Below are 144,179 nucleotides of genomic sequence, written 5' to 3'. Positions count from 1 at the left end.
TTCCACATGAAGGGCCAGGTAGACAGGTAGAACTGCAGGGTCTCAATGCGTGTATAAGATGATGATATAGGGAGGAGTGGTTTAGATTTATTAGGAACTGGGGAAACTTTTGGGAAAGAGGGAGCCTATACAGGAAGGATGGGCTCCACCTAAATCAAAATGGAACCAGATTTCTGGCACTTAAAATTAAAAAGTTCATAGAGCAGTTATTAAACTAAGGGCTGGGGGGAAGCAAACAGGTGTGGAGGAGCACATGGTTCCGACACAGACATCCCTTAGGGGAGGATCTATTAATGGAGATTTGCTATGTCCTCGTAAGGAGGAAAGGATGGAAGATGATAAAATACAGGTAGGATCTGATGAGAAACAGTCAAATGAAAAAAAATCCCAATCAATTACATCATATAGTGGCAGACAGCTAAAAAGTGACAATTTTTTAAAGTGCTTATATACCAATGCTAGAAGTCTAAATAATAAGATGGGTGAACCAGAGTGCCTCATATTAAATGAAGATATTGATATAATAGGCATCACAGAAACTTGGTGGAATGAGGATAATCAATGGGACACAGTAATACCAGGGTACAAAATATATTGAAAGGACAGAACAGGTTGTGGTGGTGGGGGAGTGGCACTATATGTGAAAGAAAGCATAGCATCAAATGAAGTAAAAATCTTAAATGAACTAAAATGTAGCACAGAATCTCTATGGATAGTAATTCCATGCTCTAATAATAAGAATATTGCAGTGAGGATATATCATCTAACCACGATGGTGATAGTTTACTGTGAAATGCTCAGGGAGAGTTGAGAGGCTATTAAAATAAAAAACTCAATAATAATGGGGAATTTCAACTATCCCCCTATAGACTGGGTACATGTCACCTCAGGACGGGATGCAGGAATAAAGTTTCTTGACACCTTAAATGACTGCTTCTTGGAGCAGCTAGTCCTGGAACCCACAAGAGGAGAGGCAATTCATGATTTAGTCCTCAGTGGAGCACAGGATCTGATCCAAGAGGTGAATATAGGTGAACCACTTCGTAATAATGACCATAATATAATTAAATTGAACATCCCTGTGGCAGGAAAAACACCACAGCAGGCCAACATGACAGCATTTAATTTCAGAAACGGGAAGGGGCAAGGGAGAGGGGCTTTTTTATTTGATCTGAGGGGCTTTTTTTGTGATCATGCTCAGTAACATCTGCTGAAGCCACTGCCCTTCACCCTGCCCTTACTTGGCATAAGAGTCTGCTGACTGCTTTTGACAGGGGTTAATAAGGGGCAAAGGGGGTGAATCGGAGGAGGAGGGCAGCCAGGGTTGGAGCAGAGGGCGGAAATTGATTGGTCAGGGAGGGGTCATAGAATCATAGAATCATAGAATATCAGGGTTGGAAGGGACCCCAGAAGGTCATCTAGTCCAACCCCCTGCTCAAAGCAGGACCAAGTCCCAGTTAAATCATCCTAGCCAGGGCTTTGTCAAGCCTGACCTTAAAAACCTCTAAGGAAGGAGATTCTACCACCTCCCTAGGTAACGCATTCCAGTGTTTCACCACCCTCTTAGTGAAAAAGTTTTTCCTAATATCCAATCTAAACCTCCCCCATTGCAACTTGAGGCCATTACTCCTCGTTCTGTCATCTGCTACCATTGAGAACAGTCTAGAGCCATCCTCTTTGAAACCCCCTTTCAGGTAGTTGAAAGCAGCTATCAAATCCCCCCTCATTCTTCTCTTCTGCAGACTAAACAATCCCAGCTCCCTCAGCCTCTCCTCATAAGTCATGTGCTCTAGACCCCTAATCATTTTTGTTGCCCTTCGCTGTACTCTTTCCAATTTATCCACATCCTTCTTGTAGTGTGGGGCCCAAAACTGGACACAGTACTCCAGATGAGGCCTCACCAGTGTCGAATAGAGGGGAACGATCACGTCCCTCGATCTGCTCGCTATGCCCCTACTTATACATCCCAAAATGCCATTGGCCTTCTTGGCAACAAGGGCACACTGCTGACTCATATCCAGCTTCTCGTCCACTGTCACCCCTAGGTCCTTTTCCGCAGAACTGCTGCCGAGCCATTCGGTCCCTAGTCTGTAGCGGTGCATTGGATTCTTCCATCCTAAGTGCAGGACCCTGCACTTATCCTTATTGAACCTCATTAGATTTCTTTTGGCCCAATCTTCCAATTTGTCTAGGTCCTTCTGTATCCTATCCCTCCCCTCCAGCGTATCTACCACTCCTCCCAGTTTAGTATCAAGTTTAGGTCAAGCAGCTGGAGGCAGGATTAGGATACGGGCTGAAGAACAAAATCAGGGATGCGGGAGGGAAGGAGCCAGGGTTAAGCCCGGGGTGAGGCACTGGCAGAGGGTGACAGAAGGCAAAACCCTGGCACAGGGAGGGGCAGAGGGGGTAACAGTTACCTCAGTGAACTGAGACACCAGTGTTTGCAAAAAAAAATAGGTTTGGGGGAGCAGAAGGGCTTTTTTATTTCCCCTCCCACAGAACAGTACCTCTCAGCATGGGCTTCCCAGGGCTGGGTTCTTAAAGGGCAGGCATCCCAATGCCTAGTCTCTGCCGTTCCTCTTTGTCTGATGTAACCTATTGAGGTGCTGTAGGAGACTTAATTCAGTGAAACACACATATATGCCCTCAAAAACAAAGAATCCCTTACTAGTGTATCTGACTGCATAGAGTCTCATAGCAGTTGGCCAAGTTGTCTTATCTGCTGCTGGGATTCCCTGAATTACTCTTAGCACTTCATCATTTAGCTATCATTAGTTACTGTGCAGATGCATGTCATTGTGCTATTTAATTTATATTTTAACAGCAAATACTCTTTGAAAATATGTATAAATAAGTACTTGCTAGTAGTTTTAGCAATGACATCTGTGTTGCTAGTATTGCACTTGCTATGTTTTTTACTGTGATTTCTAATTTGGAATGGAATCTGTGCTCCCTTTGATCAGAAACCTTCTCAGTCAAGGCAACAGGACAGGGCATTGCTGCTGAGTTGGTGAACTGTAATGGTCAGAGATCGCACCAGCATAGAAGTATATTGAAGGCAAACCCTAAGGAAATAAAGAGTTTAAATTATCCTCCACGTCCCACTAAAATTAATCCAACCCACAGGTCACCTGGGCACAAGAATCAATGTCAGGATGCTACATTGTTAGCACAGTAAATGAAGCTGCAAAATAAATGATGTTTAAATGACCTCACTCTATATTTTATAATCCTCTGTTAAGAGGTAATTGATACACATGTACACCAGGCAGGGTCGTTTGGAAGCCGAAGACTTTATATTTCCATCCCACACTACTGTCAAGTTTTAGCAAATTAGGACAAATCAGAAAATAAGAACAACCTCAGATATCAGTAACTGCTACTGTTAACAATTCGCTGCTACTGGTAGCAAATTATATCAGATAGCTGTTTTTTACAATAGTGATTTTTTACAATCTTTTACTTATCAGTAACTGCTACATGTAGGTTTCAGAGTAGCAGCCGTGTTAGTCTGTATTCACAAAAAGAAAAGGAGTACTTGTGGCACCTTAGAGACTAACAAATTTATTTGAGCATAAGCTTTCGTGAGCTACAGCTCACTTGCATCCAATGAAGTAAGCTGTAGCTCACGAAAGCTTATGCTCAAATAAATTTGTTAGTCTCGAAGGTGCCACAACTACTCCTTTTCTTTTTGCTACATGTAGCAGATTCCTACAGGTGGTAGCAGTTTCTCACACTACACTTGCAGCTTTCCTGGTCACAGGGCAGGAAATCACAGCCAGCTCCACTGGGAGCAGTTTGGGACTAAACTCTCCTCCTGCAACCAGGGTGGAACCTGGAAACGGGAGGGATGTGGAATGGGAAGGTCTCCCACTTTGAACTCTAGGATACAGACATGGGGACCCGCATGAAAGACCCCCTAAGATTATTTCTACCAGCTTAGGTTAAAAACTTCCCAGGCACAAATTCTCCCTTGTACCTTGAGTTTAAGTAATACTGCCACCACCAAATGATTTAACAAAGAACCAGGGGAAAGTACCACTTGGAGTTCCTCTTCCCCCAGCAATCCCCCCAAGCTCTTACACCCCCTTTCCTGAGGAGGCTTGAGAATAATATCCTAACCAATTGGTTACAAAATGATCAAAGACCCAAAATCCTGGGTCTTGGAACAATGGGAAAAAAGTCAGGTTCTTAAAAGAAGGATTTCATTTAAAAAAAAGAAAGGTAAAAATCATCTCTGTAAAATCAGGATGGAAAATACTTTACAGGTTATTCAGATTCAAAACACTGAGGATCCCTCTCTGGACAAAACCTTAAAGTTACAGAAAACAGGAATAAACCTCCCTCTTAACACAGGGAAAATTCACAAGAAAAACAAAAGATAAACTAATCCACCTTGCCTGGCTTACCTATATTGGTTGCAATACTGGAGACTTGGATTAGGATGGGTTGGAGAAGATGAATTTCTGTCTGGTCCCTCTCAGTCCCAAGAGAGACCAACCACACAAAACAAAGAACACAAACAAAACCTTCCCCCCTCCCAAGATTTGAAAGTATCTTCTTTCCCCATTGGTCCTGTTGGTCAGGGTGCCAACCAGGCTATTTAAGCTTCTTAACCCCTTACAGGTAAGGAGGAATTCTAGGCTACCCTTAGCTGTATGTTTATGACAGGGGTCCTGGCCAGGCTGGGGTCTCTGCACTGGGAGAGGCTCCTGGGAGCAGCAGGAATGTTACTACTGGAGATTCCCCTCTCCTGGCTGCAGCCAGGGCTCTGGGGTCCCCAGCAGCCGCCGCAGGGGCTCGGGAATCTTATAAGGAACATGAGCTTCCCACAGTGCCCCAGAGTCACTGCAGTGAGTGCAATTCATTTCCTGCTGCTGGGACTGAGCGACCCCAGGCATCGTTCCCACCCAGCTCCTTCTGCGCCCTAGTGATACCCGGGATGGGGGTGGGGAAGGGGCTCTGTGCTCTGCCCATGCCCGCAAGCAACTCCCCCGGCAGCTTGCATTGGTCACAGTTCCCAGCCAATGGGAGCTGCAGAGTCAGCGCTGCAGGAGGGGGCAGTGCACGGAGCCACAGGGACATGCCATCTGCTTTTGGGAGTGGCACGGGGCCAGGGTAGGCAGGCTGGGAGTGTGACTTAGCCCCACTGCACCACCGGATTTTCAGCAACTAAAATCTCCACATTTGGCTTCAGTAGCCTCCGGAAGATGGTGCCTGATTCTGGGAGATTCCTGGCAAAACCGGGAGGGTTGGCAACCCTACAAGCCACAGAAACTCACCTAGCCATCCCTAACCTCTGCCTGAGTTTCTGAAGTTCTCACATCATGATTTATGTTTAATTCTATTGTTGTCTCTCCCCCCTCCCCAACAAACACACACAAATACACCCTACCATGTCAGGCCTGTGTAATATTGTCTGATTCTGCATTGCCTGGTCTTGCAGCATTGACAAGTTGTCAAGTTATAAGTGAATAAATTCCCTGGCTCTCCTGGGCAAAACATGGGGTTGGGAAGGCAGTCAAGTTGTCTGTCATTTCCCATTTTCTGTCATTCGTGCTTCTTTCTTTATGAAAATTATTTTTTAAATAAAATCAAACGAAAAATTGCACTGCAGCTACCCTTCTCCAGACCCTCTCAGCATTAATTAGCATTGTGCACAGAAGTCACTGTGTCAATGGTGGGAGGACAGAAAGGAAATGTCCAGGTCCCCAAGAGTGGGGGAAAGGGGGGTTTCTGTGGAGACTTGGGGGGTTGTTCCAGAGAGTCCCTAGTATGAACAGGGAACCGGGGGTAATGTGGTCCTGATCCTAGATAATCTGTCTAGAGCCCAGAGTAACAGGGGACAAATGTCTTGATGACACTGACTCTGTATGTGATTTTGCTCTGGTAAAAGACTGGCACCGGGAGCAGATTGTCAGAGATGGTCTTTTGTTTCCACACAAGGCTCACTGGCTACTAGCCCTGGGCTGGAGTTACAAGCTCTGCTCCCTTAACTCAGCTCATGGAGCTGTCACTGCTTTGTCATGAGGTTCCTCTGGTTATTTATAAGGCTGAATTAACCCATCATAGGGTCCTAGGCAAACCCCTCTCAAGTCCACCATCACCCCTGCCATGAGGGCTACCTGCTGCCCGTCTCCTGGCTAGTGTAACATTACAAACTACTGCTTGCACAATATGGTACTGGTAGTAGTTACTGACACCTATGTATTCTGTCTTTTGGTACCATAGCACAATTTGCTGCCTCTGCATCTCCCCATCCTGTAGTCTAGAGGTAGCATTCCTATCCAATCATAATTTGCTACCCCTCCCCATTGCCCATCTCCTAGTCCGGGGGTAGCCAATTGTGATGGATAGGAGATTGTCTAAACCAATTTCCCCACTTCTAATTTTCTCCAGGTCCAGGTGTAGCAAATTCTGATGAATGGGACCATTCCCATCACAATTTTCTACCTCTCACCTTTCCCCATCCTCTACCTTTCCCCATCTCCTGGTCCATGGGTAACAAATTGTGATGATATGGGTTCACCTATAATGGTTGTACCACCACAATCTTTCCTCATCCTCTGGTCCCATGGCAGCAAATTATGACAGATGGGGCATACCTGTCACAATTTGCTATCAATGTGACAGCAATTTTTATTTTATATTTCAGCACTAATAAAGAAAGTCCTTTTGTGATCTGGAAAAACATGCTGCAGAGTTAAACCTCAGGGCTATTGTATGTAAATACCAGAATGAAGGTTGTGTCACTTCTTTATTAAAGTCTTTCCATTGTAGATTGGGCCAGCAAGTTTCTACAATAATTTAATGCATTCAATGCACACAAAACACTGAGCAGCTGCTACTCCCCCAACAAGGTCTGTGCTGGGTAGGAACCTTCATTAATGCCCACTGCTGTGCCCAGCCCAAGTGAGGACTTTCCCTGGGGCAGAGAGAGAGATTGACTCTGCAGTTTGAGAGTTGGGGCACCCATCTGGGACAGTCCAGTCCCCTCTCCCAAGGACTATGTAATGACTTATCTAAAGCATAACAGGTTCAACAGGAGAGACTGAGGGAGCCCCACATTAGAAGATTTCATGGCCTGGTGGCTAGAGCACTGTCCTAAGAGTTGTGGGAGACTTGTTCAAATCCTTTCTCCCAGTCAGGTAAAGGAGGGAATTGAACCTCGGTCTCCCACCTCAGGGTCACTGCTCTAACTCCTAGGCTAAAAGTTTAAGGAAGAAATCACCCTCCTCTCCTCTGGCTGTTCTGTATGGAGCTAGGTGTCTGCCACACCTGATTCCAGCTTCCACACCTGATTCCAGCAGAGAGGTTCCCAGCTCTGAGTTTGCAATAAGAGATAGGAGCTAGGATGCTATTTAGGGCACCAAGGGCTCTGAGTCACCTTGCTGGCACTTGCCTCCAGCATGAGATAGTCTTGGCTGCCAGCTGGGTGTTAGCTCCCTAGCACAACCAGCCTGTCAGTTAGTCTCGCATTCTCCCCTGAGCGATACCAGCCCTGCCCAACCTTGTCACCTCAGCAATGAGGAGATGCTACCCTCCACCTATCACTCCTCTTGGGTATCATTTAGATTTAGATTTTAGATTTAGGACTTTAGATTTCAGGGACAGCTTCACATGACAATAAAAATAAAGACAATGGATTTCAAGAAGGCAGACTGTAGCAAACTCAGGGAGTTGGTAGATAAGATCCCATGGGAAGCAAGCCTAAGGGGAAAAACAATTGAAGACAGCTGGCAGTTTTTCAAAGAGACATTATTAAGGACACAAGAGCAAACCATCCCATTGTGTAGGAAAGATAGGAAGTATGGCAAGAGACCACCCTGGCTTAAACAGGAGATATTCAATTATCTAAAAATCAAAAAAAGAGTCCTTCAAACAGTGCCAAGTCTCAGAGGGGTAGCATATGAAAAAGTGGGGCTTTTTACCCACAAAAGCTTATGCCCAAACAAATCTGTTAGTCCTTAAAATGCCACCAGATTCCACATTGTTTTTCTTCAAAAAGTGGAAACTAGGTCAAATTGCTAAGGATGAATATAAACAAATAACACAAGTATGTAGGGACAAATTGAGAAAGGCCAAGACACAAACAAGATCAAATTAGCTAGAGACATAAAGGGTAACAAGAAAACATACATTAGAAGTAAGAAGAAGACCAAGGACAGGATAGGCCCATTACTCAATGAGGGGGAAAAAAACCAATAACAGAAAATGTGGAAATGGCGAAGATGCTTAATGACTTCTTTGTTTCGGTTTTCACCAAGAAGGTTGGTGGTGATTGAATGTCTAACATAGTGAATGTCAGTGAAAATGAGGTAGGATCAGAGGCTAAAATAGGGAAAGAACAAGTTAAAAATTACTTAGACAAGTTAGATGTCTTCAAGTTACCAGGGCTTGATGAAATGGATCCTAGAATACTCAAGGAGCTGACTGAGGAGGTATCTGACCTATTAGCAATTATCTTTGAAAAGTCATGGATGATGGGAGAGATTCCAGAAGACTGGAAAAGGGCAAATATAGTTCCAATCTATAAAAATGGAACTAAGGACAAACCGTGGAATTACAGACTAGTCAGCTTAATTTCTGTACCCGGAAAGATAATGGAGCAAATAATTAAGCAATCAATTTGCAAACATCTAGAAGATAATAAGGTGATAAGTAACAGTCAGCATGGATTTGTCAAGAACAAATTATGTGAAACCAAACTGATAGCTTTCTTTGGCAGGGTAACAAGCCTTGTGGATGGGGGGAAGTGGTAGATATGGTATATCTTCACTTTAGTATGGCTTTTGATACTGTCTTGCATGGCCTTCTCATAAACAAACTCGGGAAATACAACCTAGATGAAGCTACTATAAGGTGGGTGCCTAACTGGTTGGAAAACCATTCCCAGAGGGTAGTTATCAGTCGTTCACAGTAATCCCGGATGAGCATAATGAGTGGGGTCCAGCAGGGATGAGTTCTGGGTCCGGTTCTGTTCAATATCTTCATCAATGATTTAGATAATGGTATAGAGAGTACATTTATAAAGTTTGCAGATGATACCAAGCTGGGAGGGGTTACATGTACTTTGGAAGATAGGATTATAATTCAAAACGATCTGGACAAACTGGAGAAATGGTCTGAAGGAAATAGGATGAAATTCAATAAAGACTAATGCAAAGTACTCCACTTAAGAAGGAACAATCAGTTGCACACATACAAAATGGGAAATGACTGCCTAGGAAGGAGTAATGCGGAAAGGAATCTGGGGGTCTTAGTGGATCACAAGCTAAATATGAGTCAAGAGGGTAACACTGTTGCAAAAAAAGCAAACATCATTCCGAGATGTATTAGCAGGAGAGTTGTAAGTGGGACACAAGAAGTAATTCTTCCGCTCTACTCCATGCTGATTAGGCCTCAGCTGGAGTATTGTGTCCAGTTCTGGCACCACATTTCAGGAAAGATTTGGACAAACTGAAGATAGTCCAGAGATGAGCAACTAAAAGGGTTAAAGATCTAGAAAATATGACCTATGAGGGAAGATTGAAAAAAAATTGGGTTTGTTTAGTCTGGAGAAGAGAAGACTGAGACAGGACATCATAATAGTTTTGAAGTATATAAAAGGTTGTTACAAGGAGGAGAGAGAAAAATTGTTCTTTTTAACCTGTGAGGATAGGACAAGAAGCAATGGGGTTAAATTGCAGCAAGGGCGGTTTAGGTTGGACATTAGGAAAAACTTCTTAACTGTTAGGGTGGTTAAGCACTGGAATAAATTGCCTAAGGAGATTGTGGAATCGCCATCACTGGAGATTTTTAAGAGCAGGTTAGACCTGTCAGGAATGCTCTAGATAATACTTAATCCTGCCATGAGTGCACGGGACTTGACTAGATGACCTCTCGAGGTCCCTTCCAATCCTGTGATTCTATTACTATATGATTCTAAAGATAGTAAGGTATCTGTTTACCTATTTAAATGAAGGGGCCAAAAAATGTTGGTTGGGTGAGAGGACTAGGGCCAAAAATAAGTCACATGAAACTAGTTGCCTTCATTAATGTAATGGGATGTTCTTGCCTCTGGTGTATGTTCTTGCCTCTGGTGTATTTCAGGTCTGCATAGATTTCAGAGTAGCTGTGAGTTTAGGACTTCTAACCACTTCAGTAATTTCTCTCTTCCTTCTATGGGAGCACATACCCAAACAAACACACAGACACAAATAAATCAAAAAACAAAACCCCCACCCTATATTAAAAATGTTGCTTAAGTTTTAAAATGAATCATTTGAAAGTAAGGAATAGAGAAGGTGTCAGGGTTCCCTCTACACTCTGAACTCTGGAGTACAGATGTGGGGACCCACATGAAAGACCCCCCTAAGCTTATTTCTATCAGTTTAGGTTAAAAACTTCCCTAAGGCACAAATTCCTTTCCTAGTCCTAAAGCCATGTCTATGCTACATGTGCTGCAGTGCCCCTTGACGGGGGCTGAGGCACTTGACTTATGAGGAGAGGCTGAGGGAACTGGGCTTATTTAATCTGCAGAAGAGAAGAGTGAGGGGGAATTTGATAGCAGCCTTCAACTACCTGAAGTGGGGTTCCAAAGAGGATGGATCTAGGCTGTTCTCAGTGGTAGCAGGTGACAGAACAAGGAGCAATGGTCTCAAGTTGCAGTGGGGGAGGTCTAGGTTTGATATTAGGAAACACTATTTCACTAGGAGGGTGATGAAGCACTGGAATGGGTTACCTAGGGAGGTGGTAGAATCTCCATCCTTAGAAGTTTTTAAGGACCGGCTTGACAAAGCCCTGGCTGGGATGATTTAGATGGTGTTGGTCCTGCTTTGAGCAGGGGGTTGGACTAGATAACCTTCTGAGGACTTTTCCAACCCTGATATTCCATGATTCTATGACCAAAGCCCTGATATAGATACTGCTAAGTCAACAGAAGATATTCCATTAACCTAACTACCACAATTCAAGGGAGTGGATTAACTACAGAAATGGAAAACCCCCTTCTGTCAAGATAGCATCACAGGGGCACTGCAGCAGGTGAAGCATAGACATGTGGCCTTAGGCCACTTTACTCCTACCTTTGACTGATATTTGTTTCCCATTTTACTCTTCATATCTCCATCCTTTCTCCCCTCTTTTTTCCTTCCCTTTATATAATCTCCCTTGGTCCCCTTTGGCCTTTCTGCTTCCTGTTTGTCTACCTTCTCTTCCTCTGTTTCTTTCACCTATTCTCATTGCATGGGATGATTTTTTTTATTTAAATTGAATAGCACAGACATTAAGTCATATCATAAGAGGAGCAAGAGACTGGCGACTATCACATTTTCAATTTAATCCTTATTCAGTTTCTCAAATGAATTCCATTTGGAGTGAAATTGCCTTTGTTATGGTCCCAAACCAGCAAAGTACTTTAGAATCTGTGTGACTGTAAGCAGGAGTAGTTTCACTGAAATCATTAGGAGTGCTTGTATGCTTAGTTTTAGAGGTGTTTAAGGGATTTAGGGATTTAGATCCCCTGTTCCCATTTAATTTCAATTGGATGTGGATGTATACATCCTACCCTAAACCTCCTTTTGAAAATCACAGTCTAAATAGTTTACTGCACCTCTGTGCATTACTCTCACCCCCAATCCAGTACTTTCTGGAAAGTGTGGGGGGGAGTATTTAGATAGTTTGAGCTTTGTGTGTGTGTGTGTGTGAGAGAGAGAGAGAGAGAGAAACAGTTAGAATTGAAAGAATAATTGACATTTTGGTTCCCAGGATGAATTACAAAATAAAAAATATTGGGTCAAATGAAATATTTCATTTAAGTAAAAAATGTGGGAGGTTTCTTTTCTTTTTATTTAGTTTTTTTGTGGGTTTTTTTATGCCTTTTTTGTTTTGGTTGCTTGTTTTAAATAATTTTTTCTAAATTTCAAACCAAAACATTGTTTCAAAATGGAAAGTCATAACATTTCATAAAGGTTGCAATGAACTGATTCAACTTGTTTTATTTTTTTTCCCATTCTTTCTGGCTGGAATTATTCACCAAATTCACAAATAGTTTTGGTTGACCTGAGATTTCTTTTTTTGATAAATACACAAGTCATCCAAAAAGTTTCACCCAGTTCTATTAATATTAGTTGTACATATACACTTCTGATATTCTGTGTTATAATATCATGATCAGGACTCAGGAGGCATTCACATTAATCTTTCCTCTTCTTCTCCCCAAGTATGAATTCAGAGTTGCAGATAGTGACCTGGGCATAACAACATTTGACTTAGTCTCACACTGGCAGCTGTAGTTTTTCCATTGTTAACTGGGTCATGAATCCCAGAGGGGAAGCATCTCCACTGACCTCACTCAAAAATAAAATAGAAACTGAAATAACAAAAAAGAAAAGAAGGGGAATTTTTATATATTTTTTTTATTTACAATAAGTAAATGTGAGGCCTAAGAGTGTGGCAGTGATATTGTATATTTGTGTGAACAACAGAAAGAAGATACCATCATCTTTTTCATAACTAGGGAATATGAGATTTATTTAACAGCACAAGCACAGTTATGCCTGTTAGGCTTTTATGGGTAAAAATGCTACTCCTCATTTCCCTTACAAGCCTCACCTTCTCCCAAATTCCAACCTGGATTCCCTCTCTAGTCACCACTCTGTTATGATGAGCCTACAATCACTCATAACCTCCACACCTGTAATCCCATGATTTTGGGTTGCCAGGCTTTAAAACCAGTGGTGTCACATAAATGCTGGACAGACAATCCTTGAATCCCACCTTTATCTAATGTTGAATTCAGGCTATCATGTTCATATCGAGTGGGTGGTCTATATAGAGATTAAGAGTGTATTACAGCTACCTCCTCATGGAGTTGGGGAGATAGCAAGTCATATGGCAGGATGTTCCTAAGGAGGTACCTTTTTCCCTAAAATAGAATCCATTCCTTGGTAGGTGAAGGGCCTGGATTTTATCCCAGCAAGGAGAAGCAGTGACTCTGGCTAGCCATCTGTACAATCCTGTCTGAGATCCAAGATATGTGCTAGGGCAGCTAATCCAAGATGCTGCCCATACCACCGCAGCTACACTGACATTTTCAGTGTCCTAGCTCAGCTGACGCTAGTTTGTATATGTCTACCTGAGCTGGAAATGACACCTGCCAGCTGCACTGTAGATATACCCCAAGTAGCTTCTGGAGGGAGTTCTTACAACAGATTCAAATGCAGTGGAGGCGATACTTTTTTTCTGATTATTTATTTATCTGAGTTTAGTCCAACTCTTTAAATGGAATAGAGGAAACCAATGGATAGTGTCAGCTGGATGATATTCTTAGGCTCTGCAGTTTCTCTTTTTCTTAGGCAGAAAACCCAGGCTCTCACTGCATTTGTGCTGCCCCTCTCTACCTTATTGCTCATCTGCCACTGCTAGTTTGAATTAATATCTCTATACATCTGCCCTAGATTGTATAACATAAATGATAGCATTCAGACATATATAAATTCAAATTTCAGTTGGTTGGTGAACCAGGAATCCACTGTGTGCAGTCCTCAGCCCTGAGGCTTCCTGCCTCAAGTTCCTGACCTTTATTCCTCCTGACCCCAAAGTTATCTGGATACAGTTCTCATGATGACACAGAACCACAAGGTTTATTAGGATCTTCTCCCAGCCTGAAGCTAGTTCTGACGATACAGGGATCCACCCTTAGTCTCCCATTGGATCTCTTGACCTTCTGAGTTCTGAGGCTACCTTCCCCAAGCACACAGCCTGCCTGCAATCTCTCTGAACCTTGGAGGATGCCATAACCCACCAGAGTTAGAGATACAGGCAGGAGACAAATGTGCTGCAGTACTGATTTTTTTTCCTGGCCTATCTGCCTTGCACATTCAGTGTCTGAAAGAATCTGAGAATCCTCCAGGGTTACAGAGACCAGGCTGCCAGAGTCTTAACAAATCCACATTATGGGTTCAGATGGGACATATTGTCCCCTGGCTCAAGGAAAGAGTGTAAGCTGGGATCCTGAAATCCAAACCCAGAAGAAAGGAAAGATTTTCTCCCTATTGAAAGAGGTTCCCATGAATGTGTAGAGCAGGGCTCCACTATTAGCATTAAAAAATGTCACCTTCTCACCATCATAGTCCAGAGAAATCTGAATCTTCCTAGGACTCAGACTTAGGAGAAAGAGATTCTCAGAGGAGGTGAGAGCTCGTAATTGACCTCTGCACCACTCCACAGCCCATATCCCTCTTCAGGGTTGAAACTGATCTCTGCTTTCCTCTTCACAGAGTTGCTGGTGACCCCCACAGCCCAGCCTCCTTCACTCCCCACCTCCACTTCCCAGTAATGTCTCCCTGAGGTGAATCCTTCACATCCCAGCACACAGCAATGAGTATCAAGTCTCGGGGGACTGTCAGGAACATTCCGCCATCTGAGTCCCCATCTCACACTTTTCCAATCCTCAGACAGGATAAGTTAGGGATGAGCCGTGTCTGGATCCAGAGTCACATTCGCTGGAGAGAGAGAGAGAGAATTAGGGCATGTCAAGGTTCCTTCCCCATTCTGAACTCTAGGGTACAGATGTGGGGACCTGCATGAAAACCTCCTAAACTTATTTTTACCAGCTTAGGTTAAAACTTCCCCAAAGTACAAACTATTTTCCTTTTTCCCTTGGACTTTATTGCTGCCACCACCAAGCGTCTAACAGATATATAACCGGGAAAGAGCCTGCTTGGAAATGTCTTTTCCCCCAAAATCCTCCCCAAACCCTACACCCCCTTTCCTGGGGAAGTCTTGATAAAAATCCTCACCAATTTGCATAGGTGAACACAGACCCAAAACCTTGGATCTTAAGAACAATGAAAAAGCAATCAGGTTCTTAAAAGAAGAATTTTAATAGAAGAAAAAGTAAAAGAATCACCTCTGTAAAATCAGGATGGTAAATACCTTACAGGGTAATCAGATTCAAAAAGTTGACCTCATTGGTCATTTTGGTCAGGTGCCAGCGAGGTTATCCTAGCTTCTTAACCCTTTACAGTGAAAGGGTTTTTCCTCTGGCCAGGAGGGATTTTAAAGGTGTTTACCCTTCCCTTTATATTTATGATGCCCCCCAAATCACAGATAGGGTGAAACGCTGGCTGGGATTTCTTCCTGGAGCTCTAGGAGAAAACAGAGTTAATAAGACACATGCACCTCTAAATATACTATCAAGTATATAAAGACCAACAATATTTTCCACATCTCAAGGACAATTTTAACCAGTTGATTCTGGGAAACTTTCACGGGAGAGTGCATCAGCCACTTTGTTAGAAGCTCCTAAGATGTGTTGGATGTCAAAATCAAAATCTTGGAGAGCTAAACTCCACCGAATAAGTTTTTTGTTATTTCCCGTGGTGGTATGAAGGCACTGTAGCACAGCATAGGTTTTCATGCAGGTCCCCACATCTGTACCCTATAATTCAGAGTGGGGAAGGAATCTTGACATGATGGCAGAGTGGTGGGATTAACTTCAAATCATTTTGAGATCAATTTGAGATTTTTTTGAACCAGAAGCACCGATTTTAAAAGGAAATATTTTTTTTCCTTTGGGCTGCTGGAAAGCAGGTTTTAAGCTGAAAGCAGTTAGAGTTTTTAGCTCTGGGAGAGACCAAGACCATATCTCACATGCCACAGAAGTCTCACTGATTTTCTGTCCATGTCTCAGAGTATATAAGACTGAGGGAGACCTTCAGATATGTTAAGGGCTGTAATAAAGAGGATGGTGATCAATTGATCTCTATGTCCAGTGAAGGTAGGACAAGAAATAATCAGCTTAATCATCAGCAAGGGATATTTAATTTAGAAAAACCTTTCTAACCTTTCTAACCATAAGGATAGTTAAGCAGTGGAAGAGGTTACCAAGGGAGGTTATAGAATCCCCATCACTGGAGGTTTTTAAGAACAGGTTGGACAAATACTTGTCAGAGATGGTATAGGTTTATTTGGTCCTGCCACAGTGCAGGGGGCTGGACTAAATGACCTCTCAAGGTCCCTTCCAGCCCTACACTTCTATGGTTCTATTATTCTAGTTGTGTGGCATTTTTAATTTATACCAAGATGGGATGGGGTGTACAAACTCCACATCATTCATAAAAAGGTAAATAGGATGCTTGGGGCCCAATCAGCTCTGCATTGTGATACCTGAACCTTGTGTCAGCTTTGAGGGAGGAGATAAAAAGGGAGAGTCCAGCTCAGTTGCTGCTGGGGTGAGAGGAAGAGCAGATCTTGAGCTCCTGCTTTTGGAATGAAGGCTGTCTGCAGCCAGGAACTGGGGAATACTGCTGCCTATCAGGACCTGCTTGACCACACGGAAAAGTTTCTGTTTTTTAATGCTGACTTTGGGTACCCTGGAAGGATGGTACCTGGTTGCAGGGCTAAGTCACCTCAATGTGGAAGGTGTGGGAAGCTGGGCAGATCAGCTCATAGATTCATAGACTTTAAGGTCAGAAGGGACCATCGTGAGCCTGACTTCCTGTGCATTCTAGGCCACAGAATCTCACCCACCTGCTCCTGTAATCGACCCATAACCTCTGGCTGAGTTACTGAAGGCATCAAATCATGGTTTAAAGACTTCAAGTTACAGAGAATTCACCATTTACATTAGTTTAAACCTTCAAGTGACTCGTACCCCATGATGCAGAGGAAGGCGAGAAAACCCCAGACTCTCTGGCAATCTGACCTGTGGGAAATTTCTTCCCAATCCCAAATATGACAATCAGTTAGACCCTGAGTATGTGGGCAAGACACACCAGCCAGACACCTGGAAAAAATTCTCTATAGTTACTCAGAGCCTCCCCATCTTGTGTCCCATCTCCAGCCATTGGGGATTTTTGCTATTGGCAGTCGCCAATGGGCCACATGCCATTGTAGGCAGTCCCATCATACCATCCTCTCCATAAACTTATGAAGCTGAGTTTTGAAGCCTGTTAAGATTTCCCCCCTGCCTCCCTCCCCCCCTCCCACACACATCGCTCCCCTTGGAAGGCTGTTCCAGAACTTCACTTCTCTGATGGTTAGAAACCTTCACCTAATTTCAAGCCTAAACTTGTTGATGTACAATTTATATCAATTTATTCTTGTATCCACAATGGCGCTTAACTTAATAACTCCTCTCCCTTCCTGGTATTTATCCCTCTTATATATTTATAGAGAGCAATCATACCTCCCCTCTCCTTTGTTTGGTTAAACTAAACAAGCCAAGCTTTTTGAGTCTCCTCTCATAAGGTAGGTTTTCCATTCCTTGGATCATCCTAGTAGCCCAAAAGGAAACAGAGGCAGAACCACTGCTACACTGAGCCATGCCATTAGGGTGTTTGCAGCCACACAAGGTCACCTATAGAACATAAATAGTTGCCCTTTAATAGTGTGTATATATCTAAAGAAATAAAATACAAAGGAGTTACCCCAACATTTCAAAAACAGCATTTAATCCATGGCTAAAAAATGTCATTGGGGAGGGGAAATGGGGAAACGTAGAGACTGTCTAGTTTGACCAATGTACATGGCAGAGGGTCATTGCTGGCACATGATGGCATATATCACATTGGTAGATGTGCAGGTGAACGAGTCTCTGATATTGTGGCTGATGTATCTACCAATGTGATATATTCCATCATGTGCCAGCAATGCCCCTCTGCCATGTACATTGGCCAAACTGGACAGTCTCTACGTAAAAGAATAAATGGACACAAATCAGACGTCAAGAATTATAACATTCAAAAACCAGTTGGAGAACACTTCAATCTCTCTGGTCACTCGATTACAGACCTAAAAGTGGCAATACTTCAACAAAAAAACTTCAAAAACAGACTCCAACGAGAGACTGCTGAATTGGAATTAATTTGCAAACTGGATACAATTAACTTAGACTTGAATAGAGACTGGGAATGGATAGGTCATTACACAAAGTAAAACTATTTCCCCATGTTTATCCCCCCCCCCCCCACGTTCCTCAGACATTCTTGTCAACTGATGGAAATGGCCCACCTTGATTATCACCACAAAAGGTTCCCCTCCCTGCCCCCAGCTCTCCTGCTGGTAATAGCTCACCTTAAGTGGTCACTCTGGTTACAGTGTGTATGGTAACACCCATTGTTTCATGTTCTCTATGTATATAAATCTCCCCACTGTATTTCCCACTGAATGCATCTGATGAAGCGAGCTGTAGCTCACGAAAGCTTATGCTCTAATAAATTTGTTAGTCTCTAAGGTGCCACAAGTACTCCTTTTCTTTTTGCGAATACAGACTAACACGGCTGATACTCTGAAACCTGAAAAAACATAGTTACTTCTAAAGGTTAGTGCACCCATTCTTTTGAAGTACTTTGTTCCCAGAAGTGCCTTTTCCAATCTTGGCTGCAGTTTCTGATCAGATTTTTAAAAATATTTCATATTATTTACATATGCCTACCTAATTATAGATGGTACAGCTAAAATAGTGTATTATGCAGATTAAACTATATATATCAGGGGTGGCCAACCTAAACCTGAGAAGGAGCCAGAATTTACCAATGAACATTGCCAAAGAGCCACAGTAATATGTCAGCAGCCCCCCATCTGCTACCCTCCTCCATCCCCGAGCACCTCCCGCCCACCGGCAGCCCCGCCAATCAGCGCCTCCCCCTCCCTCCCCATGCCTTCTGTCAGCCACAATCAGCTGTTTTGCAGTGTGCAGGAGGTTCTGGGGGGGAGGGGGAGGAGTGAGGGCATAGCAGGTTTGGGGGAAGGAGCAGGGACCTTGGGGGAAGGGGTGGAGTGGTGGCAGGACCTGGGGTAGAGCAGGAGGTTGAGCAGTGAGCACCCCACAGCACATTGGAAAGTTAGCATCTGTAGCTCCAGCTTCGGAGTCATTGCCTATGCAAGGAGCTGCATATTAACCTCTAAACTATATATATATATATATATAGTTTGATTACAAAACTCATCTTGCAAAGCCCAGAGAGCATTATCAAAGCAATGTAAAGTGGCTTAAATATAAACAGGAATAAAACCATTCAAATTTTCAACATGGTTTGTATTTCAGTCATCCCACTTTTGAGAAGGCTAACATACTGAGGTAAAGCTTTACAAAACTAGTAATCAAATAATCCATGGTATATTTGCAATCATTATAATGTTCCACCATACTGAACAGAAACAAATCAATATATGCTTTGACCAGGACCAGGCTATTTTCCTCTATTGGGCTATGCCCTTGTGTGATGGGGCAGAATGGCCCCGCACTGGTACCGCAGAGGTTAACCCTTCCTTCCTAGCAGAGGAAGCCACACCTCTGAGGCTCTGCTGGGCATGCTCCAACTGGAGAACCGGTATAAAAGCCTGAATAATGCCTTAGTCTAGGCTGACTGCTGGAGGGGAAGGAGGTATGTCACTAGCTCCTGAAGAGGGACAGCCTGTACTCCAGAGGCCCAGATGGAGTATGCCACCAGAGGGGAATAGACTGGTAGATCCCCTGAAGTGGAGAACCTTGTGATTCTGGTAGGAAGTGACCCAGGTGATCTTTAGAGGCAAATGGTGTTAGAGTGTACAGGTGTGTGGCATGTTTTGGGTGGATCCCTGCAGAGCTGGTGGTAAGGGGAACTTGCCACTACCAGGGCCCTGGGTTGGGACCCAGGTGGAGAGGGTAGGCCTGGGTCCCCCTTATCTCTCCCACATGGGAATCATGTGGACTCTGGCCACTAGGCTGCACTACCCTGCCTGTGAGGGGGGATTTATATGGACTCTGGCCATTGGGCAGCCCTGCCCCCACACTTGGGGAGAGTTGTGTGGACTTTGGCTGCTAGGCTGCACTACCCCACCTGTGAGGGAAAAGTTGTATGGACTCTGGCCATTGAGCCCCACTGCTCCAATGCTGGTAGTGATTTATATGGACTCTGGCTGTTAGGGCACACTACCCTGCCAAGGGGTGATTGTGTGGAGAGAGGCCATTAGGCCACATTAGGCTGCCCACAGAGAGTTGAACATGTGAATGTTCTGATGCCCCATTCCACTCCTGCCACAAAAGGGTGGTGTGGTGCCAGGCCTGCCACACCTTGATAGACAGTTACCTCATCCAGAATCCACTGAGAGTCTTCTTTTTTTGATGAGGATCAACTTTTTAACATGTACAACTTAGCAGAAAAAAAGCATCTGAAATATTACTAAAAATGAGGAAATTAAACTACATTCAAAAGTTTTTCTTTCACTATTTGAGCCTAAAGAGTGAAAAGTGAACACATAAATGAAGAAAACATTTCAATTGTTCTTTTTAAAATTATGAATAGCCATACTAGGTCAGACCAAAGGTCCATCTAGCCCAGTATCCTGTCTTCTGACAGTGGCCAATGCTAGGTGCCCCAGAGGGAACGAACAGAACGGGTGATCATCAAGTGATCCATTCTCTGTCACTCATTCCCAGCTTCTGGCAAACAGGCTAGGGATACCATCCCTGCCCATCCTGTCTAACAGCCATTGATGGACTTATCCTCTATGAAGTTATCTAGTTCTTTTTTTGAACCCTGTTATAGTCTGGCCTTCACAACATCCTCTGGCAAAAAGTTCTACAAGTTGACTGTGCATTGTGTGAAGAAATACTTCCTTTTGTTTGTTTTAAACCTGCTCCCTATTAATGTCATTTGGTGACCCCTAGTTCTATTATGAGAAGGAGTAAATAGCACTTCCTTATTTACTTTCTCCACACCAGTCATGGTTTTGTAGACCTCAAGAATATTTCCCCCTTAGTAATCTCTGCTCATGCTGAAAAATCCCAGTCTCATAATCTCTGCTCATACAGAAGCTGTTCCATACCCCTAATTTTTGTTGCCCTTTTCTGAACCTTTTCCAATTCAAATATATCTTTTGAGATGGGATGCCCACATCTGCTCGGAGTATTCAAGATGTAGGCATACCATGGATTTGTATAGAGGCAATATGATATAGTCTGTTTTATTATCTATCTCTTAATGAGTCCCAATATTCTGGTCACTTTTTTGACTGCTGCTGCACATTGAGTGGATGCTTTCAGAGAACTATCCACAATGACTCCAAGATCTTTCTTGAGTGGTAACAGCTAATTTAGACCCCACTATTGTATATGCATAGTTGGCATTATGTTTTCCAATGTGCATTACTTTGCATTTATCAACATTAAATTTTATCTGCCATTTTGTTGCCCAGTTCCCCAGTTTTGAGATCCCTTTTTAACTCTTTGCAGTCTGCCTGGGACTTAACTATTAAAAATATATAACCCTATTTTTTTGTCAGATTATTGATGTTTATGTATGGGCTTGTTCTGCTATCACCTTAAAAGGAACAGAACACCAAAATTTCTTTTGAATTTTAATTGTATATGGGTCTGTGTGTATCTGGAGATGACGCATAGGGTCAGTTGCAGATATTGGGCCAGATTTTGTTAACAGATTTAGAATCCTAGAAATGCAGGGCTGAAAGGGATCTCGAAGTGTTCAAGTCCAGCCCCCTGATCTGTTGCAGGACCAAATAAACCTATACCATCTCTGACAAGTGTTTGTCCAACCTGTTAACCTCCAGTGATGGATTCCACAGCCTGCCTTGGAAGTCTATTTGAGAGCTTAACTAGCTTTAGAGATAGGACAAGTAGTAATGGGCTGAATCTTAAAGGGAGAATTTGATTAGATATTAGGAAAAAACTTCCTATCTTCAGTAGACATGTAGAATGATTATTATCCTCTTTAAAACAGCCTTTAATATATTTGAAAACTGTTATCAAGTCCCCCCAAAGTCATCTTTTCTCAACACTATAATGTCCAGTTTTTTGTAACTTTTCCTCACAGCTCAGGTTTTCTATGTGATGCTTTCTTGACTCTCCAGTTTGCCCACATCTTTACCAAAGTGTGGTGCCCAGAACTGGAAATGGTACTCTAGCTGAGGCAACACCAGTGTTGAGTGGAGCAGGACAATTACCTTCTGTGTCCTACATATGACACTCCTGCTAATACACCACAGAATATTAGACTTTTTCTCAACTGCATCACATTGTTGACTTGTATTCACTTTGTGATCCACTATAACCCCCAGATCCTCTTCAGCAGTACTACCATCTGGCCAGTGAGTCCACATTTTATAGCTGCACATTTGATTTTTTCCTTCCCAAGTGAAGTACTTTGCACTTGTATTTACTGAATTTCATCTTGTTGATTTCAGACCAATTCTCCAATTTTTCAAGGATATTTTGATTTTTTTATCCTGTCCTCCAAAGTGCTTGCAATCCCTCTTAGCTTGGTTTCATTTTCAGTTTTTATTTGCATATTCTCCAACTCCATTATCCAAGTAATTAATGAAACTATTGATTAGTACCAGACCCAGGGCTGACCCTGGCAGGACCCCACTGGCTATACCCTCCCAGTCTGACAGTGAATCATTAAGAACCACTCTTTGATTTACTGTCTTTCAACCAGTTGTTCACCCACCTTATAGTAATTTCATATAGACTACATTTCCCTAAATTGCATATTAGAACATCATTTGGGACTTTATAAAAACATTACTAAAATAAAGATGTATCGCATCTACTGCTTCCCCTTTATCCACCAGGCCAGTAACTTGACAAAGAAGGAAATTAGGTTGGTGTGGCAAGATTTGTTTTTGACAGATCCATGCTGGCTATTCCATATAACCCTATTATCCTCTAGGTGCCTAAACATTGATAATTGTTGTGGTATCTCTCTAGGCATTGACATTAGGCTGATCAGTTTAATTCCCTGGGTTGTCTTTGTTCCCTTTTCTAAAGAGAGGTACTATGTTTGCCCTTCTCCAGTTCTCTGAGATCTCACCCATCCTCCATGAGATATCAAAGATAATTGCTAACAGATCCAAGATTGCTGTAGCTCATTAACTACCATAGGATGAAATTCATCCTATATCAGAATAACTCCATTGATATCAATGGAGTTTGGATTTACACCCATGTAATTTTAATTAGGTCACCTAATCTAAATTCAACTGGTATAAATCCAGTGTGACTCCCTTCATCCATAAATACAGCTGACCCATAAATCCTCATGCTTCATGACATGCCTTGTTTACATGCAAAAATTGTACCAGATTAATTAAAATTGGTGGAAAAAGCTTTCTAAAATTCACACCTGTTTCAGTGCAAATATAAGGTGTGAATTTAAATCAAATTAGTTATCTACATGTTTGTGTAGACAAGCCATACATCAGGAAAACATAAGGCACAACTGATTGTGGGAAGGAGGTGTCACAATGTGTAAATCACACTATTAGTTTCCTAATCAGAATTTGTTTTGTTTTTCACTTGCAGATATTTCTCCAGCACAGTCTTGTAACTCAGATCATTGTCTGAATGTTTAACATTTATTCAGTTGGCTGCATAATGTATAGCCATTTTTTGTGGAATGTAAAAGGAATATACAGTTTTGTTCTTGAATATATTGTGAATATGCACAGTTCCAGTTTGTGTAGAATACTCACCAGGCAGAGCCCACAGAGCAAGGGTGATGCTTTCCCATGTTCACAGACTTTAAACATGTGAAATGGCCTGGAGAACAGTGCTCTCAAGCTTTATTCCTTTCTTATGTCCCATCCTTTCTAAGTCCCCTCCCCCTTTCACCCAATTCCTTGTCACTTTCTGTTTTAAAAACTTAAATATTTGAACATGCCTTGTATGTCATCCCATCAACAAAAGGGTTAATATATTGGAATGTTTCATACAGGACATGATCCACTCTCGCTATAATGTACCTTCTGTACTGATGCATGCACCCCCAGCACTCTGGAAAGTCAGCAGCTGTGCATGTCCTGTCAGGAGGAGGGAGTAGTGCACTCCAGCTGGATAGTGTGGGCTCATGTTCAGTTTTTGCTGGGAAGTGTTTGCAGCTACTGCCCTGCATCTATTGTTTGCAAGGTAGCATGGACTGAGGCAGGAGAGTGTACAGCTACATTAACAGCCTATTAACCCTTGAGGGCTCAACCAAATGCTACTTCATCATTTAGCAGCAAGGCATTCCCTGGAAAATATTCCACCACCTCAACCAATCTTCACAATCATTTATAGCGGTGTATAATATTAAACTGTTAATTTAAAATTGTTTAAAACTTGTACTGTATATGTATATCTTTTGTCTGGCAAAAAAAATTCCCTGAAACCTAGCTCCCCCTATTTAATTCTTATAGGGAAATTGGATTTGCTTAATATCATTTTGCATAAAGTCACATTTTTCAGGAACATAACTACAATGTTAGGTGAGGAGTTACTGTAATGCTGATAATTTGAGGTCCAGCAATTCCACTCTCTGCACCACCAAAACTCCCAACAAAGCCAACGAGAATGTGAGATACAAGGAAGCAGAATTGGTCTCTAATGGCTAGATTTTTTTAAAGATGCCCCTCTTTCCTTTGATAGCATATATGGAGTGTGGGGGGTGCAGACTCCGATTTTCATATCACAATCAGAGCTTTGACACTTCTCAAACTAACCCCCCACTCTCCTCATATCAGAATCTGAGATCTCCCAAGGTGCTCCACCTAATTCCTCCACCACTCAACACAGCTGTACCTAACACAGTGAATGCAGTTGGAGTGTATGCAGAAAATTCATAGTAAGTATTGCCAGCTCCAATGGAGCAGAGTCAAGTCTGCATTAACTCTGTATTTCCTGGCTTTCAGAAGTCTGAGTTTTGATGAACTTGGACACCTGGTGGGTACGGTAATCTTTTATTGGACCAACTTCTGTTGGTGAGACAAATTTTCAAGCTCTTCTTCAGGTCTTTATAGCTCAAACTTGTCTTTATTACCAATAGAACTTAGTCCACTCATCCACTTTGTCCATCTAATATCCTGTGACCAACATGGCTACAATAACATTGCAAACAACTTTTGAGGCACTTGATGTTCTGGAAGGGTATGAGCTTCTTTGGGAAACCTTAACTCTGACAACAAAAGTGGGTTTTTTCCCATTCAATTTATTGTAGCTCACAAAAAAGGAGGAAGTCTCTTTGAAATCATTAATGGATTCAGATAACTTGGGACACCTGAATGCTTGACTCTGCTTGTGCATGTGCTTCTAGCTCAGCAGGACTGTGGTTTTTTCTTTAATCTATCTAATCACCCCTTGTGACAAGATTTGAAATTACTGCAACTTTCTAGTTGCTGTTTTACTTTCTTTCAAACTCTGCAAATGCTGCAAGAAAGCACATTTATTGGTCTGGAACACAAATAGATTTATTTAAACAAGTGTAAGGAAAAGCAATGAGAATTCTGTAGTTTATTACCAAATTAGCTGTAAAATTTGATAAACTGGAATAGTGACTCAAAACAGAACTCTCAACAAAACCAGAGACGTCTGACCACATCTTGAAGACTGCTCTGAGCAGTTTTACAATCAGGTAGGTTAATTTTGCTTCAGAATGACTTTGTAACCAACTCCTAATATACACTGCTTGTTGCTTGGACAATTTGAAGATTAAATAATCCTCTGATTTGTTTCACTCATTATTAACACTACAATACATGTACATTCAAAATGATTAACATTCAAATGCATTGCTCATTATTTTCATAGCAATGTACCACAAGATTTGTACAGCAGGCTGAATTAATAATGTTTCTTTTGCTATTTTGTTGTAGAACACTGGGCCTTACTCTGATGTCAGTGAAAAGATTTGCAACAAAATAACTTCCTGTATTTAGAATACAGGAAGAAAGTTACTGTGCCAAATCCAATGGTTATCGGTCTATTTTTCTGCCTGTTTCAATTTTCTAGAGCTGACTGAAGCTGAATCCTTTTGCTTCTAATACTTTCAAGGGAAAAAAGGATAATTGATTCTGGAAATCAAAATAGAAAATTGCATCCTTTTCTCCTCATTAAATCATGGGAATTAAGCATGTGTCTAAGTTTGATCCTGTGTTTGAGAGTGTTGCTGAAAAGGGGATTTCATAACATAAGAGGCAAACTTATATATTGTGTGACAGATTATCTCGTATGAAAATCCATTGGAGGTGAGATTTCATAAAGAGACCCATAGAAGTAAAGCTAGTTGGGAAAAATGGAATTGTGAAAATGTATTAAAATTTAAATCTTAGGGATTTTTCAATTTTTAATCACATTATTAAAACAATTGTTTTTTCTTCAATTATCATTTCCCCCTCCATTATCCTTTTAGAAAGGATAGGAGAACTGGTGAATAAAATCTTGATTCCATTTAATGTCATTTTGAATCGATGTGAAATTTTTTCATTTAGCATAATTTCATTGAAATGATCAAAAATCATTTTGAATTTTTCCTAAAAATCAGTGAAATCATTTTTGAACTTTTTTGTCCAACTACAGTATTATCAGCTCACATAATTTTCTTGAGTTTGGAGATTTTTATTTTGTCTCTCAAATATTTGGTAACTTTTCTGAAGCCTGGCACCTCTAGTTTTGAGATTGTGCAGAATTCATTTAAAGTAGAATTACATTTCTAGCCCTCATGGTTCCAGAGAAAAGTTTAAGATTATGGCCTAAGTGCTCCCTGAGAGCTCAAAATGTACCAAATGAAAATTAAATGGAAAATTATGACAAATGTTATGGCCTAAATTCAATCTCTAATCTATTAAAAGCATTTAAATTAAATATACATAAAATATTCAAGCAGTACACATGTCCTGAAGTTTTAAAGAAAGGCAAACCACTGAACTGGTGGAAGTCACAGGCTAGGAACCTGGAACCAGAGTTTGTTGAAATGCCAAACCAGCTTATGAGAGCAGTGTTCTCTTATGCAGGTGTAGAGAATATTTTCTTTAGAATTTATTCAACTAGTTTAGGTCAATGACTAGTTCATTCAAAGTTGAGAAACTTTGAGAATTGAAAAAGCGGGAAAGCTAGTAACATTACAGCCCTGGAGGCTTTTGTGAAAACAATACCATTAGGACTCTGATCCTGCAGTCAGTCCCCTGTGCTGGTGTGGAGTCACTGGGGCTTCATATGGGCATTAGCATCTGCCTGTGATGAGCTTGCAGGAGCTGGGGATGTGTGTCTAAGGAGGGAAGTGAAATTCACATGCTAAAAACAGGTTTCAGAGTAGCACCTGTTAGTCTGTATCTCTAAAAAGAAAAGGAGTACTTGTGGCACCTTAGAGACTAACAAATTTATTGGCGCATAAGCTTTCGTGAGCCACATCCAATGAAGTGAGCTGTAGCTCACAAAAGCTTATGCTCTAATAAATTTGTTAGTCTAAGGTGCCACAAGTACTCCTTTGCTTTTAAAACACTGATTCCAGTTTAAGTTTTTAGCATGTAAAAAGAAAATGAGTACTTGTGGCACCTTAGACTAACAAATTTATTAGAGCATAAGCTTTTGTGAGCTACAGCTCACTTCATCGGATGCATTTGGTGGAAAAAACAGAGGAGAGATTTATATACACACACACACAGAGAACATGAAACAATGGGTTTATCATACACACTGTAAGGAGAGTGATCACTTAAGATAAGCCATCAGCAGCAGCAGGGGGGGAAAGGAGGAAAACCTTTCATGGTGACAAGCAAGGTAGGCTAATTCCAGCAGTTAACAAGAATATCAGAGGAACAGTGGGGGGTGGGGGGGAGAAATACCATGGGGAAATAGTTTTACTTTGTGTAATGACTCATCCATTCCCAGTCTCTATTCAAGCCTAAGTTAATTGTATCCAGTTTGCAAATTAATTCCAATTCAGCAGTCTCTCATTGGAGTCTGTTTTTTGAAGCTTTTTTGTTGAAGTATAGCCACTCTTAGGTCTGTGATCGAGTGACCAGAGAGATTGAAGTGTTCTCCAACTGGTTTTTGAATGTTATAATTCTTGATGTCTGATTTGTGTCCATTCATTCTTTTACGTAGAGACTGTCCAGTTTGGCCAATGTACATGGCAGAGGGGCAATGCTGGCACATGATGGCATAGATCACATTGGTAGATGCGCAGGTGAACAAGCCTCTGATTGTGTGGCTGATGTGATTAGGCCCTATGATATCCCCTGAATAGATATGTGGACAGAGTTGGCAACAAGCTTTGTTGCAAGGATAGGTTCCTGGGTTAGTGGTTCTGTTTGGTGTGTGGTTGCTGGTGAGTATTTGCTTCAGATTGGGGGGCTGTCTGTAAGCAAGGACTGGTCTGTCTCCCAAGATCTGTGAGTGATGGGTCGTCCTTCAGGATAGGTTGTGGATCCTTGATGATGCATTGGAGAGGTTTTAGTTGGGGGCTGAAGGTGATGGCTAGTGGTGTTCCGTTATTTTCTTTGTTGGGCCTGTCCTGTAGTAGGTGACTTCTGGGTACTCTTCTGGCTCTGTCAATCTGTTTCTTCACTTCAGCAGGTGGGTATTGTAGTTGTAGGAATGCATGATAGAGATCTTGTAGGTGTTTGTCTCTGTCTGAGGGGTTGGAGCAAATGCAGTTATATTGTAGCGCTTGGCTGTAGACAATGGATCGAGTGGTATGATCTGGATGAAAGCTAGAGGCATGTAGGTAGGAATAGCAGTCAGTAGGTTTCTGATATAGGGTGGTGTTTATGTGACCATCGCTTATTAGCACCTTAGTGTCCAGGAAGTGGATCTCTTGTGTGGACTGGTCCAGGCTGAGGTTGATGGTGGGATGGAAATTGTTGAAATCATGGTGGAATTCCTCAAGAGCTTTTCCATGGGTCCAGATGATGTCATCAATGTAGCACAAGTAGAGTAGGGGCATTAGGGGACGAGAGCTGAGGAAGCATTGTTCTAAGTCAGCCATAAAAATGTTGGCATACTGTGGGGACATGCAGGTACCCATCGCAGTGCTGCTGATTTGAAGGTATACATTGTCCCAAATGTGAAATAGTTATGGGTGAGGACAAAGTCAAAGTTCAGCCACCAGGTTAGCCGTGACAGTATCAGGGATATTGTTCCTGACGGCTTGTAGTCCATCTTTGTGTGGAATGTTGGTGTAGAGGGCTTCTACATCCATAGTGGCTAGGATGGTGTTTTTAGGAAGATCACCAATGGACTGTAGTTTCCTCAGGAAGTCAGTGGTGTCTCGAAGATAGCTGGGAGTGCTGGTAACGAAGGGCCTGAGGAGGGAGTCTACATAGCCAGACAATCGTGCTGTCAGTGTGCCAATGCCTGAGATGGGGAGTCCAGTATTTCCAGGTTTATGGATCTTCGGTAGCGGATAGAATACCCCAGGTCGGGGTTCTAGGGGTGTGTCTGTGCGGATTTGTTCTTGTGCTTTTTCAGGGAGTTTCTTGAGCAAATTCTGTAGTTTCTTTTGGTAACTCTCAGTGGGATCAGAGGGTAATGGCTCGTAGAAAGTAGTGTTGGAGAGCTGCCTAGTAGCCTCTTGTCCATACTCCGACCTATTCATGATGACGACAGCACCTCCTTTGTCAGCCTTTTTGATTATGATGTCAGAGTTGTTTCTGAGGCTGTGGATGGCACTGTGTTCTGCATGGCTGAGGTTATGGGGTAAGCGATGCTGCTTTTCCACAATTTCAGCTCGTGCACGTCGGTGGAAGCAGTCTATGTAGAAATCCAGGCTGCTGTTTCAACCTTCAGGAGGAGTCCACCCAGAATCCTTCTTATTGTAGTGTTGGCAGGAAGGTCTCTGTGGGTTAATATGTTGGTCAGAGGTGTGTTGGAAATATTCCTTGAGTCGAAGATGTCGAAAATAGGATTCTAGGTCACCACAGAACTGTATCATGTTCATGGGGGTGGAGGGGCAAAAGGAGAGGCCCCGAGATAGCCCAGCAGAAGAATCTGTCCTAAGAGTATAGTTGGATAGATTAACAATATTGTTGGGTGGGTTACGGGAACCATTGTTGTGGCCCTTGTGGCATATAGTAGTTAGCTTATTTCTACAACTACAATATCCACCTGCTGAAGTGAAGAAACAGATTGCCAGAGCCAGAAGAGTACCCAGAAGTCGCCTACTACAGGACAGGCCCAACAAAGAAAACAACAGAACGCCACTAGCCATCACCTTCAGCCCCCAACTAAAACCTCTCCAACGCATCATCAAGGATCTACAACCTATCCTGAAGGACGACCCATCACTCTCACAGATCTTGGGAGACAGACCAGTCCTTGCTTACAGACAGCCCCCCAACCTGAAGCAAATACTCACCAGCAACCACACACCACACAACAGAACCACTAACCCAGGAACCTATCCTTGCAACAAAGCTTGTTGCCAACTCTGTCGACATATCTATTCAGGGGATACCATCATAGGGCCTAATCAGATCAGCCACACAATCAGAGGCTCGTTCACCTGCACATCTACCAATGTGATATATGCCATCATGTGCCAGCAATGCCCCTCTGCCATGTACATTGGCCAAACTGGACAGTCTCTACGTAAAAGAATGAATGGACACAAATCAGACCTCAAGAATTATAACTTTCAAAAACCAGTTGGAGAACACTTCAATCTCTCTGGTCACTCAATCACAGACCTAAGAGTGGCTATACTTCAACAAAAAAGCTTCAAAAACAGACTCCAACGAGAGACTGCTGAATTGGAATTAATTTGCAAACTGGATACAATTAACTTAGGCTTGAATAGAGACTGGGAATGGATGAGTCATTACACAAAGTAAAACTATTTCCCCATGGTATTTCTCCCCCCCACCCCACCCCCCACTGTTCCTCTGATATTCTTGTTAACTGCTGGAATTAGCCTACCTTGCTTGTCACCATGAAAGGTTTTCCTCCTTTCCCCCCCTGCTGCTGGTGATGGCTTATTTTAAGTGATCACTCTCCTTACAGTGTGTATGATAAACCCATTGTTTCATGTTCTCTGTGTGTGTATATAAATCTCTCCTCTGTTTTTTCCACCAAATGCATCCGATGAAGTGAGCTGTAGCTCACGAAAGCTTATGCTCTAATAAATTTGTTAGTCTCTAAGGTGCCACAAGTACTCCTTTTCTTTTTAGAGGTACAGACTAACACGGCTGTTACTCTGAAACCTGTTTTAAAAGCCTGATTCTCAGTGACATTAAGGCTGCTTTGGCAACTACCATTGTTGCCAGAATGTCATAGGGAGACAGCTGAGGACCTATTTCCTTTCTTTTATTTTAAAGAAAATTCAATACTTTTAGAATATTTCTTTCAGGAGCAGGCTAGCCTGGCTCTGAACAAATTACAGCTTCCCCCTGTCTCCTGGGCGGGATTTCATTTCCCCTAATTGACTAATTATCCTTTGCTATGTTTGTAATGGAGGTCACAAAGTCAAGGAATCCTGACTTTTTCTGCTTCAGCCCCTGGGGCCAAGGGACTGGAGCTGGCAGCCAGCAGGGCCCTGGCAGGGTTCCAGCGATGTACATGCATGTTAGCCTTGCACATAGGGAGGGGCAGGGGGAACCCCCACAGCTCCCAGCCACCATCATGGCAGGAGAAACCATGAAGCTGCAGCAGCAAGTGTCACACAGGTCATGGCTTTTGTGAATTTTAGTTTATTACACAACTTAGTCTTAATTATTCTATCTCCTTTTTGTTAAGTCCTCTTTGTGGCTGTTGCATAGAACTACACCAACCCCACCGTGAATTCACATTGAACGAGAATTAGTTCTCTCTCCCCGTTTCATGCATTGTAGGCATAGGTGCCGACTCCAGGGGTGCTCTGGGGCTGGAGCACCCACAGAGAAATTAATGGGTGCTCTGCACCCACTGGCAGCCAAGCTCCCCTCACCCCCAATCCCATCTCAACTTCACCACCACCCCCCAACAAGCCATATCTCCGCTCCTCTGCCTACCTCTCAGTGCTGTTTGGTGGCACTTAGGACTTTCCAGGGAGGAGCAGGGATGTGGCAGGCTCAGGGGAGGAGGCAGACAAGATGGGGGGGCAGGGGTTGGGACTTCAGGGAAGGGGGTGGAATAGGGGCAGGAAGGGGTGGGGATTTTGGGGGTGGGGTCAGGGTAGTGCAGGGGCAGGGTCGAGCACCCACCAGGAACAGTGAAAGTCAGCACCTATGATTCTAGGTTCAAATTATCATAGATTTATTGGCTCATGAGCTCCTATAATAGTTGCTGCAGAACAAGCCTGGTCAAATGTGGTTAGAAAGTTCTGCTTCCATCCTTCCTTCCATGTAGAAGCAGTTCTATGGTGTAATCCTGTATTTAAAATCAATAGCAAAACTTTGATGTGGAGGGATTGGATGGAGAGAGGAATTATGACTGCATCTTGGCTAATGGACAATAATCAGTTTAAACCATTTGTAGACCTACAGTAACAATTTATCTTGCCCTGCTCTGGAACATTTAAATAATTCCAGTTAAAACATTGATTTACTAATGTATTTGGACTGTATGTATTGGGAGCTCCAGAACTTTTATTATTTTGTAGGAAACTTTCTGGATTTATTCAGCCAGCAATATCCTTTTACGGTTTTCTGGCCTAAAGCTCAGTCAAAGACTGATAATTCAAGAGCTGCTTGGAATAGAGATTTGGATACAAATATCTCCAATCCAATGGAATACAATTGTATCTAATGTTTAAAAAAAAAAAAAAAAGCAACTGCAGACCACCTTTCAAATACACTGGGTCCCCACATAGGCTAATGGTAGTGGACTTCCTAAATGTTGATCGCTATTAGAAATATAACTGTCTTGGTGTTACATTAGCTCATATGCTTTGGGGAAATTCTGGTATGAGGTGGGTCAAAGAGCCAAATTGATATTGGATGCTAAGTTGGAGCCCTCCCTCTTATGTTTTATTCTTGGACATAACCTCCATGTATCAACAATATTTTGTAAGAAGGGGGTGTAGTTCCAGTATGCAGCTTTGGTTACTGGAAAATTAGTCCTGCAAAAATGGACAACTCAGTCCACACCAAACATTTATGCCCGGCTCAGTGATATGGCTGAGCTCAAACCTAATGAATGACCAGCATTCTGTACAAGGGGAAGGCCTGAAAAATTCAAAGCCATTTGGCCTCGCTTTTTAGAAGTCTATATTAATGTAGACCCTTAACATAGGTAAGTTGCTTCTCCTCCCCTCCCTTTATTTTAACACTCTTTACTTACTTTGTATGTTATGATAAATCTGGTATTTTGATATATTTGCACTATTTGGAAAGAGACTGGAAAACAAACTGATCAATGCCAATGCAATTTTGCGAGCATCAAGTGTTCAAAAATCATGATTAACTAAAGGAAACATGAGATTTATTTTCTAAAAAAATACATTTTGGACTTTGTTGTTTTTCTGAGCACTGAGATTTTGTTCTAGTTGTCAGGTATCAGAGTAGCAGCCGTGTTCGTCTGTATTCGCAAAAAGAAAAGGAGTATTTGTGGCACCTTAGAGACTAACAAATTTATTAGAGCATAAGCTTTCGTGAGCTACAGCTCACTTCATCGGATGCAGTGAGCTGTAGCTCACGAAAGCTTATGCTCTAATAAATGTTAGTCTAAGGTGCCACAAGTACTCCTTTTTTCTAGTTGTGTTCTCAAGTTTTTCCTACTCTGCCACAAGAGCAAGAAACTGACTGTTAGAATGAGAGCCAAGATTCTCCTATAACCATAGGATTGCAAGAGCTGGGGCATTAAGAGAAATACCAGTTATTGAAAGAGTCAGGGTGAAATCAGGAAAGTTGGAGGCAACCTAATGTGATTTGTTAGTGATTTGATGTGGGAAGGAAACAGCTCCACTTCTAGCTACTGCAAGTACTTCTCTGGCTCTCATCCCTGCATTATCTGAGCACCTCCCAAGCTTTAAGATGTTCAGTCTCAACACCTCTGGAAGGTGGGGAAGGGATGATATTCCTACTTTAGAAGAGGGAAAGTCAGGCACAGGCAGAAGTGATTTGTCTGAGTTTGCACAGAGCAGGGTATTAAGCCTGGGTCTCTCAGGTTAACTAACACCTGAACTACTTGGCTATCACTTTCTCTGCAGCAGGAGCCTCATAAAAGAGGATGCATGCACAGATGCACATGCGTGCACACACACCCAAAGTCAGTAAAGTCCTTCTAATATCACCTCACTGACCTTAGCCCCAGTCACTAGGCCAGCCCTGTGCAGGGTCAGGTGATGATGATGGACAGGAATTGAGTATGTCATAGGGGTGAAAGTGTCATTTTTCAGGCCTGCTCTAAAAGGCTCAGGCTGCCTCTGAATGCACACTTTCTGTGCTCAGCATTTTAACCCAGCTGCTCACAGCCCCTCCTTTCTCCAGGTCTGTTTTGCATTTCTTAGATAAGCATCTCTACCTGGGACCTGCTGTTTCTGACAGATCCCTTTAGAGGAAGAGATGAGGAAAAAAAGATTCAAACATCTCTCACCCTGTCAAGATTCCTTCCCCACTCTGAACTCTAGGGTACAGATGTGGGGACCTGCATGGAAAAAACCCCTAAGCTTATTTTTACCAGCTTCGGTTAAAAACTTCCCCAAGGTACATACTATTTTACCTTTTGTCCCTGGACCTTATTGCTGCCACCACCAAGTATCTAACAAAAACAGGGAAAGACCCACTTGGAAATGTCTCCTGCCCCCCCATCTCCTCAAGCCCTACACCCCCTTTCCTGAGGAAGGCTTGATTAAAAATCCTCACCAGTTTGCATAGGTGAACACAGACCTTGGATCTTAAGAACAAGGAAAAAGCAATCAGGTTCTTAAAAGAAGAATTTTAATTAAAGAAAAAGTAAAAATCACCTCTGTAAAATCAGGATGGTAAATACCTTACAGGGTAATCCAATTCAAAACATAGAGAATCCCTCTAGGCAAAACTTTAAGTTACAAAAAGACACAAACAGGAATTTCCATTCAGCACATCTTATTTTATCAGCCATTTAATCAAAACCGAATCTAACGCATATCTAACTAGATTGCTTACTGACTCTTTACAGGAGTTCTCACCTGCATTCCTGCTCTGGTCCCAGCAAAAACAACACCCAGACAGAGAACCCTTTGTTTTCTTCCCCCCTCCCCTCTTGTCTCCTCATTGGTCATTTTGGTCAGGTGCCAGCAAGGTTATCTTAGCTTCCTAATCCTTTACAGCTGAAAGGGTTTTTCCTCGGGCCAGGAGGGATTTAAATTTAAAGGATGTGTACCCTTCCCTTTACATTTATGACACACCTACTGTCTCTGCAAGTCCCTGCTCTTATCTTGTGGGAAAATAAAGTAAGATACCAGATCACTGGGGCTTTGAGCAGGTGAAGTTGCTCCTTTCTCCCTAGCTGGTCGGTTTCAATTTTAACAACCCAGTGCCTCTCCCACCACCACCATATGTAGGATGGCTGCTCAGGAGCCTGGTGGAAGGTCCTAGGATTTCAGCCTTGTGTCTAGTGGGGGCAAGTGATCCCATCGCACAAAACCATACTCAGCAAGGCCTGCATTGATATTTTTTTTCCTTTTTTTTTTTTTTTGTTAAACTCAGCAGTAAGACTGGGGACTCAGTGGACCATGGAGACCAAGCTCCTCTCCTCCCTCAAGTTAGGACTGAGGCACCCTTGCTGAGGGAAGTGTGTGTGAAGGGAGCCAGGGCACAGATAAACACAGAACTCCAATCTCCAGGGCTCTCAGGCCACTTGTCCGGTCTGGCTGCAGGAGGGGATCTGGGGCCAAACTGAGGGGGCCTGGGAGAGTTTGGGAAGCAGCTACCAGCCAGAAGGTTATTTACAAGTTTCTGGAAGGTGGCAGGTGCATTTCACAGTCTAAAAGAGAGCACATTAAATTTATACAGCCCTACATGGGTGATGAAGGCAGACCTTTCCCTGGCGGGGTCATCTAGCGAAACCTGCCAGTATCCCTTGGTTAAGTCTAGGTGGAGATGAACTGGGCATGTCCCAGTTTCTCCAACAGTTCATCTGTGCGTGGCATTGGGTAGTTTTCTGGTTGAGTTACAGCATTTAGCTTACGGTAGTCCACACAAAAGCAGATTTTCCCATCTGGTTTGGGAACCAGAACCACTGGAGAGGCCCATGCACTGCCAGAGGGGCAGATTACATCCATCTATAACATGTCCTTTATCCCCCTTTCTATTGCGTTTTTGACTTGAGGAGCCATCGGGTAGGGTTGGGCTCTAATTCAGCAAGCATCACCTGTGTCAATGGAATGGTACACCCGTTCTGTCCATCCTGAGGTGGCTGAAAACATTGGCACAAAGCTGGTGCACAGCTCTTGTAAGCAGTGACACCAAATCCACTCGAGTGATGGAAAGGCTCACCTCTTCCACACCACCATTGCTTTTTCCTTCATAGTAGACTCCTTCAGGCCACTCAGCATCATTTCTCTCCTGGGCTGTAAACTGGAAAACCTTGATTTCTTGGGAATAAAAGGGCTTTAGAGAATTAACATAATATACTTTAGGTTTTAGGATAGGGTCTGGGAATGCTAGGAGGTAATTAACAGATCTCAGACGCTCTCAGACCATAAATGACTCCTTCCACAACGCTTCCATTTTATTGGTCTGGAGCACTTTCAGGACCATGACTTGGTCCCCCTCTTTGAAGGAACACTCTCTGCCATGTTTATTATATCAGGCCTTTTATTCTTATTGAGCATCCTGTAGGTTTTCTCGAGCAAGGGCTAGCGAGTCTTTGAAGAGTTTTGCGGATTGGTTACAAAGTCCAAAATGTTAGTTCCTGGAGAAGATGTAAGCCCCTCCCACTGCTGCTTTACCAACTGTAATGGCCCCTTAATTTTGTGGTCATAAACGAGTTTAAAGGGTGAAAATCCCAAACTGGGATGTGATACAGCCCTGTAGGCTAAGAGCAACTGCTGCAACACTAGGTCCCAATCATTGGAGTGCTCGTTCACAAATGTATGTATTATGGCCCCCAAAGTCCCATTAAACTTTTCTAGTAGGCCATTCGTTTGATGGTGGTAACCAAGTGTTTCACCCCATGAGCTTCCTAAAGATGTTTCATGGTCCCTGCCAGGAAGTTAGTTCCCGAATCTGTAAGGATGTCGGAGGGCCAACCGACCCTGGCAAAAATGTGTCAATGCCTGGCTCATGCTTTTAGCCCTGGTGTTTAGAGCTACTGCTTCCAGCCATCGGGTGGCAAAATCCATGAAAGTCAGTATGTACAGCTTTCCTCTGGGTGTCTTCTTAGGGAAAGGACCCAAAATATCCACAGCTACACACTGAGATGGAATTGCAATTATGGGGAGTGGCTGGAGAGGGATCTTGACCTGGTCTTGGGGCTTTCCCACCCTCTGGCTTTCTTCACAAGACCTGACAAAGGTAGAAGTATTCTTGCCCATTCCCTCCCAGTGGAATGACTTCCTCAAATGGTCTTTGGTCCTGTTCACCCCAGCATGGCCACTAGGGTGATCATGGGCTAAGCTTAAGAGCTTTTCCCTGTACTTAGTAGGAACTACCAACCGTCTCTGAAGATGCCAGTCCTCCTTGTGCCCACCAGAAAGGGTTTCCTTGTATAAGAGTCTTCCTTCTATGACAAACTTGGACCTATTGGAAGAACTGAGAGGCAGTGGGTCACTCTGTGCCACCATCCAAGCTCCTTTGAAACTTTCATCTATTTCTTGCTGTGCCTGGAACTGCTCCCTCGATGCTGGAGACATCAGTTCCTCACTAGGTTGTGGACTTGGGCTTGGTCCCACTGGAAGTGATGCAGGTGTCTCCATTGATTGTGAACCACTCTCTGCTGGTGCACTAGGTGGTATTTTAGGCTCCGGTTGAGCTTCTTGCACCAGTTTAGCTGCTGCTGCAGGTGCAGGCTGTTTGGTGCCCTTTGGTGTTGGCTCCCCTGAGTCTGGTGAGGTTGCAAGCATGGGCTCTGGTACTGACTGCTCCGCCAGTTCTGATCCTTGGGCTGGTTCTGGCTGGGTTCCAGGAACTGGATCTACAACTGCTGCCATAGACTCTGGTCTGTGGTCTGGTTCCACCACCTCTGGCTGGTTCCCTGTAGGAGGCTCAGGAATGGAGTTAGGTTTGGAGGCCTGTTTAGCCTGGCTGCGGGTGACCATCCCCACCCATTTTGTTAGCCTCACATGGTTGCCTAAGTCTTCCCCCAGCAGCATGGGAATGGGATAATCATCATAGATTGCAAAAGTCCATATTCCTGACCAGCCCTTGTGCTGGACAGGCAACCTGGCTGTACGCAAGTTAAAAGAGTTGGTCTTAAAGGGTTGCACTGTCACTTGGGCCTCTGGGTCAATGAATTTGTGGTCCACCAGGGATTAGTGGATAGCTGACATCTGTACGCCAGTGTCTCTCCACACAGTAATCTTCCTCCTGCCCACGCTCACAATTTCCATTTGCTATGGCCCACCAGAAGCCACAAAGACTCGGAGCACTGAGGGGGAAGAGGATCGTGATGTTAGACTACCCAAACCAAGAGACCGAGGAATGCCTAGGGCTCCATACAGATGTTATGCCTGCGGGGAGTGGGGACACATAGCTGCACAGTATCCCAGTGCCAAGGATCCTATGCAGTGTAACCTAGGGAACTGGGCAGACCCATGCTCCCTAATCCACCTTGTGCGGGGTCTCACTAACCCTACATATGTACACTAGACCAGTGAAGCTAAATGGGGTAGAGACCACAGCACTAGTTGATTTGGGGAGTGCTATCGCGCTTGTCTTGGGGAAGCTCGTGAAGCGTAGTCAGCTGCTGTGGGCTAAGCGTACGGGGATAACATGCATCCATGGGACAGTTGGTTATTACCCCACCATCCCAGTAAAAATCAAGATTCAGGGGAACACTACTGAGGTAGCAGCAGGTGTAGTCCCTAAACTCCCATACCCAGTGCTCATAGGGAGGGACTTCCCAGGGTTTGGAGACTTACTCCCGGTAGGGGAATTGGAGAAAGGGGGAAGCCCTGAAAGTAGTGAGGCATCCACAGTAGACTGTCAACCCCCAACCTTCTCTGAAATATCCCCAGATTTGTTCTCTACTCCCAGACAGCGTAGAAAGACAAAAAGGGAAAGAAGGGCAGCTAAGGCCTTGGGAACTGGAATACTGTCCCAAAGCCAGAGGGTCGCTCTTGTAGGTAGGCGGACCCGAGCAGCTGAAAAGGAGACCACCCAGGAGGGAAAAACACCTGAGTCTGACCCACACCCTAACACCTCTGAACCAGTAGAGGCAACAGAGACTGGACCCCTAGATCTTAGGCAGATTAGCCTCGGGAGAGGAAATTTTGGACAGGACCAGTCTGAAGACCCAAGATACGACAAGATTAGGAAGGAGGTGACCAAAATAGATGGGGTCCCCGTGGAAGGGAAAACCCAGGGACCAGGTCCCTACTTCATAATGAAGAAGAATCTCTTATACCGGGTTGCACCAGTACAGGGGCAGAAGGTACAGCAGATCCTAGTACCTCAAAAACACCAGAATGCTGTATTAAGTCTGGCCCATAGTCATCTTTTTGGGGGGCATTTGCGGATAGAGAAGACCCTGGCATGGGTCCTATGACGATTCTTCTGGCCCGGAGTACATGAAGAAGTGTGGGGGTACTGTGTGTCCTGCCTAGAGTGTCAGCTGCACAGTCCCCATCCCCACTTGAGGGCAGCTTTAATACTCCTTCCCATCATAGAGGTCCCCTTCGAGCGAATAGCCATGGATCTAGTGGGACCCCTGGAGAAGACAGCCCGGGGCAATCAATATATACTTGTCATTCTGGATTATGCTACTCACTACCCACAAGCTGTCCCCCTGCGGAACACGGCCTCTAAAATGATAGCTAAAGAGTTGGTGGGGATCTTTGCCTGAGTGGGGCTACCAAAGGAGATATTTACAGACCAAGGTACCCCATTTATGTTGAAGCTAATGAAGGACTTCTGTACGCTGCTCCATATACATACCGTGAGAACTTCAGTCTATCATCCGCAGACCGATGGGCAGGTAGAAAGGTTTAACTGAACCCTCAAGGCAATGATAAGGAAAGTGGTAAGTTGAGACAGGAAGGATTGGGACACTCTAATACCCTACCTTATGTTTGCAATCCGGGAGGTACCTCAGGCCTCAACTGGGTTTTCCCCCTTTGAATTATTATATGGACACCACCCCCATGGCATAGTAGATATTACAAAAGAAATCTGGGAAGAGGAACCCCATGAGGGGAGAAATATAACTGACCACGTGTTGCAGATGTGAGAACGGAGAGCCCGGGTCACCCCTATTGTACAGGAACATTTGGAAAAGGCGCAGGAGGCTCAGCGAACCCATTACCATCGCCAGGCAAAAGTCTGACAGTTCCAACCAGGGGATTCGGATGATGGTGTTGGTACCCACGGCAGAAAGCAAGCTTTTGGCCCAATGGCAGGGGCCCTATGAGGTGATTGAACCCATATGGGAAGTGACATACAAGGTGCGGCAGCCAGGACGCCGGAAGCAAGAACAAATTTATCACATTAACCTCTTAAAGCCTTGGCACCAACAAGAGGCGTGTGTAGTGGCCCAAGGGACCCCAATCCAGGGAAATAATATGCAGGAGCAGATCAGGATATCCACTGATCTGACACCAAACCAGAAGAAGGAAGTAACTGAGATCAACCGATACCAGGACATGTTTTCAACCAAATCAGGCCGGACCACCGAAGCATATCACCACATTATCACAGACCCTGGGGCAAAGGTAATTTAAGGCCCTATTGGGTCCCAGCAGCAAAAAGGGAGGAGATCAAGGCAGAGGTAAAAAGGATATTGGAGCTGGGAGTCATCGAAGAGTCCCACAGTCAATGGTCAAGCCCGATTGTGTTGGTGCCCAAACCTGATGGCACCACTAGGTTGTGTAATGACTTTTGCCGACTGAATGAGATATCCAAATTCGATGCATACCCCATATCGATGAGTTAGTTGACCGCCTGGGCAATGCCCGATTTTTGACCACCCTTGATTTAACAAAGGGATACTGGCAGATTCCCCTTGCCAAAGATGCAAAAGAAAAGACGGCATTCTCTACACCAGAGGGTCTGTTTCAATATACTGTTCTTCCTTTTGGACTGCATGCAGCACCAGCCACCTTCCAGCATCTTATGGACAAGCTCCTATGGCCCATACCAGTTATGCAGCAGCACACCTGGATGCATCCGATGAAGTGAGCTGTAGCTCACGAAAGCTTATGCTCAAATAAATTTGTTAGTCTCAAAGGTGCCACAAGTACTCCTTTTCTTTTTGTGAATACAGACGAACACGGCTGCTACTCTGAAACCTGTCATATCTGGATGATGTGATTATTCACACCCCCGACTGGGAAACCCGCTTAGGAAAGGTGGAAGTGGTTCTGGGCACGCTAAGACAGGCTGGCCTCACAGCCAACCCAGCCAAGAGTGCTACAGGGCTAGCCGAGGCTAAATACCTTGGCTACATTGTAGGAATGGGCATGGTCAAGCCCCAACTAAACAAACTAGAGGCTATCCAAAACTGGCCCCGGCCGAATCGGAAAAAGCAAGTCTGGGCATTCCTGGGTGTGGTGGCATACTACCAACGATTTATTCCCCATTTTGCTACCAGAGCGTGTCCCCTGACAGACCTGATAAAAGCCCGGGGTCCAGACATGGTGAAGTGGACAGATGCCGCAGAGAAAGCATTCATGGATCTACAGACAGCCCTCTGCAGTAACCCTGTGCTTATAGCCCCAGACTTCAACAAAGAATTCATTTTATAAACAGATACATCTGAAGTAGGATTGGGAGCTGTCCTATCGCAGATGGTCGGAGATGAAGAACACCCAATCCTCTACCTCAGCAGGAAACTCCTCCTGAGAGAGCAGAAGTATGCCGTGGTTGAAAGAGAGTGCCTAGCTGTGAAATGGGCCATGGAAACACTACATTATTACCTTCTGGGATGGTTTACCCTTGTGACCGACCATGCACCCCTCCAGTGGATGCAGTGAAATAAAGAGAAGAACGCAAGGGCGACCAAATGGTTCCTGTCCTACAACCTTTCCAATTCACCATACAACACTGGGCTGGAAGCCACTATGGCAATGCAGATGGCTTGTCATGCGTACACTGCCTGACGTCCCCATAGTGTTGAGCAGAGGGGGGGAATATGTGACAGGGTCGGGCCAGATAGCTATAGGAGAGTAATAGAAGAAAGATATATTAGCCCCAGGCTAAGTAGGTCCCTTTTCCCTGGGTAAGGTAACAGGGAAGGTTCCCGGACAATCAGGAACGTTCTGGAGACTATTAAGACAGGCTGATTAGAACACCTGCAGCCAATCAAGAAGCTGCTAGAATCAATTAAGGCAGGCTAATCAGGGCATCTGGGTTTTAAAAAGGAGTTCACTTCAGTTTGTGGTGCGCATGTGAGGAGTTGGGAGCAAGAGGCACTAGGAGCTGAGAGTGAGAACGCGGACTATTGGAGGACTGAGGTGTACAAGCATTATCAGACCCCAGGAGGATGGTCCTATGATGAGGATAAAGATGGTGTTGGGAGGAGGCCATGGGGAAATAGCCCAGGGAGTTGTAGCTGTTGCACAGCTGTTCCAGGAGGCACTCTGGACAGCTGCATTCCACAGGGCCCTGGGCTAGAACCCGGAGTAGAGGGTGGGCCCCGGTTCCCCCCAAATCCTTCCAACTCCTGGTCAGACACAGGAGGAGTTGACCTGGTCTGTGAATTCAGAAAAAGGGCCAAGCTGAGGGTTGCCGTGAAGCTCCAAGGCGAGCAAATCCGCCAATGAGCTCAAGACCCACCAAGGTAGAGCAGGAACTTTGTCACATTAAGTACTCCCAATTACTTGAATAATCCTTTCACACTATGTTGGCCAAATTTGCCTTATGTGTTCTCTACGACAATCATTTTAAATACAAGCATAGAGCCAACGCTCATAACTTCAGATATAAAAATGATACAGGCATACAAATAGGATGAATATATTCAGTAGATCATAACCTTTGCAAAGATATGTTACATGGCATATCCCTCAGAAAACATATTCCAGTTATGTCATATTTACATTCATAAGCATATTTCTATAAAGCATTATGGAGTGCAACGTCACACCCCAATTCATTTATCACAGCATCCCTGCAGTTCTGAACCCTGGCTCCTACCCCTGACTTTGCCTCTTTGACTCTCTCCTTCCCATGCCTCCACCTGTCTGATGCTTTTCTGGAAACAGTTTGGCACCTACACACATTCTGCCATCTCTCCCCTCCCGTTTGGCCTCCCTCTGTCTACCCTTCCCTCCCACTTTGTAACAGAGTCTGAGGGTGACTGAAGGCAGCGGCTGCAGCAGATGTCACTGAGCAGATCCAGATGCTGAAGCAGGCTCAGGAACTGCAAAGCAGCCAGCAGAAAGGGGCAGGGAGCGGTTAGTAACCCTGCTTCTTGTCACAGTTAACAGCCCTGAGGTAAGTCGCTCTCCCCGGTGGACAAACCTCAGAAATCCTGAGTTAAGTCTGCCAAAACTCCCCAGGGTGGAAGTGAGGTTTAACGTTGCAGCACAAGGAGACTCTGGAATGCAAAATGCTGCAGAATTAAAGTCAACCCAAAATTTAGCCTCAAAACTTGTTGTTCCACCCAGCCTTTCCCTACCCTTGATTGGTCCTCTGAGCTAGGGGAGTTAGCCAGAAAATCAATGAAACCGCTCTTTTGACTAAGCTCAAACCAGATTTGAGTGAAGGCTGATGATTTCAAATAGTACTCCTGAGGGAATTCCGCATAAAAAAAATTAAAAATTCTGGGCCAAAAATTAAAAATTGTGCCCACCATAGTTTAATATTCTGCAAATTTTATTTGTCAAAAAAACACAGTATAATCACATCATTTTCAATTACTTGCTGACAAGTATTTTGAAATAAATTACCGAAATAATTAAAAATGGTGTGATTATATTTTTATTGTTACTGTGTCATTTTGAAAAATAAAATATGCAGAACTTGTCAGAATTTTAAAATATTTAATTTTTTGGTACAGAATTCCTCAAGAGTACCAGGGTTCTGTGCAGTGCAATCTAGGTGGGGGCAGCTCGGGGTGGGGGCAGGTGTGTGTGAGAATCTGGATATACAGGGGCTTGGTGCAGGGGGACTGGGACTCTATAGGGGAGTCAAAGTGAGGGTGGTTAGGGCTCATTAGCGGGGTTGGGGGAGTGGGGATTGGTGGAGTTGGGGTGCAGCTGGTTGGGGCTCAGTGGATTGTGGGTCTGGGAGGGCCTCCCTATGCATGTTATGAGGCTCAGTGGTGAGGGTTTGGGGGGCTTAGTGTGGGGGGGTTCTGGGTGCAAGGGGCTCCTGATGCAGGGGGTGAGGTTTGGGGGTGGGGGTTTGTGTTCAGGTTGCTTGGTGGGGGGAGGGGTTCTGGGTGTGGAGGGCTCCTGATGCATGGGGGCTCAGTAGGGGGTTCCAGGTGTGTGGGTGGGAAAAGGGGTCACTATGGGGAGCTGCTCCCCCTGTCAGCCTAACCCCCACGCATCTGCCGCCTCACCCCCCACGCCTCACCCCCCACACACCCAGACCCCCTCACCAAGTTGTCCCCCCCTCCAGGGGACACATCTTCCTGCAGCCAGGGGAATTTTCTGTGGGTTGATCTGACCCAGCCCTGGCTGCTCACTGCAGAGAAGGGAATGGGGAGGGGAAGGTAGAACTCCGTCTCCGCCCTCCTCCTCTCCCCCACACTGGGCAACTGGGGCATTCCCAGACTCCTATCCCCCCAGTGATTTATCTCTCCCTTGGCTGCTGAAGAGAAACATCTGAGCTGCCGGGAGAGGTGAGTGAGCACTAGTGCAGCTTCTCTTTGCTTCTCCACAGAAACTATTTTCTGCAGAAATTAAAGAGAATCTGAGGGGAAGGAGGAGGCATTTTTCTGCTGCTCCACAGTGGTGCAGAATTCTCCCAGGAGTAAAATAGATTGTGTGCATTGTTACAGTAAGGGGTGTTTCCTCCCACAAAAGGAGTTCTCTTTTTCCTTTTCCTGATACTAAGATCATGTGATTTCTGAGTAATTTCTTCCCCATGTTATTTGGCCTCACCCACTGCAATAGAGTGAGGGGAAGATTCAACTGCCCACTAGAAAGCACGGGACTTAAACCAGACACTCAACTGAAACAATTCATAGTTTAGACTGTTCTTTGTTAATTATATCTTTAAGGCAGGGGGAGCTGGGAACCTACAAGGATCCTGGAAGTGCTGAGACATTTCTTACAGACACTTAAGATAGGGGCAGGTGTTTGTTTTCTCCTTTGATTTGTGTTTCAGTTGTGAATCTTCCCTAGGTATGCTGTTATGGTGGGCAGCCTGTTGTAGTGGCCTGAGGCACATGGCCAAGGAGCTGGGATCTCCTGAGTACTTGCTCCTGCTCTGGGCGAAGTTCAGCATGACATGGGAACCAGCACTAAGTCTTCCACTAAACTCAGGCCCTGAGGTGGGGCTGCAGGGAGGGAAAGCAGTTCTGCAGCAGGGAATTTGCTTCCCAGTCCCAAGCATTGCAGAACACGTCTCTAGTAGTGCCAAGCCGTGCAGAAGAGCTGCAGCCATTACTGTAGCCCAAATTCTGGAGAAGTGGTGGGTGGTGTCTCCGGAGCAGGAGTGTCCTGTCCCTCCTTCCCCCGCTGCTCTTCGGCCATCTGCAGCTACCATTGCTTCTGCCCCCTCCCGCCTCCCCGCTTGGAACCACCCCTGGCCAAGCTGTTTCTGGGAGCCTCCTGTCTGCTGGGTGGGGGACAGGGGGCTGATGTCAGGGTATCCCCATCCCCCTGCCTCCCCTGCCTGTGTACCCGATCTCCACTGAGTTGGGGGTGGGACAAGAGTCTATGCTGCTGCCTCTGGGTCAGGAGTGGGAGCTATTGGACTGAATAACACTTGAACTATTGAGTACTATGCTTAAAGTGACAGCATGTTGTGTCTCACACTCCCCCAACACACTCTCTGTGTCTCTCACATGCTCATACTCACACACACTGTCTCTCACATTTCCCCAATACACACTTTTTGTCTCTCTCTAACAAACACCCACACACTGTCTCACGTTGCCCCAGCACACACTGTCTCTCACATGCTCCTTCAGCACACACATTCTGTCTCTCTTTCACTTCCCCAAAACACAGTTGTATTACTGTTGTTGTTGGTTGTTGTTACTTGGTACTTCCTATTGATATGTGCAATGCACATATATATTCACTATAATTGTATTCTTTCAAAAAATTTTAATGATTACAGTGCTGTTATTTTAGTGTTTTGACTGGTCTGTAGATTTCATAATTTTATTTAATATTTGCAAGAAAATGAGCTGGAGATAGTGCTTGTCCTATTTGTATTTTTTTAATGCTTGTAATTTAATTCTGTCATTGCATATTTCTCTTTTTAAGATCTCACTCAGTTCCTTCCAAATTTTAACAGCTTCAGCAATAAAACAGCTATTTCCCTGCATTTTGTTCAAGGCTACAGAAATAGGCTTCAGGGTACACAGCATGTGTTCAACATTTCTCTTAAGCCCCAGGTTGAGAACTTTGGCTGTGACAGTGCCATCTATTTTTTCACAATTTTGCTCACAAACTGTCTTCAGATTAGGCCAGTTCTTGATATAGTGCTCAAAACCGTCCACTACTGAATTTCATCGCACATCTTGTGGGAGTGTTAGCTTGGTTCCTCTCACTTTTTTCAGAGCAGCTGCTGCAAAGTGGTTGTTACTGAAGTATTTTGCAATTTCAACAATATTAGCCTTTATTTCTGGAACACAGAAGTCTTTCGCTAAGAGGGGCATCAAATGAGCACTGCAACTGTATGTTATTAGCTTGGGGCTCTTCTAAATAATTTCTTCTCAGTTTGGATACATTTACAGCATTGTCTGTGACCAAGATGCATGCTACACATTTGAATTTTTTTTTTTAGTTTGTTATAGCTTTTACTGCTACTTCTTGTAAGTATTCTGCTGTGTGTGCATTTTCTGATGTATCAATTGTTTCTGTAAGGAAGACATTCCCTTCTTCTGTTGTCACACAAACACATACAACAGGATCATTGTGGACATTGCTCCACCCATCAAGACTCATCAGGTTAACAATTTTACCCTCTAAACTTTTTACACACTGCTCAGTTTCTCTTTCATATACTTTATCCAGCAATTTGCCAGTGACATCTGCTCTGTTGGGTGGACTGTATCCTGGTCTTAATGACTGAACCATGTTAATGAAGTATGGGTTCTCAATCATACGTAAAGGAGAGTTTTTTGCATAAACAAACAAAGCAATTTTTCCATCAATTACCTCTTTTTGTAATCTGCTGGTTCTTATCACAAACTTATCTATGGTTGTTTCTGGAAGATGGAAATTTTTTTCTCTTTTTGATACAGGTGATATACTGTGGCTATGTGACATACATGATGTGATTGAAACACTATTATTGGCAGATAACTCTGAAACTATAGAAAATGATGGTGATCTTGAAGGTGGATAGTCTTCAGAATCCTGTATGTTGAGGCTGGATTCTCCTAAACACATAAGTCAATGCAGTTATTTAATTATTATTACCATACTGCTCATTTGGTATTACTCATTGCATTCACTGACACTCTCAGTACTACTTTAAGGTGAAATTGTAAAAGAAGGATCTGCCTATTTCAGCTATTTATTTTTTATCACAACTGCATCTAAAATGATAGTACTATAGAATAACAACTATATTTTTTGCTCAAACATGAGAATTCAAGAATAGTCCAGAAGGAAGACAGGCAGTCCTTAAGAAAGAAGTATGAAATAAAAAAGTTTACCAACCTGAAGATCCTGCAGTTTCAGACATGTTCCTTTCATCATCTTCAACACAGATTCCTCCTGAGAAGGAACACTTCTCGTGATGTTGTTTCATTGCGGCAACGAGGCCTTGCATTTCTTTGTTGTACTGTTTGCATTTTGCACGCATGCCTGTCTTACCAACAGGTAGAGGAAATTCATTAAAATGTTCCCAAACTGGGTCTCTTTTACGGCCTGCTGCCATTATAGGTTTTCCCTTCTAGTGAGAGAATGGTATGGTAGATCTCAAATCAATGAAGGCTACACTCAGAAAGACCTCACGACTTCTGGAATATGCTGCTCAAACAGTTTCATTTTTGTTTTTACTGCCTGTCCCTCCCTTCTCACATTTATCTCTAGACTTCTTCTCCTTGTCCACATCTATTCCCCACCCAACAATCTTCTATTCATTGAACTTTTTGAAACTTTGCACTTTTACAGAAAGGTAAGGGATTGACTCTGTGTACACAAATTTTCAGAGGGACAAAGGGTTGTGATCTGTTATTTCTCACGTCTATAAATTATTTATTTAAAACATTTTTTGCTGTTAACAAGCATGTTATTTCTGGAGACACAGATTCACAGTCTGAGAACTGCAAAACTAAGCATCTCTGATGGTATCTTCTAGACTGAGCCCTGAGTCCCATTGGGTAGATAGAAAGATTAACCTAAATAATCTATACAGAAGCCTGTGGAACCCCATAAGATTGGCTGTGACCCTTGCCTGTAGAGAGAGAAGGGCTACAGGGAGAATCACAGTGAGCCTCTGAGGCTAGTGAAATCCTCCAGGAAATGTGGGACCCATGGAGACAAGGACAGAGCTTTGTCACAATATACACAGAGAAAAACAAACATAATAAACTAAACATTAAATTCTCATAATATATTAACCATTTGCTACCTAATGTTAGCCATACTTAAAACATTTAGTTATATATATAATATGAATGGTCAAAATATACCTCAATTATTTGTATTAAATAATTTATAAACAAAATATGCTTATGGAAAACCAACTAGTTAAACAAAAAATATGAATTTAAGTAAAGAATAGAAGCAAAGTTCAGAGGAGAGGGATAGGGAGGGAAGGGAGTGGGTAGAGAGGAAGGAGAAGGGGGAACCACAGGCCAGTCAGCCTCACCTCAGTCCCTGGAAAAATCATGGAGCAGGTCTTCAAGGAATCAATTCTGAAGCACTTCGAGAAGAGGAAAATGATCAGGAACAGTCAGCAAGGATTCACCAAGGGCAAATCATGCCTGATGAATCTAATTGCTTTCTATGATGAGATAGCTGGCTCTGTGGATGAGGGGAAAGCAGTGGATGTGTTATTCGTGGACTTTAGCAAAGCTTTTGATATGGTCTCCCACAGTATTCTTGCCAGCAAGTTAAAGAAGTATGGGCTGGATGAATGGACTATAAGGTGAATAGAAAGCTGGCTAGATCATCAGGCTCAATGGGTAGTGATCAATAGCTCCATGTCTAGTTGGCAACCGGTATCAAACGGAGTGCCCCAAGGATCAGTCCTGGGGCTAGTTTTGTTCAATATCTTCATTAACGGTCTGGAGGATGGTGTGGATTTCACCCTCAACAAGTTTGCAGATGACACTAAACTGGGAGGAGTGGTAGATACACTGGAGGGTAGGGATAGGATACAGAGGGACCTAGAGAAATTAGAGGATTGGGCCAAAAGAAATCTGATGAGGTTCAACAAGGACAAGTGCAGAGTCCTGCATTTAGGACGGAAGAATCCCATGCACGGCTACAGACTAGGGACCAACTGGCTAGGCAGCAGTTCTGCAGAAAAGGACCTAGGGGTGAGAGTGGACGAGAAGCTGGATATGAGTCAACAGTGTGCTCTTGTTGCCAAGAAGACTAATGGCATTTTGGGCTGTATACGTAGTAGCATTGCCAGCAGGTCGCGGGATGTGATCATTCCCCTCTATTTGGCATTTGTGAGGCCTCATCTGGAGTACTGTGTCCAGTTTTGGGCTCCACACTACAAGAAGGATGTGGAAAAACTGGAAAGAGTACAGCGAAGGGCAACAAAAATGATTAGGGGGATGGAGCACATGATTTATGAGGAGAGGCTGAAGAAACTGGGATTATTTAATCTGCAGAAGACAAGAATAAGGGGGGATTTGATAGTGGAAACTACCTGAAAGGGGGTTCCAAAGAGGATGGATCTAAACTTTTCTCAGTGGTAGCAGATGACAGAACATGGAGTAATGGTCTCAAGTTGCAGTGGGGGAGGTTTAGGTTGGATATTAGGAAAAACTTTTTCACTAGGAGGGTGGTGAAGCACTGGAATGGGTTACCTAGGGAGGCGGTGGAATCTCCTTCCTTAGAGTTTTTTAAGGTCAGGTTTGACATAGCCCTGGCTGGGATGATTTAGTTGGGGATTGGTCCTGCTTTGAGCAGGGGGTTGGACTAGATGACCTCCTGAGGTCCCTTCAAACCCTGATATTCTATGATTCTATGAATGGGAATGCATGTAATATGATCATTCAGATACTTCCATGAAAGCATCCCACCTCTCTGAGCATTTTTCTTGGATATTTCTGTTACGGTATACTAGTGAGGCAGAACTAGTAACTAGCAACTGGAGTTAACCGTGGCAAATCTCCTGCTGACGTAAAGAGAAGTTCTGAATTTATCAAAGGAATAAAAGAAGCTCCAGGACTCTCACTGCAGTTGAATGTATTGTGACTTTTCTGGCTCATTTCCTGTACATTTCTGTCTCTGTTTCTCAGGGTCTCTTGTTGGTGCTGTTCCACTCTGTATTAAATTATACAGAGCAGGGCTACAGTAGAGGAGAGAAGGTGGCTTGGTGGTTAGAGCATTCCTGTTAGCTGTAGAAGACTCAGATTCAAGTTCCTGCTCCAATAAATATTTCTTTATTTATTCAACGTGGAACAGATCCCACAGGAAATATTGAGAAAACTCCACCTCAGACTAGTCAATAGCCAATTATTAGGGCCCTCCCTTGGAGAGGGGAAAATGGAGGGAGAGAAGAATCAGGGGCCCAGAATTGGGGAAAACAGGCACCTGGAGAAGGGAAAGTGGAATTGAGGTAAAGCAGGAATCTTTGGGCAGGGAGGACCCAGAGAGGAGAAGCAGGATATAGAGGGGTGGGGGAAGCAGGGACCTGGAGGTGGGGAGCAGTGTGGATTGGGGAGGAATGGTACAAAATCAGACTCGTAAGGGAAATACATTTTCAACTTTAATGGAATGGCTGCTCTAACTGCATAATACAAAAATGAATTTACTTGGCAATGCATATATCCCATTTTATTTATGAGTCCTCTGTGATCTTCTGCCCCTCAAAATCCAACAACCAGCATCTCATAGTCACTGTTTTGTTCACTATGATGTTTGTTTGTTTTTCTCCATGTCCATCCTGTCATCTAGACCAAGTTCCCATGAGGATGCAGGTTCTCTCATTCTGCCACAGCACCACAGCCAGATGCTCTCTGCCTGGTTTGATTATTTTCTTCATTACTTGTTCTGTTAACTGGTTGGAATCAGGTAGGAATCCCATCTCTTTCTGCAGTTTCTTAAATGATTTATCTAGGTTGACAGTGACTTACAAATGTGCTTCATTTGAAGTCCATGGAACAATTTGCAGTGTACAAACTGAACCACACAGCAAGATCAGCAACTTCATTATTCAGTTTTGTTCTGCTTATCCTGTTGCTGGGTTGTTTCATTTGCTCTTGGGAGAGTTTATAGGTTTACTTATTCATGCATGTATTTTTAAAAGTTGTCAGCAGTCGATAACACTCTGTTATTGAAGGAGGATAAAAATCTAAGTAAATAAATAGCATGGGTTTAAAAAGATGGCCAATAAGATGTTTAGTTGTAGACAGAAGGCTGAACAAAAAATGCCCCAAATTCAAAACAAAAACAACAGTGTTTTTTTTAAAAAGTGTCTTCACTGCCTGTCCAAACCTTCAGGACTAATAACTGCCTAACTCACCTTAATGCACTGACATCCTCTTCCACACACTCCCTTCTCAATCACCTAGAGAGCAGGGACTGCAAGTCAGTAGGTTGGTCAAGAGGGTAAATGAAATACAGAGCTGATGATTCTTCATTGAAAGTGTCCCATTAGAACCAGTGGGGTTGTTAGCTCAGACACTCCATCTGCTCTCAGTCCCTGGGACATCACATTCAAAAAGAGGCAGTAACCTAGTCCCAAACCACTTAATGCATCATATGTCAAAAACCAGTGCCTTGAAGTGCACCGGAAATATACTGGAAGTCAGAGCATATCACAGAGCTCAGGTACACAGCGTTCCATGTGCAGAGTACAGCTAACCAAGTAGGATGCTACACTTTGCACTAGCTTAAATTGAAACTAGTCTTCTGGAGATTAAAGGATTCCACAGCCTGTGAACCTGAACAACAAAAGAAGGAGACAGTAGGGCTGATCCATATCCCATTGAAGTAAATAAGAGCCATTCCATTGGTTCAGTGGGATTGGGATCAGGTTTCCATCTTTTAAAATTTCCTCCAAATTTTGTTGCCTAGTTTATCAGATCTAATCCTATTTTATATCCATAGCACACTTCTGCATGAGGCTGACAGGACTGAGGAGGCAAAAGAAAAATAATTTTTTTTCTCTGAGTTAATTTTCTTTATGTTGTGGCACATTTCACAGCACAATGTAGAGTGACTGAACCTGATCACCCTGTCACTGGGGTTGGGGACATTTTGTGTTCCTCTAACTTGCTCCCCATGACAAGTGCTGGGAATTTTTTTAATATTTTCAGTATTTTTTTAAAATGTAATCCTGCCTGATGGAGCCAGCAGCAACCAGGGCCAGGTTCAATATCTAGGGTTTCCTTTCCATCAATACAACACAGAACTGGCTCTATCCTCCACCCAGTAACCTGGGAAATGTACACCCCACCCCTGGGCGCCTCTGAGAAGCAATACTTTCCCACTCACAAGCACAGAGTCTGAGTATAGAAAAGAAACTTTAATAAGAGGATGGAAGTAACTTGGTGTTAATTTGGGAAAACACCGCAACAAGGGTCCATAAACATAAACCATGAGTAAAAGACCCACCCCCAAGTAGGTTGGGCAGTGTCCTTTTCCCCTCAGGTTCTTAAGTCCAGCAACCCAAAATCCCCCTTCATGTGCCCAACCCCTCTCTGCACCCCACTCACAGTTGCTGTCCTTGGTCAGTGCATACCCAGAGTTCAGAGGTGCATCTGCAGAGTTCGCTTCCCACCCTGTGTGGAGGTGGGGTAGAGAGGCACTTTACTTGCTCCACTGCTCGAGAAATCTCTGCCAGCCACCCTGCTGGCCGCCGCTGATCACTCCTGCTGGCTGCCTGTTCATCATGCTCGCTGCACCTCTCCGCCGTCACCCTGCTGGCCGCCTGCTCTCCGCTCTTGGCACACCTCTTGATCAGCCGCCCTGCTGGCCACTCATCACACTTCTCTGCCACCGCCCTGCTGGCTGCTTGTTGCACCTCTCCGCCTCACCAGCTACTCGTTCACCAGCTGACTGTCAGTCATCTGCTGTCACCTGCCTCTCTGCTGTGACCTCTGCACATCAGTCTCTTAGTAATTTTAACTCTTAGCAGGCAGGGCAGAAACACACTCCCACCACAAATGATTTCATCTCTCAGTGATTTCCAGATCTAGGCAGGCAGGGCAGAAACACAGTCCTACTACAAGTGGTTTCAGCTCTGATTGAACAATTAAAATAACAAAGAGGCTTCTAATAAAGCCTCTTTAGCTCTATTCTTTGAACTGTGGGGAGGAACAGATTGAACCAGTCTAGGTAGGACCCTTGGTCAGGGTGTATAGCCCTCTCATTAGGATACTTATCCCCACCTCTCTTACTTTCACAGGGCTCTGACATTCGAGCTCCTGGCTTAATAAGACTCTTTAAACTGAGGATGCCCCCCCAACACACACACACACTCATTTGGGACAGGTTAAGCACAATCCTGCTTCTCTGTATTCCTACAATAATTACAACCTCAGTAACCATATTTCATCACCTCTGTATTCAGTACTAAGGTGATTTGTACCCAACACCAGCCAAAGCTGATCACTTTGACACCTCTGCATCTACTGAATATGTAAGCAGAGCAGGAGCAAACTGAATTTTACATAAACACACCCTAGTTTCTCACCCTCCCGGCTAGCTGTCAGGGAGGCATTCATTCAGACCCTGCTTACATAAACATAATATTAACCCTTTAGACATGAGTAGCTAGCCAATATTCAGGGTCTTGTGGGTTCTTTCCATTAGGAGGAAAAATTGCTGATGGAGTCAAGTATTTATTTGATGCGATCCTTTTTAATTGTATAGAATGTACACAAAGTCCTGCATCATTGAACACAGTGGGAATCAAACAGTAGGAGACAATTTCTTTGCTCACAATTCCAAGCCTCTTTCAGCCAGAATGGTGCTCAACAAGTTCTCTCTTAGCTTTAACATGCTCCAAGTGCTTTTCTGGCTGTCTCTGGTCCTTCTTTGCAGCCTTTTCTGTCTGCTTCTGTGGTGTTTTTTTTTCTGCTTCTGCTCTCACACACAAACACACAGCTCTACCAAAGCAACACCCATTCCTCTGCATTTGCACTCTGCCCACATAACTCAGCTCTTGACCAGACTTCCACATGGCATGTGATTTGAGTGATTGCTCCTATAGTTTCAGCTACCTTACTCCAGAAAGGAGCTTCATTGCTTCTAACATTTATCATGAATGAAAGGTGGCTATTACACCCACCAGATTCAATGAGGTTTCACTTTACATCTGGTATAACAATAAGTTACAGTTGTGCAAATGCATTATTTCTTGTAAACTTCATATATAATTTCATGCCCCATGGAATATAAAATACATGAAATAGACCTTGTTGTTTGTGTGTATTGTTAAATAAATATATATGAATTTTCCATGCTTTCTCTGAGTTTATCTTTCTTGTACCCTGGTACATTTCTTAGCTCAATTTAAAGTGGTTGGACCTGACCAGCCTGTCACTGCCATTGTGGGAGAAGAGATTGTGTTACCCTGTCACCTGTCCCCCAAGATGAGTGCTGAAAACATGGAGGTGACATGGTTCCGGTCCCAGCTGTCTCCATTTGTTCATCGCTATAGTGATGGAAAGGATCAGTATGGGCAGCAGATGCCAGAATATCAGCAGAGGACAGAGCTCTTGAAAGATGGTCTCACCAATGGCAATGTTGCCTTAAGAATTTTCAATATCAGACCTTCTGATGAAGGACAAAAAGAAAAGGAGTACTTGTGGCACCTTAAGGACAGTACAGCTGTTTTGTTCAAGATGATATTAATTATGAAGAAGCCGTATTGGAACTAAAGGTGTCAGGTCAGTAGCATGTGGTGGAAGCAGTAGGGTTATCTTAATTTTTAGTAAGGCTGTTGGCATAGTCCCACATGACAGTCTCATAAGCGAACTAGGGAAATATGGTTTGGCTGAAATTGCTAGAAGGTGGTGCACAACCTGGTTGAAAAATTGAACCCAAAGAGTAGTTATCAGTTGTTTGCTGTTAAATTAGGAGGATGTATCAAATGGGATCCCACATGGTCATTCCTTGGTCCAGTACTATTCAATATTTTCATTAATGATTTAGATGATGCAGTAGAGAGTACACTTATAAAATGTGCAGATGTCACCAAGCTGAGAAAGGTGAAGGCCCTTTGGAGGGCAGGATTAGAATTCAAAATGATCTTGATAAACTGGAGTATTGGTCTGAAATCAACAACATGAAATTGAGTAAAAACATGTGCAAAGAGAAATACACGTAGGAAGGAAAAAATAAATGCACAAATACAGTATGGGAATAACTGTCTGGGCAAAAATGCTGCAGAAAAGAATGTGGAGATTATAGTGGATCACAAAGTGAATATGGAGCCAACAGTATGATGCTGTAGTGGGAAAAAAAGGAGATTTAGGCTACATATTAGGAAAATCTTTCTAACTATGAAGATAGTTAAGCACTGGAACAGGTAACGTAGTCAGGTCATGGAATTCATGTCATTGTAGGTTTTTTTAAGAACAGGTTAGACAGACAGCAGTTTGGGATGGCCTAGGAGTACTTAATCTTGTTTCAGTGTGGGTGATGTGGACTAGATCAAGGGTTCTCAACATTTTTCTTTCTGAGTGCTCTGCCCCCCCACCCACCCCATGCTATAAAAACTCCACAGTATAGTTGTGCCACAATCACTGATTTTCTGCATTTAAAAGCCAGGGCCAGCATTAGAGGATAGCAAGCAGGTCATTTGCCCAGGGCCCAACACCACAGGGGGCCCCTTGAAACTAAGTTGCTCAGGCTTCGGCTTCAACCTTGTGTGATGGGTCTCAGGCTTCAGCCGTGTGCAGCAAGGTTGGGCTTTGGCTTTCTGTCCTGGGCTCCAGCAAGTCTAATGCTGCCCCTGCTAAGTGGACCCCCTGAAAGGCCCCTTGCTGAGAACCGCTGGACTAGATGACCTTTTGAGTTCCCTTCCAACCCTATATTTCTATGTGTCCATGTTTCCTTTGAAGAAGGTTCTCAGTGATTCTTATTTGCATTTTACTATCCAAAATTTCCTGTTACTTCCATTTATTTCCTAGCAGTAACTCCAGTGTGCCACTTTTGTAAATCAGATTTAAGTTCCTATGTCATTTGTGTGCTTCTGAAAAAATTTCCCCAAGTCTGTTGCGAGGAATAATTTTTCATCCAAACATGAAGTACATTGGATAAGGGGTACACTAGCTACTCCACAGCTAAAAATGAGTGGCTAGTGTTCTGCTGGCTTCTTGTCACTCTGGTGGTATCTCGTTTCATTCTGGTGAAGGCTGCTAGAACTTTAAGGAGGGAGAACAATTCCTTCTGTGAAAGCCCATTCCTCCTCCACTGCTTTTCACCAGTGAAAAGGGGTGTAGGAGAAGCCACACATACTGAGCTGTGGGTTAAACTTGATCAGACATGGACAGACTTTTCTCCTCTTTCTTTGACATGTATCCATAGGGCTAGCTAAAGCAGACTGTATATGATCAAGGAAGAGCTATTTCACCTGAAGGTACATTTGAAATATAACTTTTATTTTTCTCAATCTTTTTCTTTATCAGTTAGTGTTAAGATTATTTACCAGCTAAGGGATTCATGAAATCATGAAATACAATGTTTTGCCATGTGTAGATCCTGGAATGGAAAACTAGAAAAGGAAAAAGTTTTCCTTTCCTGCTCCATGAAATAATTATAATTTCTTGCTCATATAGTTTCCTGAGTCCATGAGTATAGGGAATAAAAGAAAGTTTAAATGTTTATCCTCCAGGCTGAGCATGTGCATAAATTAATACTGATTTATTAATTTGCTCTAGCTTCAGGCACTGCTCCTCACATCTCTGTTGAGGATTATCAGGATGGAGGGATCTGGGTGGTGTGTCGATCGGTTGGCTGGTACCCACAGCCTGAGGTGCTGTGGAGAGATGCCAGTGGACAGCATTTACCATCACTCTCTGAAACAAATTCCAAAGAAGCCAATGAGCTGTTTGACATTGAAAATTCCATTGTTATTACAGAGAATTCACACCAGAACTTGTCCTGTGTAGTCAGGAGCACCCACACCAAGCAAAAAAAGGAAACAACATTATTTTATATATCAGGTCAGTTACCACCAAAACAACACACTGTGATCAGCAACAGAAAAAAGACAACAGCAGATTGGTTAACTACATTAAAATGTATCAATAGCAATGAAGGCTAGAGTATGATATTTAGGGGAAAAAAACGACAAAAGAAACAAACCAATGGTGGAATTTTCAAAAGTATCCTGAAAGTCAACAAGACTCATGCTCCTAAATAATTCAGACACTTTTCAAGATCCCATCTATACTATATAGCAGAGGTGGCCAAACTTACTGACTCTCCAAGCCACATATGACAATCTTCAGACGTTTGAGAGCTGGGGCATGACTGCAGGAGTTTGGGGCTTCAAACCTGTGGGGAGGGGGGGTTTCAGGGCTTCAGCCCCTTGGGAAGCACCTGTCGGGGCTTGGGGCTTCAGGAGTGGGGCTGAAGCCCCGAGACCTTCCTCCCTGCAGTGGTGACATGGGAGGACACATGGGGTCACACGCTCCCCAGACTTTTGCCAGGATTTGCTGGCCCTGCTTGGTCACATGGTGTCGCCAAGCCCCTGCCCTGTGCGACAGCTGCTGGAGCCAGCAAGCTGGGAGCTGTGTCTATGGGGAGAGGCAGCAGAAAACAGCTGGGAATTGCAGGGAGAGCTTCTGCTTTTGCTTCTGCCTGAGAGCTCTTTTGGGACCGTGGGGAGGAGGGGCTCAGAGCATAGCCCCAGCTGGGGCTGAGCTCTCACCCATGGCCGGGACTGCAGCAGAGCAATTGGCCCTGGCCAGAGCGTCAAGCCCAGAGCCCCTCCCCCATTCCACCATTCTGCCCAAGGCCCTACCCATGGCCCCACCCCATTCCGCCCCTTCCCCTGTGGCCCTGCCCCTGTTCCCACCACAAACCTGCCCCCATTCCACCCCCACTCCACCTCTTCTCCTGAGGCCCACACCTCATTTGTTCCTTTCCACCCTGTCTGCTGCGACCCCTAGTCCAGAAAGGCTCTGTGTCCCCACTGTGGCCCTGGAGTGAGAGCTCCTCCAGCCCCGAGGCTGTAGCAATGGGGATTTTTCAGGGGGCCCCAAATTGGCCAGGACCCCTGGGCATAGGCCCTGTGGGTCCATGCAGTAATCTGCCACTGCACCCCTGCTTCCGGCCTGTCAAGGTTCCTTCCCCACTCTGAACTCTAGGGTACAGATGTGGGGACCTGCATGAAAACCTCCTAAGCTTACTTTTACCAGCTTAGGTTAAAACTTCCCCAAGGTACAAACTATTTTACCCTTTGCCCTTGGACTTCCACTGCCACCACCAAACATCTAACTGGGTTTATTTTTGAGAAAGCGTTGTTTGGAAACATCTTTCCCCCCAAAATCCTCACCAAAACCTTGCACCCCCCTTCCTGGGAAAGGGTTGATAAAAATCCTCACCAATTTGTATAGGTGAACACAGACCCAAACCCTTGGATCTTAAGAACAATGAAAAAAGCATTCAGTTTCTTACCAGAAGAATTTTAATAGAAGAAAAGGTAAAAAGAATCACCTCTGTAAAATCAGGATGGTAAATACCTTACAGGGTAATCAGATTCAAAACACAGAGAAACTCTAGGCAAAACCCTAAGTTATAAAAAGACACAAAGACAGGAATCTACATTCCATTCAACACAGCTTATTTTCTCAGCCATTTAAAGGAATCAGAATCTAACGCATATCTAGCTAGATTACTTACTAAATTCTAAGACTCCATTCCTGTTCTGTCCTCAGCAAAAGCATCACACAGACCAACAGACCCTTTGTTTCTCCCCCCTCCAGCTTTGAAAGTATCTTGTCTCCTCATTGGTCATTGTGGTCAGGTGCCAGCAAAGTTATCCTAGCTTCTTAACCCTTTACAGGTGAAAGGGTTTTTCCTCTGGCCAGGAGGGATTTTAAAGGTGTTTACTCTTCTCTTTATATTTATGACACGGCCTCTCCCCAAGCCTCCATTATGCACCACCCATGATTGCAGCCCCAGTGTGCTGAGCACTGTACAAATAAACAGCGATAGTTCTAAACTAAATGAACAAGACAGGCAAAAGACTGGAGAAGAAATAGAGCAACAGAGGGGAAATAACATAGTAAAGCTCATACAGCAGGGCACCAGCAGTGAGGAGAACATAATTCAGTCTCCTGACTCTCAAGCTAGTGCTTTAGACATTGGACAAGGTTGTCTCTCTGTGCAACAATAGCAGTGCATTAAACCAGGCTGATTCATATACTGATCTGTGAATTGATGCCTGTGTTGGTTGGAGTCCTTGTAATATAGGTTTCTGGTGCTCTGTGCATTGCAGACAGGGCTGTATTTCCACCTTTATTTTAGCTACTCCTGCTGGAGGTAGCTTTATATGATGTGGAATCCTTTGATTTTTGCCCTTACTTACAGAGTGATGTGAATCTCTCTGGGGTTTTCTTTTACAGCTGTCTTTTTCCCAAAGGCGAATCCATGGATGGTGGCTCTGATGGTGATCCTGACGATTTTTGCTGGTTTCATTGGCATCACTATTTATTTAAAATAAAAGGTAAACATTATAAAGGAAAATATAATGCAAGATTTTCTTCTAATAAAAGCAGTAAGGCTACATCTGAAAAATTAAAAAGTAACATGAAAAATGTAGAAGCAACAAAAAATAATGGTTTTGTATGGAAATGTCCTTGCAAAGGAACTTCACTGAGTTACACCAGCTGAGCCTTCACATTTATATATAATGGGACACACAAAATTAGAGAAAAGTGAAAAATTTTCATCTTTGTTCTGGGGATGTGAAACCCATCAAAGTCTCATCAGTTGTACAGTATCTGTGAAGAGCTTTCACTGAACTCAAACAGAACCCTTGGTCCACTGGTGAATTTATGTATACCCCAAAGTTTACAGTCCTGTAACTGTCCACACAAGGGAAAAGAAACTCCTTGAAATGTAAAAATATAATTAGGAAGGGCAAAAAAGAATTTGAAGAAGAGCTAGCCAAAGAATAAAAAAATAATAGCAATTTTTTAAAATACACCAGAAGCAGGAAGCCTGCAAAACAACCAGCAGGGCCACTGGATTATCAAGATGCTAAAGGAGCACTCAAGTACGATAAAGCCATTACAGAGAAACTAAATTAAATTCTTTGCATCAGTCTTCACAGCTGAGGATATGAGGGAGATTCCCAAACCTGAGCCATTCTTTTTGTGTGACAAATCTGAGGAAGTGACCCAGATTGAGGTGTCATTAGAAGAGGTTTTGGAACAAATTGATGAACTAAACTGTAATAAGTCACCAGGACCAGATGGTATTCACTGAAGAATTCTGAAGGAACTCAAATGTGAAACTGAAGAACTACTAACTGTAGTTTGGTTTCAGAGTAGCAGCCGTGTTAGTCTGTATTCGCAAAAAGAAAAGGAGTACTTGTGGCACCTTAGAGACTAACAAATTTATTAGAGCATAAGCTTTCATGAGCTACAGCTCACTTCATCGGGAAATGCATCCGATGAAGTGAGCTGTAGCTCACGAAAGCTTATGCTCTAATAAATTTGTTAGTCTCTAAGGTGCCACAAGTACTCCTTTTCTTTTAACTGTAGTCTGTAACCTAACATTTAAATCAGCTTCTGTACCAAATGACAGGAGGATAGCTAATGTGATGCCAATTTTTTAAAAGGTCTCCAGAAGTGATCCCGGCAATGACATGCTAGTAAGCCTGACTTCAGTACTGGGAAAACTGGTATAGAAAAGAACAAAATGGTCAGACACATAGATGAACATAATTTGTTGTGGAAGAGTCAACATGGTTTTTGTAAAAGGAAATCATGCCTCATAAATCTAATAGAATTCTTTGAGGGGGTCAACAAGGATGTGGAAAAGGGGGATCCAGGGGATATAGTGTGCTTAGATTTTCAGAAAGCCTTTGATAAGGTCCCTCACCAAAGGCTCTTAAGCAAAATAAGTTGTCATGCAATAAGAGGGAATGTCCTCTCATGGATTGGTAACTGGTTAAAAGATAAGAAACAAAGGGTAAGAATAAATGGTCAGTTTTCAGAATGGAAAGAGGTAAATAGTGGTGTCTCCCAGGGGTCTGTACGGGGACCAATCCTATTCAACATATTCATAAATGAACTGGAAAAAGGGGTAAACTGTGAGGTGGCAAAATTTGCAGATGATACAAAACTACTCAAAATAGTTAAGTCGCAGGCAAAGATTTACAGAAGGATCTCTCAAAACTGGGTGACGGGGCAACAAAATGGCAGTTAAAATTCAATGGTGATAAATGCAAAGTAATGCACATTGGAAAACATAATCCAAACTATACACGTAAAATGTTGGGGTTTAAATTAGCTGTTACCACTCAAAAAAGAGATCTTGGAGTCATTATGGATAGTTCTCTGAAAACATCCACTTAATGTGAAGCATCAGTCAAAAAAGCAAACAGAATGTTGGGAATCATTAAGAAAGAGATAGATACCTCTGAGTAAATCCACGGTACGCCCACATCTTGAATACTACATGCAGATGTAGTCATCCCATCTCAAAAAATATATGTTGGGATTGGAAAAGGTTCCGAAAAGGGCAACAAAAATTATTAGGGGTATGGAACAGCTTCCGTATGAGGAGAGATTAATAAAACTGGGACTTTTCAGCTTGGAAAAGAGACAACTAAGGGGAGGTATGATTGAGGTCTATAAAATCATCACTGGTGTGGAGAAAATAAATAAGGAAGTGTTATTTACTCCTTCTCATAACACAAGAACTAGGGGGTCATAAAATGAAATTAATAGGCAGTAGGTTTAAAAGAAACAAAAGGAAGTATTTCTTCACACAATGCACAGTCAACCTGTGGAACTCTTTGCCAGAGGATGTTGTGAAGGCCAAGCCTATAACAAGGTTCAAAAAAGAACTAGATAAATTCATGGAGGATAGGTCCATCAATGGCTATTAGCAAGGATTGGCAGGGATGGGGTCCCTAGCCTCTGTTTGCCAGAAGATGGGAATGGGCGATGGGATGATCACTTGATGATTACCTGTTTTGTTCATTCCCTCTGGGGCACCTGGATTGGCCACTGTTGGAAGACAGGATACTGGGCTTGATGGACCTTTGGTCTGACCCAGTATGGCCATTCTTATTTTCTAGTAATAATTTTTATTTATCTCTGATTATTTTATTTATTTATTTATTTATTTATTTATTTGGGAAATGTAATACCGATATTGGTGTCATTATCTTTCCTCCAACAAGTAAAATTTTCCACAAATTTGTCTCATTATTATTATTTATTATTTATTATGGGAGAGATTTTAGAATCAGAAACACCACTACCATCAATAAGAGCTTTGTCATTGACTTCAGGGAGTGGAGGATCAAGCACTAAATGCACAAGTCCTAGAACAATACAGTTGATAATATTAGGGAATTACACTCCTTGCACCCCTAAAGCTCCCAACAAAGTTGCTGGATATGTAGGATATGCCAGGAAGCAGGACTGGGCTCTAATTCTGCAGGGAATTCAGAACTTTCACAACTTGGAAATACTCACTTTTTGATATTGAACTCCAATGTAGTCACATGGTTAATAAAACATAAATGTAATGTTTATCGAGGTGCTAAGAATGCATATAATGAAAACATTTCTTTCAATCTACATTAACTGTAAATATTCTTAAACAACTTGCTTTTCAAATATTTTCTCCTAATAGAAACTGTTCTATGAAGTTGTTTGCTGTTAATTTTTGTTGTTGTGATTATTGGTAATAAAAGGAACACCAACTGGAAACTCACAGAAAATGAAATTTCACAATAATGTTTTGATGATAATTCAGTAGGTAGGAGATGGGAACATAGAGAACATGATTTTAGATGTATCTTCACTGGGGGTGAAATTCCCCTCCTGCAAGAGGTGACATGAAGTGGGAGACAAGGGGGACTCTGTGCCCTCCTGCATAGCAAGGAATGGCTTCATGCCAGCTTGGTATCAGTTTTTCCCCTTTGTGCAGAGTTGTTTCTGATCGATACAAGTTAGGTCTATTCTTGGTGTCATCTTTTATTTACAAAATATGTAGAGGAAAGTCTTTTATCCTAGAACACAGTAGAAACCAACAGCAGCAGACAGTTTCCTTGCTCAGAAAATCCCCAATCTTCCACTGTAATGAGCTCTGTGCCCAAGGAGCCCTGTCTGCTTCCGTTCACACCCATAACTCTTTTGCCAGGTTTCTTCTGGTTTTCTACCTCCAACACACACACACGATCTTTTAGCTCCTGAGTTCACTATCAGTGATAGCCCTGTTAATCTACCTGGGTTGGCTTTGTGCCCAGTGCACTGGACAGTAGTTTTCATTATTTCTATCTGGATCACAACATAAAAGCACATAATTATTTTTTCTACTGAACCTGAAGGCAGATGCTTGGCTTTAACAAAGTCTGTGATTCTCTTTGGATCAAAATCCCATTAACACCTGCCAAAATAAAGTCAACAACTGCTGAGAAAGAGGTGTGTGTGTGTGGCTATATGTACTATAAATCTGTGCAGGAAGCCAGAAGCTGAGGCTAGGGAGGGTTTGTTGCAGAAGCTGGATAGTGAAGTACAGGGAGAAAGGGAGATAGAGACTGAGGAGTTTTAGGGATAGCTCTGTTTCCTTATTATAACAACATGATCTGGTCAGTGATATAGAAAATGACTCTTTTGATCTTTACCATTGTCACATGACAAGTATCAGGTCAGCAGAGAAATGCGAGTGAAGCCCCAGGGCCAGGATTTTGTAGATTCCAAATAGGGAATGTGCAGGAGCTGCAGCTCAGATCAAAGTGAGTACACTGGCCATTGCGAGGCTTCAGAGGTGCTCTGTGTCCTGCCTGTGGTATCTTTACTGAAATCTCTTTTTGCTAACAAAGTGCAGTGCACCTGAGCACTATAGTTCTGGGCCCTACAGAAACACCCCATGGTAGGTAAGTAAATAAATGCATCTATTCCAGGGAGGAAAACATTCCTAGCTACTTTCAGGTTTGAAACCAAGCCCTTTTTGAATCATCACAGCTAAGTATTGTCAATTGTAACATCTCTCTGCTCAACACTCCCATAACTCAGACACTGCCCTCTTTACCGATAGTTTGAATTTCATACATAGAGAATACAGCCTTTTAATGTGTATCCAGGGAGATAGAAGCTCTGGACAATAAAACTTGATATAATAATGAATATTTATTTCTCTACATTTTTAGGGAAACTTACTGCAGAGCTTGGTAAGTCTTCTTTTGCTTCTTCCTATTTCTTGCACACACTTGTATACTGATCACAGTGTTTTGTTGTCATTGTGGTGTTGACGTTTATTTAGCTTTTTTATTAGGTTGATTGCTTTTGGGGAGGCAGGGTTTTTTTTCTGATTATTTATTTCTTGGGGAGGTTGTTTTTCTTTTTTCAATTTCAATTTTTAAAAATGTGAAATAGAGGTAAGGCTCATCAATGTCACACAGAATAAGCAAAATAAGATAAGGGATTTGAAAAGAAATGAGCTGTCAGATTTAACTTTGATCCTGACAATACTGAGAAATAGTGCAGAAGAGAAGTGGAAAGTGGATCTTTGTCATAAAAATAAAATTAAAATTAAATTGGCAATGTTTCGAAGAAAAATGTTTGTTTCTGAAAAAGGCAATTTGTCAAGAAAAACACTTTTAATTCAAAAATTAGTATTAGCTTTCAGATTCGACTTGCTGTGTCTGAGTAGAACTCATTGGACTCAGTGGAACTATTCAGATCTGTAAAGTTAAGTATGTGCATCAATCTTTTAAAGATTGGTGCACATATATGTTCTATTCTGCTCCCTCTAAAATAAATGGGAGATTTTTCACTGACCTTGGTGGGGACAGCTTCAGGCTTTTCTTACCAGGTATTTTGCATCATAATTCTAATGTGTCAGTTGAAAAATCTGTTCGTAAGTTTTTGACAGTTGCATAGTTAATGGGATCTGACATAATATAAAAGAGTGTATTAAAGGTGTAGCCTCTGTGGGAGAAGCACTTACAGAATCTAGGAGTGTTTCTGATTCTTTATTTTATCATAAATGTCTGATAGAAATTATAAATCTATTTTTCCCTCAGTGTATCATTCTGTACCCTGTTGAATCCTATATAATTTGTTCCTGTGAATTCTCATCTCTGATTATGTGGTTGGTTTCAGGCTGGAGAAAACTTGCTGCCCCTCTGAAAAAAGGTAATTGAAGATCATACTGTATTAATGTCCATCACCTTTCATAAGAAAATGTTTCACCTTCTCCCTGAGTGCAGCAGTGACTAGTTCAGGGCAGACCTCACAAGCATCCTGTATGTCGGTGTACACCAGGATGTGAGGCAGGTTTTATGCCTATGTCCTGCCACAACCCAATGCATCCAGATCATACACAGCTCCTCAACTCCTCAGTCTGCATGTGCAGTGCTCCCTGCAGGGCTTTCTGAGAGCACCTCCCAGTCATTGTACAATGGAACATGACTCTCCCCAGCTGCTACCCCAGGGCCAAGGCCTGCCCTATCTTCCCATCAATTGCCTTCCTGCTCCTGCTCATGTCTCCTCCTCACTCTTCCTCAGCCCTCACTGCCTGGGAGAGGGACAGAGCCATGCTCTGCAGACGAAGGAGCAACTGAATTCTGTGTCTGGTGTCTAGATACCATGATGATGGAGATGGGAAAATTGTTGACTAGAATTATATCTAGAAGGGCTGGGGAGGAAGATCCCGCTTTCTGCACATGAGCCAGAGTGAGCAGTGGAGGAGAGATGGGTGGGGGAGTAAAGGTGGTGATGGGAAGGAGAGGAAGGGAAGGGAAGGGAAGGGTGGGATGATGAGCAGTTTTGAAGATGATAGGAATTAACAGGAGGGTGAGTGCAGTTCCCCAAAGCTGCTGTCCTTGAGAGAAACGAGACCAGCTGCTGAGCAGTGAAATCTGAGGCATGTCAAGTCCTTGCCCCATGTGGCCTGTTGCTGCCTGAGGCAGGAGCACATCACAGATCCAGCATTTGGAGAGAGGAGGAGAGTGAGGAGGCCCATATCACATTGAAAGGAGGAAGCAGCTGGGACACAAAAGGACACAGCTGGAAATAAGGCACTTTAGGGGGAAGGGAGCTGTGTCAATATTCTTGACTTCATATAATCTGCTGTGTCCCCCTGGGGATACCAGGATTCCTGATTCTGAGGCCTGGACCAGCTGATCCCTTCACTCTGTTACTGACACATCTCTGCCAGGGGAGTGAGTCTCCCATGCACTGTGCTGAGATCTCAGAGCTGCTCCCCATTCCAACCTGGTAAATTCTGGAGAAAGGTGATTCCCTAAGTCACACTCCATCTGGGGCAGATTCTGTCACTGACATGATCAAACTCTCCCGCAGGGCTGAGCTCTGCCCTTAATGCTCTGATTTTTTCTTTCTCAGAGAATGTGACTCTGGATCCAGACACGGCTCATCCCCATCTTCTCCTGTCTGTGGATTGCAAAAGTGTCAAACGGCTATCCACACGGCTGGATCACCTCGACAATCCTAAGAGATTTGAATATGAATGTTGTGTGCTGGGCTATGAGGGGTTCACCTCGGGGAGACATTACTGGGAGATGGAGGTGGGACGTGGGGGATACTGGGCTGTGGGGATCGCCAGAGAGTCTATGAAGAGGAAAGGAGAGATCATATTTAGCAGTGAGGAGGGGATCTGGGCTGTGGGCCATTGGGGGAATCAGTACTTCGCTGTCACTTCTCCTCGCTCCCCATTGGCCCTGAAGCAGGTTCCCAAGAAGATCCGGGTTTTTCTGGACTATGAAGAGGGGCAGGTGGCATTTTTTGATGCTGATAAAGGGGTACTGATATTCACTTTCCCACCGGCTTCCTTTGCTGGGGAGAAAATCCACCCTTGGCTCTGGGTCTGGGATTTGCAATCCCAGCTCAGACTGTGTCCCTGAGACACAGGAAGAAATACCCCTCTGGGACACTTGTCATCAGCCAGTCTAGCCTCACACATCCTCATCCTAAAATGCTGGAGGTCTCCAATGTTCCTGCAGAGCCTGTAATGCACAGTATCTATAAACCTGGGGGAGGGGTGGTGTCCCTGGATTTAAGAGCCATTGAGAGCAGAAATGGAGAAGGACAAGCCAATTTCCTTGGTCCTAAGATTGTGCAGCCTGTCTGTCACTAACATCTGCAATCCAAGAGAACTCTTAACAGCTGGTCAGGTTAGTAGCTAAGAGTGTGTCTATACTGCAGTGTGTGCTCCATCCTGCCTTGCAGTGTGCACACATTAGTCAAGTCCACTTGTAAAAGTCCACACAGACGAGCTGCACATGATCCGTACCCCATACACGTGTGTTGACATGAATGCTGTAGTTTTGTGTTTGGCACTAGGATTTCTAGGGACATGGAGTGCACATTTGGCAGGCTGAAGGCAATATGGTGCCACCTACAGACCATTTGGACACCAGCATAGCCAATGCCATCCATATGGCTGTGGTCTGCTGTGCTCTACCTAGCATCTGCGAGGAGAAAGACACTACTGGTTTACAGTCCCATACAGACACCCAGAATGTGCACCTGTCATCCAGGGGTGCTGGAATGGGGAGTCAGGGGTCCATGGCCCCATCACTTTTAAAAATGGGGGACTATGCCCTCCAACTTTTAACAAGCGGTAAGAGCAAACAATGGGGTGGGGCAGAGAGGAGTGAGCAGGGGTAGGGCCTTACGGGACAGAGCTGGTGTGAGGGTGGGGGCTCAGGAGGACGGGGTTATGTGGGACCAGGACGTTGGGAAAAGGGGTAGTGGGGGAGGGCAGGGCCAGAGTTCAGGTGCTGGTGGCCCCCCACACTTTTATGGAGCTTCCATCACTCCTGCTGTCATCACAGGGGTTGGGTCCAGGTGAACAAGGGAAACAAGGGATGGCTTACACACCTACATCCTTTCACCACTGGGTGATGTGGAGATGTGGTGAGGGACTGTAATGCTGTACATTGTCATTGTGTCTATTTCTTATGTGCTGATTTGCTCTTGGTTATTTGCTGTTGCTTTTAAAAGAATCTGATATTTTATTTTAAATCTGTGGATACAACTTCCTGACTCTTCCTTTATTTCCTGACACTCATATGCCAATGTATTGTCCAATCCAGCCAATTCATTAACAAAACAAAATACTGAAATAACCCAAAGACAATCAAAGGCACCACAACTTCCTGTCCATAAATAATTCTTCAGAAGTGTGCAGTGTGAAATAAAGTGCAACCCTGTGCAAAAGGGGACCAATAGCTAAAGTCCAAGCTCCATGGGCTCACTAATAGTGAAACTGGAAGTCACAAGGGCACCTCCAGTTCTCCTTCCCCCAGTACAAATGTTGATCTTATTGAATGCTGTTTTATGGGGGTGGAATTCACCTGGTACATCTGCCCATTTCACTACATGCATTGCTCAGAGCACACCCAACCCCAGAGTTTTCCAGTGGCTGCTGGATGTGGTAATTAATTATAACATTACACAATAAGTAAATAATAAACTAAAATTATTGGCTACAAGGGTGACCAGCTGCTCTAAGCATGCTTGGTGGTGATCCCCATTCCTTTGATCATGTTCCAGGAAATCAGTAACCGTTCTCTCCCGTCTCTCCCTCTCCAGCTCTTTCTTCACTTTCTGACACTCCAGATGCTCATCAAACCTGTGACCCATGGCATACCACAAGTCATTCTCTCATGCTTTCTCATGCTGGTTGAGGTTCCTGTCTCCAAGCGTCCTGGGTGGCTGTGTCAATGCTGTTGAGGTGGAAGGGCCTGCAAAGAAAATTAAGGAGTATGTGTGCATGTATGTATATTTGTGTGTGTGTGTGTAGGTATATGCATATGTATATATAAACATTGCCCTCCATGCAGGGAAGAAATAATCACCCCATATTACATTCTGTGTCAAGCCAAGGCCAACATGTTTGAACTTTGTCATCAATCTGGTATGTTTTTATTCCATCTTCATATTACTGAGAAGCTCCTTCTAGCAACAAACCCAGACCAAAGATACATCATGGTAAGAATTTCTGGGTTAATTCATTAAAAATAAGTAAGTAGGCAGGTAGGTAGGTTCTGGTTGGGGGTTTTGGGTAATCAGAATGTTACCTGTTACCTATATTAGTTTCAAGAAGGAAACCTGGAAGCCTTGTAGGACATTACACAATGGCATAGAAAGCAATGGAGAGAGCTAGTAAGCTATCAGGGTGGGCATGGGAAATGTACTCATCATAGGATTCTCACTCCCTGCCTGGAGTTTCTCTGTATGAAACATTGTCAAGAATCAAATGTTCGATTTGGGGGAAATTCAGGTGAACATTAACTAGATACAGAGCTAGGATGCAGAGGAGTGATTACAGCAGAGCCGATTTCCCTGCTGTCCTTCCACCACCCCGTTCAAGACAGGGTAGCACAAATGCACAAAACCAGGAGGCCAAGTACTGAGGTCAATAAAAGACTTTTCCACTGAATACAGCCACTGGGACTTATAATCTACACTGCCAGGGACAAAGCTTTAACGCCAGTGACAGCAGAACTCTATGTCATACTAGCAGTATCACAGAGCTGCAAACACAGCAGGCAATGAAGAGCTCTATATGCCATCATGCTTGCTCAGCCTGCAGTCCTGAATCCTTTTAAATAAAACAATAAGTGCAAAGATAATAATAATGAATCACTAGCTGCATGTTTAATCACATGAATGAATCACATGGCAGTGTTCTCTGGAGCTGTCCCCTCCTCTTTCCTCTGGCAGGGGTGAAAGTGAGCCAGTAAGAACCCGCACCAGACCATGCCCAGCCTGCCCCTTTTGCCTCCCCTGTCGGCGGTCCGGCAGGGCTGCCAACAGGGGAGGCAAAAGGGGCAGGTGCCGCGGCAGCGCTTTAAGGATGGTCCCTTGCTGCGGCAGCGCTTTAATGTTGCTGCACCACCGCGGCTGCCGGGGGGGGGGGCAGCAACGTTAAAGCGCTGCTGCTGCAGCAACAGACCCTGTAGTGCTTTAACGTCCCTGCCCCACCCCCCAGCCGCAGATGGGCCTGGGCAAAGGGAGCAGCTGTCTTGGGGCTGGCGATTTAAAAGGGCCCGGGACTCTGGATGCCGCTACCGCAGCAGCGGCGTCCGGGGCCTCGGGGCCCCGGGCCCTTTAAATCAACAGGAACCCCATGGGACATGGAAGGGCTGGCTGGGGGATGCTGACCCCCCAGCCCTGCCCCTTCCGCCTGAAGCCCCGCCCCATACTGGTAAGTGTCCTCAGTTACTTTCACCCCTGTCCTCTGGCCTAAGCACTACACAGTCCCTGCTCAGAAGCACGTCATGCAAGGCTCTGTGCTCGGAACAGTGCTGAGCACCCAGACTCCTCATCTCAGGGGCAGCTGGCACCTGATCTATTGTTGCCATCCTTAGCCTGGTGCTAGAGGATCTTCAGGTTTCTGAGGTGCTCACTGAACTGCACAGCAGTACAGTTGATTCCCCTCCACTCGCCACTGTGAGCCAGTCTCGTACTGGTGCCGATTTCAGGTGCTTTTCCCAAGATCATGTTCCTTGCTGTATTCACACCACTGTTAAGAAGAACCCCAGAGTGCTCCTCCGAGTAGCTAGAAGCATGCTGGGTGGTGAGCATGAGATTGCTACCTAAATTGTTCAATATCTTCATTAATGAGCTGGAGGATGGTGTGGATTGCACCCTCAGCAAGTTTGCAGATGACACTAAACTGGGAGGAGAGGTAGATACGCTGGAGGGTAGGGATCGGATACAGAGGGACCTAGAGAAATTAGAGGATTGGGTCAAAAGAAATCTGATGAGGTTCAACAAGGACAAGTGCAGAGTCCTGCACTTAGGACGGAAGAATCCCATGCACTGCTACAGACTAAGGACCGAATGGCTAGGCAGCCGTTCTGCAGAAAAGGACCTAGGGGTTACAGTGGTCGAGAAGCTGGATATGAGTCAACAGTGTGCCCTTGTTGCCAAGAAGGCCAATGGCATTTTGGGATTTATAAGTAGGGGCATTGCCAGCAGATCGAGGGATGTGATCGTTCCCCTCTATTCAACATTGGTGAGGCCTCATCTGGAGTACTGTGTCCAGTTTTGGGTCCCACACTACAAGAAGGATGTGAAAAAATTGGAAAATGTCCAGCAGAGGGCAACAAAAATGATTAGGGGACTGGAACACATGACTTATGAGGAGAGGCTGAGGGAACTGGGATTGTTTAGTCTGCGGAAGAGGAGAATGAGGGGGGATTTGTAAGCTGCTTTTGGCTACCTGAAAGGGGGTTCCAAAGAGGATGGATCTAGACTGTCCTCAGTGGTAGCAGATGACAGAACAAGGAGTAATGGTCTCAAGTTGCAGTGGGGGAAGTTTAGGTTGGATATTAGGAAAAACTTTTTCACTAGGAGGGTAGTGAAACACTGGAACGCATTACCTAGGGAGGTGGTGGAATCTCCTTTCTTAGAAGTTTTTAAGGTCAGGCTTGACAAAGCCCTGGCTGGGATGATTTAGTTGGTGATTGGTCCTGCTTTGAGCAGGGGGTTGGACTAGATGACCTCCTGAGGTCCCTTCCAACCCTGATATTCTATGATAGCTTGTCAACAAAAATGTCCAAACTCCAGCCTAGAAGGGGCTCTGTGCCTGTAGCAGGCACACCAGTCTGTGTGGGCACCGAGTTGGCACCCTGATAACAAATGGGCAAGAGTAAAGTGTCACAATCTCTAATTAAATGAAACAACTTTGTTCCCTTCCCCCGATATCTCCATCCACCATCCATTTAGCAGGGATCTGATTAAATACATCACAATGACTGCAAGCGTGACCATTCTTTGAGTAACTACTACAGCACTTCAGAGTAGCAGCTGTGTTAGTCTGTATTGGCAAAAAGAAAAGGAGTACTTGTGGCACCTTAGGGTATGTCCACACTACGAAATTAGGTTGAATTTATAGAAGTTGGTTTTGTAGAAAGCATTGTTTTACAGTCGATTGTGTGTGTCTCCACAGAAATGCTCTAAGTGCATGTAGTCGGTGGAGTGTGTCCAGAGTACCGAGGAAACCGTCGACTTCTGGAGCATTGCACTGTGGGTAGCTATCCCACAGTTCCTGCAGTCTCTGCTGCCCATTTGAATTCTGGGTAGAAATCCCAGTGCCTGATGGGGCTAAAACATTATCACGGGTGATTCTGGGTACATATCGTCAGGCCCCCCTTCCCTCCCTCCTTCTGTGAAAGCAAGAGCAGACAATCATTTTGCGCCTTTTTTCTTGAGTTACCTGTGCAGACGCCATACTACGGCAAGCATGGAGCCCACTCAGCTAACGATCACCATATGTCTCCTGGGTGCTGGCAGACGCGGTACTGCATTGCTACACAACAGCAGTTTATTGCCTTTTGGCAGCAGACAGTGCAGTATGACTGGTAGCCATCGTCAACATAGTGCTGGGTACTCTTTTAACCAACCTCGATGAGGTCAGGGGCGCCTGGGCAAACATGGAAGTGACTCAGGCAGGAGTGACTCATTTCCCTTTTAAGTTTCATCTCATGGCAATTGAGTCCTATTGGCAGTGCACTGTCTTTTAATCAGCAGCCAGCAGAAGATGATGGCCAGTAGTCATACTGCACCATCTTCTGTCGAACACCCAGGAGATGACAGTAGCTAGCGGTTGTACTGCACAGTCTGCTGCCAGCAAGATGTATAAAGATAGTGGATCAAACCAAGAAATAGACCAGATTTGTTTTATATTCATTTTCTTCTCCCTCCATCTGTGAAATCAATGGCGTGCTAAACCCAGTTTTGATTTCTATCCTTGAGGTTTTGAGTTCTATCCTTGAGGGGGCCATTCAGTTTCTCACAAAGCCACCCCCTTTGTTGATTTTAATTCCCTGTAAGCCAACTCTGTAAGCCATGTCATCAGTCGCCCCTCCCTTCCTCAGGGCAATGGCAGACAATCATTCCGCACCATTTTTTTTGTGCAGATGCCATACCACGGCAAGCATTGAGCCCGCTCAGATCACTTTGGCAATTAGGAGCACATTAAACACCACACTCATTATCCAGTAGTATATGCAGCACCAGAACCTGGCAAAGCAAAACTGGGCAAGTAGGTGACATCAGCGCGATAACGAGAGTGATGAGGACATGGACACAGACTTCTCTCAAAGTACGGGCCCTGCCAATGTGGGCATCACGGTGCTAATGGGGCAAGTTCATGTGGTGGAATGCCGATTCTGGGCTTGGGAAACAAGCACAGACTGGTGGGACCGCATAATGTTGCAGGTCTGGGATGATTCCCAGTGGCTGTGAAACTTTCACATGCATAAGGGCACTTTCATGGAACTTTGTGACTTGCTTTCCCCTGCCCTGAGGCGCAAGAATACCAAGATGAGAGCAGCCCTCACAGTTGAGAAGCAAGTGGCAACAGCCCTGTGGAAGCCTGCAACGCCAGACAGCTACCTGTCAGTTGGGAATGAATTTGGAGTGGGCAAATCTACTGTGGGGGCTACTGTGATGCAAGTAGCCAACACAATCAAAGATCTGCTGATATCAAGGGTAGTGACCGTGGGAAATGTGCAGGTCATAGTGGATGGCTTTGCTGCAATGGGATTCCCTAACTGTGGTGGAGCCATAGACGGAACCCATTGTTGCTTCACATTCATGCATTCTTTATTAATTCATCACACAAATGGGGGGATAACTACCAAGGTAGCCCAGGAGGGGTGGTGGAGGAGAGAAGCACCATGAGGGGTGGTGGAGGAGGGAAGGACAAGGCCACACAGCACTTTAAAAGTTTAACACTTTAAAACTTATTGAATGCCAGCCTTCTGTTGCTTAGGCAATCCTCTGGGTGGAGTGGCTGGGTGGCCGGAGGCCCCCCCACCATGTTCTTGGGCATCTGGGTGAGGAGGCTACGGAACTTGGGGAGGAGGGCGGTTGGTTACACAGGGGCTGTAGCGGCGGTCTGTGCTCTTGCTGCCTTTCCTGCAGCTCAACCATACACTGGAGCATATTAGTTTGATCCTCCAGCAGCCTCAGCATTGGGTCCTGCCTCCTCTCATCATAGTGTTGCCACCTTTCAGCTTCAGCCCTCTCTTCAGCCTGCCACTTACTCTCTTCAGCCCGCCACCTCTCCTCCCGGTCATTTTGTGCTTTTCTGCATTCTGACATTGTCTGCCTGTCAGGGTGGGAGGACAGCATGAGCTCAGGGAACATTTCATTGCGAGTGAGGTTTTTTTTGCCTTCTGATCTTCGCTAGCCTCTGGGATGGAGAAGATCCTGTGATCCTTGAAACACATGCAGTTGGTGGAGAAAAAAAAGGGACAGTGGTATTTAAAAAGACACAATTTATAGAACAAAGGGTACACTCTTTCACGGTAAATCTTGCTGTTAACATTACATACATAGCACATCTGCTTTTGTTCCAAGGTCGCATTTTGCCTCCCCCAGCGCGTGGCTAGCCCCTGCCCCCTCCCCCATTCCCGTGGCTAACAGTGGGGAACATTTCTGTTCACAAGAACAAATGGGTATAAACTGGCCACCAGGAAGTTTAGACTTGAAATTAGATGAAGGTTTCTAACCATCAGAGGAGTTTCAGAGTAGCAGCCGTGTTAGAATGTATTCGCAAAAAGAAAAGGAGTACTTGTGGCACCTTAGAGACTAACAAATTTATTTGAGCATAAGCTTTCGTGAGCTACAGCTCACTTCATCGGATGCATTTGGTGGAAATCTCCCCACTGTATTTTCCACCAAATGCATCTGATGAAGTGAGCTGTAGCTCATGAAAGCTTATGCTCAAATAAATTTGTTAGTCCTTAAGGTGCCATCAGAGGAGTGAAGTTTTGGAATAGCCTTCCAAGGGAAGCAGTGGGGGCAAAAGATCTATCTGGCTTTAAGATTCTACTCGAGAAATTTATGGAGGAAATGGTATGATGGGGTAATGTGATTTTGGTAATTAATTGATCTTTAAATATTCAGGGTAAATAGGCCTAATCCCCTGAGATGGGATATTAGATGGATGGGATCTGAGTTACCCAGGAAAGAATTTTCTGTAGATTCTGGCTGGTGAATCTTTCCCATATGCTCAGGGTTTAGATGATCGCCATATTTGGGGTCAGGAAGGAATTTTCATTCAGGGCAGATTGGAAGAGGCTTCTCTGCTCCTTGAAGTCTTCAAACCATGATTTGAGGACTTCAATAGCTCAGACATAGGTGAGGTTTTTCGTAGGAGTGGGTGGGTGAAATTCTGTGGCCTGAGTTGTGCAGGAGGTCGGACTAGATGATCAGAATGGTCCCTTCTGACCTTAGTATTTATGAATCTATGAATCTGTTCAGCCACAGGCAAACAGCCCAGCAGGAATGGGCACTCTGAACGTCCCCTTAAGTAAATCACTCTATTTCAACCAGGTGACCATGAATGATATCACTCTCCTGAGGATAACACAGAGAGATAAAGAACGGATGTTGTTTGAACGTCAGCAAACATACACTGCAATGCTTTGTTCTACAATTATTCCCAAGTACGTGCTACTGGCCTGGAGTGGTAAAGTGTCCTACCATGGTGGATGGAATAAGGTTGCCCTCCCCAGAAACCTTTTGCAAAGGCTTTGGGAGTACATCCAGGAGAGCCGCGAATGCCAGGGCAAATTAATCATTAAACATGCTTGCTTTTAAACCATGTATTGTATTTCAAAATTTACACTCACCAGAGGTCCCTTCTTTGCCTGGCGGTCTGGGAGGCAGCCTTGGGTGGGTTCGGGGGGTATTGGCTCCAGGTCCAGGGTGAGAAACAATTCCTGGCTGTCAGGAAAACCAGTTTCTCCGCTTGCTTGCTGTGAGCTATCTACAACCTCATCATCATCATCTTCCTCGTCCCTAGAATCTGCTTCCGTGTTGCCTCCATCTCCACTGAAGGAGTCCAACAACATGGCTGGGGAGTGGTGGCATGCAGCTCATCAAAGAAGTAGCATGTTTTGGGCTCTCACCCAGAGTGGCCATTCGCCTCTCTGGTTTTATGGTAGGCTTGCCTCAGCTCCTTAAGTTTCACGTGGCACTGCTTTGGGTCCCTGTTATGGCCTCTGTCCTTCATGCCCTGGAAGATTTTGACAAATATTTTGGCATTTCGAAAACAGGAACATAGTTCTGATAGCACGGATTCCTGTCCCCATACAGCGATCAGATCCCGGACCTCCTGTTCAGTCCATGCTGGACCTCTTTTGTGATTCTGGGACTCCATCATGGTCACCTCTGCTGATTAGCTCTGCATGGTCACCTGCAGCTTGCCACGCTGGCCAAACAGGAAATTAAATTCAAAAGTTCGCGGGCCTTTTCCTGACTACCTGGCCAGTGCATCTGAGTTGAGAGTGCTGTCCAGAGCGGTCACAATGGAGCACTCTGGCATAGCTCCCGAGGCCAATACCATCTAATTGTGTCCACAGTACCCCAAACTCGACCCAGCAAGGCCGATTTCAGCGCTAATCCCCTTGTCGGGGGTGGAGTAAGGAAAATGATTTTAAGAGCCCTTTAAGTTGAAAAAAATGGCTTTCTCGTGTGGACAGGTGCAGGGTTAAATCGATTTAACGCTGCTAAATTCGACCTCAACTCCTAGTGTAGACCAGGGCTGAGAGATTAACAAATTTATTTGAGCATAAGCTTTCATGAGCTACAGCTCACGAAAGCTTATGCTGAAATACATTTGTTAGTCTCTAAGGTGCCACAAGTACTCCTTTTCTTTCTACTACAGCACTGTGGACAGCTCAGAGCCCCAGAAAATCCCCAGTCAAGGACCAGCTCCTCACCTGAGCAGCCAGGGAGCAGCTGGGCCTCTGGGAGTGCTGAGTTGCCTCCAAGTCCAGAGGAAGGAGATCAGGGTTAACTCTCCGGAAAGTCACAGAAAGAACAGCACACTAAAACAATATAAAAATGATTAGATACTAAGGAAACCACAAGCTAACATTACATCACTAGTTTGTCATACGTTTCCTCATGTAGGCTGGCCTCGGTGTGTTATGCAGCTTCAGTGCAAACGGAGACTTGGCTATTGGGGCTAGCCAGAGTGGCTAGGAGGGCTGGCTGGGGTGCAGTGGAGGTTAGGGGCCCAGCTTGCAGTGACTGGCCAGAGGGAGGGAATGAAGGCTCCAGCTAGGGGGCCTGAATGGTGTGAGGTGAGATCCAGCTATGGGGTGGCGGACTGGAGTGTGGGGTTAGGGGCATGGATGTGGTGGTTGATCAGAGTGGGGGTGAGGGGCATAGTTGGAGGGAATTTGGAACAGGACGGGGGTGAGGGTAGCAGCTTAGGGGTGATGGGGGGACTGGCTGGAGTGGGCAGGGAGGACGCCCTGCTTGGGGGGCTGGGCATGGTGAGGGTAAGGGGCCTGGATGGTGGGAGAGGCTATAATGGGGGAGAGGGGCCCAGCTCGGCATACAGGTCAGCTTACGTAAGTAATGCAATATGTGACCCCCCTAGCAGCCACCTGTCATACATATAGACAGCAGCAGGGGGATCAAGAGAGATTCCCCTGCCCACATTACCCTGGGCCTTTGTGGGCCTAACTTTAGTGGAAATTGGGCTTTTCCAGTTTTCTGATTGTTCCCCAGGTCAGCAGGGTTCTGCCCGTTTGTGCCTCGACCAGGCCCATCTGGTCCGGAACCGAGCGGGTGTTCTCCAAAGCTGTCATGTAACGGGGCAGAAATGCCTCATCGAATTGAGTGGGGCCCTGGCTTCCTTGTACCCCAAAGATCCTGACATTAGCCTGAGCAGCCAGTTCTCACACACCCAATACTCAGAAACAGTGTCATCAACTGGTCCCCCAAATACCCTTTACTCTGCCCTGGCAGTGCTTATGGACATTTCTGGGTGGGATTGTCAGGAGCATCTAAGGGAGTCCGGAGCACAAGTCAAGTCCCAATGGGCCTTGTGCCCCTAACTCCATCAGGTGCTCCTACAAATCCCACCCCATAATGAGGAAAATGGAGCAGAGGGGCCACTCAGAACTGTCTCACCTTTTCCCCTTCCCCTGGTTTGAGGGGCTGTCCCCCCAGTATTTTTCCTTTGGGCTGGGCTCTCCTGCAGGGGCTGAGCTCTGCGTGAAGTGCTCTGCTTCTCTCCCCAGCGAGTGTGACTCTGGATCGAGACACGGCTCATCCCCGGCTCCTTCTGTCTGCGAAATGGAAAATTTTGACCTGGGACGTCATACGGCTGAACCTCCCTGAACATCCCCAGAGATCTGATTTGTCTCCTTGTGTGCTGGGCTCTGAGGGATTCACCTCCGGGAGACATTGCTGGGAGGTGGAGGTGGGCGGTGGGACAGCCTCTGCTGTGGGGGTGGCCAGAGGGTCTGTGAGGAGAAAAGAGGAGCTCAGTGTGGCACCTGAGGGGGCATCTAAGCCAGGGGTCTAAAACACGCGGCCCACAGGGTTATTTTCTGCGACCTGCCAGCTCCCTGCGGCCCCCCCCAGCATTTACCTAGAGCGGCTCCAGCCTGGCACATGCCAGGGGCAGGGCAGGCTCCCTCCCTGCCCCCGCGCTGCTCCAGGAAGCTGCCGGGACCTGGGAGGGGGGAGGCACGGGTGTCTGTGTGTTGCCCTGGCTGCTACTCCAGGTACCTCCTCTGAAGCTCCCATTGGCCCGGGAACAGGGAACTGCGGGGCAAAAAATGGGAGCTCTGGGGGAGGTTCCTGGAGGTGCGGCCAGGGGAACACACAGACCCCTGTGCCCCCCCTCCCCCAGGTCCCGGCTGCTTTCCGGAGCAGCAAGGGGGCAGGGCAGGCAGGGGCCCGCCCTGCGAATCCCTCCTGTAGCTGAACCCCCTGCCCTGAGCCCCCTACTATACCCCGCCCCCCTGCCCTGAGCCCCCTGACATACCACGCACCCCTCCTGCACCCCAACCCCCTGCCCTGAGCCCCCTGATGCACTCTGCACCCCTCCTGCACCCCCCTGGGGACAGGGAGGGGCAGAGTTGGGATAGGGAAATGGCCCACCTTGATTATCACTACAAAAGGTTCCCCTCCCCGCTCTCCTGCTGGTAATAGCTCACCTTAAGTGATCACTCTCGTTACAGTGTGTACGGTAACACCCATTGTTTCATGTTCTCTGTGTGTATAAATCTCCCCACTGTATTTTCCGCTGAATGCATCCAATGAAGTGAGCTGTAGCTCACGAAAGCTTATGCTCAAATAAATTTGTTAGTCTCTAAGGTGCCACAAGTCCTCCTTTTCTTTTTGTGAATACAGACGAACACGGCTGCTACTCTGAAACCTGTCCCCAGAATCTGAGCCTGGGCTGGAGGAAGCTTGCTGCTGCCACCGCCATTCACTCTCCCAGTCAGCCGCTGTGCTGCACTGGGCAGCATCCCAGGCAGAGTGGCTGGAAGAGGAGAGGAGAGGGTGGCACCTGGCAGTGTGTGTTTCAGGCACCATGGCCAGAAGAGAAGAGGCCTGCCCCCGCCTCTTCCCTTCTGGCTCTGGCGCCATATCTTCATCTCCCCAGCTGCTGATCCCTTGTCCCCCCCACCCCCTTCCAGGCATTTGGGGATGGGCAAGGACCCCTGTTGTGCTGAGCTTCAGAGGATATGAGCTGTTACAGCTACAAAGGTTTCAATATTTAGCATAAGCTCTGGTAGTAGCATGTGCTTTTAGCTCTGGGGTCCCTGGTTTAATCCTGGGTGTGTCCCCATGAGGTAGCTGATAGGAGCTGTGAGGAGGCAGCTGGAGAGATGAATCCTTCAGTCTATGTCACATGCAGCTGACTGTGCCAATGAGACAATTCCCAGACTGCTCAGCGGAAAGGCAGGATGGGGATGTGGGAATGCTCACCAGCAACCATAGACAGCAGAGAAAAAAAAAAAAACGTGGGTTGGGATAAAGTGAAACAAGCTAGAAGACAAGAGGCCATGAGTACAAATCTCGCCTCTACTGAGAGCTGTTTGTGTTTGCAGACACTTCCAAGCTCTTATCACTAAGGCTATGCTTTAGTCACGATTTTTAGTAAAAGTCAGGGACAGGTCACAGGCAGTAAACAAAAATTTACAGCCCGTGACCTGTCCCTGACTTTTACTATAAATACTCCTGACTAAATCGGGGGGGGGGGGACAACCCGCAGGTGCTGTGGGTGCTGGGATGGCAGCCCAGGGGGCACTGGGGGTGTGCTGGGGGGGCAGCCTGGGAGTGCTGCTGGTGTGCTCAAGGGGGCGTCCTGAGGGCGCATGGCCCAGGACCCCTGTTGATGCTGGGTAGTGGGGTTGGTGGGTCTCCCTACATGGCTCCATGCCTCCCTTGAAGCGGAGACCTGGATGAGGTCTCAGGGCTGTGCTTACCTCGGGGGGCTCCCCGGAAGCGGTGACATCCGCCTCCCTCAGCTTCTAGCTGGAGGTGTAGCTAGGCAGCTCTGTGTGCTGCCTCTGCCCTAAGCACCGGCTCTGCAGCTCCCATTGGCAGGGATCCGCGGCCAATGGGAGCTGCAGGGGCAGTGCATGTGGGCAAAGGCAGCACGCAGAGCAGCCTGGCCACACCTCTGCCCGGAAGCTGAGGGAGAGGGATGTTGCGGCTTCCGGGGAGCCCCCTGAGGTAAGCACCGCCCCGAGATCTCATCCCATCCTGTGCCCAAATCCCCTGCACCCTCCCCCACACAAACTTCTGCTGTTGCTGGGGGAGGGGCGCATGATGGCCTGAGACTGCCTCAGCAGCAGCCAGATGCATGGGCTGCTGCAGAAGTCACGGAGGGCCCGGAAAGTCACAGAATCCATGACTTCCTTGACCTCCATGACAAACTCACAGCCTTACTTATCACTAACCAAAACTTCACATGCCCTAGAAGCCAAACAAATATTGGGTTCATTTGCTGCCATTTTACTAACAAGTTAAGAAAGAAGTTGCAGAAGGTCAGTGTAGTCAAAATGAGAACTAGAAAAAGGATCTTCTATGTGGAAGTCCCAGCTCTTAGCTACTCAGCCCCGCTGCCTTTAGTCTGAAAGCATCCAATATATATTATTTTGTTCTGCTATTGATAACCATTACACCACATCAGAGTCACCAATCGGAGTCTGGAGTCCTGATCACAAATGTTCTACTGATGACCAACAAATACTTGTGTAATCCACTAGCAAAGTGAGTGTCAAGTCCCCCTTTAGTGGCTGGTCCATGAACAACACAGCAATTATTCCCAGAGCTGAAGTGGTGGAGTGTGCTCTGGGGATCTGAAAAGACTTGATTCAAATCCTGTAGCTGAGCCAGGGAGGGGAACTTTATAGTTCAATGTGAGTTGTTTCTTTGTTGTATTCTTTAAAAAAATCTTTGTTTCTGGTTTTAATGGTTTGTTTTATTCACACAATGTGGAAACATTTCAAACAGGCTCAGAGTTTATAAACAATTTTATCTGTAGTTTATGGGGTGAAATGCAACAATGTGGAACTGCAGCTATTCCACATATCAGCAGTTCGTCACATAAATTGCTTGTTAGTGTCAAATCCTGGCACGTTTGAAAGCTAACAAGAACAGTGACTAGTGAGCTCCCTCCAGAGCACACTGACCAGTTCCTGATTTACATGGTTATATGTAGTATAAACCAGACAGGCTGAATAGCAACATCTCATTGTAAAGCCAATACTTGCATCATAGCAACAGGCACATTCCCCACTATTGCTGGGGTAACACAACAACATGGAGTAGTAAATCCCATGATCCTCCCCCCCAAAAAATATATTCAAATGGAAAATTAAAGTGGAACAAAAAAGAATTTTTTAAGAAAATATTTTATTTATAGTAAGTAACTCAAGCTTAAAAGGAGCCAAGAGGGATTTTTAAGAACCAGAAAATTACCACAAATATTGATAACAGATTTTTAAAGCACTTAAAAGGCTTTCCATGGGATAAATGAGATGCAGTCTCACTTGCTGTAATATTTTGTAAATCTCCCTCTCTTGCTTGGGTCCTTCTCCCTTTCTTTCATTCTATCAATACTTTTATATATCATTTTTTCCAGCACTCATTTCCTATTTCTGTTTATTTCTCTCTTTTTCCCCAACAGTCAGCTCATCATCTCCAGTTCCCTCCTGTAGCTCCTCCCCACAGCAGCTTCCCCTCCCAAGTGTCTTCAAGGTATCACTCTCCATTCACCATATTGCCATCCCCTTCCCTGGGTATCCCTCTCTCAAGCTCTGACACAGCAGCCTTTTAGAGTCCTCCACAGCCACAGAGAATAGTGACAAGCAGACTGAATGACAATGGCTGCAATGGGATTGGATTGTCTGTCCAGATCACTATGTGCTCTCTGTTGTTATGACAAGCACCAGGACACACTGAGATATTGTAGCTTCCAGGGTCATAGAGATGAGGTGTGACAACTGGACATCCTCCAGGGTAAAAAAGACTGGGATATTTAAGGCTAGAGAAGCCTATTTTAGCATTTCCAGTGAGATAGTTCTCTCCCCATCCCCCATCCCCATGTCTCAGGAACATAGACCAAGGATTCGGGCTCTGCACATCCCTGCTCTGGGGCTGGGGCTGTGGGTGCAGCTTTTATGAGAGAACCCATAGGACTTCCCATTGGAGAGTTTCTGCCCTCTTCTGCCCTTCCCTCATGGTTGCCAAATGGCCTGAGGGCAGGGCTAGAAAAGAGGGTGTGGCACTTGACCCCTCAGCTCCTTATATCACCTCCTCAGGGCCCAGACTGTCATCAGGGATTCAAGGAGGAGGGGAGGGTGGGGGGGTGGGAATGTGCAGAGTTTGTCTCAAAGACAGAGTGTCTCTCACAGGGGGTCACCTTCATTTCTGCTTCAAAATCTGTCCTGTCGCAGAACAGCTGGGGCTGGGCTGGGCTGTCCCTGCAATGGCTCATTCTGGATATAAGAGGGTGCTGTGGGGCTGGACCAGAACCAAGAGCAAGGAGCCCGTCCCTGCTGTGCTCTCAGTGCCCCCTGTTGGCTCCATGCAGGGGAAGGAAGGTGAGAAACTTTCTCAGGGCAACCAGGGGTGACATTGTCACCCCTCTGCCTTAGTAAAACAGAAATTTGTTGGTGCTAAGATGAGTGAAAGCTCCCTGTCACCCTGGTTGTTAGCCATTCCAACCACACTCCTCAGGATGCTGTCAGCCCTTCCATTGCCAGTAGGTGACATCTGATACAACCTCATCCCTGAGCACCTTGTAGGCCTGGCATGACATAAGTAACTTGCCTCATTACTAGTGGGCATAAATGGGAAGGTGAATGGAAGGCTAAGTTGTAAATTGAGGCTTGACAAGCAGTATGCTGGAGTCAGGATGTCTGTGCTAGCTAACATAAGCAGCAACACCTCGATACTAGGGAAAATGGACAAGGTAAACCTGGAGTGTAAAGATCAGGTTCTACATGAACAGCACATGGACAGAGCATGCTAAATGTGTGATTTAATGTATAGCAAATGCAATGTTGTGTGTAAATGTATATAAAGGAAGAGGTTGTCTGTGTAACTTTAGATGTGTGTGTGACAGGTTCCCCAGGGTGCAACCTCAAACTGGGGTACCGCTGAGCCCTTTGTCTCACCACCTGGGCTCCCCCTCATACTGTGAAGCTGTCACAAACTGAAAACTCCTCCAGGTACTGCACTTACACAGACATCCACACACCAAGAGAATTACCACCACTCCCAAGAGGAGGAGATGGGTGGTGGTGGTCAGGGACTCCCTCCTAAGGGGGACAGAGTCATCCATCTGCTGACCAGACCAAGCTACTCGAGAAGTTCTGCTTGCCTGGAGCTAGAATTCAGGAGGTGATGGAGTGTCTGCTGAGACTGATCAAGCCCTCGGACCACTACCCCTTCCTACTTCTCCACATGGGCACCAATGTTACTGCCAAGAATGACCTTGAGTGGATCACTGCAGCCTACATGGCTCTGGGAGGAAGAATAAAGGAGTTTGAGGTGCAAGTCATGTTCTCATCCATCCTCTCTGTTGAAGGAAAAGGCCCAGGTAGGGACCGTCGAACTGAGGAGGTAAATGCGTGGTTACGTAGGTGGTGTCAGAGAGAGGGCTTTGGATTCTTCAACCATGGGATGTTGTTCCGGGAAGAAGGATTGCTAGCAAGAGATGGGATCCACCTAATGAAGAGAGGGAAAAGTATCTTCGCAGGCAGGCTTGCTAACCTAGTGAGGAGGGCTTTAAACTAGTTTTGCTGGGGGACAGTGACCTAAGTGAGGTAAGTGGGAAAGTGGGATACTCGGAGAAAACACAAGGAAGAGGGTGCAACACGGGGGACCTCCTGATTCATACTGAGAAAGCAGGGCAATTGGCTAGTTATCTTAGGTGCATGTACACAAATGCAAGAAGCCTGGGAAACAAGCAGGAAGAATGGGAAGTCCTGGCACAGTCAAAGAACTATGATATGATTGGAATAACAGAGACTTAGTGGGTAACTCACATGACTGGAGCACTGTAATGGATGGGTATAAACTGTTCAGGAAGGACAGGCAGGGGAGGAAAGGTGGAGGAGTTGCACTGTATGTAAGAGAGTGGTATGATTGCTCAGCACTCCAGTATGATACTGGAGAAAAGCCTGTTGAGCATCTTTGGGTTAACTTTAGAGGTGAGAGCAACAAGGGTGATGTCGTGGTAGGCATGTGCTATAGACCACTGGACCAGAAGGATGAAGTAGACAAGGCTTTCTTCAGACAATTAACTGAAGTTTCCAGAACACAGGCCCTGGTTCTAATGGGGGGCTTCAATCACCCTGACGTCTGCTGGGAGAGCAATACAGCAGTGCACAGACAATCCAGGAAGTTTTTGGAGAGTGTTGGGGACGACTTCCTGGTGCAACTACTGGAGGAACCAGCTCTTGTTCTTAGCAGATTTACCAAGCACTTCAAGCAAAACCCACTGTTTTAGGTAAAATATAAAACAGATTTATTAATCACAGAAAGATAGATCTTAAGTGATTATAAGTAGTGAGTGTACAGATCAAAGTTGATCATGTAAGAAATAAAAGTAAAACTGCAATATGAGTTCTATAAACTAGACAAGATTTGAATCAAACAGTCTCTCACCCTGATGGCATAGTTCCTTCATACACAGGCTGGAATATTCCTTTCCAGCTTGGGACCTCCTCCCTTGTTCAAAGTCTTTGTTCTCCAGACGTGTTGCCAGGTATTGAGTTGTGAGCAGAGTGAGGACAAATGATGATGTCGCTTCCCCTCTTTTACAGGTTCTTCCGGTTTTCTGGAAAGAACCTTTGCTATAACATGAGTCAAGTATTGTCCATTGTCTAAGTGCTCTCTCTGAGAAGTCTTCACTGTATACAAATCTGGTGATAGTCCTTGGTAGTGCAGATTCCCCTTAATGGGCCATACTCTGGCTTCTCCATTTGTTGTACCTTTAAGGCTGGTTGTGGGTGTTTCCAACTTCACAACATATTTCAGTAATGCACACATAGCAAAACTTCATAACTTCACATACAATGACAGCACATACAATCCAACAGGATATTAATGATCAACAGATCAAGACTTTTAGAATAATACCTCACAAGGCATACTTTATACAAAACATAAATATGTGGGTGCCAGGGTGTTGCTTTCGGGTACAGAGTGTCACAGTGTGGGTATGCCCTATACCCGCTCCCTATGCTTCAGTATGATCAACTCGGCGTAGCTTTGCTCTATGCCAAATAAAGAAACATGAGTGATGAAATCCAGAGCCGAACTAAGTGTTTGGGATCCCAGAGAACTGGATGAAGTGTTCTCCCAGAACTGGAGAAGATGTTCTGGATAAGCCAAATGGAAAAGGTCTCAGAGGGAATCTCAGTTTTCCTTGGCAGAGCTTTCTTCTGCAGAGTCCAGCCCCATCACTACATGCTCACAGAAACACCAAGTCCCCCGTCTCCAGACAGACAGAACACACACCAGCCTGCTGGCTCATATGAGGACATCCACCTCACTTTAGTGTAATGCACTGAGAGGATTTGATAGCATCACCAAGAATAAGTTTATTAAGAAAGAACAGAGATTTAAATAGTGCTAAACATGGACAATAGAGAAGAAAATTGCCACAAATAAAACAAAATAAATCATGCTTTCTAGTGGCTGGAACTGAACAAGTCACAAACAAGGCTTCAGGCAATTTCTCTCCAAAAAGCTGTTCTTAGAGTCCTCAACCCATGTGGCTGAGGGATCCACCTTTCACAAGAGCATGGGCCTCTTTGTCCCTTAAGTGATGAACAATTAAGCAGTAACCTTTCTTCTATTTTAAAGTACAGAAAACATTTGAAATCTATTCTTTGAAAACTAACCAAGGTAAAGTTCCTCTGCCCTGCTGCTGCTTCTTTAGGCTACGGGCACCAAGACCCTTCTTTGTCCTCTGGTCACTTTGCTTTTCTGATTGGCTTGATCACTTTATTTACCTTTAGATGCAAATGTACTTTTATTAGCCTTTGCTTGTAATAAGGTGATGTTATTTTCTCATCCATCCTGTTAGCTTGATCCAGGCAGGCAGATAAATCCACCTTCCTTTGTTTGGGGCAGGCTTGTTTATCAACTGCCCCCACAACATATTTAAGAACATATTTCCAGCACACACAAAACTCTTCATATAGAACATGTACATTCAGCAAGCAATGACCAGCATGTCACCAGTTTTCATAAAGCACCTTAGAAGACAATGTTTGGATAAACATTTGACAACAGTGTGTTGGGTGTGGTGAATTTTTCAGACCTGCTAGGATTTACTGTGACATGACATAGTGTGCAATATGACTCACAGATTGGGCATCCCGACTTGAATGTGGGGGTGGGGGCAAAGAGGGGAGCAAGCATGTGCCCATGTACTCACAGATTGAACCATGAGGCAGCCAGATGAGGAGGCAGATTGAGTTTCCACCACCTTCTTCCCTCCAGCATTTCCTACCTTTGGGAGTTGTGGCCCTGAGCACCAGCACTGAAAGCAGGGAGCCAGGCAGGTCTTAGGAAAGGCCAACCCCCAGGGCAGATGGCTTGGAGATGGACTGGGACTGAGGATCCAGAGTGGGGGAAAGTCTTCACAGAAGAAGCACTGAGGAGCAGCAGCTTGGGTAGGAGCCATCCTGTTGTCTGATCCCAGCTTCGGCGGTCAGAGATTTAGGACACCAAGAGCATGGGGTTGAGTCCCTGACCAACTTGGTTTATAGCCAATGATGGACCTGTCCTCCATGAACTTGTCTAATTCTTATTTGAACCAGTTATGCTTTTGGCCTTAAAAATCTCCCCTGGCAATGAGTTCCAAAGATTGACTGTGCAGTGTGTGAAGAAGTATTTCCTTATGTTAGTTTTAAACCTGCTGCCAATAAATTTCACTGGTTTGTTTGTTAGATTAAGGGGTAAATAACCCTTCCTTAGTCATTTTCTCCATACAATTCATAATTTTATAGACCTCTATCATATCTCCCCTCAGTTGTCTCTTTTCTAAAATGAACAGTCCCAGTCTTAATCTCTCCTCACATGGAAGATGTTCCATACCCCTCATTATTTTGGTTTTCCCTTCTCTGTATTCATTCCAATTCTTTTTGTTTGTTTGTTTGTTTTTGAGATGATGGTGACCAGAACTGCATGCAGTATTCAAGGTGAGGGCATACCATTGATTTATATAGTGGAATTATCTATCCCTTTCCTAATGGTGCCTAATATTCTGTTAAATTTTGTGACTTGCACTGCACTTGAGCAGATGTTTTCAGAGAACTAGCCACAAGGACTCCAAGATCTCTTTCTTGAGTGGTAACAGCTAATTTAGATCCCATTGTTTTGTATATTTTTTGTATTTTTTCCCCAAAACCTCCTCTATTGACCCCTCAATCTGGGACAGGTCCTCAGATTTGTCACGTAAAAAGAATGGCTGATGTGTGGGAATCTCCCACACCTTTGCAGTCTTGACCTGAATTTTATGGGCTAATGTGTTTATCGCTCACCACTGATCTGATCAGAAGATAATTTAGGTTCTTGTCCCAATTCAGGCTACAGGGATAGAGAACACAGAGTGTTCAGTATTATGAGAGGACTCTCAGGGTGTGTGGCAAGGATACTTATACTGAGGACAATACCAACTTGTTAAGATCTTTATTAAAATAAAAGAAAGAAGCATAAATGCTACAAAACACATAGTCACAAAGAAGTAATACAATTCTATGACCCCTGGTGGTAACATTTCTATTCTAAAAGACTACTAAAGCTAGCATATTCACACCCTTCCCTGAAGACCTGGTAGTAGGAGACAGAGGATCAGCTTTGTCTTTGGCATGCCCGAGGAACTGATGATCCAGGCTTCCCAAGTTGGTAGGGATTAGGTTCGAGTGTTGAGTAGCTAGGATATATTGTGAAACTGAGGTGATAGCTTAATAGAAGATAGGAAAATGTGACCCCTCTGTATGGTTGTTTGCCATCTTATAGGGTTCCGGTACTCCCCACTGTCAGAATCTAGGCTCAACCTATCACGCCCAAATCTTATTTCCTCACCCCCATAAATCTTCAGGTACACTTACTCTATAGGTTAACATGTTATGCCATATACTCATACGTATTAGTATCGATTATCTCATTCCCGAAACCGTTACCCTTGGCCTAACTCATGACTTCCATGTTCTGCAGTGTGCCTTGCAAGTTACCGGTCTGCTCCAGACTTAAGGTTAGCAGATTCAGTTTTTTGTTCAGTTCCCCATTCAGTTCCCCAAAGCTAATGGGGGGCAACTGGTAGGCCATTTATCTATGCCAAAGTTTACAAAGTTTACTAACTTACTCTACCTAATCATACAGGATACAAGCCTGTAGGTTACTGGCATTACAGCCAACTATTAAGAATAACCATGAATAATCCTTATGAATAGCATAAACTGGAATTCTACATAAACAAAACCCCCCAAAATACTATGATTTATTAATAATAGGATATAATAACAAAATAATATGAATCAAACCAAAATAAAACATATTACGCAATATAGCAAGCTAGCAAACTGACCTTACAGGATACAGCAATGAAGACCCATGCAAAGAATTTATTTTCCTTCTCCGCAATGGCCTTGTCTTCTGAAAGTGCTCCTTTGGCACCTCAGTTACCCTGTGGCCTCACTAATTGTTTGGAAGGCTTCCTGTTTCTGATGTACTTAAAAAAATTCTGCCAGCGAGGACTGGGGAGCCCAGTCTCTCAGTCCTTCTCTCCCCGCACCCTCACCCCCACCCCACTGCCTCTCTTAAGTTGATGGAAGCACTCCTGGTAAGGATGTGCACGACTGACAGAAGGAGAGTAGTGTGGACGTGAATAGGTTGACTTACATTTGTAGTGCAGACATGCCCTCAGTCTGCTTTCACCAAATGCCCACGCACCTTGAACTGCTTTCACCAAATGCCCACGCACGCCACCACCCCACAAGACAGGTAGTCATAGATGCTGCATTCAGAGCAATAATTTTTACTTCTGCAGGATTTTGTTGTTGTTATTTGTTGTTTGTTTGTTTTGCAGAGGGGTGCTTATTGCCCTACATTTAGAGAATTAATGATTTGGATGATGTGATGAATTGCACACTCAGCAAGTTTGTGGATGACACTAAGATTAGGGGAGAGGTAGATATGCTGGAGAGTAGGGATAAGGTCCAGAGTGACCTAGACAAATTGGAGGATTGGGTCAAAAGAAATCTGATGAGATTCAACATGGACAAATGCAGAGTCCTGCATTTAGGACGGAAGAATCCCATGCACCGCTACAGACTGGGGACCGACTGGCTAAGTGGCAGTTCTGCAGAAAAGGACCTGGGAATTACAGTGAATGAGAAGCTGGATATGAGTCAACAGTGTGCCCTTGTTGCCAAGAAGGCTAACGGCATATTGGGCTGCATTAGTAGGAGCATTGCCAGCAGATCGAGGGAAGTGATTATTCCCCTCTATTTGGCACTAGTGAGGCCACTTCTGGAGTATTGCGTCCAGTTTTGGGCCCCCCACTACAGAAAGGGTGTGAAGAAATTGGAGGGCAACGAAAATTATTAGGGGGCTGGGGCAAGTGACTTATGAAGAGAGGCTGGGGGAACTGGGGTTATTTAGTCTGCAGAAAGGAAGAGTGAGGAGGAGGATTTGATAGCAGCCTTCAACTACCTGAAGGGGGGTTACAAAGAGGATGGAGCTAGGCTGTTCTCAGTGGTGGCAGATGAGAGAACAAGGAGCAATGTCTCAAGTTGCAGTGGGGGAGGTCTAGGTTGGATATTAGGAAAAACTATTCACTAGGAGGATGGTGAAGCACTGGAATGGGTTACCTAGGGAGGTGGTGGAATCTCCATCCTTAGAGGTTTTTAAGGCCTGGCTTGACAAAGCCTTGTCTGGGATGATTTAGTTGGGGTTGGTCCTGCTTTAAGAAAGGGGTTGGTTTAGATGACCTCCTGAGGTCTCTTCCAACCCTAATCTTCTATGATTCTATGAATGTTTGTTAGGTATATCTGGCTCTCGTATTCCATCTCTAAACTGCCTTGCAAAACTCCCTGATTTGCTAGCTCCTCTGGGACTTAGGAGCTGCCTTTTAAAATGTCTGAGTTAGTCCTGCCCATTCATGAAGGCCTTCAAAAATTACAGCTGGGAAATTAAAGGGAAACAAGCCAATAGAACTTTTTGTAGGCTTCATTTACATTAAGTAAATGTCAGGCTTTAAAGTAGCTGAGAGGATCTTCAGTAACCAGAACATATGGGAAAATGTCCAAAAAACTGAAGCATAGTTCTTTTGAGGAACTAAAATGGCACAAATGTCCATGAACTAATGTATGAAATTAAAGAGTTACAGCTTCACTTTCAGTAACATTTTATAAGTCATCTCTCTCTCACACACACACTCTCTCTTTCCTTCTCTCTTTACTTTCATTCTATCCATTTTTGCTCATAATCTTTTTTAGCTTCTGTTACCCACCCTGGTTTATTTCTGACTTCTCCATTCTCCTCTAGTCACTGTTACTGATTATTTTTCTCTCAGAGTCTCCATTCTGTCCCCCAATTTTACCCCTTCCCCACTTGCTCCCCCTGGGTGTTTCCCCTCTCAGGAATGTTTTCCTTTCACTCTATCCATTTCTGTTTTTCATCCTTTTTCTGGGACTTTCCCTTTATTCTTGCTTCCTCTGCTCCCTCTGTCCCTGCCTCTTCCAGTATTCATTCCCTCTGAAGCACCTGGCATTGGCCACTGCCATAAGACATGATACTGGGATAGATGGACCTTTGGTCTGACCCAGTATGGCCGTTCTTATGTTCTTAATTCTCAGAAAATCATGAGATTGACACACCGCTCCCTCCCCCCCAAAAAGAGATTTTTAAAGAAGATTCTATAATGGTTTCTGGTCTGTCTCTTGGTTTTTAATTTTCCCCTGCCTATCCCCTGTGTGTGTGACAAATAGAGACATCCCATATCTACAGAGGAATGTGACTTTGGACCCTGCTGCAGGAGCTGTCACTGGGAGGCCCCAATGAAATCTGATTAAAGAGTTTTGTACAAAATGCTCCCTGCTGGTGTAGAGGTTCCAGCTTCTCCCTAAACCCCAAATCCCAATTAATTAATTCTCTATCCCTGCTGCCACCACAACTGCCTGTCCCCCAGCCCAGCAATTACTTCTCCCACCAAAACCCTACATCCCTCCCTGCCCCACAGTGACCCTCTGCTTCTCCAGCAGCTTCAATGGTTCTTCCTTTTCTCTCTCTCTCTCCCCACCCCTGCCCCACCTCCCAAAATCCCTGGTGCTGCAGAGATGGAGGGGGAGGAGATGGAATAAGGAACCAGAGGGTTGGGTATATGGGAGTCCTCCAGGGTCATAGAGACTAGCATGACTGTGACTAGGGAAGCCCATTTTTTAATTCCCCCCATTTATTAGTGACACTGTCTGATTGAAGATCCCCAGAGTCCTCCTGGACGATAGAAGATAGCGACAAACAGTCTAAATAGCTCCTTGGGCAATGAGATTGGCTTCTCCATCTTGACTACTTGCTTCTTTCTGTGGTTTCACAGTCCAGATATGAGACCCCAAGGACCCTCCAGGGTCATAAAGACTGGAGTTTCTAAGGTTGGAGAGGCTGATTTCAGGGTCCTCAGTGCAATATTCCACCCCCTGTGTCTCAGGGACACAGTCTGAGCTCGGATCCTGCCCCCACCCAGAACCAGGGGTAGATTCTCTCCCCAGGGACAGAGGCTGGCGGGAAAGTGAAGATTGGGACCTTGTTATCAGCATTGAAAAATGTCACCTGGCCCCATTAACAGTCCAGACAAACCTGGATCCTCCTGGGGACCTGGCTCACGGGCAGGGTGGTTGCAGGGGAGGTGAGAGCCTGGAACAGACCCAACCACTGCACAGCCCAGATCCCCATTTCAGGGTTAAAGCTGACTTCTCCCTTCCTCCTCACAGACTCTCTTGCCACTCCCACAGCCCAGAATCCTCTGTCCCCCACCTCCACATCCCAGCAATGTATCCCTGAGGTGAATCCCTCATAGCCCAGCACACAGGCCCAGGAGTCAAATCTCTCTGGATTGTTCAGCAGATGCTGCCTGGTGTCTCCCCATTTCACACTTTCTGATGCTCAGACAGGACGAGTCGGGGATGAGCCGTGTCTGGATCCAGAATCACATTCGTTACGGGAGAGAGAGAATCAGAGTTCAGCCCTGGGGGAATCTGGGACCATTTCTCACACTCCCTAACATCCCTGCTTGGCAATTCCTCACCTGTGTAATAGGATCCACTTCTATACTTTCTCATTTGATTATAGAGGCTGCAGCTCCCTGCTCCCCAGATGGGGCTGGTTCATTCCCAGCAACAGAGACTTGGCAAGGAAGGTAGCAAAAGCTTGCAATTAGGAGAGTCCTGAGGAGGCAGGTACCAACTTTGAACCCCAGAGGGAGTGTCCTCCCATAAATACATCCTCCACTGCCAGGCCTGGGAGCAGAAATGAAGATGCAGCACAGGGGAAGAGCCAATAGTTCAAGGCCAGTGAGCAGGAAGCAGGAGGTGGCAATGGGTGGGGCAGCCCCTTCCCAGCCCAGAGAGAAGAGAGGTATGCAGGTGGCAGCACTAGAGAGACACCATCTCCCCAACCCACAAAGTAGCTGCAATTGCAGAGCCCAGCCCTGCCCAAAGGACAGGTAGAATGCTGGAGAAGAGCCATGGGGAACAGTCTGTCCCCCAGGTGAAATGGGGAAGGGTGTGACAACCAGGAGGCTCTCTCTCCTGACCACCTTGAAGGTAATATTAGAAAGTCTTGTCAATGTCAATACAAATTCTCAGATCACAATTAAGGTGGCTCTAGGGCTGGGCAGTGCGAGTGTCTCTGGTTATTGCTGTGTGGGAGAGTTGCTTTCATGGACATTTCTGTTAATGGAAGGAAAAACTCCCCCCAGAGCTCACCCTGGGTGTGTGATCCCAAAGATCCCCCCTTCCCTGCTCTAGCTCAGGTCGGAAAGAGTCTGGAGGGGAAAAGGGTCACAGAGATTAGAGCACAGCGTCTCTGATTTACAACACCAGCCTGGAGAGCTGCTTCTCTCTCCTGAATGCCTGAGATCAAGCAGAGATGTCCTGGCAGTTCGTCCCCCCTGGCTGCTGAGAATTTCTGTGGTGGCTGCTTTTTCCCTCCTTCCCAGCTGTATCTCCCTGCTCTTCCACACCTTAGTGTGCAGGTGGTTGAATCCCCCTTGGTGCATCAGAGGATGGCCCTGGATGGTACAACCAGACTCAGAACTAGAGTGACTGGATGGACCCCACAGTGCTCAGCCAGCGCACGGGGCTGCCCACCCTACATGTCCCCTCTTTTGTGCTCCAGAAGGTGAGGACAATCTAGCCTCTTGCTTCTCTTGCTTTCCTCAACCAGATCCTGTGGGAAGGCGTTTCCCACCCACCCCTCACAGCTGACCCTCTGTAACTCATCATTGCCTCTTGCACCACAAGCCTCCCCAGCCACCTTTGAAATGCCACCTGTATTGGCTGAAGGACATCCAGCTGGTCCACCTCTGTACCAGTCCCCAAGAACATCTGTACATGCTCATGCTCCACACCATCCACTTCCTTGACTTTGTGTTCCATCCTGACTCCAAGTGGTGGGACCTACAGGAGAGAAAATGAGGAACCCGTGGTGGGCCAGCCTGTACTCCATTTTTGTTCCACAGCCCACTGAGGATATTAGGTGGTGTGTCAGCTTGCAGCCCCTCTTCCAACTCCTTTTGAACCTCTTACTAAGGTTCTGGCTGCAAAATTCCCTGCACCTACTGATGTATGCACACTCCATTTGGGACTTCAGAAAGTGGCAGGACCTCCTTATTAATCTTCTCCTAATGACGGCCAAGATGGACACATATCACTGCAGGAGGACAAATCTGGAGGGAGGGAGAAGTGCTCTGAGACTGTGGCGTGCATATCCATTCCCTTTTAAAATCATATCTCCAGGCACAGTTCCCCTGGACAGTGTTCACTGACTCCTTAGACACCTTTGAGAAGTGATGGATGCTCTCTGGGGTTCTCTGCTTGGTGTCCCCTTCTGGCTCCCTCATTTTTAACTTCTGACCTCTCTCCTTGTCCATAGGTTTCTCTTTCATTGTCCCAAATACTCCATTGCTGCCTGGGTTTCATGGTTTCTCTCCCTTAGTTGAGGGAGCGGGCCTTTAGCTTTGGGTAGGTGTAGATCCACCATGTCCCAATACATGCAAATATTATCTCTCTGCTTTTCCTGCTGGAGCTTCTCCTCTGAGGGTTAGAGAGGAAGGTGAGAACCTGAAGTTGCAGGGAGGGGAGTTAGAGGAGGAAGGCAATAGATATAAACCTGGGGGAAGCTCTATACTGAGCCTGTCCTTCTCTCCCTGGCCTGAGAGAAGAGAAGGGGATGGGTATTGGGGATGATCCACTCAGGCCAGAGAGTGGCCCCTTCTCCAGCCCAGAGAGCAGGGAGGATGTGGCAACATCACAGAGGGACCATATCTCTAACAGAGGAGAAAGTGAGCAACTCAAATGGGAGATCTCAGCCCAGCCCAGCTGAAGAGAAAGATGGGATGCTGGTGGAGAGCAATTCGAGAGAGCCCCTAACATAGGGGAAAGGAAAAAAATGTGGCAACCCTTTGAATTTAATATTTAAAGGGCTTATGGACATGTATAGAAATGCCAGGGTCAGCATTAATGACATATCTGTGCTGGTGAGGGAGAGTGTATCTACATAGCAGTTTAAGCCTGGGTCTGAGCCTGGGCTCAGGCCAAACCCCCATTGCATCCACACTGCAAATATGCTAATCTAGGGCTCTGATCCAAAGTCCCAGGACCCTGCAGGTCTGGAGGGTCAGAGCCCATAAACTGGAACCCAGGGTCCAAGCCCTATTGGTTTCCTATGTGCACGCATCGGTGGCTTGACTTGGATCCTGGAAGTCTTCTGGGTGTATCCTATAGTTCCTGGAGGCAGAGGAGCAGTGCCACAGGCAGCCAGCACAGCATGCCAGACGCAGCATTACTACCTGGCCGAGAGGTCCCCCTTCCTGCTCCTCCCACAGTGGTGGTGGAAGCTTCTCCTCCATGGAGGTGCATGGAGTTTGCCTGGAGCAGGAAGCAAAGTTAGGAGGTGGGTCATCCTTCCCTCAGCCATACTGTGCCGAGAGCTCTGCCACTTTTTCTCCCTGCATGGCAGCTGCTATGGTCCCTGCTCTGCTCACTGGCCCTTACTCCAGGCCCTCCTGCCCTCTCTTGGGCTGCAGGTGCAGGGTCACCTGGGTAGCATGCACTGTTAGGGTGGTCAGTGGGAGTCAGCACCAAAACTTCTCTGGAGCATCTCAGGGATCTGGGGGTGTGGTGATGGCAGGGATAAGGGATTCCCAGGGTTGCTGGAGCATCCCAGGGTTGCTTGGGGGATGTATTTTACCACTTTGCAGCACGCAGCAGCCAGATTAGAATGTGTGTGTGTCTTCCCCCTGACACCTTCATTTTATGTCAAACTTCAAAACAAACTGAAAAAATCAAAGGTTTCAGAGTAGCAGCCGTGTTAGTCTGTATTCGCAAAAAGAAAAGGAGTACTTGTGGCACCTTAGAGACTAACAAATTTATTAGAGCATAAGCTTTCGTGAGCTACAGCTCACTTCATCCGATGAAGTCAGCTGTAGCTCACGAAAGCTTATGCTCTAATAAATTTGTTAGTCTCTAAGGTGCCACAAGTACTCCTTTTCTTTTTGAAAAAATCAAGCAAGCAAGCAAAAAACACCTCACCTTCATTGACCATCCTATTTGAAAAATTATGAATTACAAAAGTTTCACTGTAATAGTTTGACACCCTGGAGACTGATGTCCTCATTATCTTTAGAACAGGCACAGGGGCATTTTTTTACCAATGTGACTGAGCCCAGAGCTGGAGAACCCAATTATCTGATTAGACAGTAATTCAGTACAATGCCCTTTCAAATGGAGACAGCCACCAAAAGAGCTAATTATGCCGTGTATGTACTCATGTGCTCCTTATGGGCACCTGAGTCCCATCAATAGCACCACCAGTTAGGAAACAGGATAGGCAGTAGAATTTTCCCACAGTGCAGAAAATTCTTAACCTAGAGTTAAAATGCAATATTGATGCTCAAGCCCAGGATTTGCTGACAAGAGGTCAGCTGACTCAAATCCCCTACACTTACATTGCTATGTAGGCATAGCCTCAGAGTGTTTGTTGGTCAGTGAGAGTGTTTCTGTTTGTCAGTGAGTGCAGGGACTCAACACTAAGGCTGGTATCAGGATTGTTTGTGTGATTTCAGCTTGGGATCTCTTACTATTTCATGTTTATATTTTTATTTTTAGGGGTGTGTGTGTCATGGGCAGTGTTGGTTTGGTTTGGTTTGTACATTTATCTAGAAGTTCATGAAAATGTTTTCATGGGATTTTTCTCTTTATTTAATGATAATCTCCACCTGAAGTCTCACCTGGTCGTGTGATCCTAAGGATTTTCCTCTTATTATCTGCAGTTCAGATGGCAGAGTGGCTGGAGGGAGAAAGGATAAAATAGATGATATTTCATGCTGTCATATTTGTGACATCCTCACTCTTAATTGACATAATTGTATTTTAATTATGAGAGAAAAACAGTTGAGAGACAGAGACACACCCAGATTTTTAACAAAGGCTAATATGAATCATCCTATTTTCTCTTTCATTCAAGCATCTCAAATCAACAGAACCAATATCCATTAAGCCTCAGAACCACCCAAAGAGACACTATGTAGAAGACAGATTTTCTGTTCCCTCATTCTCCAGACCGACCTGATTTCTCATTCTCCTTTTGCATTTTGTCATAAGCTAGGCCAGATCCTGCAAAGATTTTAGCATTAATGTAACTTTACAAACATTGGTCTCTTTCACATCAGTGGGATGCTGAGACTTTTCAGGATGAGGAGCCTGAATTGTGAGCTCTTTGGGTCTATTTACTCAGTATATGTGCAGAGCTCAGCACAATGGAGCTTTCAGTCTGCATAGACTGAAATACGAATAATATTAAAATTATTTCATAAATGTGGAAACTGAGTCAGGGAGAGAATTGGCTCAGTGGGCCTCATTCACCCCTGCACTGGTAAAGGGATGGGGGAAACAATTTGTGGTTCTCCTATTCAATAGCTGCCGGGGCCAGTGCAGACATTGGCACAGGCTGTGGAAGTCTGGAGGTCCAGCCTGAGTTGCACCTCTGGTCCAGTGGCCCCTACATGACTTCTCCCAGAGGCAGTGTCAAAGGCACAGCTTTACCTTGGCCACACCCCATTATTCCTGCTCCACCCCTTCCTCCTCCACCCAGCCCTCAACAACTCCACTCTATTCCCTGCTTTCCCGGGAACACTCTTTGTGCCTGCAGTTGCTGTGGAGGAGCTGGAGGCACAAGAGGTTCCTGTGCTGGGAGGATTCCCCTGGGTTTACACCTTCCCTACAGCCCCTTTGGCCCACACAAGCTGCCACATAGGGTCAGAGCACAAAGGTGAGCTGGGTCCACATTTCAAAAGTGGCCTTAAATTGAGGGTTTAAATTTTGGGTGCCGACCTTTAGGCCTTGTCTACATAGTTTTATCGGCAAAAGGCAGCTTTCGTTGACGAAACAGTAGAGGTGTACACACTACAATGCACCTCTTGGTGACAAAACTCTCCTGCTTTACTGACAAAATATAACCACCTCAATGGGAGACATAGAGATTTTTTCAGCAAAGTTAGATCAACAAAGTGTCAGTGTAGACACTGTGTTTGTTATGTTGCTGTAACTGGCCTCCGGAAGGTATCTTACAATGCCCACTGTAACCGCTCTGCTCACTGATTGGAAATCTGCTGCCATTCATTCAGCTATGTAGACATGTGTCCCTCCCCTTTCAAAGCCCCAGGAAGTCCCCCATACACAATTTGTCTCTCTTTCTCACATACACACTCCCCCCCACACACAGTCTCTCACACGCTCTGCCAATACATTCTCTCTCTTTCTCTCATGTACACACACCCCCACACCCTGTCACACATGGTTCCCCCACACAAACACACACTTCTGTGGGCTTCTTGTATTACTGTTAGGGTTACCATATTTGAATATTCAAAAAAGAGGACACTACACGGGGGAGGAAGGGGGTATTTGCTTAACCCCCCCACCCCAACTCCACCTATTCCCTGCCCCCATTCCAACCCCTTCCCCAAAGTCCCTGCCCCAACTCTGCCCCCCTCCCTGCCCCATTGGACCCTTCCCACTGCTGGCTCCCTCGTTGCTCGCCTCTTCACTGCCCCCCGCCCACCGCTGGCTCGCCACTCACCTGTTCACCCTTCCCGCCTGCCACTTGCCTCCTCACCCGCCCGCCAGCCAGCCATTGGCTCCCTCGTTGCTCGCCTCTTCACCACCATGTCCCACTCACCTACTCACCCCTCCTGCCGCAGGTCCCTCTGGCTCCTAGGGTCGGGTTGGGTCGGGGTGGGGGCGGAGGGCTCTCTGCCTGCTGCCGGCGCCTGCAAGTCCCACCCCACAGCTCTGATTGGGCAGGAGGCAGCACACGGAGACCCCCTCCGCCTCTGTGCCTAGGGGCCACCCACACTGCAGGATCCTGCCAGTGGGCAGGTGCCGGGAGCTGCCTCAGGAAGCGCCACCAGCCCCAGGACTTTAGTATGTGTGGTGAGGTGAGCGGTCCCCAATATCGGGACCAACTGTGAATGCCAAATTCAGGTCAGATGCCAGAAAACAGGGCAGACACCCTAAACTGGTGGTATATTCTATAACTAGATTTCATCAAACCAATTACGAACATGCACTCCTGGATCACTGTATCAGTCTTACCATGGAGTCAAAGACAGTCCCCTTAGGATCTCCAGCCCTTCTTGCTACCCAGTGTCATGGAGATTCACTCCATGCATCTGAAGAAGTGGGTTTTTTACCCATGAATGCTTATGCCCAAATACATTTCTCCATGCATCTGAAGAAGTGATTTTTTTACCCATGAAAGCTTATGCCCAAATAAATCTGTTAGTCTTTAAGGTGCCATCAGACTCCTCATTGTTTTTGTGGATACAGACTAACACGGCTACCCCTCTGATAAATTTCACTGTGTGTGATCTTGGAGAAATAACTCTCCTCCCAGCCCTCGCTCTTGGGCCTGACCCTGCCTGCATTGAAGTCAGTGGAGATTTCACCACTGACTTGAGTGAGTGAAGGATCAAGTTTTTGTGCCTCAGTTTCTGTGCCAAAAGGGGGTTATTAACACTCACTCACCTGCTACAACAGGGAATGGTGGCAATTGATATTTACAATGCTGTGAAGATGTAAATTGTCAGGACAATGGGAAGATGTGTGGCTCTAGAATAGAATTGCCCATTTGAGAGACTGTCTGAAATGAATAGTCCCAGAGGAGTCACTCCCATAGCCCTGAATGAAAATATTCTGATACATTCTAAACACTGGCTCAAGACTCGGACAGTATGTGTGTCACTGTGCCTCAGTGGGTCACAACTGAGAATACCAAACACAGGACAAACTGCTGAGAAATAGGACAGACGCTCCCCAAAACTGGTGATTATTCTCCAATAAGGTATACCAAACCAGGAACAAAAGTAAACTTAAACTTCTGTTTCACCATACTGGCTAACAAGAAGTCAGAAAAGCAGTCTCCTTAGGCATTCCAGTCCTTGTAACACCACCAAAAACACTAGACTTAATGATGAGTGGTTATTTAAAACCAATTTCATCGAACAAAAGGGTTCTTCTGATCCCAAAGAACCAGCCACATACCCAAGTCAATATATAACTCAGATCTTACCCAATAGTCATGCTGCTGCCAATCCTTTAGTATCTAATATCTAAAGGTTTATTTATAAAAAGTAAGAAAGGTGAGAGTTAAAATTGGTTAAAGGAATCAAATATATATAATACTTGCAAAGTTCTTGGATCAGGCTTGTAGCAGTGATGGAATAAACTGCTGGCTTATTAAGTCTCTGGTTGCTTCCAAATCAATGGAAGGTCCTCAGTCCTTTGGTTAGAATGCTTTCATTAGTATAAGTTCATAGTCCAGAGGTCTGAGCAGGAAAGAAGCAAAATGGAGAGGTTTCCAGGGCCTTTTACAGCTTTTGCCAAGCGAAGAGAAACCCATTGTTCTCATTATGGAAAATTACAGGTACAAAGATGGTGTTTGGAGTCACATAGGCAAGTCACATGTCCATGCATGCTTCGCTTAGTCATAGTAGAAGCCATTACCCATACTCTAATTAGGTGTCTTCAGGAAAGTCCATTAAGCGTAGATTGGCATCTTCTATGGCCCATTGTGAGTTAAGTGTTCTTTGATGGGAAACTTAACTTGAATAGTTCCTTTACAATGTGCTGGCTAAAGACCTTGTTGGTGTTACCACAGGAGTAAATATTTGAAATACAGGTACATAGTTAATATTCCTAACTTCAGATACAAAAATGATACATGCATACAAATGGCATAATTATATTCCACAAATTATAACTTTTCCATAGACATCTTACATGCCACACTCTGTACAAGATTTGTTGCAATTATATAACCGTGGTAGGAACAATGATTGACATGGTTAGCATTTTAATCAGGTAACGTCACAATGTGGTAGACTAAACATATGATGAGACAGCTCTTTGAACACTGCATTCAGTTTTCTACAAAATAGACAAGCTATGTCAGGAGAAACATGGACAATTTTCCTATACCTGCAAGTAAAATATCATGTTACACACACAAATTGCAGTTTGAACAATCTCAAAACACATTAAAGGATACAGAAAATTTAAATTTCAGAAAACCCCCCATGGAATGGATCATGACAAGAAAATACAAAGAACTTAAACTTCAGGAAAGAGAAGAAACCAAAATAACACAGACCCAAACCTTTGGATCTTAAGAACAATGAAAAATCAATCAGGTTCTTAAAAGAGAGAAAGAGGCAGGGAGAGAGAACTCCATGTCAGTTTATTACTGAAAAATAAATGTTGGTTATATTGTTTAATTGCTCTAACTCTTTACAGTGAAGACAAAGGATACATCTATGCTGCAATCACAGGGTGTGACTGCAGCTCAAGTAGATGTCCAAGCTGGTTATAATTTAGCTAGCTGGACTATGGAGCATGGAAGCTGGGGCAGCACACATTTCAGCACAGGCTGTATAAGCCAATCTGGAACCCTAGGTAATTTCTGTGGGGCTAGCCCATGCTGACATACACTCTGATGGGCCTCACTGCACTGGGACCTTAGCTAGCTAGGTTAAAGCTTCCTCACTGCACTGGGATCTTAGCTAGCTAGGTTAAAGCTAGCTTGGGTATGTCTACTCGAGCTGCAGTCACAACTTGTGGTTGCAGTATAGACTTAGGCCATGTCCACACATGTCGACACAGTTATGTCGGCCAAAATTATGCTGCTTAGGGGTATGAATATTCCACCCTATGAGCGACATAAATTATGCTGGCATAAACCATATTGTGTCCGTGCTATGTCGGCGGGTGGTTTAATTTAATTTGCTGCCATCAATGCATCAAATTATCCAGTACAAAGCACTGCTGTCCAGGGTGGACAAAGGCTACACTGATCCCAGAGACCAGTGCGGGTGGGCAGAGTCAGAGCTGGGAAATGGCTGTGGCCAGCCCAATGGAGAGTGTTTCAGGGGAAGGACTTTGGGGACCTGCCACTAATGGAGGCCACCAAAAGATGATTAAAATGAGGTAGTAAGAAAAGGTTATTCCAACCCCAGTGCCAGCAAACTAAAGGAAGGGCAGAGACCCCCTGTACCCAGACCCACCCCAGTCTGCCCAGGGGTGCAGGAAATGCCATTCTTGGAAGAGAGCTGGGCCCACACTCCCCAGCTGGGCCCAGATTCAGCCCTTTGGACTCAAGGTCAGCTCAAGGCTCCTTTTTGGTAGGTTAGTTTCTGCTACACTTGTGTGCTAAACAACAGAAAGGCCGCCAGTTGTATCACTTCCTACCTGCACCACACTCTGGGAACCCCTGAGCAGTTCAGCTTGAGCAGGTCCTGTCAGATGGGAGCAGTTTACATTTTGGGGGCTCTGCTGGCAATGGAAAGGGCTGAGATCAGCCCTTAGGCAGCTGGGATTCTCCTGTGTGTTTTTGATTAACCCACAAGATTAAGATCCCCACCCAAATGCTCTTGAACTCAATGGAAAGACTCCAGGACTGTGAGTGAGGAATCCCCATCCCAGGGCAGCAGGGCTCACTCTTCCTGTTCCTGAACCCTATGGCCTCAGGGAGGAGGAGCTCCCAGGGAGGAGCCAGAGACCAGAGAGATCCTCCAGCAGTAAAATCCCCTTTGGACATTTGTGATGCTCACACTGTACTGTGATATTAATCTTGTCTTTGCTGATTGGCTGTTTGCCCAATTCTCCCCTCCCACATTGCCAATCACAGACCCCCACACACCTATCTAGCCTCCCCTCCCTTGTCACCTGCCTCCACTCAGCAATCACTATCCCCCCACTGCCTTCCCTCCCCACCCCTCACCTTCCCTAGTATGCACTGACAGCATGTCTACACTACACAAAGTTAAGTCAACTTATTGTAAGTTGACATCAAGCCTCCACATTAATTAAGTTGATTGTGCGTGTCATTGTCTCGGAGGAGTGTGTCCTCACTAGCAGCACTTGCATCAATGCACAGAGCAGTGCACCATGGGTAGCTATCCCCAAGTGCAACTAACCACAGGGTGTTTTGGGAAGAGCTTTCAATGCCTCATGGGACCAAAACATTGTCAGGGGGAGGAATGGCTTTGGACTCCCATGATGCACTTTCCTCCCTCCCTTGATTTCAATGGCAACCAACCCATGTTTTTTCGCATCTATTTTTGAAAGCCTGGTTTAGCCACACATACGCCATAGTCCCAAGCATGGACCCTGCTCAGCTGTGCACTCTTCTTGTGAGTATTACAAACACCATGCACCTTATCCTGCAGTATTTCCAGAGCCAAGACAGAAGCCGCAGCGCGGAACATTGCGATGTCACACAAGCAGCCCAGCGGCAAGCCATAGAATGAAACAATTCCCCGTTGCTGCTGGCAGTTGTGCATCCACTGAACATGGTGGAGCACCATTTCTGGTCCCAGGAAACAAGCACTGACTGGTGGAAGAAATAAGGCAGCCCTTCCCAGAAACCTTCTGGAGAGGATTGCAGAGTGCCTCCATGGAACTTCCCTAGAGATCTCCATGCAGGATTCCCGGGCCATCCCCGTGCCCGCAAACAGTCTTTCCTGAGGAGCACCCTCTGCGTAGCTGGGGCAGCCCCAGGGAAGCAGATGCCCACTGCACCTCATTTTTTGTTCAGGTGAAACATACAGTTTAAGAGCTTGTAACCCCTACACTCTGACTGGCAATGTGCACTCACCAGAGGTGCCTTCCCCGGCATCACGCTCGGCCATCACTCTGTCCTGGGCTCCGGGGCTAAAAGCATCTCCTGGCTGTTGGGAAGAATGGATCCACTGCTAGCCTGTCTCGCATTCTCCTTCTCCTCTTCAGAATCAAAAAGTTCATAGTCCAGAGGTCCGCATTGTTGCCTGAGGTGGCCCAGGACTCAGACTCCTGGGAGCTCCTCTCCATGCTGCGTTTGGGGGTAGTGGTGGGGTCACCACTGAGAATTGCATAGAGCTCATTGTAAAAGCGGCATGTCTGTGGGGCAGAACCAGAATGACTGTTTGCCTCCCTTCTCTTCTGGTACGCTTGCCAAAGTTCTTTTATTTTCACATGGCACTGCTGCATGTCCCTGATGTACCCTCCCCCCCCATGCCCCATGCCATCTTTGCATAGATGTCAGTGTTTCTTCCGCTGGATTGGCTCTATACATGCATAGACTCTTCTCCCCACACACCAGTAAGATCCACCATCTCCTGTGTACTCCAGGCTGGAGCACATTTGGGGCATTGAGTCACCATGATCAGCTGGGCTGGAGAGCTCTCCACACTCATCAGACAAGAAATGGGAATTCAAAAGTTCCCGGGGCTTTACCAAGGGAGGGGCTGTTTCCTGTGTACTAGGCTGCTATGTAGCGGAGTTGAAAATGCTCTCCAGAGTGGTCACAGCGGAGCATTGTGGGACACTTCCTGGTGGCCAATTAAGTTTAATTACATAGCGCTGCATCTACACTGCCTCTGTGTTGACCCATCAAGATCGAATGAAGTGCTACGCCTCTCGCAGAGTTAGAGTACAGAAGTCAACGTTACAGGATACTTAGGTCAGTGGAAGGAACCTGATAGTGTAGACTCATACATTATTAGGTCGACTTAAGGCAGCTTCCTTTGGCCTACATTTGTAGTGTAGACCAGGCATGAGTGGGTGTGTAGAAAAATAACAGGAAACCCAACACCCACACCCCTTCCATAGAACATAATGGAACTAGCAGGGCATTGCCTAGCTCTCTCTTGGGGTGACCTGATACTGATTAAGATTACTTAATCCCCCTCTGAGCCACATTAACTCTTTTCCGGCACGTGCCCATTGCTTTTCAATGAACAGTAACTCTACAATTCTTTGGTGCCATTTTAGTTCTTTTCAGATGAACCGTTCTTCAGATGTGTGGACATTTCCCCATATGTTTTGGTTACTAAAGGTCTCTCTCAGATACACCTTTAAGCCTGACACAGTGTAAATGAAGCCTATAAAAAGTTTTCTTTGGTTGTTTCCCTTTGATTTCCCAGCTGTGATGTTTGAAGGTAGTTGTGGGATTTGATCCCAAATGTGGTTGTCTCGCCCCAGCACCAATGAGGAGTGTGTGTGTGTGTCACTATGGTGAGAGCCTGGATCTCACTGCCACTATCTAGCCTGTGCTCTGGGTCATGGGCTGTATGTAACCCTGCACAGCAAGAATTGTTCAGCTGTGCTGGGGAGAGACCTGAGTTGTCACTCTCCACCTCCTTGACCTGCCACGGTGTGACCAACAATGATAACGTGTGACAGATGTTTACAACGTGGAACACCTGGGGTTTATTGCACTTTAGACCATAATCTACAGATTATAAAGGCCTTAACTGTGTTGTGAATTAAATAAATCATAAAAAATACATGTGTACAAATTTCTATTTCATGCAACCATTAAATCACCACTTCCCCTAGCATTGCGCCGTGGCCATTAAAGGTCCAAGCTCACAACTCTAGCACTTCTGCTTCAACAGCAATTGCTGGTGTTTCTGTGGATCAGCCACTGGGATTTCCTTAGGAATCTGGAACACTCGGGGGTGATTAATGCAAAATCCTGAGGCTGGTTATGCAGATCCCTGGCCTTTGAAGCCTGACCCATTGATGAGAGGGCAGTGGCTGCTTTTACCTGTTTTCAGGAGACTGGGTTTATACAGATTGAGGGGTCTTCTCTGAGATTCAACAGAAGTGACCTTTTGTTCAAGAGGCGCCCCCACCGTGTGGAAGGGTTGGCAGGACAGAACTTGGCAGGGTCCACATAGGACTGATGGGTGACTTCTGGCCCATTCAGTGAGTGTTTAAAACATTTAATTTTATGTGCTTGGTTTATATGTTTTCTCTGTGAAAACCAATTCCCAGTCTCTATTCAAGCTTACCTTGGGGCCACCAAATGAAGAGTGGTATGGAGAAAGTGAATAAGGAAAAGTGATTTACTTGTTCCCATAATATAAGAACTAGGGGCATCCCATTCAATTCCACAGATATGGGTAAATGTCCTTACTCCCCAGTGTTAAGAGCTGACAGGGACATGTTAGCCCCGTCACAGAGTGACAGAGTCTAAGAAGACTCAGGGTACATGAGCCACTCTGCAAATAAAGACCTGCGGCTGCGAGTGTCAGAGCCCAGGTCAACTGACTCAGGCTCCTGGGGCTCAGCTTTGGGGCTAAAACAACAGTAGAGCTGTTCAGGTTTGGGCTGGAGCCCAGGCTCTGAAACCTGGGGAGGGGGGAGGGTCTCAGATCTCAGGCTCCTGCCAGAGCCGGAATGTCTAATTTATTATTTTTAGCCCTGCAGCCTGCTTTGACGACTCCACTAGATCCCAGCTACAACTCCAAGTGCCCAATACCTTTGAAAATCCAGCCCTAAGTCATTGTTGGAAAGATGCTTTTGAAAAACTTCCAAAATCTAAAATACTTTAATTATAATAGTATGGGGCAAGGAATGGTATTGCTACATGGCAAACTCTGAATGACAGACAGTCCTAAATGTCTGAACAGCCCCATTTTTAATGTTTATTGCTAAAGTCATTAACATATTTCCTTATAAATTCTCAGGTGATATGTTCTGTGCTCTTAGGGTAAGTGCTGTAATTTTGGGGGAGAAAAATTTGTATTTTTCCTCACGGAATGGAAGTTGAATACCTGCTTTAAGGGAACAGCCTTCATCATGGAGTTGTCATTTATTATTATTATTATTAATTATAATAATTATTGAGACGGTAAGCTCTTTCTCTGAGGAGAGGTGTGCAGCACCTAGTGCAATAGGGCCTTGGTCTTGGGTGGATCCTCTGGCTGCTGCTGTATTACAGGTAACCATGGCATGAACAGAAACACAACTATTTTGCAGTGAGACAAGAATGAATTTGGGGAAAGTTGTGGTATGAAGAACAGGTCAAATATTAACAGAGGGACTCTCAAAGCTAGCAATCTAAAAGCCCAGTCCAACAAAGTCATATTCATATATGAATATATTGATATTCATATATTCACATATTCATATTCATAGTCAGATTTAATTTTATGACTGCCAATAGCCATGGAGTAAGTTTCTAACTCTCATGTTTGTTGAGGAAAACTTGAAAGTGAAATCCAACAATATCTGATGCAGCAACATCTGCCAGAGTCGGCAGAGAGATTAAGATGACAGTTCTGAGAGGGCAGCACTGCCCCATGCATCCAAATAGGGCATTAACACCAAGGACCACTGCTCTGGGGTCCTGTTCCCAACCTGAAGCAGAGGAGGAGAAACCCTGAACAGCCCCCTTTCCCTGCTGCAGGCCTAACTGCTGAGCTGATGGGCAACAGGTGAGCGAAGGAACAGGGAGAAACTCCTACAGACACTCCCTTTGCCTGGCTGAAATTCCCCCCTTTCCCTTCCCAATGTGATTCCCCCTTTCATAGAGATTAGGAGAAGGACACTTGGGCCAAGCCCCATGTTCATTGTAGACACCTGTTCCCATCCCACTTCTTCCTTCAGCCACTGGGCTCAGCTCCCCCACTTACCTGGAGTGGTTCCCTAAAGAATGAGCAACCCTGAAGCTTGTAACTCCCCCCCCTTCCCCAAATCCGCCATGCGCTGGGTTCTGGGGGATCAAATGTTAAGGGACCAGGATGTATGATGTTGGGCAGGGAACTGAGGGATTGAATGGCTGGGGCTGATAGAGATGGGAGTAAGAGGGAGCTGGGTACTGGGAATAAGAAGAAAGGGAGAGCACAGGGGAGTTCTTGACCCTTATCATTCACCCCCTCTGCCCTTTTCCCCTGTCCCTCTGCATTCCAAAACACCATTGAGAGGGACTGATTTCCAGAGGGCCTAGAGATCTGGGGATCTTTGGCAGCAGACTAGGTTTGTGCAGACTAGGAAACATGGTCGGGCTTAGCTAGCACATTTCCCTCTGACCCTGACTGAACTCCCACCCCTTTTCCTGATCTAGACCAACCCTTTGCATCTCATTGAGACAGATCCCATTAGCAGAGTGAATGCTAGAAGATCACTGGAAAAGCCATAGGATCCTCCATGCCTGAGTTAGTCACCTCAGCTCCCTATGCAATGCATGGGGAGAGATACACATCTAGGAATAGGATTCACAAAAGTCAGCAGGCTAGGCAGGGGGCCACCAAATCGATGCTGAGGAGAGAGAGAGAGAGAAAAAGAGAGAGAGATGTCCTAATCCCCACCCCCCTCTTGTGGTGATAAGCCCCTCCCTACAGCCTGTATTTTGTGCTCTTTCTGTCTGTGAATGCTCAGCTGGGAACCCCTTTGCTGGAGACCTGTGGCTTAGGATTGTTCTCATGAGAATGAGTTAGGCAGGTGGCTAGCTCCACCTGCGTGTGGGGGCAATTCCTCCCTTAACGTTTTAGCCTAGGCATGAGAGCAGCCATGCTGTGTGTGGGACCCACAATCAATTCCCCCTTGTGCCCAGTGGGAAGAAAGAGCTTTGGAAAACCCCTATTCAAATCCCGAGGACAGTGCTCTAACCAAGGGCTAATAGGATCTACTGGGGTGGAGCCCCCTCAGTCTTCCCTGTTGAACCTGTCACACTTTGGGTAAGGTAATATCTGACCCGAAGAAGAGCTCTGTGTATCTTGAATGCTTGTGTCTCTGACCAACAGAACTTGGTCCAATAAAAGCTGTTACCTAACCCACCCTTGTCTCACTAATCTCCTGGGACCAACAAGGCTACAGACACACTGCACACTTTGGGTGAGTCATTACAGAGTCCTTGGGAAATGGGACTGGACCCTCCTAGGTGGGTGCCCCAACCAGCGTCCTGCAGCGTCAATCTCTTTCTATGGCCCAGTGAACGTCCTCATCTGGGCTGGGCACAGAAAGGGCTTTAAATGAAGGGCTCTCCCTAGCACAGACCCTGTTGGGGGAGCAGCAGCTGCTCAGTTCAGGCTCCCAGATCCCAATAGAGAAGCAGCAGTTTGTGACCCAGGATAGGAAACAGGGACAGATCGAGCACAGCCTCATCTCTCTGAGCAGGGACCAGACCCCTCTGGACATAACAGCTCAGTATCAACTCCCAACATCCTCCCCGCCAGACCCTGACCCTAGAGGCTCAGATGTAGTCAGGGCTGGATTAAGGAATAGGTAAACTAGGCATGTGTCTAGATATCTCTCTCTGTCATATGTATAGGTAGGAGAGAGAGAGAGAGAGAGACTCAGTTGCCTGCCCCACAGCAGCAGTGGGAAGGCACAGTGCTGGCTGCCCCACTGCCCACTCAGGTTAGGCCCAGACCTGACCTATTGTGGGGGGAGGGCCACCATGCCAAAACTGACCAAGTGGGATTACAATCCATGTCATAAGGCCATTCACTCAATTTTGGTCCCAGTGCCCCCCATCTTCACAATGAGGTTGGGGGTGTTACTCAGATGTTTTGTAACAGGGCCAGGTTCTTTGACTGGCTACCAGCATCTATCATCTGGGGAATAACCTCTCTCAGCCCACCAGGCAAGTAGGTAAACAGAAGACTTAACGAGGAAATATCTTCCAAAACAAACTGGGTTTATTTAGGGAACTTAACAATACCAGGGAATGCAAAGGGGAAAGGAAAATAAAAACAGTAAATAACTCAGTGGTTTGCCCCAAGAGTGGGCCTGAGGCCTGGTCCCCAAATGACCACTGGCAATAACCAAAAGTTTGTACTTGCAGGTCCCCAGCGAACCAAGGTTCCAACGGACCCATGGGATGATGATGGACGCACACAGCAGATGATGGAAGTAAGCAGCCGTCTGTAGCTGGGCTAAATGGATCCTGGACCTACCACTGCCTCCAGCAGTTGTCGGGAACAGGAGGAGCACAGGACCTTCAGCAGATCAGGAGCACAGGAACAGATGGTAAGTTCCCTGGGTCACACACAACAAGTAAGTCTCAGGCGTAAGATCGGTGAGGACGATGATCCATGGTGAAGGAAACCCCCTGAAGCCTGCGCAAATGGACAGTTACTGGCTGCCTCTCTATTGGACAGCCACTGCTGACAGGCGCGCATCCCTTGTAAAGTATCATGAGAGTTCCACAGAGCCAGTCCCTTCTGGAAAGTTCCAAGTCCTTTAAATGTTCCATTAGCACAACATCATCCACAACATTAATAAACACAGTAAACATGAAAATAAATGGTTTGAGTATTGGCCTGCTAAGCCCAGGGTTGTGAGTTCAATCCTTGAGGGGGCCATTTAGGGATCTGGGGCAAAAATTGGGGATTGGTCCTGCTTTGAGCAGGGGGTTGGATTAGGTGACCTCCCGAGGTCCCTTCCAACCCTGATATTCTATGATTCGATGAAACACAAAGGAAACAGCCGCTATGGAGGGGACGGATGATGCTGGGGCCAATCCTGAGCAGGCAGAGCACCAGTACCTGAACCAGACCAGCAGGAGTTTCAGTGCCAACATCCAGGCGCCCAGCAGGGAGCTGTAGTGACGCCTCCATGGAGGATGCAGCTAGGAAGGGGCAGAGGGGAACCCTGCGGGAGGGGGTGACATGAGGAGCTTTGCCTAAAGCCCAGTGATGGGTTAATCTGGCTCTGCCCATCCATCACCAAACCAACCTGGTGGCAAATCACTGACCAGTGACAACTCCATAGGCCGAGTTAGGGGAGCAGAGAGCCTGGTGTGGTGATGAGAGGCCGTCTCTGACAATCTGCTCCCTGTGCCCGTCTGTTACCAGAGTGAAGCACACACAAGGTCAGTGTCACTGAGAAACATGTCACCTACAGCTCCTGGTCTCGGGTAGCCTCTCTAGGACCAGGACCCACCACGCCAATCTCCCTCTTCATACTGGGTGTCGGGGGAAGCTCTCTGGAACAATCCCCAGTCTCTATAGAAACCCTCTTCTCTCCCCTCCCCGGGATCTGCACGTCTCCTTTCTGCCCATTGACACGGTGGCTTCTATGTACGATGCCCCCTTAATGCTGAGAGAAGCTGCCCATGCCCAGGGGATGTGGGGCCCCCAGGAGGCAGGGTCTGGGGCAGGGGGCTGCAGGGCAATCCCTTGATCGCTAGGACCCAGGAGCAGCTGGGATGCGGCTCTGGGAGCGATCGCTGGGGTCACTCAGTCCGGGCAGCAGGAAGTGAATCGCTCTCGCTGCAGTGACTCTGGGGCGTTGTGAGGAGCCCGCGCTCCTTGCAAGATCCCTGAACCCCCGGCGGCGGCTGCTGGGGACCCCGGAGCCCTGGCTGCAGCCGGGAGAGGGGAATCTCCAGCAGTAACATTCCCGCTGCTCCCCAGGAGCCTCTCCCGGTGCAGAGACCCCAGCCTGGCCAGGACCCCCCATCCCGGGCCCCAGCCCCTGCTCCCAGGGGAGCCCCGCTCGGAGGGAAGGTAAGAGAGACCTGCCCATCCCCCCAGGGAGCGGTGCCTCCCGGTGCCAGCCTGGCTGCAGGGGAGGGTTTGGCCCCAGGCTGCTCCCAGCTGCAGTTCCCTGCCCACATCTCAGACACGGCGGCGGGCGGCCCCCGGGGAGCGGAAAGTTCTTCACCCTGCGCCGGCTCCTCCCCGCAGAGAGCAGGGGGCGGGGCTAGAAGCGGGCTGTGGGGGAGGGGTCCCGGGGGTGGGGCTGAGGGAAGCGGGGGGAGGGGTCAGAGCCCAGTCCCAGGAGCTCGCGGCAGCCACCTGTAGAGCGCGGGGCGGCGACCGCTCTACGGAGACCTGTGCCGGGGGGGGCTGAACATGGCGCGGCCAAGAGCCCATCTCTCTCCCGCGGCGCTGCCTCCACTTCCGCCCCGGCCCCTCCGCAGCCTGGTTGGGGCGGGAGCGTGAGTGAGGCTAGGTCTGGTCGCGTCACACCCCGAGCCCGGGGCTGGTTCCCTGGAAACGCCCCACGGGGATGTGCGGGGAGCAGCCTGTGGGTCAGGACCGAGGGGCGGAGTGAGGGGCTGGATCTCCCAGCACTGGAAAGCCAGTGGGGAGCAGCTTGTGGGTCAGGACCGAGGGGCGGAGTGAGGGGCTGGATCTCCCAGCACTGGAAAGCCAGTGGGCAGCAGCCTGTGGGTCAGGACCGAGGGGCGGAGTGGGGGGCTGGATCTCCCAGCACTGGAAAGCCAGTGGGGAGCAGCCTGTGGGTCAGGCCGAGGGGCGGAGTGGGGGGCTGGATCTCCCAGCACTGGAAAGCCAGTGGGGAGCAGCCTGTGGGTCAGGACCGAGGGGCGGAGTGGGGGGCTGGATCTCCCAGCACTGGAAAGCCAGTGGGGAGCAGCCTGTGGGTCAGGACCGAGGGGTATCACTAGAGCTAGGGTGGAGCTGAAATACTGGGTGCAGGCTGTGAATAAAAGAGGCCACATCTTACAAACTGCTCCCTGGATCAGTCTCTTGTCAGAGTGAATCCCAGTCAGACTCAATGTCGCTGGGGCCAGGAACCATCACCCCCAAGTCCTGGTCTCCTTTCTATCTGCCCGTTGACACAATGCCTTCTATGTAGGATGTCTCCTGGATACTCAGAGTTGCTGCCCGTTCCTAGGGAATATGGAGGGGGAGGGAGAATGTGGGGCAGAGCTGGGCCAGAGACACCAAAAGGAACGCACTGCTGCAGACAGACTGGCCTGCCTCCCAGGCACAGCTTGGCTCTGAATCTCAGCCTGCCAGAGCCAGCCAGGATGAGTGACTAGAAAGAATAAAACTAAGGGTCGTTGCTAAGGCAGAGGAGGCCGGTGTCAGTCCCTGTGCTTAGGATACTGGAGCCCTAGAGTTAGCTGGGTTTCTTGGGGCACATGTTGCTGACTCCACCTGGGAGTCCACACTGAGCAGCTGCTACGGCCCTCTGTGCCAGCTTGTGGGGGGACTTGTGGCTGGAACTAGTCCCCAGGGCAGCCCTGGGGTCTGCTGGCATCAGTTCCTGAGCCAGAGATTCCAGGTGATGAACGAGACCTGGGGGAAGGGACAGGCAGGAAAGTGAGTCTGCACAGACAATCCCTCCTCACTGCATATCTGCTCCCGTTTGTGAGTCCCACAGCTGTTGCCCCCAACACACCGAGGCCCACACTTCTGTTAGTGACAGTAGCTACTGGAGAAGAAACACCCACGGGAATGGCAGGACAGTAACCAACTTTTCCATGAAGAAGGGAGAGTGGAGAGACTGAAAGGGGAAGCAGGAGCAATAAGTGGGGAGGGAAGTTCCTGGTTCCCAACCCTGCCTAGCTCCATTTCCTCCAGCATCCCGGGGTGGATTGACTTTCTTGGGAAGAAGTGAGGAGCAGAGGGAGGAAAAGCCAGCTCCAGCCTCTGCCTAGTCCCTGTGCTGCTGGGGGAAAGTGGCTCCTTTGATTCAACTCTTTTCTAGCATTTGGCTGGGGGGTTTAAAAGTGTCAGGTAGATTTAATCCCAATGGGATGGGGGTTCAGGTCTGTGTTGTAATAATGTAACTGAAGGTTTTCCTAGCACGGCAGAGTCTAGAGTATTTGTCTGCAGGAAGAGTCTGGAGGGGGGATCAGGATGTAAAATTGACTAACAATGATTTGGGAACATCCCCAATTGTCCTTCTCACCCTCACAGGCTGCAGAATAATGACCACATTTTGCTCCAGGTCATCCCATCTTCCTAGGGGATGGGGAAGGGAAATGGCTCTGAAGGATCCATCTCAGGTAGGGGATTTTGGTAGGAGCTGCTGGGGAGGGTGGTTGTAGAGGTGGAGGGGCAGGAAATACACAGGTGAGGCAAGGAAGGGGACCGGGTGTGATAAACCTGCTGAGACATGCTCAGCCTAGGGCATGATTTATGGACAGGCCTATGATTTTGGGGGGGGGCTGGTCTGAACATTCTCCCATTTCTGGGCAGGGCTGGGAAAACAGACCAGAGTTCTGGAGCCTGAACCCACTAGACAGAGACTGCGGTGAAATACAAAGGGAAGGTGCTGGGATTCTTGTCCCCTGCCCAGACGTCTGCTTCCCACATCAGGCTGTGCCTAGTAGGTAGGTGGTAAATGAGAAGAGCCTGCCCTCCTCTGTCTGCTGGGAGGAACAAGGAGCTCACACCTTCTCTCTGTTACTTGGAGCCTCCTGGACACTCTGAGCAGAGTGAGGGTGGGATTCTGCTCCTCTGGCCCTCCCAGAGCTGTCCTATTTTTGTGCTTCTTCCCCCGTGAATAGTGGGATTGTGGCTGGGGAAGCAGGTACTGAGTGGGGAGCATCTGTTGTTTCAAATGCCGGTGACCTTTGAGGAAGTGGCTGTGTACTTCACCAAGGGACAGGGGGCTCTGCTGGACCCCAGTCAGAGAGCCCTCTACAGGGATGTCATGCAGGGGAATTATGAGATTGTGATCTTGCTGGGTAAGGATTCCTGTCCCCTCAGCTATTTGAAGCCATGGGGTCAGGTTCTTCCCTGGTGAGTTAGATTAGAGGGGAATAAGTCATATAGTCCACAGCCATTCACCTCCAACCCCCCTATAATGGGATAGGTAAGTCATAAACCTAATGGACATGCTAATTCATCCCCATCCCTCCAGCTTTCATGGGAGCGGAAGCAGTGTATTATCCTATCTGCATTAATTCTCACTCACATACTGGATCTCTGTGCACCTCCCTTCCTGGGACTAGCTTCATGTGTGAGGACGGCTCTGGTGATTTAGACATAGGCAGAGGTGTAACACCAGAGCTGTTTGTGCCTCAGCAAGTCCCCCCAGAGCACAGAGATCCTAAAAACTCCTAATGAGGGTGTGACAACTCCCCCTTCCCCGGACATTGGCCTCTCCCAATGGGACTCAGTGACCATGTTCCCATCTGTTCATATCCCACAACCACCCAGCAAATCATGGGGTCAGTTTAAATTCAAGATGTGTCCTTTGCGACAAATACTCCACCAATTCTCAGTGCACTCACATCATGCCTGATTTCACCCGCTGAGCAGGACTCCCCATTCCCAAACCGGACCTGATCGTCCAGCTGGAAGCATGGAAAAAGCCATGGGTCCCGGATCTCCAGACCTCCAAGGAAGGAAAGATCCCAAGAGGCACCCACAGAGGTGAGGAGTCAGCGACACTAACACAGAAACTATATGGCAAATGGAGGAAAAAGCTGAAAATCCCCAAAATGTGGTGTGAGCCCCGCTCTGTTCTGCCACATCTCACGCAGGTGAGGCTTTGATTAGAAGATGTCACATCATCATGGCAGATATCGCTCATGCCTTTCCACACACCCTGTTAGGTGTCAGGAGTTTTCTCCCAACTTCACTTTCTTGTGAGTGTTCAGATGGGATGTGGAGACAGAATCCAATTTCTCAGTCTCCCCAACGGTTACTGTGTTTTCACTCTTTTCTGTTCCTCTTTCTGTCCTTTCTACCAGCTCAGGCACTAACTCTTGCCTGGATTTTCCCTCAATCCCCCAGCAGGTGATGAGACAGTGAGTGAGAATGAGGAGGGGAATCCACAGCAGGAAGGTCCTGATCAAGTGGAACTCCAGGGGACCTTTTTGAGAAGAGCTGAAAGGAATTTTTTCCAGTGCTTGGAACAGAGAAAAGTGTGGAGTAGTTGCCATGGATTAGAGAGGAAGCTGGGGAACTGCCAAACTAAGAAATTGGATGAATTCATCAAATGTGGAGGAGGAAAGGATCCCAGTGAAACCACAGCACAGCAGACAAATAAAATAAATCCTATTAAAGCTTGGGCTGTGGGAAGCACTTCAGTCATCATTCTGGGCTTATTAACCATAGGAGAATCCACACAGGAGAGAGACCATATAAACACTTGGACTGTGGGAAAAGCTTCAATGTGAGCTCAGGTCTTATTAACCATGGGAGAATCCACATGGGAAAGAAACCCTGTACGTGCCTTGAGTGTGGGAAAAGTTTCAGTGCACCACCAGCCTTTATTATACATCTGAGAACTCACACAGGAGAGAAACCTATAAATGCTTGGACTGCGGGAAAAGCATCAGTGTGAGCTAACACCTTATTACTCATCGGAGAGTGCACATGGGAGAGAGACCATATAAATGTCTTGAGTGTGGGAAAAGCTTCAATCAGCCATCAGATTGGATTAAACATCAGAGAACCCACACAGAAGAGAAACCCTATAAATGCCTTGAGTATGGGACAAGTTTCAGAGTACCATCGGCCCTTACTGTACATCAGCGAACCCATACAGGAGGGAAACCATTTAAATGCTTGGACTGTGGGAAAAGTTTCAGTCGGAGCTCAAGCCTTATTAGCTATAGGAGAATTCACATGGGAGGGGGACCACATACATGCCTTGAGTGTGGGACAAGTTTCAATGTACCATCAGCCCTTATTGTACATCAAAGAACCCACATGAAAGAAATCCTTTAAATGCTTGGATTGTGGGAAATCTTATTGCTCAGCGCTCAAATCTTATTGCGCATCGGAGACTGCATACGGGAGAGAGACCCTATAAATGCTTGGACTGTGGGAAAAGCTTCAATGAGAAATCAACTCTGATTAAACATCAGAGAACCCACACAGGAGAGAGACCCTATAAATGCTTAGACTGTGGGAAAAGCTTCAATCGGAGCTCAAATCTTATTACCCATCAGACTATTCACACAAGAGAGAAACCCCATAAATGCTTGGATAATGGGAAAAGCTTCAATCCCCACTCATACCTTCCTAAATATCAGAGGATTCACACGGGATAGAATCTATAAATGCCTTAACTGTGGAAAAAGTTTCATTCAAAGAACAAACCTTGTTTCACATCAGACAATCCGCATAAGAGAGAGAATGCATAAATACTTGGACTGTGGTAAAAGCTTCAATAATTGCAGGAAAAGGCTCTCCCTATGCAGAGACTCCAGCCTGGCCAGGACCCCCCTTCCCGGGCTCCAGCCCCTGTTCCCAGGGAGGGCACTGCTTGGAGGGAAGGTAGGAGAGACCTGAGTGGGGATTGAAGCTTTTCCCATTATCCAAGCATTTATGGGGTTTCTCTCTTGTGTGAATAGTCTGATGTCTAATAAGGTTTGAGTTCTGACTGAAAGATGCCTCCTGGTTCCACCCTGGCTGCAGGGGGAGGGTTTGGCCCCAGGCTGCTCCCACTTGAGTTGGATGCGATTCCCTGTCCTGTTCCCAGGAAATCTGCCACCAGCTCCCATTGTTTTCAGGGCGCATGAAGCCAGCTCATGCCTTGGGGCAGGCTGGGACAGTGACACCTGAGGGATATAGGGGTGTGGTAGCCAAGAAATGGCTGCCTGTAGGAATTTGCTACCTGTAGCAGTTACTCATATGCAAGAGATTGTAAAAAAACCTCATATTATAAAAAAACTGCAATCTGATGTAATTTGCTACCAGTAATAGTGAGAAGTAGCGAATTGTTACCAGTAGTACAGTTGCTCATAGGTAAGGTGGTTGTTATTTGCTGACTTGTCCTAATTTGCTAAATCTTGACAGTAGTGTGGGATGGAAGCATAAAGTCTTCGGCTTCCAAATGACCCTGCTTGGTGTACATATGTATCAATTACCTCTTAACAGAGGATTATAAAATATAGAGTGAGGTCATTTAAGCATCATTTATTTTGCAGCTTTATTTACTATGCTAATAATGTAGCATCCTGACATTGATTCTTGTGCCCAAGTGACCTGTGGGTTGGATTAATTTTAGAGGGACGTGGAGGATAATTGAAACTCTTTATTTCCTTAGGGTTTGCCTTCAGTATACTTCTATGCTGGTGCAATCTCTGTCCATTACAGTTCATCAACTCAGCAGGCAGGCAGAGGCAGCAATGCACTCCTCCTGTTGCCTTGACTGAGAAAGGTTTCTGATCAAAGGGAGTGTAGATTCCTGGGGTAATATTTCACTGGAGATGGAAGGGCTTGTTCAGAAAGAGATTTTGAAGTCTGTAGGGTAAAGATGAGCCAGAATAGTTTGTCTCCGTGCAGGTATAAGTTATTCTCTGGGGGCTGGATAGAAAGGAGAGAGAAGTATTTTTCATTTCCTATTTCCCTTAGTGAGGGCCCTCTATCCTCACCTAAAATTTTTCCTGGTAGAAGCTGTTCCTATCTATTTATTACAGGGTCAAAATATGGCTGCCATCACATAGCGGCATTAGTGCTGGTGGAGGTGAGAAGAGGGCCAAACAGTCCTTTCCCTCCCCCAGCACTCCCATGTACGTGGGAGCCACAATATTGCTGCAGTCTAAGTACCCTCATGGCAAACGAGTAGGGGCAGAAGGCACTGCCAGCTGTACTGAGCACCCCAGAGGAGCCGTGCACTGTGTGGATTGTACGCTGCTACACCTATTCTATACTGGTGAGGGCAACCCTCACTCCACAATGCTCCTGGTGGCCCCAGGGTTTCCCCTGGCTTCTACCAGCACAAACACCATTCCTACTACCATTGCTTAAAGATGTACCACCTTCTCACCATTGCTCAAGCTTTAGAGCCATAACTGAGCCTGCAGTTGGTAAAGTGCTCATGATCTCTATAAAACATGACATAGGTTGATTATAAATGCTGCTACTGAGGATCTCAAACTCGACAAACCTTAGTGGGGAGCAAAAGAGTTATATTGAAAAACTGACATGGTATTTTTGGTGAGGTGAATAGCTCTTTAGAGGTTCAGGCTTCAACCATGAACAAACACATGACCCAGCGAAGCAGCCTAGCAAAATAAACAAACCTACCCTTTTATTTACATTAGGAGGATAATTGATGCTGAATCCTGCAGCTGACTGAATGTGATATAAATAAGTATTACACAGAGCTCTCTATTGTTCCCAGAGCTTTCAGCTCAGCTCTGCCGTAGGCGTCGACTTCCCTTGTTTCCTGTGGGTGTTTGACCTCCCCCCACCCTGCCCCCACAAGACCCCTTCACCAAAGTCCCTGCCCCAACTCCACCCCCTCCTTGCCAATATTCCAACTCCTTCCCCAAATCCCCACCCCAGCCCCGCCTCTTCCCCACCTCCTCTCCTGAGCTTGTTCCCGCTTCTCTCCCCCTTCCCGGAGCTTGCTAATGCTGCCAAACAGCTGTTTGGCAGTGGCTGGGTGGGAAATGCTGGGAGGTAGGTGGAGGAGTGGGGATACAGCGTGTTCAGGGGAGGAGGAAGTGGAGGAGGGGTGGGAGGTGAGGGGAACTTGGCTGCTGCTGCGTGCAGAGCACCCACTAATTTTTCCCCGTGAGTGCGCAAGCCCTGGAGCACCCATGGAGTTGGCACCTATGAGCTCTGCACATGCCCAGTCCATTCACACTCCCTACTTTTATCTGGCTTCTCTCACTCAGCACAGAACCAAACACACACAAGATGACATTTGCAAAAATGAGAGTTTGTTAATCGACCTGCCCGTTAATAGTTGCTGCTGCTGGAAATACAGCAGGGGAGTATACCAGACAGATTAAACTAATCAGGCCTTTGGAGACTTTAGAAGGGAAGTTTATAAATTGGGATTTTGCAGAAAAGTACAGGGAACTGCGAGCCAGGATTTCCACTGACGACTTGTGTAACCTTGGGCAAGTCACATCACCTGTGCCTCCAGTTTCTCCTCTTAACTTTCCCTTCCTCTGGTCCAGGGGTAGCAAAGTGTGACCGAGGGGGGTAGCTCTGGATATGGTGACAGGGCTTCAACTCCAGAGCACAGCATGAGAAAGTTTGGAGGCAGCAAACCTTTATGGATGATTGATGCCCTGTTACAATCAGTTACCATTGTGAAATCTCCATTGTAAATGTGGACACAATTATAGAGAGGTATTTTTCAAAATATAAAACCTTTACTATTGTAACAAGATATAAAAACAAGAACATTTTAGTTTTCATTTCAACAGTTTTTAAAAAATAAGCATCTGGACATATTTATAGATAGATATTAACACCTTTTTTCTTTACTGAAATGTACAGTAACGTTACACTTCACTACTTCTCATCTATATTTCAGCAGTATTATTTGAAGAAAACCAAAATACTCCTCTTAACAAAATAATTCTACAATGTACGTTTTCATTAAATATCTGAACTACGCACACTTGTTGCATCTGTACTCTTTCTTCTCATCAGTCAGATTTTCTTCATTGGTTCCCTCTGGAAGGCAGGGCACATGTGCCCACCTCTTACAAAAGTCACACTCCACCTTTGATAAGTAATAGATGAGAAAATGAGATCACAAAACTAACAATGGTCCAGATAATTTCAATTAGCTGGTAAAATTTACAAAATAATATTCCTTGAACATAAAATCATTACTCAAGATATGACTATCAGCAGTGGTGGAAATGCTTGCTATTGTGGAATAATTACAAGAATCCTGATCCTTAGGCAAGTTATGATGTTGGGTCAATATGCAACTGGCTACATCTTCGCCCATGAGTTTTGTTCTTGTACTACAAATAATCATATTCTCCTTACTTATCTGTTCCAGCATATGTGTTTCTCATACCATTTTGTGCTTCTTACCATCATGCCATCTTTATTTGTTTTTTTGTAAGTTACATAATTTCATTGGAAGCAGTAGTCCTCCTGAAAAAATCAGTCGCTCTGAAAAAATCAATAAAATATAGTCAAATGATGGTTACATTGTGATCAAAACTGTAAATAGAAATCTTGATTTATTCATTAGTGTCAGTTACTCCAAAAATGAACTGGTTTGCAAATACTTTTTCTTTTTGGGGGTTATATTTTAAATTATATTTGGAGCCCAAGTCTGTGTTTCTCCAAATTTCGGTTTACTGCTGGTGGATATAACAATATCCAAATAGATTTCATTGCTTTATCAATAGCAACCATTTGCTCCTGCCACATTTTTAACTACACCGGACCCTCGCTAGAACACGTGATTTGGGATCCATGACAAGTACCATGTTATAGTGGGGACCACATTAAAATTAAGTTACTGTATACAGTAAATGTCACATCCGTAAAGTATAGAAAACCTTAGAAAATAAACTCCTACTTGAAGGAAACAATAAACGAGAAAAGAAGTGTTGCTTTATGAGAGATTTAAAGTAGACATTACAATAAACTAGTCTAGTTTTTCTTTAAAAAGTTGGTGAGTTGCTTTTGCTTCTTGCTGCTGTACCGCTTCCGCTTAGCAAACTGCAAAAGACTATGTAGCTGCATAATTTTTATAGGCTCAACATCTTGCATCTCAAACCATCTCAAAGCAGTCTCTAAGCCGGCTACAGTCGCAGTTGATGCTGGAACGACGTCCACTTCATCTTCCTCTTCTTCTTCCACGGCGAAGGCCAATGCTTCAGCTTCTGCAATGTTGTTTGGTAGTACTTCCTGAAGAATTTGGTCATCCGTTAGACTTTCAGCAATGGGACAAAATTCTTCTGCTTCATCAGCGCCTCTTATCAAAGACTTGATACTTTGTGGGAGAACAGTTACCTCAAGCCCGGACAGTTGCTGGCATAGCTCCTGCATCCACTCCATGTCTGTTCTTCCAACTTCCTCCTCTGTAAAACCCTCAAAGTCGAATTCCTCATCAGACTGTGATCTGCTTTCTTCATTTTCTTCCAGGAGCAGTTGGCCAAATGACTCTCTCAGTCCCACCATCCAACAGTGATTTATCATTTCAGCCCATAGTAAATTCCAGGAATCACCGCCAATGTAAAAGAAGTCTTTTATAATCAAAAGACAGAAAATCGGTGACAGACAACTCGCTTTCTGTCATTTGTCATACCAAGTTCTATTGATAGTGCTCCTTAAAAATGGCAATAACACCTTCATCAAGCAGCTGGATTTTGGAAGTCATGTTTTTAGGTACGTATACAACCCATATTTTACCGTCACAGGTTCTGAGTCTTTCGGCCAGAAGATGCACTGGACAGTTGTCTAGCAAAAGAATGGCCTTTTCTTCTAAGCATTTTGCCCGCAAATGCTTTCACACAGAAGGGACAAATTCAGTGAAGAACCATTGTTCAAAAATCTCTCTTGTCATCCAGGAATTTTTGGAGTTCTTGTACGAAAATGGCAGGCAATACACATTTACGTGATGAAAGCACTGAGGAATGTGAGACTTTCCAATGCACAATGGTTTTAATTTATGCTTGCCTGTTGCATTCACACAAAACAATAAAGTAAGGCTATCTTTTGCCTGTTTATATTCTTCTTTCTTATGTTCATCTGTTCTGACAGCCAGGGTTTTATCGGGCAACATTTCATAATAAATTCCTGTTTTGTCTGTATTGTAAACCTGTTCCTCTGAGTAACCCTTTGCATGTAAAATTTCCCTCAGCTTCGTAGGGTTCGATTGCATGTTGTCGTCATCAGCAAAGCATTTTTCTTCTGAAACTGCAATCTGAGAGATTCCATGTCTTTTCTGAAATTGCCATAGCCAACCCGAACTCGCCTTAAAATTGCTGAATTCGTCATTAAGTTCCCAGTCGAATTTTTCTGCTTGCATGGCTATAAGCAGACCAGAGATCGAAATGCCTTTCTGCTGTTCTTGCACAAACCATGTGTACACTGCAGAATCAAGGTTGGCATCATTCTCTAAATGGGTTCATTTTCTTTGAAGGCCATGCTCTTCATCCAGCTTATGAATGTAAGTTCCGAGCTTGTCAGCATTCTTTAGCCATCCACGAAAGATGGACTCGTTAATGCCAATATCACAGCTAATCTTTGCCTGGGTTTCACCATATCTAAGTTGTTCAATAGTGTCCAGTTTCTCCTGCACCGAGTAAGCCTTCCTTTTGCCTGACATTTTTGACATCTTTCTAAAGATAAATACTGTACCTGTACATTTTTATTACATTTGTATGGCATTCTAGGCCTACAGCAATCATCTTAGGGCTTGTCTACGCTACCGCATGGGGTCGATCTGAGATATGTGACTTCAGCTACATGAATAGCTGACACTCTCCCATCAGCTGCGCTTGCGCTCCTCATTCTGGTGGAGTACTAGAGTCGACAGGAGAGCGCTCAGCTGTCGATTTATTCAAAAAAATTGAATTGTACTGTACTTAAATTTGGGATCCCTGGCCGTGATCGCATTATATTCAAATTCATGGTATATAGACGGGCGTTCTAGCGAGGGTCCGGTGTACTTATAGACATTATTCATGCAGATTCACCTTAGAGAACCAAATCTGTGACATATCCCACTGTAGGTATATTAAGATAACTGTTTGTGATATGATTTTATTCCACTCTTTCTGTTATCTTCCCATATGCTATGGGCCCACTAAGTATATGTAACCAAGTTATTACCTGACTCTTTCATTACAAGAATTGCTATTTTTCTTCTAAACATAGTTAGGGCCTCTTGTGTGGTTTCTACAGTACTGATGTCTTTATGCTATACTAGCTAATTTCTGAAAACTAACAACACTTCTAATTAGAAAAAAACATCGTAATCATGCATCATTAACGATCAATATTGAACATTTGGCATTGAATACTTTTAGGATTAGTGGTCCACAGTTGTGCCCATCACTTTGTCTCTTGTGTTCCACTATTTTGGTTTTCCAATGCACTGTGAGTTTTCAAGTTCCTTGGTAGATGAAAGACGTGAAATGTGAAGGGAGTACTGGAACCAACTGTATACAAGGGTTTTGCTTTTTGTTACAATTCTGTACATGTTTTGTAACCCTCTCTTTTTTTACTTGCAACCACTGAATGCTCATATGTATGTACTTGGTTTCATATAATCCCTCAGAGTCTTACACTACATATATCACTTGATTTACTGTGGCCAGTGTTTCTACTTGTGACTCATATTAAATGCTAGTGTTTTGTGCCCACGTTCAATGAAGTAGTTAGCCATGCTCAAATTGCACAAGTTTAGTCAATGTTCATTATTAAGCACTGTCAGCACCACTGCATCGTGTTTCCATTTCTCTTTGTAGCTATCTGGAAGATATTATCCTCATTGTTAGAGTTTTTTAAAACAACTTTTTAAATAACACTACATGTGAACTCTGAAAGTAAGTGTCTCAAAATCACCTCCAGTTCCTCAGGAATTTGCTTTCATATGTCATCTCATTACCCAAGAGGTCAATTATTAACAATTAAATTAATTACCATTAATGTTATCTGTAAGTGTACATGCATAAATATATGTTGTTGATAATATGATTTCAACAATTTTCTAATGATTTTTCTAAACATTGCGTGCAGATCTTATGATTTGTAATGTCTCACTAACACACAAGAGAACATCATGTTGTCAATTCCTTAAATACCACAGTACAGACTATATTAGAACATAAGAATGGCCCTACTGGGTCAGACCAAAGGTCCATCTAGCCCAGTATCCTGTCTTCTGACAGTGGCCAGAGCCAGGTGCCCCAGAGGGAATGAACAGAACAGGTAGTCATCAAGTGATGCATCCCCTGCCGCTCATTCACAGCTTCTGGCAAACAGAAGCTAGTGTCACCATTCCTGCCCATCCTGGTTAATAGCCATTGATGGACCTATCCTCCATGAATTTATCTAGTTCTTTTTTTAACCCTGTTATGGTCTTGCCCTTCACAACATTCCCTGGCAAGGAGTTCCACAGGTTAAATATGTGATGTGTGAAGAAATACTTCCTTTTGTTTGTTTTAAACCTGCTGCCTATTAATTTCATTTCAAGAACCCCTAGTTCTTGTGTTATGAGAAGTAGTAAACAACACTTCCTTATGTACTTTCTCTACACCAGTCATGATTTTATAGACCTCAATCATATCCCCCCTTAGGCATCTTTTTTCCAGGCTGAAAAGTCCCAGTCTTATTAATCTCTCCTCATACGGAAACCATTCCATACCCCTAATAATTTTTTTTTGCCCTTTTCTGAGCCTTTTCCAATTCCGATTTTTTTTTTGAGATGGGGCGACGACATCTGCCCACAGTATTCAAGATGTGGGCATACCATGATTTATGGAGAGGCAACATGATATTTTCTGTCCTATTATCTATCTATCTATCTCTTAATTATTCCCAGCATTCTGTTCACTTTTTTGACTGCCCCTGCACATTGAGTGGATGTTTCAGAGAACTATCCACAATGATTCCATGATCTCTTTCTTCAGTGCTAACAGCTAATTTAGACCCCATCATTTTATATGTATAGTTGGGAGTATGCTTTCCAATGTGCATTACTTTGCATTTATCAACCTTAAATTTCATCTGCCATTTTGTTGCCCAGTCACCCAGTTTTGAGAGATCCTTTTGTAGCTCTTTGCAGTCTGCCTGCGTCTTAACTATCTTTAGTAATTTTGTATCATCTGCAAATTTTGCCACCTCACTGTTTACCCCTTTTTCCAGATCATTTATGAATATATTGAATAGGACTGGTCCCAGAACAGACCCCTGGGGGACACCACTATTTACCTCTCTCCATTCTGAAAACTGACCATGTATACCTACCCTTTGTTTCCTATCTATGAGAGCACCTTTTCTCTTATCCCATGGCAGCTTACTTTGCATAAGAGCATTTGGTGAGGGACCTTTTCAAAGGCTTTCTGAAAATCTAAGTACACTATATCCACTGGATACCCCTTGGTCCACATGTTTGTTGACCACCTTAAAGAATTCTAGTAGATTGGTGAAGCATGATTTTCCTTTACTAAAACCACGTTAACTCTTCCTCAGCGAATTATGTTCATCTCTAAGTCTGACAATATTGTTCTTTATTAAAGTTAGAACCAGTTTTCCTGGTACTGAAGTCAGGCTTACAGGCCTGTAATTGCTAGGATCACCTCTAGTGCCCTTTTAAAAAATTGGCATCACATTAGCTATCCTCCAGTCATCTGGTACAGAAGCTGATTTAAATGATAGGTTACAGAGTACAGTTAGTAGTTCTTCAATTTCACACTTGAATTCCTTCAGAACTCTTGGGTGAATACCATCTGGTTCTGGTGACTTATTGCTGTTTAATTTATCAATTTGTTCCAAAACCTCCTCTAATGATACCTCAGTCTGGGACAATTCCTCAGATCTGTCACCTAAAAAGTATGGCTCAGGTTTGGGAATCTCCCTCCAGCTGTGAAGACCGACGCAAAGAATTAATTTAGTTTCTCTGTGATGCCCTTATCGTCCTTGAGTGCTCCTTTAGCACCTTGATTGTCCAGTAGCCCCACTGGTTGTTTAGCAGGCTTCCTGCTTCTGATGTACTTTAAAAAAATAATGGCTATTACTTTTTGAGTTTTTGGCTAACTGTTCCTCAGATTTTTTTTTGGCCTTCCTAATTGTATTTTTACACTTCTTTACTGCATATTCTTTATATTTACATTGCCAACAGTTTTCAGAGTAGCAGCCATGTTAGTCTGTATTCGCAAAAAGAAAAGGAGTACTTGTGGCACCTTAGAGACTAAGGTGAGCTACAGCTCACTTCATCGAATGCTCTAATAAATTTGTTAGTCTCTAAGGTGCCACAAGTACTCCTTTTCTTATTGCCAACAGTATAACACAGTCTTCACAGTAGTGTTTTATTTTCTAAACTGTAGTCCTCAGAATTTCAAGACTTACATTATATTTTCATTTTCATGGATTAAAGTTATTAAAAACCCACAATACAGGAAATTATATCACTGGTACACAGCTGTATTTAAATCCTATATAATAATACATTCAGTGCAGAGAATCCCAAAATATAACAATGGAAAACATCTTACCACAATAACCCAGTGATTTGGTGCTTTGAAAGGAAGCAATAATATATCACTTTGAAGAATTCCACTCTGTGGTCATTGGGAAAAAAGAATTAAAAATGCAATTATACTTGCCTGTGAAGCAAAGCAGTCAGCGTGGGATATATTGTATTTCCCAATTTCAGGACATGCTTACGATTAGTCATTCCCCAACATAGCATTGTTTTCCTGTTTCTTAAGACTGTGCTTAACTGCCTTTCTGAAAATGGGTTTTGCCCATGTTGGGCATGAAAGCTTGTAAACATTTATCTTCTCCAGTTTCATTTGTCTTGCTCTGCCTGACAGAATGCTAGTGGCAACTACTGATGAGATGACTTGTATCTGTTGACTCTCAAACAAGTTGTTAATGTGGCACACAAAAAAACCACAATGTAATTCATAACAAAAAAGGCATGGAAGAGATCCTTACTTTAACAAAAAACCTATGTAAGACAGTTTACAAACCATATGTTTTTAATACCCCATGTGCTCTGTCGTACTTATCTTTCTGTGCGTTGGGAGGCAGGGGTCTTGGGGAGCCCCAGATTCACCTGGCCCAGGCTGACTCTTAAGCCTCTCCCCTAACTTTAGGTGGCGATTAAGTCTTCCTCTGTGGCTTGGGCTGGAAAGCCTGCCCCCTGTAAGGTATATTTGGGTGGACACCGCAGGTGGCAAGAATTAGGGCCATCAGGTCAACCCACTGGGGACAATGGGGTGAGACGAGAGCCCTGTGATAAGTGTCTTCTCCTCCTGCCACTGCTAGGCAAAGAAGGGCTGGGGACAAGTAGCTTTCTGCCCAGCAAGGGCTGGCTTTTTGGGAGGACAAGTCGGGAGAGGGAGGGGGCCACTGGAGACACTCAGCCTCCTGGTTGGCAGTGCCTTCAAAAACAAGGAGAAGAGATGGGATGGGAACGCCCTGCCATTGGAGAATGTGGGCTTCAGTCCCACTGCCTCTTGTATGCTAAGCAAGCACTCTATCACTTGAGCAAATTCCCCTGCCCATGACCAGCTATCGTGACCCACCCATCTCATTCCAGAAGCGCAATATCCGTGCGTCTGCCCGTGGCTCCTTTCTGAAAGGACCACTTGTGAGCTTGCTGTGTGTGGGCTGACTAGCTGAGCTGGTTACAGCACGGTACTAATAACACCAAGGGTGTGGGTTGAAGCCCTATGCTAGCCATTCAGTACAGGGCTGCAGTGTGGGGTGAGTGGGGCAAAAATAGTTTCTATCATCCCCACAGGACACTGTAGTAGATGAAGTAGAGGTGACCAGCTGGGCTGTCAGGCTCTTCATCTCCACTATCAATGATGAGGGTCAGCCTGGCTTCAAGGCTCAGGGCTGTATATTGTTGCTACCACTGTTATCCAAATGCAGCAAATCTTATACAAAAGTACATCAGGTAAGGTGTCAATGGAAAAATTATGATGGCTTTGTCTACACTACAAAGCTTATAGCGACACGGCTGTATCGACACGGCAGTATCAACATGGCCGTGTCATGAAAAGTCAGGCAGTGCAAATGCTGTTTGTCGTCACTTTTGCTGACAAAATACTTCCACTCCCAACGAGTGGGGTTTGCGTTGTCGACAGGAGAGTGCTCCTGCCTACAATAAACTGTTTACACTAGCACTTGCCATGGCAACACTTTTATCATTTGGCGTGGGGGAGGGTTTAGCACCTCTGAACGACAAAAGTTTTGTCTCTCAATTTCCAGTGTAGACATAGCCATTTGCTCAATATGATTATCCTGTATGTATGCATATATAATTTTTGTATCTGAAGTTATGAATATTGACCTTGTACCGGTATTTGAAATGTGTTTGCTCCTGGGGAAATACCCACCAGATAGTTTACAGTCTAGCCAGCACATTGTGAATGGACTGTTCAAGTTGATGGCCCATCAATGGATATCAAAGCAATATCTGACCGATGTGCCTTCCTGAGTATGCTTTAACCAGAATATGAGTAATGGCTCTTGCTATGAGTCATAGAAGTATGCAAGGACATGTGACTTGCCCATGTGACCCTGAAATCCATCTTGTGCCTATACTTTCCACAAACTAAGACTAAGATCTTTCCCTCCACATGGGAGAAAGTATAAAAGGCCCTGGAAGAATCTACATTTTCTTTCTTTCCTGCTCTGATCTCTGAACTGTGACATTTCACTCCATATTCTTTATGTAAATATGCTTATGATATGAATATGACATAACTAAGATATGCTTTAGGCAAGATAACTCATGTAAAGTATCATTAAAAAGATTCAGATTTACTGAATATGATTATCCTATTTGTATGAATGTATCACTTTTGTATCTGAAGTTAGGAATATTGACTAATGTATTTGTATTTCAACTATGCTGCTTTGGGTAATGCCCCCTGCTAACACTTCAGGTACAACAGTGAAAAAGCCAGACAGAGCGGATGGCCCATCAGCAAGGACAATAAACTGTGAAAAGGCTTGGCCTTCCTGTGGACACTCCATACTACTACTGACTCATGGATGCTGTGATGCTACAGAGTCAGGTGACCTGGTCACCTGAAACTAACCTGCATCGTGGACTACTGAACTGTTCCACAGGGAGGTGGGGGAATCAAACAAAGGATTCCCATCTTATGGAAATCCTATATAAGGCGGTGGAAGAAAACAATCAAGGTCTTCAGTTTGCTTCTCCCCCGCCTCCCCACCCAAAGGGATACTTGAAAACACCTGGAAACAAAAGGACTTGAACTGAGTCGTGGGGAGGGAAGAACTGCTGGACTCAGGCTAGAAAGACACCTTTGGCCTGTGAAGGACTCTACCTAAAACAATATGTAGGGTGAGGAATTATTATTTGTAACCAATTTCTGTAGTGAATCTAAGTTAGTTGGCATGCTTTGTATTATTTTCTTAATAATGTGCTTTTTTCTGTTTGCTATGTCTTTAAGTGGTTAAAATCCACCTTTTTTTTTGTAGTTAAACTGGGTTATAGTATAAACCAGAAATAAGTTTATGTAATTTCTAAAGGGGGGGGAGGAGGAAGTTGTGCATACCTTCCTTCACATTGAGGGAGGAGGCGAATTTCATATAATTTTGGGTTTGTACTCCAAGGTAGGTGAACACATGGGACTGTGGCAAGTGCCCTTAAGCTGAGTCTTCCCAGAGCTGATCTCAGTTTCTGTATTGTTCTGCAGCTGGGTCCAGCCCTGCCTGTGTGCTTGGCTGGAAGAGGCTTATGAGCCTGGCCCAGCAAGACCAGGTAAAGGGGACGCAGGCTGGTGGAAAAGGCGGGCTCAGTGGTATCTCAGCTCATCAGGTGACATCCCAAGGATCCAACCCATCACATGGACTATGAACTTACACTAAAAGGAGCATTCCAACCAATGGACTGAGGACCTTCCAGTCTTTTGGAAATTATCAGAGACTTTACAAGCCAGCTTTACAAGTTTATTACATCACTGATTCAATCCTCATACAAGATTTTGGCGATGAGTGTATGTATTTGGTTCCTTTGACCATTTTAACTCTCTCCTCTTTCTTTTCTCTTTCTAAATAAACCTTTAGATATTAGATACTAAAGGATTGGCAAAATCATGATTATTTGGTAAGATCTGAGTTATATATTGACCTGGTTATATGGGTATATAACTCCATCTCCTGTTCAGGCTCAGCCTTTCAGAGTGTGAATCTAGCACTCACCGTTGGTTTTCATGCTGAGATATGTTGATAATTTTCATCGTTCAAACACCAAATTTTCATGACAAAGGGTAAAAAAATGTTAAAATAAAATTAAACTCTGTTGTCATTTATTTCATAAAGTCCTGAATAAAGCTGTGCTAGATCCTATCAAACTAAACTAATATCAAAGTATGTGACCTTCAGTAAGTGAGACAAACCAGCACTACAAGGTGGGCTACAAGACACTTACAGGTTCATAAAGTGAAATCCCACAGAATCATAACTCCCAAAAGAAGGGGGAAAAATCATCCTTTTTTCTTCTGAACTGGCTAAACCTGTTGTACTCAGAACCTTCTTATTATTTCATTGTGTCATTTACAAAAGTTTCAACACCGTCGTAATGCAAGAAAGAAAAAAAGAAACAAAAGCAAATGAAAGCCAAAATCTGTTCATCTACAAATCTTCTGGACTTGGCTCGTGTAAGCTCTGAAGCCACTTTACCAATAGATGGAAAAAGGGGATTTAAATTCAGAAAGCTGAAACAAAGCTTTAGGGTTCACTTGAATCCCCCTCCAGGTCTGGGAAACTTTCACCTCTAGTCTTCAAGAGTCTGAGTCAGAATCAAAGAAATCAAAGTGTGATTCCTAAGCATGGAGAGCAAAGAACACTGGTGGAAGTGCCGTGCTGGGAGGTGGACAATAGAATGGGGAGAGAATAAACTCTCCAAGGCTCAGCCAGAGGCTGTTGTGTCAGGGTGGAGAATGACAGTGAAGGGAGGAGAAGGGAATCTCTCCAACTCTCCCCATCACCCTTTACTAACATAGAGCCCAAAACATCATATTTTCCTATCCTTGCTCCAACATTTTTACAATCTATTTAATTCTGGTCTCTAAGGGAGTCAATGTACAAAAAATAAATGTTTTTGGCATAATCTGGAGCAATGTGAGACTATGTGGGAATGAGACAATTTCTCCCCAAAGGGGCAACTCAGTGACTCTAACAATCACTCTGCTAATGGGGGGATCAGAATACATAAGATGGTTGTGGTGAGTCTAGACAAAGAAAAGTGGGGGAGGGTCGGGGGAGATTTGCTAGCTAATCCCAGCCACATTTCCCACCACAGACAGACCCTTTGCGGCTGATGCTGAAGAGGCAGAGGTGGGATCCTGAGGCCTTTAAGCCTCCCACAGAAGAGCCTGTGGAAATCAGTCCCTCTCAGTGGTGCTTTCTGAATGCAGAGGGGGCAAGGAAAAGGGGCAGAGGGGGGAGTGATAGGAGGCAGCACCACACTTCCCCGTACTCTCCTCTTATCCCATGATCCCTAATACTTGATTTTCCCAGCACCCAGTGGAAAGTGAAAGCCACCCCCATCCTGAGACCAACCCATAGGACTCCAGCATTAGAAGGTTGACTGCAACCCCTCTGCACCACTCGGTGGAGCTGGATTCCCCTACCATGGTGTGCTGGAGCTACTTCCCCTCCCTGCAGCCCCAGGTTAGGGATTGTCATGGTGGGGGTTGCAATGGCTCTCCAGACCGTGGGTGGGTTTCGCCCAGAGGGGCAGAACAGGAATTAGCACCAAGGGTGTCAGAGCCTTCCCAAAAGTGAGGGGGTCCTGCACCACTGAGGCTTGTCCCCTTTCCACCCTGCCCCCCAAGGTCCTGGCCCTCCTCTTCCCCCAGAGAAGCCAGAAGCTGGAGCATGGCCAGGGAGCCCACCCATGCCCACATGCCCTCTCCCATGGATGGCAAAAGCAGCCCCTGCCTGTGTTCCTGTTCCCCAGCTCCCACCCAGGGCAAGTGGAGGGACCCAGGCTCCCCACAGCTGCCCGCATGTCTCTCCCCGACCTGGTTCTGGCCAGGGGGATGACTCAGAGCTGCAGCCCAGCCATGATAAAAGTTCTGCTGGCAGCTGTGGGGAGCCATGGCAGACCCTCCACCTGCCTGTGATGCAGGGGACCTGCTGAGAGCAGCCCCTGGCCCATGTCCTTGCCCCCCCTTGCCCCACACCCGATTCCAGCTCCACTGACTACTATTGGGGAGATCTTTTGTCCTGTGCTCAGCTTGACATGGTACTATTCCTCCTGAACAGAACACACTCAGCTCACAAGTCTCAGGGAGGGGGAAGATGGGAGAACTCTTTAGCGATCTCATGAATATACTAGAAACTCCTCAGTAGTTTCAGGTTTCTGGAATTTAAAGTCAATCCAGAAGTTAACTTATTAGTGAAGTCCTTCAACTTTTATTCTAAGCTACAGATTTTCTCATCTGAGTGTGCGGCATTCATCTGTCCTCAGGATTTTAACTCTAATGACTTTCATCAGCAGGTGAATGTCCCCTTTGTACTGCAGCTGGTGAGGTGAGTGTGAAAGTGAAAGAGTAAAGATCATATTCAGAGTTAACATATGATGGTGCTGGTATGAAGGGGGAATATCAGCCTTTATCATAAAAACAGAGTGATATTCTATCTGGGCGTCTCATTGACAGGAGGATCAGCCTCACCCCCAGCCTAAGAGGAGCAGACCCAAGAGTTATTTTATTTTGCTATCCCTAACAGAGAAGTTCTGCCTGCTTTTCTGTGGCATCCGGGAACAGTGGGGAGGAGACTGGAGAGATGAATTTCACAGTCTGTGCCATTTGCAGCTATTGGTGCAAACACAGTGATTCCCAGAATGCTTTGAACAGCAGCAACATGGGAAGGGAAAGGGCTCTGAACCCCATGCACAGAAGAAAGGAAAAACAAGTTTGGGGCAGTTACTGAGCTGACAGCTCCACCAAAGAAAATGAAAAGGGGCAAAATGGAGGAGTGTAGGGAAGAGGGTGAGAATTACATCTGCTGATGGCAACTGTCCCCTCCTCACCTGGCCTCTGGTTCTCTCTGGTGCCTGTTCTTGGCCTGGGTACTACTTCTGCTCCACTGCCAGGGTCCCCACTTGTAGCAAAGTCCTGGCACTCTGCAGGGGGCAGCCAGCCCTGGGACTCCTGCACTTATACACTGTCCAGGATAAACAGAGACCTCCAGTCTTCATGGCTTTCTGGCCACTTGTCTATTCAGTTGCAGGAAGGGAATCTGGGGACTGACTGAGGGAGCCAGGAGAGCAGCCTCCTGGGACCAGGAAAAGGAAGTTGACCCTGTGGGAAAGAAGCACTGATTGGAGATGCTCTTGGAGATGCAGGTAGTTACACAGGCTGCTCTGTAACTGGCCACCTCTTCAAGAGTTATCAGTTGGCAAAGATCAGTTGAAGTCAATGTATCATCTTTTTATCATGTGTTATAAATATGTGTGGTATATCTGTATCTCTAACCTATGTTTTGTTTCTGGTGACACCCCCAAACGGATTGACATCAGCACTATCCAGCCTGCTTGATGGCATATCAAAGGCAATCAGCTATACAATGATTGCATTGAGAGAAGGCAGGGGTTACACCTACAAGTCAGCAGGACATGCCCTATGTACATGTGTATGTACATAGGGACATGCCTGTGGACAGCAGACTGCAAGTGCTTTTCCATGCCCATATGCTGTGAATTTGTGTTTGGGACAAAGGAAGTACAAGCTACATGGCAAAGAATCTAAAAAGGCAGCTGTATCTTCTTCATTTTGTCTTCAATCCTGCTTCTTATCTCTGGAGCAACTACTCTACAAACTGAAGCATTAAACAAAGGACTGACTGACCCATCCAAGCTGTGGTTGTGTTCCAGAGGGACTTTCAAGCCAGCCAACTCACCAATGCTGCTAAGAACTGATATATGGAATCTGAAGTCTTATGTACAGGGCTCGTGTCTGTCATGGAGATCATCGAAGTCACAGATTCTATTACTTTCTGTGACATCTGTGACTTCTGCAGGGGCCAATGTGGCCGACCCCAGAGCTGCCCAAGGAGTAGGGCTCTGGGGCTAGCAGCTCAGGTGGCCCCCAGGACAGCCACACAAGCCACTGCTGGAATGGCCCTGGGTACAGCCACAACACCCACTGCTCTGGTGGCACCCGGCAGTGGTTCCGGCAGGCTAGCCAAAGCAGCTGCAGTGCGTGGCCCCTGGCAGCAATCCCCAGTCAGCCGGCCATAGCACCCATGGTCCGTGACCCCGGACAGCAGTTCATGGCCATCCGGAGCAGCCATGGTCCACAGCTCAGGGGAAGCAGTCCCCAGCTGGCCTGCCAGAGCAGCCGTGATCCACGGCCCCTGGCAGCAGTTGCCATTGGCCCACAGTGGCTCACACACACACTTCCAGTGATGCTCCCAAGATTTTTGTCGCAGGTATTTTTAGCATAAACCAGTAGTTCTCAAATTTTACCAAGCTGAGGACCCCTATTTTGATTTAAAATTTTTCAGGGACCCGCTGTCCATCCCGTTCACCGAGGTCCTGCCCTTGCCCCACCCCTTCTCTGAGGCCCAACCTCCACTCACTTGTCCCCCCTCCCCCGTCACTTGCTCTCCCCAACCCTCACTCATTTTCACCGTGCTGGGGCAGGGGGTTCAGATGTGAGAAGAGGGTAAGGGCTTCGGTTGGGGGTATGGGCTCTGGAGGCATGTCAGGAATGAGTGATTTGGGGTGCAGAAGGGGGATTTGGGCTGGGGCAGGGTGTTGCGGTCTTAGGGGGGCGTAGGCTCCAGGAGGGAGTTTGGGTGTGGGAGGGGACTCTGGGCTGGTGCAGGGAGCTGAGGTGCGGGAGGGGGTTCAGAGTGCGGGGTCCTGGCGATGCTTCCCACGGCTCCCAGCACTTGTTTTCCATTGGGTTAGTTCTCTGATTCTCCCTAACTCTTCTCTAATCCAGGTGTCAAGGTTTCTTCCCCACTCTGAACTCTAGGGTACAGATGTGAGGACCTGCATGAAAACCTCCTAAGCTTACTTTTACCAGCTTAGGTTAAAACTTCCCCAAGGTACAAACTATTTTACCTTTTGCCCTTGGACTTTTGTTGCCACCACCAAACGTCTAACCCGTATTATTATTAGGAAAGAATCCATTTGGAAACGTCTTTTCCCCCCCACCCAAAATCCTCCCAAATGTTACCCCCGTTTCCTGGTGAAGGTTTGATAAAAATCCTCACCAATTTGCATAGGTGACCACAGACCCAAACCCTTGGATCTTAAGAACAATGAAAAAGCATTCAGTGTCTTAAAAGAAGAATTTTAATAGAAGAAAAGGTGAAAAGAATCATCTCTGTAAAATCAGGATGGTAAATACCTTACAGGGTAATTAGATTCAAAACATAGAGAATCCCTCTAGACAAAACCTTAAGTTACAAAAAAGACACAAAAACAGGAATGTACATTCCATTCAGCACAGCTTATTTTTCTCAGCCATTTAAAGAAATCAGAATCTAACACATACCTAGCTAGATTACTTACTAAATTCTAAGACTCCATTCCTGTTCTGTTCCCGGCAAAAGCATCACACAGACAGAGAGAGGCTTTGTTTTTCCCTCCCCACAGCTTTTGAATGTATCTTGTCTCCTTATTGGTCATTTTGGTCAGGTGCCAGTGAGGTTATCCTAGCTTCTTAACCCTTTACAGGTGAAAGGGTTTTCCTCTAGCCAGGAGGGATTTTAAAGGTGTTTACCCTTCCCTTTATATTTATGACACCACCGAACCAGGGGGATGAGGTGGACGAGGCTTTCTTCCGGCAATTCATGGAAGTTACTAGATCACAGGCCCTGGTTCTCATGGGAGACTTCAATCACCCTGATATCTGCTGGGAGAGTAATCCAGCGGTGCACAGACAATCCAGGAAGTTTTTGGAAAGTGTAGGGGACAATTTCCTGGTGCAAGTGCTGGAGGAACCAACTAGGGGCAGAGCTCTTCTTGACCTGCTGCTCACAAACAGGGAAGAATTAGTGGGGGAAGCAAAAGTGGATGGGAACCTGGGAGGCAGTGACCATGAGATGGTCGAGTTTAGGATCCTGACACAGGGAAGAAAGGAGAGCAGCAGAATATGGATCTTAGACTTCAGAAAAGCAGACTTTGACAACCTCAGGGAACTGATGGGCAGGATCCTCTGGGAGAATAACATGAGGGGGAAAGGAGTCCAGGAGAGCTGGCTGTATTTTAAAGAATCCTTATTGAGGTTACAGGGACAAACCATCCCGAAGTGTAGAAAGAACAGTAAATATGGCAGGTGACCAGCTTGGCTTCACAGTGAAATCCTTGCTGATCTTAAACACAAAAAAGAAGCTTACAAGAAGTGGAAGATTGGACAAATGACCAGGGAAGAGTATAAAAATAGTGCTCAGGTATGCAGGAGTGAAATCAGGAAGGCCAAATCACACCTGGAGTTGCAGCTAGCAAGAGACGTTAATAGTAACAAGAAGAGTTTCTTCAGGTATGTTAGCATCAAGAAGAAAGTCAAGGAAAGTGTGGGCCCCTTACTGAATGAGGGAGGCAACCTAGTGACAGGGGATGTGGAAAAAGCTAATGTACTCAATGCTTTTTTTGCCTCTGTCTTCATGAACAAGGTCAGCTCCCAGACTACTGCACTGGGCAGCACAGCATGGGGAGGAGGTGACCAGCCCTCTGTGGAGAAAGAAGTGGTTCGGGACTATTTAGAAAAGCTGGATGAGCACAAGTCCATGGGGCCGAATGCGCTGCATCCGAGGGTGCTAAAGGAGTTGGCGGGTGTGATTGCAGAGCCATTGGCCATTATCTTTGAAAACTCATGGCGATCAGGGGAAGTCCCGGATGACTGGAAAAAGGCTTATGTAGAGCCCATGTTTAAAAAAGGGAAGAAGGAGGATCCTGGGAACTACAGGCCAGTCAGCCTCACCTCAATCCCTGGAAAAACCATGGAGCATCAATTCTGAAGCACTTAGAAGAGAGGAAAGTGATCAGGAACAGTCAGCATGGATTCACCAAGGGCAAGTCATGTCTGACTAATCTAATTGCCTTCTATGATGAGATAACTGGCTTTGTGGATGAGGGGAAAGCAGTGGACGTGTTGTTCCTTGACTTTAGCAAAGCTTTTGACACAGTCTCCCACAGTATTCTTGACAGCAAGTTAAAGAAGTATGGGCTGGATGAATGGACTATAAGGTGGATAGAAAGCTGGCTAGATTGTCGGGCTCAACGGGTAGTCATCAATGGCTCCATGTCTAGTTGGCAGCCAGTATCAAGCGGAGTGCCCCAAGGGTCGGTCCTCGGGCCGGTTTTTTCAGTATCTTCATAAATGATCTGGAGGATGGTGTGGATTGCACCCTCAGCAAGTTTGCAGATGACACTAAACTGAGAAGAGAGGTAGATACGCTGGAGGATAGGGATAAGAGACAGAGGGACCTAGAGAAATTAGAGGATTGGGTCAAAAGAAATCTGATGAGGTTCAACAAGGACAAGTGCAGAGTCCTGCACTTAGGACGGAAGAATCCCATGCACCGCTAGAGACTAGGGACCGAATGGCTCGGCAGCAGTTCTGCAGAAAAGGACCTACGGGTTACAGTGGATGAGAAGCTGGATATGAGTCAACATTGTGTCCTTCTTGCCAAGAAGGCCAATGGCATTTTGGGATGTATAAGTAGGGACATTGCCAGCAGATTGAGGGACGTGATCGTTCCCCTCTATTCGACATTGGTGAGGCCTCATCTGGAATACTGTGTCCAGTTTTGGGCCTCACACTACAAGAAGGATGTGGAAAAATTGGAAAGAGTCCAGCGGAGGGCAACAGAAATGATTAGGGGACTGGAACACATGACTTATGAGGAGAGCCTGAGGGAACTGGGATTGTTTAGTCTGAGGAAGAGAAGAATGAGGGGGGATTTGATAGCTGCTTTCAACTACCTGAAAGGGAGTTCCAAAGAGGATGGATCTAGCCTGTTCTCAGTGGTAGCAGATGACAGAACAAGGAGTAATGGTCTCAAGTTGCAGTGGGGGAGGTTTAGGTTGGATATTAGGAAAAACATCTTCACTAGGAGGGTGGTGAAACACTGGAATGCGTTACCTAGGGAGGTGGTGGAATCTCCTTCCTTAGAAGTTTTTAAGGTGAGGCTTGACAAAGCCGTGGCTGGGATGATTTAATTGGGGATTGGTCCTGCTCTGAGCGGGGGATTGGACTAGATGACCTCCTGAGGTCCCTTCCAACCCTGATATTCTATGATTCTATGACCATTCTTCCTCAGTCATTACTTCATACTGTCTGGAATGGCTCACAACCATGAGTGCCAATCTCAGGTCAGACAGTCAGAACACAGGGCAGACGACCCAAACAGGTGGTATATTCGATAATTAGATTTCACTAAGCCAGGAATAAATGTGAAATCCTGGATCACTATATTATTATTACCATGGAGTCACAGACAGTCCCCTAGCATCTCCAGCCATTCTTACCAACCAGATAACTGGACTTTGTGATAAAAGGTTATTAAAACAAAAAAACACATTCTATTGGGTTACTCCCAACCCCAAAGGGTCAGTCACTTATCCCAGGTCAATGGGCCTGTACCGGCAGCCACTTCTTACCAGTATGCCTTACTGGCTGGTACGGCCCACTTTCCCCAATGCTCAGCAGAGCCACTGGCTGTGAATGGGACCCGCTGGAATGCCAGAATCGCCACTTTCTCCTGGGCTGGCTGCCCCACACTGTAACCCACTAGACCCCATTCCCCTCCTAGAGCTGGGATAGAACCCAGGAGTCCTGGCAGGGTCTCTCTCTCTAAAGAGTTAGTCACAAAGTAAGAAGATACATTACAATTTGAACCAGTGTCCCTAAAGTGATTTTCCACAAGATGTCAGGCTATGTTAGTATTAGAGCTCAGTGGGTCTAATATTGATTCAATTGTCTTTCTTTTATATATGAAAGTTATTGAGAGGTTCCAGCAGGTAAAATACATGAACAGGTCTGGACAGTCCAAGTTTGTCAGTGCAGAGATGTGGTATCTGTTAGTTTTCCAGAAGTCTCTCAGGGTTACCCAAGATAACTTTGGGGATCTCTGTCTTGCATCTGGAATATTCCCTGCAAGTGTCCAAACAGCTCAGAGATACTGAACCACTCCCTGGATCCTTTCTTATAGCCATCTTCCCCGGAAAGCAATCTGGCAAGTGTTCCTGTCAGCCCATTGCCAAGTTATTGGCCAAAACATGAGAGTTTTCAGGTGCCTAAGTAGCCCCTGGAATCATAGTGAAATTATTCTCCCCGCCGCCACCAAAATTGGAAATGGTGCCCCTGAGTGCACAGAACCCTACAGTGCTCCCCCATAGGAGCTGCATTAACTAGCAACTCTGCAAGTAACCCCCATGCGTCTGCACTTGACCCCCAGGCCTCTTGATTTCCTTGGCCACATGTATCCTGTCCCTATTCTGGCAGCTAATCCAGAAAAGGAGGGAAAGAGCTCACTACTGCTACCAACTGAGGGATGTGTTGAGTTGAGATCAGCAGGTTGAAGCAGGCAATAGGGATAGAATCGGAGACTTGAAGCTCCTCGAGTGACCTCTTACCTTTCTAGACCTGCCCTTCGATCATACACAGCGATTGTAAAGTTTAATGTGATAGGAACTAGACCCATTTTAAACCCTTCACCACATAAGACAAAACCCGTAGGATTCATCATTAACTATTTATTACTCGTCCTCTGGCTCCCTGCAGCCACCAGTCACCTTCGAGCTTTCCCTCTTCTCTCCCAGGCTGTGCTCACTTGATTGCAGGAGCTCAGCGGATGGTCCAGCTTTGCTCTTTCGCTTCCATTCTTCACTTCTTTGGATGGCTGCATTTGCAACTGAGCAGCCTGATGGAAGTACTGTTTCCTCTGTCTCGGCAGGCAGGCAGGCCCAGCAGCTAAAGCCAAAGATTCACTGAGAACAGGGGGAGGTTAGCTTGAACTGTCAGGAGTGGAGGCTTGGCCCATAGGGTAGGGTTACCATATTTGAACTTTCAAAAAAGAGGACACTCCATGGCGGGGAAGTGGTAGCCCTACCCCCTATCCACTCCCTCCCACTTCCTGCCCCCGAATGTCCCCCACAGAACCGCCAACCCATCCAACGCCCCCCTGCTCCTTGTCCCCTGATCACTCCCTCCCGGGATCCCTGCCCCTAACTGCCCCCCGGGACCCCACCCCCTTCCTTCTCCTTGTCTCTGACTGCTCCCTCCTTAGACCCCCCAGCTTAACTGCCCCCCTAGAACTCCACCTGCTAGCTGTCCGCTAACTTCCCTGACCCCTATCCACACACCCAACCCCTGAGAGATTCCCTGGTCTCCCACACCTATCCAACTGCTCCCTCTCCCCTGACTGCCCCCGCAGAACCTCCGCCCCATCCAACCCCCCCTGCTCCCTGTCCCTTCACTGCCCCGACCCCTCTCTACACTCCCTCCTCCTGACAGACCCCTTCCAGAACCCCTGACCCCTCCAACCCCTCCTGCTCCTGTCCCCTGACTGTCCCTTGGGACCCCATGCCATTTCTCCAGCCTCCCAGCCCCCTTACCATGCTGCTCAGAGCAGTGTGTCTGTTGTGCGGAGCCAGACACAGTGCCGTGGTCCCACGTGGAGCACGCAGCCCCACCCTGCACAGCACTGCCGGTGTGGCTTGCTGAGGCTGCACCGGAGGGGGGTAGCAGGGGAGGGGCTCTGGCTGCAGGAGGCCCCGATGCAAAGGGCTCAATCTGGACGGCCGCCCTGTCAGCTGTGCCGTGCTCTGCATTGGGAAGGAAATCCCGGACCTTTTGAGAGTTTTACTAATTCCTCCCCGACGGCTATTTAAAACCGAAAAAGCCGCATATGTCTGGGAAAACCCGGACGCATGGTAACCCTACCATAGGGACTCCAGGATCTGCAGCTGCTGCCACCTGTATGGTGAATCCTTCAACTCATCACCAACAGCTCTTCCACATTCTGCAACCTAGCCCCACTGTCTGACTGTGCAGGAGAACAGAAACCCTTTGTGACAGCAGGAGAGTTTCTTCAATGCTGCACTCTTTGCATGGCTTTCCGAGGTCACCATGAAACATGACTACCCTGCCCCTAGGAATCTCTCAAGGAGCTGCCGGCGCAGTCACTTGGCACCCACTCGTAGTGTTCTCGAACAGTGGCACTGCAGAGGGAGCTTAGCAGACCGTCCCTTCTATGACTTCCTGCATTGCTACCAGGACTGATTCTCCTCTGCACTCAGGAGATTCCCCTACGAAAAACAGCTGTGGTGGGGGAGGGGGCAATACAAGCACTACCCCTGAGCCCTTGAATAGCAGGCAAGCAGGACTCTGGGAACCAAGGGATCAGTGTGTCTTGCTGGGAGAGCAGAGCTGGAGAGCAGAAAAGGCATTGGAGGAATTGTAGAAAAGTCAGTGTTATGTCCGAGTCATAGGCAGCCAGACCTAGTGGTCAGAGGCAGAGTCCACACTCACAAGACAGGAGTCAGAGTAGCAGCCATGTTAGTCTGTATTCGCAAAAAGAAAAGGAGTACTTGTGGCACCTTAGAGACTAACAAATTTATTAGAGCATAAGCTTTCGTGAGCTACAGCTCACTTCATCGGATGCATTTGGTGGAAAAAACAGAGGAGAGATTTATATACACACACACAGAGAACATGAAACAATGGGTTTATCATACACACTGTAAGGAGAGTGATCACTTAAGATAAGCCATCACCAGCAGCAGGGGGGGGGAAGGAGGGAAACCTTTCATGGTGACAAGCAAGGTAGGCTAATTCCAGCAGTTAACAAGAATATCAGAGGAACAGTGGGGGGTGGGGTGGGGGGGAGAAATACCATGGGGAAATAGTTTTACTTTGTATAATGACTCATCCATTCCCAGTCTCTATTCAAGCCTAAGTTAATTGTATCCAGTTTGCAAATTAATTCCAATTCAGCAGTCTCTCGTTGGAGTCTGTTTTTGAAGCTTTTTTGTTGAAGGATAGCCACTCTTAGGTCTGTAATCGAGTGACCAGAGAGATTGAAGTGTTCTCCAACTGGTTTTTGAATGTTATAATTCTTGACGTCTGATTTGTGTCCATTCATTCTTTTACGTAGAGACTGTCCAGTTTGGCCAATGTACATGGCAGAGGGTCATTGCTGGCACATGATGGCATATATCACATTGGTAGATGCGCAGGTAAAGGAGCCTCTGATAGTGTGGCTGATGTGATTAGGCCCTATGATGGTATCCCCTGAATAGATATGTGGACAGAGTTGGCAACGGGCTTTGTTGCAAGGATAGGTTCCTGGGTTAGTGGTTCTGTTGTGTGGTGTGTGGTTGCTGGTGAGTATTTGCTTCAGATTGGGGGGCTGTCTGTAAGCAAGGACTGGCCTGTCTCCCAAGATCTGTGAGAGTGATGGGTCGTCCTTCAGGATAGGTTGTAGATCCTTGATGATGCACTGGAGAGGTTTTAGTTGGGGGCTGAAGGTGATGGCTAGTGGCGTTCTGTTATTTTCTTTGTTTGGCCTGTCCTGTAGTAGGTGACTTCTGGGTACTCTTCTGGCTCTGTCAATCTGTTTCTTCACTTCAGCAGGTGGGTATTGTAGTTGTAGGAATGCATGATAGAGATCTTGTAGGTGTTTGTCTCTGTCTGAGGGGTTGGAGCAAATGCGGTTATATCGTAGAGCTTGGCTGTAGACAATGGATCGAGTGATATGATCTGGATGAAAGCTAGAGGCATGTAGGTAGGAATAGCGGTCAGTAGGTTTACTCGATTACAGACCTAAGAGTGGCTATCCTTCAACAAAAAAGCTTCAAAAACAGACTCCAACGAGAGACTGCTGAATTGGAATTAATTTGCAAACTGGATACAATTAACTTAGGCTTGAATAGAGACTGGGAATGGATGAGTCATTACACAAAGTAAAACTATTTCCCCATGGTATTTCTCCCCCCCCCACCCCACCCCCCACTGTTCCTCTGATATTCTTGTTAACTGCTGGAATTAGCCTACCTTGCTTGTCACCATGAAAGGTTTTCCTCCTTTCCCCCCCCTGCTGCTGTTGATGGCTTATCTAAGTGATCACTCTCCTTACAGTGTGTATGATAAACCCATTGTTTCATGTTCTCTGTGTGTGTATATAAATCTCTCCTCTGTTTTTTCCACCAAATGCATCCGATGAAGTGAGCTGTAGCTCACGAAAGACAGGAGTCGAGAGTCAGCTGGGTCAGGATACTGGAAGAGCAGAAGCAAAAGGCCAAATTGTGTTCAGAACCTCAAATCAGATGAGTCACCCCGAGTCAGGATGCCAGGAAATCAAGCCTGGGGAGTGGGAGCAGGAACAGCTGACACATGGTCCAGAGTGGGGGAGGAGCTGGGTGTTCAGACAGTTTCTTGTTCCTACTGCAGGTTTAAGGAGGTCCTGGGGGCCGGTTAGCTGCTCTGGGACTCTGCCAATAGGCCTCAGGGATGGAGCCTCAAACTGGGTCTGGACTTCATAAGTCCTAGGTAAGCAGTTTTTCGTAGGCTTCCAGGTGACGTGCTGGAGTGTGGCTGCTCCCAGGAACTCTGGTCATGACAGTGAGTGATCTCTCCCCGCTCAAACCTCCTGCAGGAAACCGTCTCCAGGGTCCCGGACACATCCTCTGAGATGACAAATAGGGTATGTAATAGGACCTCCCTTTTTGTTGCAATAGCCCCAAGTGCCCAGGAGAGTGGATGGTTCTTACCTCCCGGAGATACATGGGACCTTCCATCTAAGCCTCAATGGGACTCCTGTTGCTTGGTTTGACAGGATGAGATCATCTGTCCCCACTTCTCCCTGCACTGGGCTGGCTGCAGCACACATCTGTGTAAGAGGCTGGGCCAGAGACTGGAAGAGAAATGGTATAATAAGGGTCCAGCCACCCCAGAAGGAAAACAGAGGGGGTCTGAAAGAAGACTAAGCAATCAAATC

General features: G+C 45.7%; 1 long non-coding RNA gene and 2 pseudogenes across 1 annotated transcript in view; 2 read left to right on the top strand and 1 right to left on the bottom strand.

The window, feature by feature from the left end:
• The first annotated feature begins 25,126 nt into the window (after positions 1-25,126).
• LOC119843009 lies at positions 25,127-68,255 on the top strand (annotated as a pseudogene).
• Positions 68,256-92,149: 23,894 nt separating this feature from the next.
• LOC119843008 lies at positions 92,150-92,862 on the bottom strand (annotated as a pseudogene).
• A 50,568-nt stretch (positions 92,863-143,430) lies between these two features.
• Positions 143,431-144,179, top strand: part of LOC122456594 — a 17,372-nt gene continuing 16,623 nt past the window's right edge. The window contains exon 1 of the long non-coding RNA XR_006275554.1: positions 143,431-143,794. This is a non-coding gene — a long non-coding RNA (uncharacterized LOC122456594). The remainder of the gene's footprint in view (positions 143,795-144,179) is intronic.

This window comes from Dermochelys coriacea, chromosome 14 (assembly GCF_009764565.3).
Source record: "Dermochelys coriacea isolate rDerCor1 chromosome 14, rDerCor1.pri.v4, whole genome shotgun sequence".
Lineage (NCBI taxonomy): Eukaryota > Metazoa > Chordata > Testudines > Dermochelyidae > Dermochelys > Dermochelys coriacea.
Note: the sequence above shows the minus strand (reverse complement) of the source record. Positions and strands in the feature narration are given on the sequence as shown.